The sequence below is a fragment of the Musca vetustissima genome, unplaced genomic scaffold (assembly GCF_032173495.1).
Source record: "Musca vetustissima isolate MV318-11 ecotype Yass unplaced genomic scaffold, APGP_CSIRO_Mvet_v1 utg11336, whole genome shotgun sequence".
NCBI classification, from domain to species: Eukaryota; Metazoa; Arthropoda; class Insecta; order Diptera; family Muscidae; genus Musca; species Musca vetustissima.
Window position 1 is genome coordinate 41,585 of NW_026875811.1, and position 141,760 is coordinate 183,344.

At 34.2% G+C, this 141,760-nt stretch overlaps 2 protein-coding genes across 2 annotated transcripts; one reads left to right on the top strand and one right to left on the bottom strand.

Annotated features, from left to right (window-relative positions):
• The first annotated feature begins 29,098 nt into the window (after positions 1-29,098).
• On the top strand, positions 29,099-121,643 carry LOC133338315 (dynein axonemal heavy chain 3-like). The gene is made up of 37 exons (XM_061546491.1): positions 29,099-29,324; positions 29,396-29,593; positions 42,460-42,618; positions 42,677-42,787; positions 42,861-43,015; positions 43,075-43,175; positions 43,232-43,379; positions 65,024-65,140; positions 66,632-66,798; positions 69,993-70,172; positions 70,482-70,593; positions 70,781-70,987; positions 71,078-71,293; positions 75,350-75,515; positions 75,594-75,808; positions 81,208-81,398; positions 86,579-86,763; positions 88,224-88,341; positions 88,448-88,595; positions 88,827-88,984; positions 89,441-89,507; positions 90,046-90,936; positions 90,993-91,097; positions 91,636-91,806; positions 91,873-92,020; positions 92,078-92,176; positions 92,266-92,380; positions 92,488-92,656; positions 99,900-100,093; positions 115,251-115,453; positions 115,644-115,831; positions 116,420-116,590; positions 116,653-117,243; positions 119,720-119,834; positions 120,096-120,598; positions 120,655-120,798; positions 121,623-121,643. Exons 1-37 carry the CDS (start codon positions 29,099-29,101, stop codon positions 121,641-121,643), a joined length of 7,173 nt encoding a protein of 2,390 aa, XP_061402475.1.
• Positions 92,728-96,187, bottom strand: LOC133338313 (uncharacterized). The gene is made up of 3 exons (XM_061546490.1): positions 96,115-96,187; positions 95,925-96,057; positions 92,728-95,804 (listed from the first exon to the last, which is right to left on the bottom strand). The coding sequence occupies exons 1-3, from the start codon at positions 96,115-96,117 to the stop codon at positions 92,728-92,730; spliced, it is 3,213 nt and encodes a 1,070-aa protein (XP_061402474.1). The 5' UTR covers positions 96,118-96,187.
• Positions 121,644-141,760: the final 20,117 nt, after the last annotated feature.

Consider the following 141,760-nt stretch of genomic DNA (forward strand, 5'->3'; position numbering starts at 1 on the left):
TTGAGCCTAGAGTGATTTCTGCCAAGTTTTGAGAAAATCGGTTCAGATTTAGATATACTTCCCATATATAGTTTCGTCCGATTTCATGCAAATGGTGTCCCCAAAGTCCTTATATATCTTTCGATTTGCACGAAATTTGGTACAGCCTAATCAATTAGGTCTAGAATGATGTCTGCCATGTTTCGTGAAAATCGGTTCAGATTTAGATATAGCTCCCATATATAGTTTCGTCCGATTTCATGTAAATGTTGCTCCAAAGTCCCTATATATCTTTCGATTTGCACCAAATTTGGCATAACGTACTGAATTGAGCCTAGAATTATGTCTGCCAAGTTTCGTGAAAATCGGTCCAGATTTCTATATAGCTCCCATATAGTTTCGTCCGATTTCATGTAAATGGTGGACCAAAGTCGCTTTATATATCTTTCGATTTGCACGAAATTTGACAGACATAGCCCAACGGATGACCTATTTATATTTGTTTGAAGTCGATTTACATACTTTATGGATAGATCTAGGTAGATTCACATTTAGATAAATATCACATATTTTATTTCATCCAATTTCATGTTAATAGTCCTGTTTAATATACCCATACTGGTGAAGGGTATCATATAGTCGGCCCCGTCCGACTTTACTACTTTCCTTACTGGTTTTTTTATACCCTTCACCACACTGTGGTACAGGGTATTATGTTTTTTATGTTTGTAACAGGCAAAAGGAAACGAGATAGACACACCTTTTTAAGTCGATTTATGCATGTCCGTCCGTCTGTCCGTCTGTTGGTGTTAAATTGTAAACAAAGTACAGGTCGGATATTTGGCATAGATCACTTATTCGGCCCAAGGACGAACCCTATTGAAATTGGGAAAAATCGGTCCAGATTTAGATATAGCTCCCATATATATATTTAACCGATTTAATGTAAACGGTCCCTATATATCTTTCGATTTGCACGAAATTTTGTACAGGCTAATCATTTAGGTCTAGAATGATGTCTGCCAAGTTTCGTGAAAATCGGTCCAGATTTAGATATAGCTCCCATATATAGTTTCGTCCGATTTCATGTAAATGGTGCCCCAAAGTCCCTATACATCTTTTGATTTGCACGAAATTTGGCACAAAGTACTGAACTAAGCCTAGATTGATGTCTCCTAAGTTTGGAGAAAATCGGTTCAGATTTAGATATAGCTCCCATATATAGTTTCGTCCGATTTCATGTAAATGGTGCCCCATAGTCCATATATATCTTTCGATTTGCACGAAATTTGGCATAATGTACTGAATTGAGCCTAGAATGATGTCTGCCCAGTTTCGAGAAAATCGGTCCAGATTTAAATATAGCTCCCATATATAGTTTCGTCCGATTTCATGTAATGGTGCCCCAAAGTCCCTATGTATCTTTTGATTTGCACTAAATTTGGCATAACGTACTGAATTAAGCCTAGAGTGATGTCTGCCAAGTATCGAGAAAATCGATCCAGATTTAGATATAGGTCCCATATATAGTTTCGTCCGATTTCATGTAAATGGTGCCCCATAGTCCATATATATCTTTCGATTTGCACGAAATTTGGCATAACGTACTGAATTGATCCTAGAGTGATGTCTGCCTTGTTTCGTGAAAATCGGCCCAGATTTAGATATAGCTTTCATGTAAATGGGGCACCACATATATCTTGCGATTTGCCCGAAATTTGGCATAACGTACTGAATTGAGTCTAGAATGATGTCTGCCAAGTTTCGTGAAAATAGGTCAAAATATAGATATAGCTTCCATATATAGTTTCGTCCGATTTCCTGTAAATGGTGCACCAAAGTCCCTATATATCCTTCGATTTGCACGAAATTTGGCATAACGTACTGAATTAAGCCTAGAGTGATGTCTGCCAAGTTTCGAGAAAATCGGTCCAGATTTCTAAATAGCTCCCACATATATAGCTCACATATTTTAAGTAATTGACGCACCAAGGAACCAATAGGAACAAAACGTTCTGAAATTAGTATAACCTAACCTGTGACAAGTTTGCTTGAAATCGCTTAATATTTGGATAGAGCTTCCATATATATTTTCGCCCGATTTCAAATAAAATGGGCATCAAACTCCTCATGTTAGTTAGATTGACATCAAATTTTGCACAACGTACAAAATTGACCATAGAACTACGTAGTTGCGTTTTCTAGAAGTACAGACATAGCCCAACGTATGACCTATTTATATTTGTTTGAAGTCGATTTACATATTTTATGGATATATCCAGGTAGATTCACATTATCACATATATTATTTCATCAAATTTCATGTTAATAGTCCTGTTTAATATACCCATAGTGGTGAAGGGTATCATATAGTCGGCCCCGTCCGACTTTACTACTTTCCTTACTGGTTTTCAGATGATAAAACGATTTATAATTAAAATGCACACTACTCACTTCAATGTTTTTGTTTTTGAAATTCAAATAACATTTTGTTTGATTTTGTTCAAAATAAACATGTTTTCACAAACTGACAAAAATGGAAAATTATAATTTCAACCATTTTTTTTTTCAATTTTACACACTTTTTTTCAATATACATACATACATATGTATTTCAAAATATATCCTGATCGTTCGAAAATAGATCCTCATCGGATGATGAGTATTTGTATCCATGGTACTCAACCATATTTTCAAGTCGCTACCTTAAGATATACCCATAGAAGATGTTCTACATATGTACATTCTTTCAAATGTATACTTTTGATGCTATTACTCCTCCTTTTGATGCTATTACTCCTTAGTTTTATCTAACCGTGGGATCGCTTGACTTTCTATGAACATTTAGTAAAATCTGTTTAGTGGTTTTTAAGTCCACAAACAATATGTTTTATATTTTCTACATGCAATGAGGTGTGCATTTTCCCTTGTCCGCGGTCATGTCGTGTGGATGATGCGTATTTACACTCACGTTACTTAGCAATAGTTTGAAGTCGGTATCTGTAACCGTACTTAACCCTTTGTGGCCCAATGTTGCCCACAGGCAACAAAATGTTTTAGAGCTTATATTTCATATGTAGCTAGTAGATATATATTCTTTGTATTTCATACGTCAAGACCTGATTATCGACGACACACGACAAGAAAAATCAAAAAAATTCAAATTTTTGGTAAAGGTATGAGCTTTTCAATGTAGAGAAGAGGGCAAAAATGTGTACAGTAATAATTTGTGTATACAGTCCAAATTATTTAAATCGCTTCGCATTCGAAATGTATAAATTCTGTCATCAGAATTATTTTTGATTCTTGTAAAAATGAATATAGAGAATAATTTAAAATGATTTTTTCGTCGATTTTTCATTTGGTTTTCTTGATATTGGGCTTTCATTTTTCAGAAGGAATGTACTGTATCTACCGAATGCAAGGATGTAGCGATCTCAAATTTTGTCCATATCCTATCTAGGATAGATGCATTAAATCTGTGAACAGAAAATTGTTCTATGATTACGGAAAAAAATTCGGGCCTCGAAGGGTTAAGATATACACAAATTACATGTTCATAATTTTTGAGGTATGATTACGTTCGATGCTATACAAAGCATCCTCGGGAAATCTTAGAAGTTTATATAGCACATGTTATTCCCAGGGCATGTTATGACGTTCTGTGAAAATCTCAGTCAAATCTTTTCAGCATTTTTAGAGTCTACAAACAAAATATTTTAAATTTTCAATATGCTGATTTTTAAAATGCAGTAAAAAGTGCATTTTCCGTTGATCGTACCATACTCATTTTTGTATGGATGGTTTGTATTCACACCTTCGTTATTTGAAAACGGAAAAACCGTTCTTAAGATAAACGCATATTACATGTTCAGAAATTTTAAAGTATGTTTACTATTGATGCTATAACTCCGCATCCACGCGGAATTTTGAAAGTTTAGCCTATGTTACTTTCAGGGCACGCCCCGACATACTGCGTAAATCTCATTAAGATCTGTTCAGCGGTTTTGGCGTCTTTCGGTAACATTCAAACAAACAAACAAATTTTTTTCTATTATATATATATATATATATATATATATGTATATATATATTTTTCTCATTTATATAAAACAGCGTACACCGAAATTGCCCATTCGATATCACCGATTTTAGGTACATTGAACATTTCAGCAACATTTCAAACCAATTTGACTACAATTTAGCATTCGGGTACCCTATGCCGCTGATAGAGAACTCAAATGCATTCATTGTATGTCAATTATGAGTTTAAATATTGAATAAACATTTTTTTTAAATTTGTAATTAATAAACACAAATCCAATTCATTCAATGTTGCAGTTTTTAATGCTTTTATATTTTTTGGTTGCCACAAACTGGTGTATCCAAAACTTTGCTATAATTATGAAGCAGCCACATTCGCGTCTTATTCTTAGGTCCATTATCATGACAATATTTAAAATGTGGCTTCTTGTCCATGTGTAACGTCATTCTTGACACACTGTACGTGTATTTTTGCTACTCTGCTACTAGTAGAAGAAGAAAATTATATAGCTACGAAGTGAATACCAGCAACTATCGCAATTACACGTAAATGTTGATACTAACGTAAATTGCAATGTAATTACGGCGAAACAAGAATTTAGCCTATGGATGGTTAAACCACAGTCGAAGGGGATGATGGAACAAAATAATGCCGTGGCAAAGAACAGCACTTTACTCCTACAGTTTGAAAACAACGATTATAAGAATTACAATGGTAAATTCCTTTTAGAACAACAACAAAAACCTTCGGTGCGTTTAATGACTACCAATTGGGCTGTTTATGTTGTCCCATTTGCCATGGAAGATGAAAACACCGTCAATAGATTCACACATACATACAAATACCGCCTAATTCCGTCGTACACTATATGGATATAACCTACTAAATCTATGTGGGTAATTTAAAGAAAGAATTTTTAAGAAAAATTAATAATAGCTACATGGTATACCAAGGCTAAAAAATGGAATAATAATATTTTGTACCTAAGAATTAAGAAATGATGTCGATTCAATATGAAATTTTAAAATTTTTGAAAGAACCCGTTAACAATGTATTCGTTGATGTGAGGCGCGGACCTTTTTAGACGCGTTTGTGTCACCGTGGTTTTTGGCCTGGAAGAAGCATGGGACATTTTTATACCCTCCATTATAAGGTGGGGTGTATATTACATTTGTCATTCCGTTTGTTACACCTCGAAATATTCAGCGGAGACCCCACAACGTGGGGCATTTCTGCCTGTTGGTCCGTCTGTTGAATTTACAATAGAGGATATTTTGAGAAGTTTAATGATATTTTTCTCACGTTTTTCTTTCGGTATTTTGAATGTACCATAATAACATGAATTTTCTCCTGGGATGCGCCATTAATTACTAGCGGATCTTAAGTAAGTTCACAAATTTTGGGGACTGTATGTGGATGGATGTATATAACAATTACTGCCTATGGTCAAAAACGCGAACGAAGTTGCCATTTTTATTTGCTTAAGAAAAAAAACATTCAACAGAAGTGGTGAAACAATCAACTAAACTTATTGGGCGTTAGCTGGTTGTGTGTTTTGTGGTCCTGGACACTTACCATTAAAGTGGTAATTTTCCAATGGCTCTTAAAATTAAATTGAATTATAAGCGTGAAATTTTTCTACTTCACTCAATTCAGTGTACTGAGGATATGATTATTTTTTCTATTTTTATACCCTCCACCATAGTACAAAGGGAATGACAAAATTAATATACCCTAATTTTGTCATTCCGTTTGTAACTCATCGAAATATTCATTTCCGATCCTATAACGGATATATATTCTTGATCAGAGTAAAATTCTAAGGCGGTCTAGCTATGTCCGTCTTCCGTCCGTCTGTTGTAATCACGCTATCTTCTGAAGGAATTGAGATAGCTCGCCAAAATTTTTCATAGAGTGCAAACAGGTCAAGTTCTAAGATGGGATGTATCGGTCCACATTTAGGCATAGCCCCCATATAAGGCAACATCATTCTAGACTTAATTCAGTACCCTGTACCAAAATTCGGGCAAATCGAAATATATATAGGGATTTTGGTACACCAATTGCATAAAACCGGACGAAAATATATATGGAATCTACATCTAAATCTGAACCGATTTTCATGAAACTTACCACACATTATAACAGACGCAATTCAGTACGCTATGCTAAATTTCGTGCAAATAGAAAGATATATTACCTTAAATCAGATGAATATATAGGAACTATATCTAAATCTGAACCGATTTTCACGAAACCTTGCACACATCATTCTACACTTAATGCAGTACTCTATGCCAAATTTCGTGCAAATCGAATGATATATAGGGGAATTGGTACACCATTTACCATAAATCGGACGAACGGATATATGGGAGCTATATCTAAATCTGAACCGATTTTCAAGAAACTCTGCACACATCATTTTACATTTAATTCAGTACGCTATGCCAAATTTCGCGGAAATCGAAAGATATATAGGGACTTTGGTACACAATTTACCTTAAATCGGACGAAGATATATATGGGAGCTATATCTAAATCTGAACCGATTTTCACGAAACTTGACACACATCATTCTAGACCTTTGTCATTACGCCGTGCCAAATTCCGTGCAAATCGAAAAATATATAAGGACTTTAGAGGACCATTTACCGAAAATCGGGCGAAACTATATTTGGGAGCTATATCTAAATCTGAACCGATTTTCACGAAACTTTGCACACATCATTCTAGACTTAATTCAGTATGCTATGCCAACTTTCGTGACTTTGGTACACCATTTACCATATATCGGACGAAATTTTATGTGGGAGCTATATTTAAATCTGAACCGATTTTCTTAATTTCAATAGGGTTCGTCCTTGGGTCGAATAAGTGACCTGTGCCAAATTTCATCCAATTCCGATCATAAATGCGACCTCTACTTTGTTTACAATTTAACATGGAAAGACAGACGGACGGACATGCATAAATCGACTCACAAAGTGATTCTATGCATATTCTCAAAAGGAACCATGGGTCTATCTCGATTATTTTTGCCTGTTACAAACATATGCACAAAGACATAATACCCTGTACCACAGTGTGGTGAGGGTATAAACATATATCAGTCACTCAAACGTTGATCGTATAACACTTACATAGAACATCTTATTCCTTTGATGCAAGGGCGAATTTCTAATTTCAAATGGTTTAAAATTTAGGAATTGGTTACACATATAAATTATTATAAGTATTGCAATTCATTGATTTTGCATATAAACAAAATAGTGGCTCTTTCTAAGCAGGTTTTTTTTGCCCTCCACGATATTGTGTATATATATATATATATATATATCAGTATGAGTCTATGTATGTTTTGACAATCACCAACTTAAGGTTAGAATATTTCTCACGTTTTGTTGTCATTTATGGTGTAAATACACATTTTTTTTTGCGTTCCTACCGGTTTTTCTTGTATTTTAGATAACTTTTGAATCTTTCCATGAAATAAATTCAATACTATCGATGCTACTTCAATTATTCATTTAAATATCCAATAGGATAAAATCTTGTATGAAAATGATATTACTGTAGAATGTTATATGAATTCACTTCAATATAACCAATTTTTGTTTAAAGAAACCCACCCTTCCTTTTACATGTACCAGACCCTTTGTAATGCATTTAAATACCGTAAAATTGACTAAAATTATCCTGATGTTGTTTCAAATTTCCATTACATAACAAATTAGAGAGGTAAATGGCCAACGTTGGCAGTTGTCGCTGACACCCAATAATTTGTCTTACATTAACTATAGATTTCGTAAGTATTCCTTTCCCACCGTATGACGGATGAAGGGTATATGTTAACATATATAATGATGTCACTTGCAGAGTGTTTATCTCCCACGGGTATAGCGAGTTCGATTCGACTGAACTTAACGCCGTTTTTGTTTTACTTTGACAACTGCCACGGTAATTCGATCCACTTTAATAGGTTGTTGCTACGCACACACGCGTACTAGTTGTAACCCTTAAATATCGTATTTTTTCTTCAAATATTTCCATGACATTACTTTGTCAAAAAAGGGTGTTTTGGTACAGATAAGAAATTGTTTGGCGTCTGAGAATCGTATGTCATTGAGTCCATCATGGTTATTTAGCATGCAACACGTGCTTGTAATTAATACTTGTAACAAGTGACAAATAAAAGATGCGTTAAGCTTGTAATGTCATTTCAACCTTACTAGAATTATACAATACTACAGCGAAAGTCAGATTAAGAAAACGAAAAAAATTAAAATGTATCGGACACATTTTTCCCCTACTTATATTTTCTACTTCGCACTTAAAGTAGCTGCACTTACTACTTTTGATGCAACTTTTTCTTAAAACTCCAATACTACTCAATAAGACTCTAAAATTTCAAATGACACTACATGTGTTTTAAACATTGAATATACGGAAAATGGGACATATACTATTATATCATCATAATAAATGCAAACGGGAAAAATCGAAATTGACTTTTTGTTTAAATTTTCAAGACTTTCAATGGGCTGCTAAATCAATACCAATGCTTGTTAAGGTGTTTGACTTTGCAGATATATATTTGAAGATTTAAAAGGGAAGAAAAATAATTTACAAAATTTTTTTGTTATTGTTTTGTTGTTGTTTTTTTGTGATTAAAGAAAAGTCCTAATTTTTGATAACGGGCATGATAACTCCTCACTGGAACATCGGAATCCGATTCATGTTTTTGGTGGATAAATTTGTTACCCAATAAGAAACCAATGTACCAAATTTCAGCGAATTCGGTTGAAAAACGCGCTGAAGAACCCCAAAATGGGGGCTATCCCTAAACATAGATTGATATAGTCCATCTTCGAACTTGACCTGCCTGCAGACAAAAGACTCTGGGTAATATTTTAGCGATATATCTCAATTCGTTTAGACGATAGAGTGATTACAACAGACGGACATGCAAGCTTCTGAAGCTTAGGGCTTTTGGGGGTGGAAAGATCCTTGCGGCAAATTTCCAAGCCCAGAATATGAGCTCGATGTTGTGTCACAGTGTATATATACCTAAATCGGTGTAGGGTATCATATAGCCGTTCCGTCCGACATTGGCCCCAATTTCACAGGGGATAATAATCCTCCCAGACATAGCCTCATCCAAGGTGTCAGGACCTATATAACTTATTTTGTTCACATGTTAATAGCAATTTTCTAAACATACCATACATTAGCACATTAAACATATTTACAATTGTGTATCAAAAAAAAAAAAAAAAACATGTCCAGTATTCGTAATACAATCAACAAAGAGTAGAAAATTTCACGCTTATAATTCAATTTAATTTCAAGAGCCATTGAAAAATAACCACTCTAATGGTAAGTGTGCAGGACCACAAAACACACACACAAACAGCTACCCCCAATGAGTTTATTGTTTCAACACTCCTGTTGCATGTTTGTTTATCGTAAACAAATGGAAATGGCAACTTCGCTCGCCTTTTTGTCCATAGGCAGAAATTGTTGTATACCCCCATCCACATATAGTCCCAAAAAATTGTGAACGTATTTAAGGCCGCTTGTAACAAACAAGTATAAACGATGCTAAGTTCGGCCCGGCCGAACTTCTTATACCCTCCAACATGAGGATGATAATCAAAATGTCTAAAATTAGTGGGAGATAACGCGTATTATTATAGGACATGTCGGTCAATTTCGATCATTTCTCCGACATTATCGATATTTTCATTATGGATTAATTTTTCCCCAACCTAAGGTAAGGTATATATTGGGGTCTCCGGTGAATATTTCGATTTACACGAAATTTACTTAGATTTCCAGAAATGACGTAGATGTTTCACCGACGGAAGCTCTGCTCCGCTGCTGCTGTATATTAATCTCACATCATTTCATTGGGAAGATATTAAAAAATGGTAAATGAATAACTCTGATTAACACCATATACAAAATACTTGCAACTAAAATATAGAAAATAATTCAAAGGAAAGTAGAAAAGCAAGGATATTGAGATTGGTCTTGTAATTAATACCAAGAAAACTAAGGCCATAAAATCGTTGTAACAAAAAGAGGTGATTCAGAAATGCCTCATTATCATATACAGAATATTCGGACCCAACACCATAGCCTAACGAAACAGGAGCCCGTACAAAAGCAGATTAAACGTTGGGAATGGGTTGTCCTCAAGGCTCACGAAAAAGTGGTGAAGGGAGTAATATACAACATTCATAAAACCCCAATATTGGTATTGGCATATTTTTATATATTTTACGAGTATTCGTCAATTTTCTAACTAAATTGACCGACATTTTAGGTCACTTATGTCACATTTGTGTACTTTATGGCAGCGATCGTCGTGTAGAGTATGAAAAGAGTCAGCCCGGTCAAACACTACACCCTTTTTTGATTGTTTTTGTTTGTTGAGGACAGCAGTCGCAATTCAAACTGTAAACTAATGTATGAACACCAGTAACAAGTGACATGTGTGACCTTACGTGGTGATGGTGGGGGTCGTCCATACCTAAATATAGGTATGTTCTATCAATATTAACGAACGTTTGTGGGCTACTACTGTTGGTGTTACATATATACGTGGACGTATGTTTACGTTTGTAGAAAAATACCCGTCAAATATTTCAACCTGTGAAATTAAACAAATGAATCACAAAATTATTGCAAAATTTCATAATTGTGTGCGTGTATCACTTTCTTTTTTTTCAACAATTGCATAATTCATATCAATTTGAGAGAAATTGAACCATTTATAATGTCAAAACGAATATTATATTTACATCCTAAATTCGTCTATGAGTGTGGCAAATTTTAAGTCTATACACAAAGTTACTTACTGTATATCGGTCCACATTTTTGGTATATTGGAGGCAATGCTCAAATATCGGGCCGAATTTCAATAAATATTTAACCCAGTATATATATTCAAATGTTATTGTAGTGGAGTATTTTTTTTTTAATTTGCATTTATTTTATACACAAATTAGAAAAAAAACAGTAAGGAAAGTAGTAAATTCAGAGGGGGGCGACTATTCAACAGATGAATCCTAACAGACGTCGCATTTTCGAAGGACCAGTAAAATGAAATTGGATCCATAAACATGACATTCTGCAACCTATACTAAATTTGTCATATGTTCAATTCAATTTCATCAATTTGAAGCAAATATCAATCGGACACCCGTTGATTATTTACTTAAAATCGGACGAAAATATATATATAAGTTATATCGCAATCTAAACCGGGTTCATCGAAACTTGTCACACCTTAGGTTATAATAATTTCAGTTGTTTTGTGCATACTGGTCACATTTTGAGTTCTTGGTGCATCATTTACATAAAATTAGGAGAAAATATATATGGTGGCTCTATCCAAATTTTGTACCGATCTCAACTAAACTTTCCACATGTTAGGCTACATTTACTTCAGTACGTTGTGCAAAATTTTGTGTCAATCGGCCTAACTTTGGGTCTTTGGTGTACCATTTACTTCAAATCGGGCGAAACTATATATGGGAGCTATATATAAATGGGAACCGATTTCAACAAACTTGTCACACGTTATGTTATAGTATCTTCAGTAAGTTGTGCTAAATTTTGTGCCAATCACACCCACCTGGGGATTTAGGTGCAGAATTTATATCTAATTTTAAGTTATACTAACTTACGTTACGTAGTGCAAAATTTTGTATCAATTTTGTGTAAAATCGGACGAAAATATATATGTAGAAGCTATATCTAAATCTGAACCTATTTCAACGAGACCTGCCAGAAATTAATTTATATTAACTACTGTCCATTGTACAAAATTGTGTGACAATCGGACAAACTTTGTGTCTTTAGTGCACAATTTACAAAAAAAAAAAAAAACAGATTTTCAGGAACCGATTTTCAGGAAAATTAACACACATCATTGTAGACCTAATTCATTACGCTGTACCAAATTTCATGCTAATCGAAAGATAAATAGGGACGTTGGTGCACCATTTACATTAAATCGGACGACAATATATATGGGAGCTACAGCGCCTTCACTGTGGGTTGTATTGTGATGTGCGGCGTATATTTGTGGTCTATAAATCGAATTTAAATTCCTTTCAAATTGATTCTGAGATGAATTGGTTATTCATCATCACATTCACATTAAAATAAAAAAACCAGTGAGCGGATACCCTACACAATTACCACGGAATTCTAACTTTCTGCGGATGTTTACTTCGAGCCTGGGCAATATTTCGTGATATTTACACCCTCTTGCCCGATTCGAGGTCAACAGTGCCTCTTCATTACACTTATATATGTCCCGGTTCCCTTCACTGCGGGTTGTATGGTGATGTTCGGCTTATATTTGTGGTCTATAAATCGACTCGAAAAAAAACACAAAAAATTTGGTTTTCGGTCCACTAATCCCAATATTATTATCTGATCATCACCGAAAATCACTATAACCTCATGGAACATTTCAAAGCGATCAGCGCTATATTTCCGCCCTCTAGTGAAGCATTGGTTTATTAAATAATATCTCAATACGTAAGCACCTGTAAATTTTTACGTATAACTCCCACATCCGAGTACATACGACAATATAATTGACATCAATTTAAAGGACAAACACTCCTCTTGGATATACTATCATCTTCTCGGCTCTATGTCCTTCAGGAGTAAATATATACGCTATAGAATACAAATTTTGTCATTTTTCACACAAAAGTCAGGGTCCATTTGACCCGCTAAATATTGACCGATCTTTATCAAAACAGACATGCTTATTCTTTGGCCCAATCCACTTCTCCATATAAAAATTCGAGATGTTTGGGCCATAATTGCGGAATCTGTTTCGACCAGAAAAACCGACAAAAATTAAGTATTTTCCAAAAATAATAGGGGTCGAACCCATCCTACATGCAAATTTTCATGAAGATTGGTCCATAACTGTGGCCTGCATCGTGTTTACAAATTATAATGGACAGACGGACGGACACACATATTTAGATGGACTCAGCTAGTCGAGATCGGTCGATAATTTTGCTTGTAATCGATAACATAATCATTATTTTGATTACGGGAGAGCTCCTAGGAGACTTTGAATCTATACGATACCAAATTTGGTCCTTGGGGGATCTTTTGTTTTAATTATTGACCCACCTGCATGCTTCACAATACCATTTTAGTGGATGACCCTTAAATATTAAACTTTAATTCAATCGAAAACACAATTTCTTCACTGATCGGATCCCATTTGATATGAGTGTTTGCCAAGGCCGGTTCAGCTTTTCGATTCGTTTCATGAAAAATATCTTTCTTGGTAGACCTTTATGTTTGTCATTTTGAAAAGACATTATTGAGAAGACGAAATACAAAATTAAAAACATTATGGCCAGAAAGTTCGAATAGAAACTTCAATGTACATAAAATGAGCTGTGAACTTTGACCTATATTGAACATTTTCTGCAAATAATTTGTTTACGTATTATGAACGTGGAAAGCCACATAAGAATTAGACTAGAATCACTTTGGTTGCAAAATGTGTCTATAACCATTAAAATGTGGCGGGTTCTTATGTGTGGACTATGTCAATCAATGGACCCACATTTAATATTATCTGCGAGGACATTTTTTACTCACTATACTTGAGGTCTTCATTCGGCCTATTGGCGTAGACCACATATTTCACCTAGCGAAATAGATGATGTCGCAGATCGTAGTTAAATTTTCTAATTTTCCTATAGCCTTCATTGGGTTTTTCTTCTTCTTCTTCTTCTTCTTTATAGTTATTTGTATTAAAATATGTTATGTTCGTGTGCATTTATAATTATGACATTTCTTGATGATTATTAACCTGAGCGTTTTTTTCCATTTCTTTTTTTATACCCTCCACCATAGTATGGAGGGTATATTAATTTTGTCATTCCGTTTGTAACTCATCGAAATATTCATTTCCGACCCTATAAAGTATATATATTCTTGATCAGGATAAAATTCTAAGACGATCTAGCCATGTCCGTCCGTCTGTCTGTCTCCTGAAGGAATTGAGATAGGGTGCTGAAATTTTCCATAGGGTTGTCTTTTGTCTGCAGGCAGGTCAAGTTCGAAGATGGGATATATCGGTCCACGTTTAGGCATAGCTCCCATATAACAGTACCCCCCAATTTTCGGTATTTTGGGGTTCTGGGGCGCGTTTTTCAACCGAATACGCTGAAATTTGGTACATTGAGTTCTTATTGGGTACTTAATTTCTCTACAAAAAATTATAAATATAAGTTTACTTTTTCTGGTAGCCCCCATATAACGGTACCTCCTAATTTTGATCGTATTTTTCCACCGAATTGGCTATAATTTAGTATTTCGAGTTCTTAATAGGTACCAAATCTCTCCACATAAAATTATAAATATAGGTTAATTTTTTCGGATATTCCCCATATAAGGGTACCCTCCCATTTTCGGTATTTTGTGGTTCTTGAGCGCGTTTTTCAACCGAATACGCTGAAATTTAATACATTGGGTTCTTAATAGGTACCAAATCTCTCCACAAAAAATTGTAAATATAGGTAATTTTTTTCGGATGTCCCTCATATACGGGTACACCCCAATTTTCGGTATGAATATAGGTCCATTTTATCGGAAAGCCCCCATATAAGGGTAGCACCAATTCTCGCTATTTTGGGGTTCTTGAGCGCGTTTTTCAACCGCAATTTGGTATTTTGTAGTCGTATATGGTAACAAATCTCCCTACCAAAAATTAATAATATTCGACCCCTTTTCGGGGTAGTGCCCATATAACCCCCTTTTTATATTAAAATAGTTGTCTGATTTGTTGCGCGTTTTGAGTTTGCTTCTAAGACCCTTTTGTAATCATTTCAACTGCTGAGGTTAGAGAGATAAAAAATTAGAACGTAAGGTTCGGTAAGATGGGCAAAGTTCGGATGAAATCTAAATTTTCTGAAACGGATTTGGTCCAAAGAAACATGGGTTCTAGAACCAATATTTCGATGAGACAAATTTTCATCGTGTTAAAGTTATATACCCTCATTAGCCATAAGGCTGAGGGTATAATTACCCTTTAAAAATTTCTAAAATTTTTATTATGTTTTACATAATCCGTTTTTAGAAATGTCGGTATCGGTCCACTTTTTGGTATGTTCCCTATATTTTCATTTATAGTACCTGTCAATATAACTATGGGGGAGGGTATCCAACGTTCGGCCCGGCCGAACTTACCACTTTTTCACTTGTTTATATTAATATAATTATCTGATTTTTCCGCGTTTTGGGTTTGGTTCTAACACTGTGTTGTAATCATTTCACCTGCGAAGGATATCGAGATAAAAAACTAGAACGTACGGTTCGATAATGAACTATATGTGAACTATAGCCCGCATTTAGGCTTAGCCGTAGCCCCTGTGTGGGAGTTTGGAAGACATAATAAGATGGGATGAAATCAAATTTTTCTGAAACGGATTTGGTCCCAAGAAACATGGGGTCTAGAACCAATATTTCGATGAGGCACATTTTCACCGTGTGAAAGTATATACACACTAATTAGGCATAAGGCTGAGGGTATAATTTTCTATTAAAAATTATTGTTTACATAATCGGATTGTAGAAATGGTATACGTCCATTTTTTGGTATGTTCCCTATATTTTCATTTCAAGTACCTGTCAGTATATCTATTGTGGAGGGTATCCAAACTTAACGCTTTTTCACTTATTTTTATTTTTTTTGTAATTCCTCTTAACCAGAAAAGTATAGAAGACGTTAAGTTCGGCCGTGCCGAACTTTTTATACCCTTCACCATGTGATGTGGATTCATAATTTCAATATAAGTTGTCTCTTTGTAGAACGTTTTGCTCAGTGAAATTTTTCAGGAAAAAAATTTTTCAATACCATAAGCCAGAAAATCTTCCGGCTGTCTGTTTTATAAAGATTAAATCGATATAAACTTTAATTACATTCAAGAATATTTCCAAATATTTGCAATCGGAGTCAAACAAATAATATACCCTCCTCCTTATAGTGCAGCCTATAAAATCAACTAGTATTTTCGGAACATAACACCATGACAACCAGACAACTGAAAGCGAGCGCGGTTATTCTTTATTATGCATATTTTTCATTTAGTGTAATTTAAAGGTCAATCCTGTCTTAATGTCATTTACTGATGTATGCAACAGCTTCCCATATTCTTATGCAAATTCCTCCGTCTGCGACTCAACGACTAACAAAGTTCTGATTTACGCCCAAACCATCGCCAAGGAAATGGAATTTAGTAACGTTTAGACAATACGGCAACCAACGAGAAAAGAAAACACTTTCATACTTCGCAAAATAGAAACAAAAACGTTGTAATAGTACCACAAATACCAGTGCTGCTATTTCGTTAGGAGCGTAGCTGTGTAGACGACAGCACTTAACATTCTCGATATGCAACAGCGAAGATTGTATTTTATGTGGATATGCAGCACGTATAAAATTGCTTAGGTCCTGTGTAAACTGAGTGGTGACGACTATACGGTTTTTATGGCTTTTAAATCTTTCTACAGTTCAACGTCGTAAGACAGATTTCGAATTGCGATTTTCTAGATATGCGGTATAATTTCCTGTAAATGTTTTTATTTACCTGCAATTGTTATACCGAATGATTTGTTATTCTTCGAAATACCGAAACATGGAGATCATGGGTAGGAATAAGAGAATATTTGGGGTTATCATTATATGAAGGGCTATGCCTACTTACGAATCAATAAAGCTCAATTTCATAGCTAGTATTTTAGTTTTAGTATCTCAATACCTGCCTTCATGCTAAATATAGCAAGTATCGAAAATCGGTAGGTATCATTGAGTCTAGGCCTAAATGCGGGCCGATATATTTCATTCTAGTCGGGATCGTGTTTTTTATCTCAACATCCTCCGAAGGTACAACAAATGGCTAAATCATCATGGAATTCCGTACAATTTCGAGTAACGAATATACCCCATACGATGGTGGAATACGCCTATATGGGAACAAATCCAACACAGGGAAGAAATCAGTTACGTATTTTAATATAAACAAGTAAAGAACTGGGATGGTCCGTGTGACGAATTTTTAGATTTTCGACTGTCAAAAAGGTGTAAGAAAAATAAAATGTAGTAAACGTCATTTATTTCAATATTATCACCATACGCAGTTATTTCCAAGAATATATATTAGTTTTACATATATCTGATTATTCCTTACAAGAACTGATAAAAATTTCAAAATTTTTTTGAGAACAAAAATGGATTTGAGTAAAGACTGCATAATTTCTAAATTGGTTAATGGAAATAAGTATTTTATCAAAAACATAATGGATTTGGGTAGGTTTCCAAAATGTATGTCATTTACTTCACTGTTTCTGACAGGCCATCTCTGGTAAAGAAGGTGTTAAGTTCGGGCCGGCTCAACATTTTATACAATCCACCATGAGGATGTCATTCAAAATATGTAAAATTAATGGGGCTACCAAACCAAATTGTTCCAAATTTAGTACCCTTTATTACTTTTCATACTCATAATTAAGAATTTCTAAAACTACATCAATTCTACACTCCAACAGTAATATTAATTCCACCAAAGTCCAAATTGTACCAAATTTAGTACTTTTCGTACTCATAAGTACGAATTTCCAAATGTACCTCTGTCCTGCTTTCAAATAAATAATAACTGTTCACCAAAAACAAAGTTGCACCAAGTTTGGTACCATTCTGTACATTTCGTACCCATATTCCTACTCTCCCACAGTTACCTAAAATGCAACTTGCAGGATTCGAATTCTACCCGTTCACCAAAGTTCAAATTGTACCAAAGTTTTTAACTTCGAATTTCCAAAACTATCTCAGTCATGCACTCCAATTAGAACTATAAGTCCACATTTAAGGATTCCAGCTCTATCCGTTCATTAACATACAAATTGTACCAAATGTAGTACCATTTATTACTTTTCATAGACGTAAGTACGATATTCTAAAACATCATCAATTCTACACTCCAACAGTAATTTCAATCATAAATTTCAGGATCCTAGACCCATCCGTACCATTTAGTACTTTTCGTACTTATGAGTTTGAATTTCCAACAATGTCTCAATCCTGTACTCTAACAGTAATTTTATTTTCAAATATAAATTTTCCATATCTATCCTTTAACTCAAATCTAAATTGCTCTAAACTTAGTACCATTTAGTACACATAATTGCGCATTTTCAAAATCACCTCTTTGTCTCAATTCTACACTCCAAACTTAATTTCAAATTTTAGGATTCCCGCTCACACAAAACGAATTGTACCATAGTTAGTAGCATTTAGTGCTTCTCGTATCCATATGTACGAAATTCAAATACTACCTTAATCCTGTAATCTTCATTCCAAATTTAAGTTTTTTTCTATCCGTTCACTCTAAGGTAAATTGTACCAAATTTAGTACCATTTAGTACGTATAATGGGGATTTTTCAAAACTACCGACACATCTCAATCTTGCACTCCAAAATTCAAAATTTCAGAATCTCAACCCTATCCGTTCACATTTTGTACGTTGTGTTTCTGTAATTAAGTATAGAACTGGAGTCCAGTTTTATCCGTTCAAACATAATCAAGTTGTACCAAATATAGTACCATTTAGTACACATAAGTACTATATCCACATATCTCACTTCTATATTTCAACAGCAACCATCAATCCAAATTTTAGGTTTCCAGCTCTCTCCTTCAAATCCAAATTGTACCAAATCCAGTGCCGTTTAGTACTTTTCGAACACATTAATACGAATTTCCAAAGATGGGTATATAGCTCAATATTCAACAGTAATCATCATTTCAAATTTCAGGTTTTCAGCTCTATCCTTTCAAGCAAAATCCAAATTGTACTAAATTAAGTACTTTTCGTACCAATAAGTACGAATTTCGTAGACTATCTCTATCCTACACTCCAACAGTCTCCCATATTGATAATATTTGGCAGGAAGATTGGTACCCGATTAGAAAAGTTGACCGTTATTGACAATTTTTTGGTGTGGAGATTTGGTACCCAATAAGAACACAAAGTGACAAATTATAGCAACTTCGGCATGGCATAATAATAGAAGGTAACAGCAAGTGCTGTTGTACAACAAACGATACAACAACCACATGGAAATTTGTTTTTATAAGTTTTACTAGTGTCAACGTTATTTGACAAAAAAATGTAAACAAACAAATAAATTATATTTATTATGAAAATGAAATATTTTTGAATCCTCAAAATAAAATTTGAAAAACATGAATGAAAATCTATAAAATTTATATTTCTATCGCTTCCACATCTTTCCTATAATTGAGCCATTGCCACTTATATGTGTAACACATATGAAAATGCAGGGAATTGCGAGTTATTCAATAAAGAAAGATTTGCTTCCTGAAACTTTCCCAGCAGGCAGATTGAGTAAATTGAATACGGAAGCACATTTAATAAAGAACAATTTCAAATTGTATGCGTTCCCAATTTTCCTGTTGGGTGATTTTTAAAAACATAATTTGTCAAATTCATATTGACACTAGTATTACGTTGGAATCAAATCAGCTGGGATTTGCTGCTAACTTTTATAATTGTACCATGACCCTATCCGTTCACATTTTGTACTTTGTGTTTCTGTAATTAAGTATTTCGTAAACTAAACTATACTCCAACAGTAATTTTAATTCCGAAATTCTGGAGTCCAGTTTTATCCGTTCAAAGATAATCAAGTTGTTCCAAATATAGTACCATTTAGTACACATAAGTGCACATAGTCCACATATCTCACTTCTATACTCCAACAGCAACCATCAATCCAAATTTTAGGTTTCCAGCTCTCACCCTCACCAAATCCAAATTGTACCAAATCTAGTGCCGTTTAGTACTTTTCGTACACATAAATACGAATTTCCAAAGATGGGTATATAGCTCAATATTCAACAGTAATCGTAATTTCAAATTTCAGGTTTTCGGCTCTATCCCTTCAAGCAAAATCCAAATTGTACTAAATTTAGTACTTTTCGTACAATAAGTACGAATTTCTTAGACTATCTCTATCCTACACTCCAACAGTCTCCAATATTGATAATATTTGGCAGGAAGATTGGTACCCGATTAGAAAAGTGGACCGTTATTCACAATTTTTATAGCAACTTCGGTTGAAAAACGCACTCAAAAATCCCAAAATACCGAAATTTTGAGCGTACCTTTTAATGGGGGCTACCCGAAAAATATAGTTCATAATATTTTTTAGGACAGTGATTTGGTACCCAATAAGAACCCAATATGCCGTATTAAGCCCCTAAAATACCGAAAATTAGTGCGTACCGTTATAGGGGAGAAATATACATATATACGTGGACCAATATACCCCATCATCGAACTTGATTTGTCCGAAGAGAAAATACAAATATGTACAAAATTTTGGCGTTCTATCTCAGTTCGTTTAGGAGCTATAGTGATTACAACACACAGACGGGCATACGATCAATTGTAAATTGAAATAGAACTTCAAGCTGATTAAAAATATACTTTATAGGGTCGGAAATGATTATTTCGATGAATTACAAACAAAAAACCAAACCTAATATACCCTCCATTCTGTGGCAGAGCGTATAAAAACATACAATTAAAATAATTCGCCTCTATAATTTATTTCGCATAGTGAAAAACATTGCAATTACCATTCCTATCAAATTTCGGATCTTTATCGGCAACTGTTAATTTCAATTATAATATTCGAGTGTATTGAAAAAAGCGGGGATACAACGTATTTTTCGTTTTCCCCAACTTTAAAAAAATTAAAACGTAAATGTGGTATGTATTTATAGCATAAATCTATTAATATTACGTTGTTAATTGCTTAAATAATTTCCATCACCATTAAACGATTTAAAAAGTGTCGATGCAATTTGAAATATTTATAAGCCGTTTTCGGGTAGGACTTGCATGTCAAGATTGTATTCCCATTCCTTTTCTTTCCATAAAACCAGAACCAACCAAACAAAAGAGAAATCAATCAAACTTGTACATGGGAAAAGCAACTCGCCTGTTTTTCCGGCAAAATTGGTGTGATGGTTCCGCTTATGCAATATAGTCCTGTCAAAATTTAAAGGCAAAATTCGAATAAATGAAAATAAGAAAGGGAATAATTGTGCCGAATTAGAAAGCCAAAATGGATTACTTTGGCTCAAACCAGAACTTTTTGGCCCTTTGTATAGTAACCGGGGATGGTCCGTGTGACGAATTTTTGGGTTTCCGACTGTCAAAAAGTTGTAAACGTCGAAAACGTCATGTAGTAAACGTCATTTATTTCAATATTATTACCATATACAGTTATTTTCAAGAATATATATTAATTTTACATACATCTGATTATTCCATACTAGAGCTGATAAAAAATTCTAAACTTTTTTCAGAAGAAAATTTTGACATTTTATACGGATTTGAGCATTCGTAATTTTCGAATTGAAAACCTAATGGTTTTGGGTGGGTTTCGGACGTTTCTGACGTATGTAACGTACGTCGGAAATGTATGTCATTTACGCCACTGTTTCAGACGGACACTCTCTGATAGTAACGATGTAAAAATTATAATTCTATTTTGGAAACTTTCTGGAAAAATTCCGTATTCACTCCATAACTTAGTTCTATTCCTACACATAAAACATCGTCGTAAACGATATTCGCCACCAAAAGTTGATGTTGAAGCGTTCAAAAACTACTTACCAAAAATATTTAGTATCGCTCCACTTTGGGTAAAGACCCCATATTACACTCCCCAAATATTGTCAATCTCGGTTTAGTGTTTTTGGAATTTTGAGATTATAGGACATTTGTCCATTAAATGTTGCGGAAGTAAATTACTTCTTACGTGCTGTGAGTAACAGAATCCTTGTAAAAAATTCAGTAATGCAGATCCCAGTGAGATTGGAAACAGGATTGCAAATTAATTTGAGTACCCCCGTTGTTGGAATTTTTGGAACATATACAACAGCAGCTTCAATTTAATATTACTGTTCTGCAAAAGTCCACTTTATAAAGATCCCGCCTTATTTTTACATTGCATCGTCACTTTTCAAAATTATTATCTGTAGTATAGTTCCGTGTAGGATGGGAAACTTCAATTCAAATAACCTCATTATACGTATTTTAGACATTTATTTCAGTGGAGTATGTACATTGTTCATATTTGTTCCATTACACTATAGGTAATTTGCCCTGTTTTTGAGGCAAAAATTAATAACAGCGGTGTTAAACGATTTTTTGACTTATTAAATGATTTATATGTAGAAGAAAGGGAAAACGCAGATTTCTACAGTAGAAACCGGATATAACGAACAACGGTTATAAGCAACTACACATATAACGAACAAAGCTAATTCTTTCTAAGATGTTTTCATTAGTTTTCTTAAACACAACAAACGGTTGAAAACGATTTGGTAGTAAGTTAAAATAATTTCGAGCCCACGATTAGATTTTTAAAGAAATAATTATTACAATTTTGTATGTTTTTGCAGAATGCATTAATAACGATTAATATCGATCATTTGATTGTTTTTATACCCTTCACCACACTGTGGTACAGGGTATTATGTCTTTGTGCATATGTTTGTAACAGGCAAAAATAATCGAGACATACCCATGGTTCCTTTTGAGAATATGCTTAGAATCACTTTCTAAGTCGATTGATGCATGTCCGTCTGTCTGTCCGTCCGTGCGTCCATGTATTTTTGTGAGCAAACTACAGGTCGCATTTATGATCCGAATTGGATGAAATTTGGAAATTTGGCACGGTTCAGATTTAGATATAGCTCCCATATATATTTTCATCCGATTTTAGGTAAATGGTTCACCAAAGTCCCTGAAAATCATTCGATTTGCACGAATTTTGGCATAGCGTACTGAATTACGTCTACAATGATGTGTGCTAAATGTCGTGGAAATCGGTTCAGATTTAGATATAGCTCCAATATATAGTTTCGCCCGATTTTAAGTAAATGGTGAACCAAAATCCCTGAAAATCATTAGATTTGCAATAATTGTCGCATTGCATACTGAATTAAGTCTAGAATGACGTGTGCAAAGTTTCGTGAAAGTCGGTTCAGATTTAGATATAGCTCCCATATATAGTATCGCCCGATTTTAGGTAAATGGTGCACCAAAGTCCCTGAAAACCATTAGATTTGCACGAATTTTGACATAGCGTACTAAATTAAGTCTAGGTTGATGTCTGCTCTGCTTCATGTAAATCGGTGCAGATTTAGATATAGCTCTCATATATAGTTTCGCCAGATTTTAGGTAAACAGGTAAATAGTGCACCAAAGTCTCTAAAAATCCTTCAATTTGCTCGAAATTCCGCCTAGCGTATTTTTTTACAGTGCAGCATACCGAATAGATTGGTTCAAGTTTTCTTTAAATCGATTTACAAAATTTAGCATAGGTTGCAGAATGACATGTGTAGGGATCACAATGTTCCTTCGAAAAGGCGACGTCTTTTAGGATACATATGTAGAATATGCCCAAAGTGGTGAAGGGTATCATATAGTCGGCCCAGTCCGACTTTACTACTTTCCTTACTGGTTTATTCTGAAGTTATTTACAAAAAAACTGATACATCATGAAAAACTCAAAAAATCACAATTCGAGGCCTATTGGAATCAATTTAGAAGGCTTTCATTAATATATTTTAGCTGTCAAAAGAACAGACAAATTTGAAGAGTAGAGTTTGGCTATGATTTGCACCGCATTTAAGACACTTTTACGCAAAAAATCTTACAGGATCATACATTTTGACATGTTTTCTTTTTAATGCCATCAAAAAATGATTTTATTTTCCAAAATTGAAAAAATGACTTTTTTCCCAAAAAACTGTCCAAATTACCTATAGTGCATTACGGGTAAAGTTTAGCCTAAAGGTTAAGGGTACAAAATATTTTGAAATTTGCTAAAGTCTACTTACGATTTTATTCAACTCAAATGTATTTTAATGAATGTTACCCAAATACGCATTGTGTATAAAAGTATAAAGTTGAAATTTTTCAACATTGACAATCCGTATTTTGAATTTGTTGTTTTTTTTGGAAATAGAATTCCAGTCATTGAAAGTATGTGTTACTATAAAAGTAAACATTTTTCGAACAATTAAAAAGCTGTTTTCATACATTTTCGCGGTTTTCCATTGACACGCAAGCAAATAAGGCCAATGGATTATGTCAAATGTACAAAAAAAAGAACAAAAACAAAAATGTTTTCACAGCTCAATCGATTTGTCGAGGATAATCTGTATATGTGTCTCTCATATAGACGATGGCATAAAACTAACAAGCAAGGAAAAGTGTGAAAAATTCGTAAATTTTATAAAAGCGTTCTGTTGGATGCAACAAGCTTTGTTGCTGTCAATTGAAAACGTGCCAACAATTTGCTACGGCGATTAATCGTACTTTGCACCCCAAAAATACTATAAAAGGCATTTCGAATACATTTCAACGAGTACCACCAGAAAGCGGCTTCTTGTTCCCAAACAACCAAGAAAACCTGCATGTTTCAGTACAGAACATGTCCCTTGTAACTGTGGGTCGGCTGCCTTCTATGTGGTACTAAATAGCGACCATACAAAACGAATGTCTTATTTCCGTAAGAACGGGTTTCCCAACGCATTAACTATACGTTACACTATGTGTATGACATAAAAGCCATCAGACACATGCAATGCCTGTTACCACACATGTACTAATCTAGCGTAGAGGGTGGTTATTTGGAGTTTCTGCGGTGTAGAGTGCCGCAACAACCAAGGACTGATGTTTTGGTATTGACTTACGGATTAATATTTTTGCCTTAGCTCTTTACTATCACATATAAAAGCTAGAAAATCATTTTCGCAAAATTTTTCGAAATATCAAAAAATAACATTGTCATTCCATTTTAAGATAAACTGAAAAATTAAATTACACAAACGAACCTAAAATGAAATCCTGGAACTTTTTGAAAACTTTCTGTAAAACAAATGTTGAATTCAGCTGAAGTTTATTTAGAATGGTGGAATAGATTGTAATTACCATTCCCATCGGATCTTTGTACTGCAACTGTTAATTTCAATTACAATATTCGAGTGTACTGGAAGAGACACCACATTTTGCGTCCTCCAAAACATACAGAAACTAAAAGTCAATGGGTTTTGTATTTAAAACACATGCTTAGAGTTGAAAATCGCGCTCAAGAACCCAACATTTAGAAAATTGGAGGGTACCGTTATATAGGACTACAAGCAAAAATGGACCCATATTTATAATTTTTTGTGGGATGTTTTGGTACCCAATAAAGCCCCAAATTGCAATGAATTTGGTTGAAAACCGTACACCAAAATATCTAATATTGGTGGGACTGTTATATGGCGTCTACCAAAAATAGTGGACTGATATTTATAATTTTTAGTGGACAAATTTCGTACCTACCTGTTATTAATGATTTATATGTACAATGATTTATATTTACAAGAAAGGGAAAACGCAGATTTCCACAGTAGAAACATTATATAATTCTTTCTCAGATATTTTCATTAGTTTTCTTAAACACAACAAACGGTTGAAATCAAATAGGGTAGTGTGTTAAAAAAATTTTCGACACCGCGATTAAAGTTTTAAAGGAATTATTATTACAATGTTTTTGTATGTTTTTGCAGAATACATTAATAACAATTAATTCAGTACACATTTTATACTCTTTAAAGTTATTAATAGGTAAAAGTAAGATAAAACCATGCTCACTATAGGCGAACACTATTATAGTAAACACTGCATATACTGAACAACATTTTTATACCCTTCACTACACTGTGGTACAGGGTATTATGTCTTTGTGTACATGTATGTAACAGGCAAAAAGAAACGAGACTTCCTTTTGAGAATATGCATAGAATCACGTTCTGAGTCGATTTAAGCATGTCCGCCTGTCCGTCTGTTGGTGTTAAATTGTAAACAAAGTACAGGCCGCATTTATAAACCGATTTGGATAAAATTTGGCACAGCTCATTTGTTTGGCCCAAGGACGAACCCTATTGAAATTGGGAAAAAATCGGATCAGTTTTAGATATAGCTCCCATATATATGTTCGTCCGATTTAAGGTAAATGGTGCACCAAAGACCCTATATCTCTGTCGATTTGCACGATATTTTGTATAACGTACTGAATTGAGCCTAGAATGATGTATACCAAGTTTCGTGAAAATCGATCCAGATTTAGATAGAGCTCCCATATATAGTTTCGTCCGATTTAAGGTAAATGGTGCACCAAAGACCCTATATCTCTGTCGATTTGCACGAAATTTTGTATAACGTACTGAATTGAGGCTAGAATGATGAATACCAAGTTTCGTGAAAATCGGTCCAGATTTAAATATAGCTCCCATATATATTTTCGTCCGATTTAACGATTGCACGAAATTTGGAATAACGTACTGAATTGAGCCTAGAATGATGTCTGCCAAGTTTCGTGAAATTCGGTCAAGATTTAGATATAGCTCCCATATATATTATCGTCCAATTTCATGTAAATGGTGCACCAAAGTCCCTATATATCCTTCGATTTGCACGAAATTTGGCATAACGTACTGAATTAAGCCTAGAGTGATGTCTGCCAAGTTTCGTGAAAATCGGTCAAAATTCAGATATGGCTCCCATATATATTTTCGTCCGATTTAATGTAAATAATGCACCAAAGTCCAGATATATCCTTCGATTTGGATTTCGTGAAAATCGGTTGAGATTTAGATATAGATCCCTTATATTATACATTGGTTTTTAGGGACCAATATATCGTTGATAGGAACAAAACGTACTGAAATTTGTATAACCTAACCTGTGACAAGTTTCTTTGAAATCGGTTCATATTTGGATATATATTTTCGCCCGATTTTAAGTAAATTGGGCATCAAACTTCTCATGTTAGTCAGATTGACATCAAATTTTGCACTACGTACAAAATTGAGCATATAATTACGTAGTTTCGTTTCCTAGAAGTACAGACATAGCCCAACGGATGAACTATTGATATTTGTTTGAAGTCGATTTACATACTTTTGTCCCATTGTAACAAACGAATGACATGTTTATGTAGATTCACATTTAGATAAATAACACATATTTTATTTCATCCAATTTCATGTTAATAGTCCTGTTTAATATACCCATAGTGGTGAAGGGTATCATATAGTCGGCCCCGTCCGACTTTACTACTTTCCTTACTGGTTTTCATATGTATTTTTTTTTTTATTTTTAATCATTGCTGAAAAAAGGAATTTTTTGATGGTAAAGTAAAATTTTGATTAAATTCCACTTTTTAGATTTTTTTTCTTATAATCTTTCCTTCGACAACCTATTTGCGGTTTACGAGTCACGTTATTTAGTTTGAAATCAAAATTCGTATGTATTTCTTTTTTCGTGGAAAAGTTATATCTTCCTACGTCATTCGGTCCATCTTGACAATTGATGCAAAATAACCTAATTTCCTATATAATTTTATTTTTCAGTTGTCAAAAGATGGCTTATGTATAAAAAAAAACACATTTCTTTTATTATAGTCAACTATGTAAATTTTGAATCGCTACACATACGTATTAACAAATATTATATATTAGATAAACAGAACACACCACCGTTAATACTCTCCATGTTTTATTTGTATGTATATGCTTTGTATATAGCGGGTTTAAACGTTTATTTCTTTAATTTTATTTTCAAAGTGAAGAGTTTGGCTACGATTTCCACCGCTTTTATGACACTTTTACGCAAAAAATCTTCCAAAATTATAAAGTTTGACATGTTTTCTTTTTAATGCCATCAAAAAAAATTTTTTTTCCAAAATTGAAAAATGTGTTTTTGCCTAAAAAACTGTCGAAATTACCTATAGTGCTCTTTGTGCATATGTTTGTAACAGGCAAAAGGAAACGAGATGGACCCATCGTTCCTTTTGAAAATATGCATAGAATCTTTCTGAGATTATTTAGGCATGTCCGTCCGTCTGTCTGTTTATGTTAAACTGCAAACAATGCAAACATTTATAAGCCGATTTGGATGAAATTTTACACATCTCATTTATTTATGTCATTGACCATTGAACTCTATTGGTGAAAATCGGATCAGATTTACAGATTTATTTTTTTTTCTATCGATTTTATGTAAATTGTTCACTGAAGACCCAAAGTTTTGCCGATTGGCAAACAATATTGTACAATGTACTGTACTGCACACAAACATATAATGTTTGTCTATTTGATAATATTGAACTGTGCAATGGCAACTCGAATAGCGTGTGTTCAGTTTGCTTTAAATCGATACATAAATTTATAGGTGGCAGAATGGCATATTTAATTTCATTCAATTCCATGTCAATCTTCCATCGAAAAGGCGACGCCTGTCAGGATACATCGGTTGAATATAACCAGAGTGGTGAGGGTATCATATAGTCGGTACAGTCCGACTTTACTTCTTGCCGACTCCGCCAGTAAACTTGCCTAATATAAATAGAAAACATACCTACAAAAACAGCTTCCACTTGTTGATATCGCCAAATTATCTCGAATGTACTCATTAAATTCTGTGAGCACCACCTTACAAGGGTTGTTTGTGTAATGTTTTTGTCACAGCTGTCCAGTACTAATAGAAAAATCTCTACGCAAAATAACAAAACAATGGGTTACCATGGATGCCGGTGCCATGCATTTGTTACCCAAAATCGGTTATTATTGATAGTAAACCCCAAAGCGAAACACTGTATTATTTGAAATAATAAACGGAAAATTTAAAAAATAAAAATACTACATACACATTTATGTGTATACCAATTTTTTACTATTATTTTGTCAATTTATATTCAATCAAAGACGAAAAAAGAAAATCATTAACTGTTTTTTTAGTTATCAATAAATCGATAACCGCAACCCATCGATCAAAGAAGTAATAGCTCTTTAGCATTTAATCGCATTCCTTGTTTTTGTTCATCACAAAAAAATTCTTGCGGCAACAATCAAAGGAGGCAGCATGAAGAAACTACAGCCCGAACACAGACCATTTTGTAAACCACAACGACGACAAAAAATCATCAATCGTCCGAATCAGGATTCTCTGTGCAAAACAGACGATAAAAACCATGTTGCAGACCAAATAAAACCGCGACCACTGGTGGACTGTCAATTCTACAATTTAAAATATAAGTTCGACGAGCTGCCATTGGATCCGGTTAAAGAGTTCATTGTCGAAAAAACTTGTATGTAATTAACAAATTCGCTGAAATCCCTTTGGTCCATACATGGAGTTCAATTTTCACTCTGCTTTCAGCACACATGCAATCGGATGTTATAACAGGACGTTGTAATAAAGAACTTGACTTCCATCATTACGAAATGGACCTGGTGAAAACGGATGATGTACACGGTGATGACGGCAGCCTAAATGAGTTGGAGTTGGAGGATATTGTGATGCCAGAGAAATTTGAAATGCTTCGTGAAAAGAAAACTCATTTCTATGGATATAGCCGTGAGTAAACAAAAGCAAACCATGTTCATGGCTGTTTACAGTCTAATACACGGTGTGCACAGGTTATTATGTATTAGCCTAATTCATGGTACCAAGAGTTCCTGATAACAAGTGAAAATACACATAGGAGTCATAGTTACTTTTGAGAATGTACTTCGAATTAGTTTTTTGAGCATTTACACATGTGCGTCTCTTTGTCGATTTATTTCTGGAATCATAGTACAAATTGCATTTTATGTGAAATTCCTATTATTAGGGTAAACCCAATATTTGTTATTTTCAAGCTGTTGGGCTAATTTCCCAACAGAATTGATTCTAAATCGATATTGAGAATTCTCATTTAGGATTAATTCTCCCTAACAAACATTATCAATATTAGCCCATGTTCTGGGTGGGACCTCATATAACGGTATCCTCCAATCGTTCATTCTTTAAGGCAGGGGTTTCGACCTAATCAATTGTAATTTCGTATTTTAGGTGGATATAAAATAATCTTACTTAACCCTAAGGTCAATAACCGGGTACATTTGTACCTTTTTTCGAATAAAAATGCTGTAAAACTTTTCATAATGGAGATATTTGGATCAAATTTTGAGGATTCATTCTTGAGGTATTTTCACACATAATCGCAGAAAAAAAATATAAATATTTTTCATATATATATAATTTTTAAACTTTTTTAAAGTTATTACCTACGTAGATCAATAACCGTGGTACATTTGTACCCATCCAAAGATAGCTCTGTAACTCATTAAAAAATTGGACTATCGTGAGGTTTTTTGTTTTAAATTAGTCTATACGGATCTTATCTAGATGTAGGAACTCAAAGTTATATATACATTAAAATAATATATATTTAAATCCATGCTTAAATGATTACCTATCTAAAACAATCGTAGTAAATTCGTTATAGCTTTCGAATGGGTTAAGCTTATTTAGTTATTTTTTTATTGGGAACTTATTTAGGTGTTCCTCAACCCCTCTGCAAATGTTTGTGGCCCTAGACAACATGAGGCCATCAGGGCGACGCGTGGAAGTCAGAAACTACCCTGGTTTTCCCTTGGTATACAGGGACAAAAACAATGCTTATTGTAGGTAATTATCCAATTATTGTTCATATTGGGCCTGAAACTTTTTTTATAATCGAATTAGTCTGATCCATTGCAATCCTAAGTTGCCGTACATATATAAACTATCATAAAATAACGTTTTAATGTATTAAATAATGTTAAAAATGCTCCAATTACAATTTCTAAACTCATAAAATGTGAATAATTGGCAATAGTAATTATTTTAGTCCCTGTATACCAAGGGAAAACCAGGGTAGTTTCTGACTTCCACGAGTCGCCCTGATGACGAACTTACTATGATTTTTTAGATAGATTATCATTTAAGCATGGATTTAAATATATATTATTTTAATGAATATATATATATATATATATATATATAATTTTGAGTTCCTACATCTAGATCAGATCCGTATAGACTAATTTAAAACAAACCAGTAAGGAAAGTAGTAAAGTCGGACGGGGCCGACTCTAGGATACCCTTCACCACTATGGGTACATTAAACAGGACTATTAACATGAAATTGGATGAAATAAAATATGTGATATTTATCTAAATGTGAATCTACCTAGATTTGTCCATAAAGTGTGTAAATCGACTTCAAACAAATATAAATAGGTCATCCGGTTGACTATGTCTGTACTTCTAGAAAACGCAACTACGTAATTCTATGCTCAATTTTGTACGTTGTGCAAAATTTGATGTCAATCTGACTAACATGAGGAGTATGATGCCCAATTTGCTTGATATCGGGCGAAAAAATATATGTAAGCTATATCCACATATTAAGCGATTTCAAACAAACTTGTCACAGGTTAGGTTATACTAACTTTAGAACGTTTTGTTCCTATTGGTTCCTTGGTGCGTCAATTACATAAAATCAATCTATAATAAAATGGAGCTATATCTAAATCTGGACCGATTTTCACGAAACAAGGCAGACATCACTCTAGGCTCAATTCAGTACGTTGTGCAAAATTTCGGGCAAATCGAAAGATATATATGGATGTTGGTGCACAATTTACATGAAATCGGACGAAACTATATATGGGAGCTATATCTAAATCTGGACTGATTTTCACGAAACTTGGCAGACATAACTCTAGGCTCAATTCAGTACGTTATGCCAAATTTCGTGCAAATCGAAAGATATATATGGATTTTGGTCACAATTTACATGAAATCGGACGAAACTATATATGGTAGCTATATCTAAATCTTGACCGATTTTCACGGAGCTTGGCAGACATCATTCTAGACCTAAATGATTAGGCTGTACCAAATTTCGTGCTAATCGAAAGATATATAGGGACTTTGGGGCCCCATTTACATTAAATCGGACGAAACTATATATGTGAGCTATATCTAAATCGGGACCGATTTTCATGAAACTTGGCAGACATCATTCTAGGCCCAATTAAGTACGTTATGCCAAATTTCGTGCAAATCCAAGGATATATAGGGACTTTGGGGCACCATTTACATGAAATCGGACGAAACTATATATGGGAGCTATATCTAAATCAGGACCGATTTTCTTGAAACTGGGCAGACACCATTCTAGACTCAATTCAGTACGTTATGCCAAATTTCGTGCAAATCGAAAGATATATAGAGACTTTGGGGCACCATTTACATGAAATCGGACGAAACTATATATGGGAGCTATATCTAAATCTGGACCGATTTTCACGAAACTTGGCAGACATCACTCTAGGCTTAATTCAGTACGTTATGCCAAATTTCGTGCAAATCAAAAGATATATAGGGACTTTGGGGCACCATTTACATGAAATCGGACGAAACTATATATGGGAGCTATATCTAAATCTGGACCGATTTTCACGAAACTTGGCATACATCATTCTAGACCTAAATGATTAGGCTGTACTAAATTTCGTGCAAATCGAAAGTTATATAGGGACTGTTTACATTAAATCGGTTAAATATATATATGGGAGCTATATCTAAATCTGAACCGATTTTTCCCAATTTCAATAGGGTTCGTCCTTGGGCCAAATAAGTGACCTATGCCAAATTTCATCCAATTCGGATCATAAATGCGACCTGTACTTTGTTTACAATTTAACATGGACAGACGGACGGACGGACGGACGGACGGACAGACGGACATGCGTAAATCGACTCAGAAAGTGATTCTATGCATATTCTCAAAAGGAACCATGTGTCTATCTCGTTTCCTTTTGCCTGTTACAAACATATGGACAAAGACATAATACCCTGTACCACAGTGTGGTGAAGGGTATAAAAACCTCACAATAGTCCAATTTTTTAATGAATTACAGAACTATCTTTGGATGGGTACAAATGTACCAAGGTTATTGATCTACGTATACTTTTTTGGTTATTGACCGTAGGGTTAAAATGATCAATATTGTTCCACTTTTTAGCCTCCACGCTACCCTAATGGTGTTTTTGCTCCACCCCATGGTGTTTTTGTAGTTTGGTTGTTATTTTAATATTGGCCAAAGTTTCGGGGTAGCACTCATATGGTTGTACACCCCATAATTTAGGATCTTGGGTGGTTTGGGCACGTTTTTCAAATGAATTGGCTCTAATTGTATTTTTCAGGCTGTCAGTGGGTTGTCAAAAGTTCGTACCACAAATCAAAGAAATGGTCAAAGTTTTAGTGGGAAAAATATGCCACTGCCGCCAAGAGAAAAAAATAAAACTATGGGCCATGTCACAGATATTCGTTGGTATGTTATACCCTCCACCATAAGATAATTACACGGAGATAGTTTTTATCGACATAATTTTTATTCTGATCAAGAATATATATAATTTGTGGGTTCTCCGGTGAATATTTCGAGGTGTTTCAAACGGAATGACAAATTTAATATAGGGGAGACTGGGCACATTCGACACGTTTTTTAGAGCTCTATATCTCAGTACCTATTGAACAGATATACACTTTATGGCTGGTTATTTTCGTCTAATACTTAATTATAAAAATTAATACCAAAAACATATAATAAATTTTTACAGTTTTGTAAAAAAAGTCAAATTCGCCGAAAGTGTCCCTACCCGTGGTAGCTTCGGCATTTGATGGGGAACATTCGGCACCATAGTCATAAGAAGTACTTACGAAATGGAATGGAAATATTACAAATATTATATTCGATACCTATGTATCGAAGCTAGTGATGTACGGTGAGAGCTTCATATTGAAAACGCGACTGTCGAATGTGCCCCGATGCCTCAACCTTACCTACGCAACACCGCGAAATATCTACCAGAGACCTTACAAAGTATATATCGCCATCATAAATGCAAACGGACGTAACTACACTTTTACTAATTTTACAAGAGAAGCAAAAAACGTCATAAAATGGAGCATGGTTGGATTTTTTTTCTTTTTCAAAGTTTAACCGCACTATACACCCGCATTTATTTTTTGAAAAAAATTTAACTTATTTTAGTTTTTAAAGATTTCATGTCAGTCACGTCCTTTTGACATTATATTTTCTGAAACAAAAGGACGTAACTACAACACAATTGTAGTACAACAAAGTGACTAATAATAATAATTATAATAATAATAATAATTATCAGATTTATAGTTCCGAGCGACGCACTATGTCGCTAGTTCATATAAACAGCGGCCAAAAATAGAAGCAGTATTCGAAGTTAATAAAATTTGGTACATGTGTTTATTATTGGCCTAAAGAGCAACTAACAAAAAAGTGGATAGGTCGGACCAAGATTTGGTATACCTCCCATATAATGGGTCTTGAGAATGTCACGCTTTTTGGCCTATAAAATCTTTAATATTCAAACAAACTCAATGAAAATTGGCAATTTACATTTAATTAGGCCTATAAAGCAACTGACCAAAAACTGGGTAGATCGGACCAAGATTTGATATACCTCCCATACAAAGGGTCTTTAAAATTTTACTATTTTGGGCTATAAAATCGTTAATATTCAACCAAATTCAATGAAAATTGGCAATTTACATTTACTTAGGCCTACCAAGCAACGGACCAAAAACTGGGTAGATCGGACCAAGATTTGATATAGCTCCCATACAAAGGGTCTTGAAAAATCCGATTTTTGGACCTGTAAATAGTTTATATTCATCCAAATTCCACGAAAAATTTCATGTCTTCGTCCAAATTACATCAAATTTATATGTAGAATCGTTATATGTAGATAAATTAAGTATAATAGTTTTATTTTTGTTATTTTTATTATAATATAAAAACTATTTGATATCCTTTAATAACTAATAAATTACTTTTTTATAATTCACAACATTTTCAAAACACACATCAGATATATATATATATATATATATATATGGGCAATATTGCCAATTTTTTAACATAGCTGAAGCGGAGGTTCGCCCCTTTATAACTCGGGAACTACTTAAGTATATGAAAAAAAGTGAATAGTTTTGGATTAATTAATCTGTCGTTGCAAACTGTTCATGATATTGACCTCCAAACTTTATTTTGGTGGAAGCTGTGTCTACTTTAATGTAAAAAAATGTGTAAAAACACGTTGAGGCGAACCAGTTTTTTTATGTTCTCTATCGATTTGTGACTAAGCCACTCATTGCACGGTCTTCGTGTCAAAATAAAACTAGAAGCCAACAAAATGGGGACTACGCCCCTTATGTATCATTTTTCAAAATTTTCACTGCATCTACCTTTAAATGATGCTGACATTTTGAAGCTCAATTTTTTTGTTTTTTTGTTTGTGTTTTTTTAATTTTACTTCTAGCTTTAATACGCAAACAGGAATTTCTAAAAATCGATTATAAGATTACTGTAGTCGCGAATCTGCGTAATTTGATATCTATTTTGTGTATGTAGTATGCACAGCTTCAGAGTAATACTCATCCGAAAATGCGAATTTTGTGCGATCAAATTTCTAAAAAACCTATTTTTCGGGCCAAATTTTTAGATCTGTCAACTGAATGATATGGGTACCCGCGATCAATAAGGTTTTTTACGTTTCGGATGATATAAAATCTTCTTCGTGAAAATCCATCTACTAGAACGGCGGGAACTGGCCTTCCAAAAACACGAAATTTGGCAAAAAATGTTTTTGAAAATATCGCGGATTTATTTGCGTTTTCTGTGTATCATATCCGCTTCAATAAATGACCTCATACGGATTTTGATCTTTTTCGAAAAGAGAACATTAAAAACTTCAACCGAAAGAGAGATGCACGCACTTTATCTCAAAAATAGATTTTGCTGGCACATCCATGGTTCTTAATGAACCACATTGAAATCGGTATAGATCGATGTATTTTTTTTAGGGTGCACACCGAAATCGGATGCGCGTTAATGACATATGAAGTTTTCGGAAATTATTCGCGTTCTACGATTTTTTGAGTACTTCAATGTAACGTGCGGCACATCTTAGCCGTCAAATGAAATTTTGCAAAATATATATGGATTGGAAGATAAACTTCAGTACTTCCTGGAAACCGCATGCGCATCAAATGATTTTGAGAATTACGCGATTTAGACGCAATTTATTTCAAAAATAGTGTGAGCTGCCACATCCATGGTTCTCAATGGACCACATTGAAATCGGTATAGATCGATGTATTTGTTTAGGGTGCACACCGAAATCGGATGCGCGTTAATGGCATATGGAGTTTTCGGAAATTATTCGCGTTTTACGATTTTTTGGGTACTTCAATGTAACGTGCGGTACATCTTAACCGTCAAATGAAATTTCGCAAAATATATATGGATTGGAAGATAAACTTCTGTACTTCCTGGAAACCGCATGCGCATCAAATGATTTTGAGAATTACGCGATTTACACGCAATTTAAAATGTATATTTCATAATATTATTTTATTTTAAGATTTATTCCTATTTATAGAATTCTAAGATTTATCGGAAGGGTCTTGATATAATCCACAAGGCGTATACTTATACACAAAAAGTGATTATTATTATATATGTCAATTTTTCGGCGAAATTCGGGTAAAATAGCAGAATAACCCCAAAATTTTTTTCTGAAATTTCTTGTATACAATTAAAAAAATAAATATGATGACATTATTTTTTCGAACCAAAAACAACTATTTTTCCTCAATATCTTGTTTTGTTGTCGCTGTAATTTAAAAACCGCTACACGGACTTGTGTGATTTTGATATCATTTAATTCATCATGGTGTTTAGATTATGTAGATATTTTTAAATTAATTTTTAGGTGTGTGTATGTCATTAATATAATGAAAATATTTATGTAATCTGCAATACTTTTTTATTTTTCTCATATTTCGCGAATATGTGCAACTTTATCGTGATTATTATAATATATTCATATTCTTATTTTACGTAGGAAGATATATATCAACGTTTTTGGTCAATATAATAAACGGCGTAATTTTAAGATTTTTTTCTTATGCCCAAAATTAAAACCTCGATAACTTTTGCGCGCATCAACCAAAAATTTGATCGCGAACGGTTTCGGAGTCAGAACATTTTTCTCTATATGTGTACCAAAAATCATTGATGTGCCACAAAAACAAAAAAGCTGATTTTTTGAAAATGGAATATTAAAAAATTGGCAATATTGCCCATATATATATATAATATTGTCTTCCCAAATGTACGATTTAGTATCATCCACATTATAATCTCGGGCCTTTACTCTATGCCTGTTTAAGGATATTACAAGGTCGGTTTGTAATATAAAATTCTAAATAAAATCCTTATTTTACTCGGCTTTAACAAAAGTTCGGGCGGCTACTAATTATTTGTTGGCATGACTTGTTAGCATCTTGTGAAAGTCGCTCAAAAGGTATTGTACTGCGCTTTGCATATCCCATGCCATGAACTAATATTTTTCTCTATGAACTTTCCACAAAGGTAATTCATGTGCGACCTCTAAATTTAGATTATAAGATTATGTCTCAACTGATCTGATAAATAAGTATAATCTTCAAACTGACTGAAAATTTATTTAAAAGCTATATTTTAAAACCAATTCTCCCATATCTCCGCTTCGAATAACGTTTTCACCACTTAATTGCACATTTTATGTAAAATATTGCATTATTACTATGTTCTGAATCCATTTTCTCCTTCCTATTTGACCATCAATACATAACATATTTGACCATTCGCTTTTAACCATTTCGTGAATATGCCATATTTTTTCATAAGGTGGTCACCAAAAAATTAAAATAACTCTTAGGACCGCAGGACGCCGCAGCTATTTTTTTTATTCCTTAAATAAAACACCTTTCATCACTCAAATAAAAAAAATTAGAGCTAAACTTTTTTAAACTTTTTTTTTCTGCTCCACTAATTTCAAAATTTGTTTTACAAATTTGATGAACTAAGTACTACAAGTGTGGACGACTGTATACACCATATGATATCTATATACATACAAACTAAAGCGAATCCTAGTTTTTACATCCACAGCAACCAAAATAAACACTTTTATAATAACCATTAATTCGAATATTAATATATTTGAGCATCAGAAAAACACACCCATTTTTCGAAAATATGGTAAAAAATCAGTTTATAAATAATTATCAGATTTGAACCTTTGTAGAGACAAAACTACTCGACATATCGATATAAAAATTCATGTTTATTCTAATTGGAGTATTTTCTATCAATCCTCATCAAAAAATTTGACCTCCGTGGTACTTGGTTTTGACCATTTTTGGCCGCGGTCGTGACACTGTGCGACGTGTGTTGAGTTTTGTCCGATTTTGTGTAAACGGTGCATAAAAGTCCCTATATTTCTTCCGATTTGCAAATTTTGCATAGCGTACTGAATTGAGTCTAGAGTGGTGTCTGTTAAGTTTCGTGAAACACAGTTCAGATTTTGATATAGCTCCCAAATACAGTTTCGACCGATTTTATGTAAATGTTGCACTAAAGACAATAAATATTTCTCCGACAGAGATAGAACTTTGCACAGGGTACTTTTCCACCCAGTGGGAAACAAAAATACCTAATTATAGCTGATTAGTTAAAAAATAATAAAAATCCCTTAAATATCGAATTTTAGGATACCGCTATATGGGGGCTACCGTAAAAAATCGGCTGATATATCTAATTTTCAATATTTCAAATATCCCAGAAGTAACATTAATAACCAAAAACCAAAAAGGCGCAAAGAAAGAAAGTACTTTTAAATGTCGGTTATATTCGACAAAAACACTGGGTTAAGTTGATCATCCATTGGGGAATTAGTAAGAAAATATATATGTATATCTAAAAAAAGATTATCATCAAATTCAAATATTTAACCGAAGGGCAAGGACAAAATATTGCACTGTGACAAATTTCATCAGAATTGATTAATAAATTAGATCTGATCATTACTTACCTACCATCCGTTACAACAAATATATAATATCGTGTAACACCGATTAGATAGCTTTGCTGCCACGCAAAATGAAATTCGAAATAATAATAAAATATTTGACCGTAAAATTTTATAATTCTACATTTATATTTCAGCATGCGATGGCCCATTTCCATGGTTATGCAAATTAAGCGGTAAGTTGAAAAATCGAATTATTTTTCTTTAATTACAACAAATAATACATATTTTGATTCTGGCCTGGCTGAACTTTAAACCACAAAAACAAATTTGGAATAGTCTAAGTATTACGGGTCCTGCTTATTTCGAAAATTTTAAATTTCTTCTCAAACTTTATTTTCAAATTGGTATTTCTGATTTTAATGGGCAATTATTAATAATAAACATTTTTGGATTGGAAAATTCCTTTCATCTTTGTTTGTTGTTATTATAGATTATTTTTGAGATGACATGTCTTCAAATTAAATAAAGAATATTCTTGTGAAAAATATTCTCCTTGAAAGTATTTTTCGTCCATATTTTATTGAACCGTAAACTAATTTCAATTTATTGCCAATTGCCAAACATTATTTGTATTGAACTAATTGTCAGGGTAGCCACCATATAATAGTAATAATACCCAATTATTTTGTAGATTTTGATTACTTCTTCAAAATGGCCGTAATTTGAAATTTTGTATTGTCATTGGCTGTCAAATCTCATTACCAAAAAATATCAATATTGACCTCCTTTTTATACCCCCCACCATAATATTTAGGGTATATTAATTTTGTTTTTCCGTTTGTAACTCATCGAAATAATCATTTCCGACCCTATAAAGTATATATATTCCTGATCAGCGTAAAATTCTATGACGATATAGCCATGTCCGTCTGTCTGTTGTAATCACTCTAGCGTCTAAACGAATGGAGATAGATCGCCAAAATTTTGCATAGAGTCTTTTCGAAGATGGGCTTTGTCGGTCTACGTTTAGGCATAGCTCCCAAATAAGGGTACCCTCCAATTTTCGGTATTTTGAGGTTCTTAAGTGCGTTTTTCAACGAAATTCGCTGAAATTTGGTATATTGTGTTCCTATTGCGTAGCAAATCTCTCCACTAAAAATTTGATCGCACTTTTCGACCGAATTCGCTGAAATTCGGTACTTTGAGTTCTTATTGGGTTGCAGATCTCTATACTACAAATTATAAATATTTGTCAATTTTTTCGGGTAGCCCCCATATAAGAGTACCCCCCAATTTTCGGTAATCAATATTGGTCCCTTTTTAGGCATAGCTTCATATTACTTTGTAATCTAAATTACAGTAGTTTTAGGATTTTAAACTCTACCATGCGTTATCAGTATCAGTCCACTGATTGGATCTTATAGATTTTAGGAAAAATCCCCATTAAAAATTGCTGAAGTTTGTGGTTGGTGTACATAATGGTTTACAAAAATCAGTTTGTAGAATTATCGGTATATGCCCACTTTTTGGTATGTTCCCTATATTTTCATTGCATGTATCTGTCAGTATAACTATGGTGGAGGGTATCCAAAGTTCCGCCCGGCCGAACTTAACGCTTTTTCACTTGTTATTATTTTGAGAGTTTCAATCGTTTTTTTTTTCTAACGTATTTTTATACCCTTCACCACACTGTGGTACAGGGTATTATGTCTTTGTGCATATGTTTGTAACAGGGAAAAGGAAACGAGATAGACACATGGTTCCTTTTGAAAATATGCATAGAATCACTTTCTAAGTCGTCCGTCCGTCCGGCTGTCTGTCTCTGTGCATGTTAAATTGTAAACAACGTACAGGTCGCATTTATGATCCGAATTGGATGAAATTTGTCATAGGTCACTTATACGGCCCAAGGACGAACCCTATTGAAATTGGGAAAAATCGGTTCAGATTTAGATATAGCTCCCATATATATATATATATATATATATTCGATTTAGTGTAAACGGTCCCTATATATCTTTCGATTTGCACGAAATTTGGTACAGCCTAATCATTTAGGTCTAGAATTATGTCTGCCAAGTTTCGTGAAAATCGGTCGAGATTTAGATATAGCTCCCATATATAGTTTCGTCCGATTGCACCAAAGTCCCTATATATCCTTGATTTGCACGAAATGGTAAAGTCTCCCTCTATATAGCTCCCATATATAGTTTCGTCCGATTTCATGTAAATGGTGCACCAAAGTCCCTATATATCCTTCGATTTGCACGCAATTTGGCATAACGTACTGAAATGAGCCTAGAGAGATGTCTGCCAAGTTTCGAGAAAATCGGTCCAGATTTCTATATAGCTCGCATATATAGTTTCGTCCGATTTCATGTAAATGGTGCCCCAAAGTCCCAATATATCTTTCGATTTGCACGAAATTTGGCATAACGTACTGAATTAAGTCCAGAGTGATGTCTACCAAGTTTCGAGAAAATTGGTCCAGATTTAGATATAGCTCCCATATATAGATTCGTCCGATTTCATGTAAATGGTGCACCAAAGTCGCTATATAACTTTCGATTTGCACGAAATTTGGCATAACGTACTGAATTGAGCCTAGAGTGATGTCTGCCTTGTTTCGTGAAAATCGGTCCAGATATAGATATAGCTCCCTTTTATTATAGATTGATTTTAAGTAATTGACGCACCAAGGAACCAATAGACTGATATAAACAAAACGTTCTGAAATTACTATAACCTAACCTGTGACATGTTTGTTTGAAATCGCTTAATATTTGGATAGAGCTTCCATATATTTTTGCCCGATTTCAAGTAAAGTGGGCATCAAACTCCTCATGTAGTCAGATTGACATCAAATTTTGCACAACTTACAAAATTGAGCATAGAATTACGTAGTTGCGTTTTCTAGAAATACAGACATAGCCCAACGGATGACCTATTTATATTTGTTTGAAGTCGATGTACATACTTTATGAATAGATCTAGGTAGATTCACATTTAGATAAATATCACATATTTTATTTCATCCAATTTCATGTTAATAGTCCTGTTTAATATACCCATAGTGGTGAAGGGTATCATATAGTCGGCCCCGTCCGACTTTACTACTTTCCTTACTGGTTCGGTATGTTAAAGGTCTTATCATAACATGAGTTTTCTCCTATGAGCCCCCCATTAATTTAAGATATTTTGAATGTCATCCTCATGGTTGAGGATATAAAAATTGTTAACATCGTTTTAACTTATCAATCAGTGATAGTACTCATTAAATACTGCAAAAAAGTATTGTTGGTAAAATGCAAAAAATTATTTATGTTTGATTTAAAATTTTAACATTTACAACTTTATTTTGCCTCCGAAAGTCGAGGCCGTGGAAGTACCTATATATAAAGCGATGTATGGTATCATATAATCAGCATCGTTTTACTAGTTAATTAATATCGTGATATTTTATATTAGATTTAAATTAATTTGTTTTGATTTTTTTTTTTTTACAGACAAACCTACTGAAGAAAAAATCTCGGAGGTCACAAATAATCTAATAAATATCTACTGCACTCATCGGGTTCGAATTTTTTATTTTGATTGTCGTACACGATCGACGTTATTTACAAATGAATTGAGAAGATTCTATGGAAGTCCTTCTGAAGTGATAGGTTGAAAAAAAGCAATATAACAAAAATTAGAAAATAATTAATAAATTGTACATTATAGGAAGCTTGCGAAATCCCAGTGCCAAATATTTACGTCTACCTGCATTAAAATCGCCTCCGAAGCCGGCCGCATTCACCTCAGGCGATCATTATGCCTTAAGGACGCCACAAGGTTGGTAGAATATTAAAAAAAAAACGATAATATTTGCCTTAAGGACAAAACCTTTTTTGACTATCTGTTTTAGAGTGTCGAAATGAATTATCTAGAATGGGCAAAATAATTGATAACCTGATAGAGCCAACTTTAAAGCGAGCCAAGGAGAATCTAAAACGTAATGCAGAAACTGGACATACAACAGAAGTGGAAAAGACAAGTCCACAAAATAAACTAAATAAAAAAGTAAATTTTTATGCCTGATTAATTTCAAATGCAAAATTTTAAATACATCCTACTTTTAGGTAAAAGTGACTAAAGCAGAAACCACCACTAAACCACTAAAACGTAAAAACTTTAAAACCAATGTAGAATTTTTATTACATCTCAAAAATATCGACAAACAGTATGTATTTTGTTTTATTTAAACCATTGCAGACAACTAATTAAATTTATTTTCAGAAAATTCAAATATCTAGAAGGATATATGCCTGTGGATCCAGAAGAACAGAAGATACGAATTATGAAAAATTACGAATGCGAATTAAAACAGGCTGAACAACTATTTACACCACAAGTCGAAAGACGTTATAAGTGTCTAATGAAACATGTAAGTTAGAAATTAATTATTTGATTTTATGCTTTGAATGTATGGTCACGAGTTCAAATCGATTTGATTTGTATACCCTTTACCACACTGCGGTACAGAGTATTATGTCTTTGTGCATATGTTCAACTCTGCGGTAAGGGTACATATGAAATTTGCCACTGACCACTTATTTGGTCCAAGGACGAACCCCATTGAAATCGGTTTAGATTTATATATAGCTCCCAGTTTCGTCTGATTTTAAATTATAACTCCATAGTCCCAATATTTGTCTGATTGATACAAGAATTTCTGCGGCGTACCAAATTGAGGCTAGACAGACATTTATAAGATTTTGTCGAAACCAGTTCAGATTTTCGACCGATTTTTCCGGGCTCGTTCGATTTAAACGAACCTTTTCAACATAGTGCACCATTTAGATGAAATCTGGAAAAAAATCACAAAGGATTTATATCTAAATCTGAACCAATTTCAAAGAAATTCTTTTCAAAATACAGTAATTATATTCAATGTCGTTGAAATCGGTTCAGATTTAGATAAAGCTCCTCTATACGAAAGTTAGTTTAAATCGAACGGGGCCGGAAAAATCGGTTGTTTTTTTTCCAAATTAGCTGATAGTGAGACTATAATAATTAAAAATTAACGGTACCCCCAGTTATGAGCGAGCAACCCTGAAACTTCGGTCAATAAAAAATGGATATGTGTTATTTAATGAGGTGGGGGTACCGTTATATGGAGGCTACCCAGAAAATATTAATGATTCTCGATACGGTACGTTATATGGGGCTACACCAAAACGTGGACCGATATATCCCATTTGCAGTAACTTGATCTTAAATATTTCGATCTCTATCGTGATTTCAAGAGACACACAAACGGACATAGAATCGACATAGAATTTTTTTCTGATCAATAATATATATACATTGTGGGGTCTCCGGTGTAATATTTCGAGGTGTTACAAACGGAATGACAAATTTAATATACACTCCACCTTATGGTAAAGGGTATAATAATAACATTTACATGAATTATCAATTTAATTAATGATCATTCGCCCAAAAAGGCACAAAACTCAAAAATTCAGCATGAGCCCGGCTGGATTTAAACCCTGGTTCCCATGACATCTCTCAAGTGTTGTCCGGCGCCCTGGCGTTGAAAGTCACCTCCTTATCTACCTAAGGTTGTACATAGTGTAGGTTATATGAAAAAAATATGATCTAAAAATAGGTGGTCTGATGTGATGACACGATTGAATTTAATTAATGGATGTAATTCCGCAATAAAATTCGATATAAATACAACGTATAAGGTAACGATATTTGTAAGCCACATTGCCCGATATGCATGATGGGCCCCTTAACCAACAGCGAAATGCGTTATTTAATGGTAGAAATTTAGTATCTCCCTGGTTTTCCTTTTCATTGTAACTTCATCTCAAAGAAAAATAAATAAAAACTTATTTTGGTATGGCATTTAAATTCAACTTTGCTAATAACTGAAATTAATTTTTAAAAAAAAATTTAAAGGAAAATTGTATTTTCAACGTTTAATCATTTTAAAACAGCTTGAAAAAGCCTCTTTCAAAAAAAAAAAAAAAACAGTAAGGAAAGTAGTAAAGTCGGGCTGGGCCGACTATATGATACCCTTCACCACTTTGGGTATATTCTACATATGTATCCCAACAGACGACGCGTTTTTGTTATATATCTAACCGATTTCAGGGAAAATTGCCAGAGACTAATTTATATTACTTCAGTACGTTGTTTCATTCGGCCTTGCTATGGATCTTTTCACGCAGCTTAGCAACATCATTTTAGACTTAATTCAGTACTTCAGTAGTGTTGGCGGTTTATTTGGGATACCATTTGTATTTTGTTTTTATAAAAAAACAACTATTTATTAGTATGGAATGTATGGCATTGATTGCCGAGGGGAAAGGCAGGGAAGACTATAGTTTCGGATCACGCCACTGATCGTCATCAGTTCCCTTAGTTTTTTGTTGAGAAATTCTCCCCAGAAGCTATTGCTTCTATACAAAAAACCTTTCAAACCCAAATGTCTCTTGTAACAAAGCGAAGTACTTAGCTGACCAACGTACCCTATACCAAAATTCGTGCAAATCGAAAGATATATAGGGTCTTTGGTACACCAATTACCTTAAATCGGATGAAAAAATATATGGGAGCTATATCTAAATCTGAACCGATTGTCACGAAACTTTGCACACATCATTCTAGACTTAATTCAGTACCCTATACCAAAAGATTTCCAGGGACTTTAGTGGACTATTTACGTAAAATCGGGCGAAGCTATATATGGGAGCTAAATCTAAATTTGCACCGATTGCCACGAAACTTTGCACACATCATTCTAAACTTAATTTAGTACGCTATGCCAAATTTCGTGCAAATCGAAAGATATATAGGACTTTTGTACACAATTTACCTTAAATCGGACGAAGATATATATGGGAGCTATATCTAAATCTAAACCGATTTTCACGAAACTTGGCATACATCATTCTAGACCTTATTCATTACGCTGTGCCAAATTTCGTGCAAATCGAAAGATATATAGGGGCTTTGGTACACAATTTACCTTAAATCGGACGAAGATATATATGGGAGCTATATCTAAATCTGAACCGATTTTTACAAAACTTGGCATACATCATTCTAGACCTTATTCATTACGCTGTGTCAAATTTCGTGCAAATCGAAAGATATATAGGGATTTTATTACACAATTTACCTTAAATCGGACGAAGATATATATGGGAGCTATATCTAAATCTGAACCGATTTTTCCCAATTTCCATAGGGTTCGTCCTTGTGCCAAACAAATGAGCTGTGCCAAATTTCATCCAATTCGGATCATAAATGCGACCTGTACTTTGTTTACAATTTAACATCTACAGACGGACAGACGGACGGACGGACATGCATAAATCGACTCAGAAAGTGATTCTCACAAGGAACCATGGGTCTATCTCGGTTATTTTTTACCTGTTACAAACATATGCACAAAGACATAATACCCTGTACCACAGTGTGGTGAAGGGTATAAAAAACATTTGCTACCAAATCTTATTTAAGTTCATTTTCTAGTTTTTCTCCTATTCCAAGATATGTAAACTTCACATTCACCATAATAGAAGATTATCTTGAAAAAGCATCGTGTATTTCTTTCAAACTTTATTTTTTATTTACATTTGAAATTCTATTACAAAGACTTTTGAAAAAATAGAATTCCATTTTGTTAATGAGAACACCTCATTATAGCTCAATGAAAGGACCACCTGCATTCAGTCTATCCAGCGATAAATTTCACTTTACTAAATTAAATTCAACGAAATTTAAGACCGAGATTGTGTAAAAGCCCATACCAACAGGCGACTTGATGCATTTGAAGAATGCTTGACACATTACTGTTGAACAAATCAATGCCCTATTCTAACGTTGTTGCAAGGCTCCGGGCATCAGCTAGTCATTCATTTATACACTCACACAACTAACCACATAAATGGCTCGCCAATTCATTTTGAGTACTGACCACAATGCAGCAAGCATGAAATGCGGTCCCCGACAAGTAACTAATTAATAACAGAGGAGAAGTATGTTGGACAAAAAGCCCAACAATGCATTCAACTAATTAACTAAAATCCTAAAAACATTCATGGTACATATTTTAACGGCAGACAATCTGCAGACAAACATAATATGAATGGAAATACACCATGTAGAATTGTGTATATCTGTTATCCCATTCAAATGCCAGAGAACTGCCAAATATAAAACAAATATACGTTTGTGGGTGTACACATTTTATATTTTGGGTTGAATTGCAAAATGTGGTAGATGGTATAATTTATATATTTGATTTTGTATGTAATATCCAGAGGGAAACATAATAGACCCATAGTTACTTTTGAGTATATATTACAATCAAATGGGATATATCGCTCCACATTTTGGTGTAGCCCCAGATAACAGTACCCCCTAAAATTCGATATTTTGGAGATTTTGGACACGTTTTCCGACCGAACTGGATGTAGTTTAGTATTTTGGGTTATCATTGAATAGAACATATCCTTACCACAAATTATTAATATTTACTCGGTATTTTCAATACTCGATATTTTTAAAAAATATGGACAGGTCTTCAAACAGAATTTTCTGAAATTTGGTATTTTCTTGTATAGCTCATTTCCGTACTAAAATATTGATCCAAGTTTCATTTTTTTTCTCATTGTATAGCACATTTCCGTACTAAAATATTGATCCAAGTTTAATTTTTGTCCAATTAATCAAACTTAGTTTTTTCGTATTGATAAATTAAAATAAATTGTCATTTAGCAACTGCACTTTAAAAACTTTTAGAAATTATTTTCCATTAATATAATAGAGATTACAAAAAACACATTGAGAAAGCAACAGTCTTTGTGGCCGGAAGACAAATTTTGCAAGTTCCTTGTACCGAAAACAATTATGTTTAATGCACCAATACAACAACACAGACAAAATATAAAATGTAGGTTTTTTAAGTATATTTCGTACTTTTTTGTGTCATATTCCTCTTAGCCAAATAAACACTTAAATTTAATTTATAAGTGCAAATATCAACATTGATATCGAATTTTATTTTTAAGTGCAAACACAGCAAAGCATTGTAATTAGGTTATTGAGTTTGCCTGAATGGTGTGTTGCCCTTCACACAAATTGATGTCTTTTAAATTGATCCGCTAGTGCGAAATGGAAAAAGTAACATATTTATAAAATTTCTACATATGTTTATTAGAAAATATATATAATATTTCTATTGCAATCATCGTAAAAATGCATTTAAACTAAAGACACTATTTTATATTCATTAAGATCACAAAAATATAAAAGATTGATTAATTTTAAATGTAGCGTAGATATTAAATTTTTGTTTTGTATGTTTACATAAAAACAATCTGTATAACAACAAATCAAGTCTTCAAAACATAGAAAAAAATAAATATTTGTTATGTCGTCAGTATTCACTTCAAATTTATGCATAGAAATAAGAGCTAATGTAGAACAACCTGGGCTTTGCACACTATACAAATTTGGGTCTCAATCGACAAACAAAATTATTTATGGAAGCTATATCTAAATCTGAACGGATTTTCAGAAATTTCAATACGGTTCGTCATTGGGCAAAATAATTCATACATTGTTTAAATAATGCATGGATAGACATTCCAAATATTCCAAAATACAGTCATGCTAAAATATACTGACTTGGTTTGTAAAGTGGCAGAATAACAATTTAGCGACAGGTGCCTTATAGATTGTTCAAAATTTATACTTTTTAATCGCAACAAGTAAAAAAGATGTTAACACTAGATTGCCGGACGCGGTCATTTTGACCCTTTCCAATTTCAAGTACAAAAACAATTGTGCATATAATGACACTTTTTTTAAAAATTTAGTGACTTCTTGTACCACATAGAATTACGTTTATTATAAAAACGTCACCCAATTTTAAAAAGCTATGTCATTATATTCACAGTTGTTTTTGTACTTGAAATTGAAAAACGGTCAAAATGACCGTTGGGCCGAACTTTTTATACTCTCCTCCATGAGGATGACAATCAAAATATCATGTTACTAGCAAAGTGCCCGCTACTTCGTATGCGGAAAGGGAATACAAAAAAGTTTTTGTTTTTGCAAAATAGTCAGGCTGAATCCTAATTTGTTATTTTTATAAAAAAAACTTTTTATTAGTGGGAATGTATGACATTGTTTCGGATGTCGCCACTGATCCTCATCACCACCACTAAATTCAGTACCAATTAATACCAAGAACTTCTTTCTAACTCTCCGTCAGTGACCACATTTCATATTTTGTGTATTTATACCCTTCACCACACTGTGGTACAGGTTATTATGTCTTTGTGCATATGTTTGTAACATACAAAATGAAACAAGATAGACATATGTTTCATTTTGAGAATATGCATAGAATCACTTTTTGAGTCGATTTATGCATGTCCGTCCGTCTGTTGGTGTTAAATTGTAAACAAAGAACAGGTCGCATTTAAAATCCGATCTGGATGAAATTCGGTACAGCTCATTTGTTTGGCCAAAGGACGAACCCTATTGAAATTGGGAAAAAATCGGTTCAGATATAGCTCTCATATATATTTTTCGTCCGATATAAGGTAAATGGTGTACCAAAGTCCTTACATATCGTTCGATTTGCACGAAATTTAACACAGCGTACTGAATTAAGTCTAGAGTGATGTGTGCTAAGTTTCGTGAAAATCGGTTCAGATTTAGATATAGCTCCCATATATAGTTTCGTCTGATTTAATGTAAATGGTTCAACAATGTCCGTATATATCTTTCGATTTGCACGAAATTTGGCATAGCATACTGAATTGCGTCTTTAATAATATATTCTAAGTTTCATGAAAATCGGTTCAGATTTAGATATAGCTCTTAAATACATTTTCCTTCGATTTTTTGTAAAGTGTGCACTAAAGACCCGAAGTTTTTACGATTGACAAATAATATTGTTGAAATCGGTTCAGATTTAGGTATAGCTCTCATTTGTATATTCGTTGGATTTTAGGTAAATGTTACACGGGTTGGCACGAAACGTATAAAATAGAGATATCAAAACTTGCCGGAATGAAATGAAATTTAGCATAGGTTCCAGAAACATCACATATTCAAGTTTATTCAATTTCATGTTTCGATCAATCTTTCGAAAAGGGGACATATGTAAAATATACCCAAAGTGGTGAAGGGTATCATATAGTCGGCGCAGTCCGACTTTACTATTTTCCTTACTGGTTTCTATTTAATTTACTGTACATTTATTACATAAAAATTCGAGCTCTGCCTGTTCATTAAAAACCATATTTTGCCAGATTTGGTACCATTCTGTACTTTTCGTACCACATTCCAAACCTATCCTAATACCTGATTTCAAATAGCAATCGTAAGCCAAATTTAAGAATTCCAGCTCTGTTTATTTACCAAATTGTACCAGATTTCGTACCATTCTGTATTTTTCGTACCCATACTTCCATGACTCAATCCTATACTCAAACTTTAATTTTAATTCCAATTTTTTGGTTTCCCGCTCACACAAAACGAATTGTACCATTTAGTGCTTCTCGTGTTCATAAGTACGAAATTCCAATAATTTTCATTCAAAACTTAAGTTCTCCATATCTATCCGTTTACTCAAATCTAAATTGTACCAAATTTAGTACCATTTAGTACACATAATGACGAAATTTCAAAACTACCGACATATCTCAATCTTGTACTCCAACTGTAAAAAATTTCAAGATCTCAGCCCTACCCGCTCACACAAAAACAATTTGTAAACTATTTGGTACCATTTAGTACTTTTTGTTTCTATAATTAAGAATTTTCCAAACTACGCCAATCCTACACCAACAGTTTATTTTTATAGCTCTATCCGTTCAAGCAAAATCCCAATTGCACTAAATTTTCTACCATTTAGTTCTTTTCGTACCAATATATACGAATATCCAAAACTAATTCAATCCTACGCTGCAAAAGTAATTTAATTCCCAATTTCAAGACTCTATCTGTGAACCGAAATCAAACTTGCACCAAATTTAGTACCACTAAGTACTTTTCGTACACAAAAGTGATTTTTTTAATCTACCTCAATCCTGTACTCCAATAGTAGTCCCAATTCCGATTTTCAGGATTCCACCTCTATACACTCAACTAAATGCAAATAGTACCAAATTTAGTACCATTTTGTACTTTTTCTTAAACCATTTCCATACATCAACACCACTTTCCAACCCTTATTCCGTATAAAAATTCAAGATTCTACCTATATATGTTCAATAAGTATAAAATTAGAACTAAATGTAGTAAAGTTTAGTACTTTTAGTACACTTATAGGTCGAATTTCCAAAAACCCTTTTGTACAGCTTTCTAACTTTCCATTAGTGGCCCACATTCCAAATTTCAGAATTCTAGCTCTTCTCGTTCGCCTAATACACATTGTACAATATTTGGTACATTTTAGTACTTTTATTTTAGTTCGAATCTCCAAAAACCCAGCCTTATCTCACGCCTACACACCAACAACAACCCACACTCAAAATTTCAAGGTTCTAGCTTCAGCCGTCTGGGCGATGATCTGTCTGTCACTCACTTAACACTAAGCTCTTTTATATACAGTGGTGGTCACGTAATTAAAACATTTATTGTGGTAAAGATTTTTTGATCAGCCCTCGATTCGTTTGAAGTATTTTTTTTTTTTTTTTAATTCAGAACGATATAGTGCACTTAAAAGATTTAGCGTGAAAATAGAAAATTATTGCATGCAACTTTTTTCACAAATAACGGTTTTATTAAAATACATCGACTTTGAAGTAGCCACATAATTAAAACATTTTGTGATTTTTTACTTTACTGCATTTTTTGAAAATATTTTTAAAAAAAGCTCTTAAATATAGTTAAATTATGTAAACTAAGCACCGATAAAATCATTTACATATTAAAATTTTGGAAAAAAATCTGTAAAATCTATAAAAATTGCCAAAAATTTGCATAGTACTCTTAACATTCAGATATTAAACCCTTATTATAGAGAATAAAGGTCCGAATGCACCAAAAATTGTTAGAATTGGTAGAAGACCATAAATAATTCTCAAAATAAATAAATATCTATATATGGGCAATATTGCCAATTTTTTAACATAGCTGAAGCGGAGGTTCACCCTTTTATAACTCGGGAACTACTTAAGTATATGAAAACAAGTGAATAGTTTTGGGTTAATTGATCTGTCGTTGCAAACTGTTCATGATATTGACCTCTAAACTTTATTTTGGTGGAAGCTGTGTCTACTTTAATGTAAAAAAATGTGTAAAAACCGGTTGAGGCGAACCAGTTTTTTTTTTTTTTTTTTTTTTGTTCTCTATCGATTTGTGACTAAGTCACTCATTTCACGGTCTTAGTGTCAAAGTAAAACTAGAAGCCAACAAAATATGGACTACGCCCCTTATGTATCATTTTTCAAAAATTTAACTGCATCTACCTTTAAATGATGCTGACATTTTGAAGCTCGATTTTGAGTGTTTTTTTTTTAATTTTACTTCTAGCTTTAATACGCAAACAGGAATTTATAAAAATCGATTATAAGATTATTGTAGTCGCGAATCTGCGTAATTTGATATGTATTTTGTGTATGTAGTATACACAGCTTCAGAGTAATACTCATCCGAAGGTGCGAATTTTGTGCGATCAAATTTCTAAAAAACCTATTATTCGGGCCAAATTTTTAGATCTGTCAACTGAATGATATGGGTACCCGCGATCAATAAGGTTTTTTTATGTTTCGGATGATATAAAATCTTCTTCGTGAAAATCCATCTACTAGAACGGCGGGAACTGGCCTTCCAAAAACACGAAATTAGGCAAAAAATGTTTTTTAAAATATCGCGGATTTATTTGCGTTTTCTGTGTGTCATTTCCGCTTCAATAAATGACCTCATACGGATTTTGATCTTTTTCGAAAAGAGAACTTTTAAAACTTCAGCCGAAAGATGTACGCAATTTATCTCAAAAATAGATTGTGCTGGCACATCTATGGTTCTTAATGGACCACATTGAAATGGTATAGATCGATGTATTTTTTTAGGGTGCACACCGAAATCGGATGCGCGTTAATGGCATATGGAGTTTTCGGAAATTATTCGCGTTCTACGATTTTTTGAGTACTTCAATGTAACGTGCGGCACATCTTAGCCGTCAAATGAAATTTCGCAAAATATATATGGATTGGAAGATAAACTTCAGTACTTCCTGGAAACCGCATGCGAATCAAATGATTTTGAGAATTACGCGATTTACACGCAATTTAACTCAAAAATAGTGTGAGCTGGCACATCCATGGTTCTTAATGGACCACATTGAAATCGGTATAGATCGATGTATTTTTTTAGGGTGCACACCGAAATCGGATGCGCGTTAATGGCATATGGAGTTTTCGGGAATTATTCGCGTTTTACGATGTTTTGGGTACTTCAATGTAACGTGTGGCACATCTTAGCCGTCAAATGAAATTTCGCAAAATATATATGGATTGGAAGATAAACTTCAGTACTTCCTGGAAACCGCATGCGCATCAAATGATTTTGAGATTTACGCGATTTACACGCAATTTTAAATGTATATTTCATAATATTATTTTATTTTAAGATTTATTCCTATTTATAAAATTCTAAGATTTATCGGAAGGGTCTTGATATAATCCGCAAGGCGTATACTTATACACAAAGGTGATTATTATATATGTCAATTTTTCGGCGAAATTCGGGTAAAATAGCAGAATAACCCCAACATTTTTTTTTTTTCTGAAATCTCTTGTATACAATTAAAAAAATAAATATGATGACATTATTTTTTCGAACCAAAAACAAATATTTTTCCTCAATATTTTGTTTTGTTGTCGCTGTGATTTACAAACCGCTACAAGGACTTGTGTGATTTTGATATCATTTGATTCATCATGGTGTTTAGATTATGTAGATATTTTTAAATTAATTTTTAGGTGTGTGTATGTCATTAATATGATGAAAATATTGATGTAATCTGCTATATTTTTTTATTTTTCTCATATTTCACGAATATGTCCAACTTTATCGTGATTATTATAATATATTCATATTCTTATTTTACGGAGGAATATTAAGATTTTTTTCTTATGCCCAAAATTAAAACCTCGATAACTTTTGCGCGCATCAACCAAAAATTTGATCGCGAATGGTTTCGGAGTCAGAACATTTTTCTCTATATGTGTACCAAAAATCATTGATGTGCCACAAAAATAAAAAACTGATTTTTTGAAAATGGAATATTAAAAAATTGGCAATATTGCCCATATATATAAATGGAGCCATAAAAATGTATACTAACTCATCAATTGAGAACGGCTGGACCGATTTAACTCAAAGTTTCTTTCAGTTGTCGGTAATTACAGTGGGAAGGTTTTTATGAAAGAACATTTTAAGAAAAATCCGCGAAAATCTTGCAAAAATTATTTTAAAAAAATGGCTGGACAGATTTGACTTAAAATTTCTGTTAGTTGTCTGTAATTGAAGTGGAGAGATTTTAATGAAAGAACATTTTGAGAAAAATCCGCGAAAATGTTGCAAAATATATTTTGAATGATATTAGAATGTCCACACATTTTATATCGAACCTTTATGATTTCATCTCTTCGTAGTACTTCTTGGACATATTTTGGCCGAAAATTGGCAGCGTATAATATCTTTAAGTAATTGTCATTTATGGAAAATTCTCAATATATGTTAATTTTCTACAATCAATTGGATTGTCATTGCCTTGAAAAAACTATTGTATATATAAAATGAATTGCTGGTCATTAGTCTCGCTAAAACTCGAGAACGGCTGAACGGATTTATCTGATCTTAGTCTTGAAAACCGCGGACAATTTGCAAAAAAAAAAAATATTATTATGCATTTCCACGAATTTTGTATCAAGCTATTTGCACCACGTCGTAGTTGCTTTTTGAGATATTTTGGGCTAGAATTGGTAGCGATCAATCCTATAAGCCTTCATTTGTCAATTATTGAAAATTTTAAATTTCAATTGGATTGACATTGTATTTAAACTTTTTTTGTGAGAATACAAAAAATAATTGAGAAGTATATCATTGAATGTACACGCGATCATTGTATGTACACGGTTTTCTATAAAATCCACGTAAATTTTGGGACAAATGCAAGGATGAAAATCAGAAGACAGTCGGAATAGTGTTCTGATTCTAAGATTCATGCCCTAGATTATTTTCTTGAAAATAATAATAATAGGGACATGTTGATCCTTACAGTACCTAAAATGTTGCAATGTCACGAGAAATATCAAATCTTCTCCTAATCGTTGGTTCATGTCTTTGAACTTATAAACACAACACTTCGCACTTTGTAGATTCCCTAAATCGGTGGGGACAATGTTTCAGCATTATGTGGTAGTAAGATGTCCATGCTCTGAATTAGTTAATTAAACGGGAAATATTTATGCGTTAGGCCAATACGAAATCTTGGTCCTAAATAGAATTGTTTCCGCAAAAATGTGTTTTACCATCCTGGAATGATATATTACAGTTACTACAATGGGAATGGATATATGCCAAATTACAGCCGATTATATTTAAAAACGTGCCCAAATCCCCCATAGCATCGAAAATGTGGAGTACTATTATATAGGCGATATTTGGAGGCTTGGGCGAATATAAAATTTAAGCCAATTACCGAATTTTAGGTATATGGGGGATATTCGAATTCTTGGGCCAATATTGATCATCTCAATTAGGCAGTATTAGTAGTAGTATCCCTATTATTAAATTAGAAGTAATTCTGTTGAATATTGGGGACTACCATAAAAATGAACGAAAATGTAACACTTTCAATACCAAATGTCTTATGAGTAGTAGAAATGTGCAAATTTCAATGTTCTATATTAAATCGTGGAGGGTATAAAAACCTAATTTAATATTACGCTACCGTTATATGGAAGTCTAATAAATATATTGGGGAAAATGTAATTAAATCCGGAAGTCAAACTTATATGTGCATTTAACTGTTTTTAATTTAAATTGATTTTCCACGAATTCAATTATTAATCATAAACATAAAATTTTAGATATTCAGTACTGTAATGTTATTTTCTGTGTGTTCGGACAAATACCAAGGTATTACAAAGATCTGTGGAGGGTATAAAAGCCAACCTAAAATGACGAAAATTATACATCAACTATATTGCTAGGCAAGACAACGTTTGCCGGGCCCGCTAGTTTGAAATAAAAACTTAAAAAATGGGAATTTACCTAAAGGAACGATTCAACTTCGATAGCCTATATTGAAGAAGGCCGGAATATTGTTGCAGTATGTGAGAAAATATCGATTGATATTCAAATCGATTGTTCGAGTAGTAGAGAATATCAGTCACAATATATCGAAGATCAATGCCTATGTTGACGAGTAAATGTTTCATTTTTAACACATGACCAACACTGTATATAGATGATAGGACCTTGAACATACCGAAAAATACATGAGAAAATTATTACTGAAATTCTCAAAATATCTAATAGTGGGTCTACCGTTGTATGGGACTATAATAAATGTGATCAATATTGATATATTTTGGTAGTGAGATTTGATGGCCAGTGAGAATACAAAACACCAAATTACATCCAATTCGGTTGAAAAACGCTTCAAAAATCCTCATACCGTATTATGGTGGATACTCTTTGACGTGAGTCAATTTTAAAAATTTTTAATGCGGAGATGCGCTATACAGTGAGAACCCAAATTACGAAATCACATCCAATTAGTTTGGGAACCCATTCCAAAATCGAGTATTGGGTCAATATAAATAATTTTTGGATATGTGTTATTCAATGAGAAACCTGAAGAGCAAATTTCAGCCAATTCGGTTAAAAAACGAAATATGGTAGGTACTGTTATTCCGACGCCAACCTAAAAAACGGACCAATATTTATATTTTTGGTAGGTTTGATATGCAATGAAAATGCAAAATGTCAAATTTGATACAATTCATTTGAAAAAGTGCATATAATTTCAAAATTACAAATATTTGAGGATATCGTTTTATATGGAGGATATTGACTACATTTGAAAAAGAAGCCGAGAAGAAAAACGTTTTAATTTGTGCACTTATAAAAATATTTTTTTAAAGCTTAAAGTCCAATTCCTTGAATTTTGAAATGTTAAACTGTTTCCGTTAATTTTTTAACGCATTTCCATTTTAATTATTTTTATTGAGTTTTATAGACAGACATTTTCCTGACTATGGTTTACTGTCCTTTTTTACTGATTGGTGTTTCAACAAATATTTTTTGTATCACCATACTGCTCACATTATAGATATTATCTATATAATAAAAACGCTTAGAGCAATAAATTGACAGATTAGGTTATATTGCATCATTAAATTATATATACAATTATCAATGGCTGATTAAGAATAGTCACAAAATTTTAAATGCTCATTATTTTGTGTGGTTTATTCAAAAAATATATATTATTTTACTTTATGATTCATAAAATATCGAAACAATAAAAAAAACATTTTCACATAAACACTAAAAGTGTCACTTCATAAAAGGGTGACAGCGCTTCACTGAAATTCGGATAGTCCTTCGACACGGAGTAGTGGCCATGACTTATTTGTTGTTAAAACATGGACAAACAAAAAAATCAAACTTTTTTTCGCTCGGAGGTCATAAACCAAACAAATCATGTCTGTTGGTCAACCATCTGAACACTGGCCCGTACCCTGGTAAACAAAAACAATCGCAATAAAAAGGATCTGCATTTGTATATCAAAATTTGTGAACCACAATTTATTCAGTTCATCAATGGTTGGTTAAATGTTGATTTTTTGTTGCGGTTTATGACGTTGTTGTTGATGTTTTTATGTTCATAAATTATAAGTGAAATGTTTTCAACGTTTCTCTCCCCAGTTTTTTATGAAATAGATGTGCCATAAAATAAAAAAATATCTATAAACATATAAAACCACATCACGCATCCGTTTTTCGCTCGAAAAATAATGTTATTACAAAACCAGTAAGGAAAGTAGTAAAGTCTGACTGGGCCGACTATATGATACCCTTCTCCACTTTGGGGATATTCAGTACGCTGTATATATATATATATATATATTTACAGATGTCGTCTTTTCGAAGGAACATTAACATGAAATTGAACGAACTTAAAAATGCGATATTTATCTATAAGTAAACCGACTAACATCAATCCTTACATATGCCACTCTGCAATCTATTCCATTCTTTGTAAGTAGATTTTAAGCTAACTTTACGCCCGCTATTTGGTATGCTTCACTGTTTAAAATGTAATATCAATCAGGCACCCATTGATTAGTTTGTTTATAATCAACATGAATAGGTCGAAATTATATATGCAAGCTATGCTGTATCTAAATCTGAACCAATTTCAAGGAAACTTGCCGAGATTAATTTAAACTAATTTCAGTACGTTTTGCCATTTGAACTTGACACAAGAAAGGTTATAGTAACTTCAGTACATTGTACAAAATTGAGTGCGGGTCGGCCAATCTTTGGTTCCTTAGTGCACAAATTACATAAAATCGGACGAAAATATATATTTTAGCTATATCTAAATTTGAACCGATTTTCATGAAACTTAGCACACATCATTCTGGACCCAATTCAGTACGCTGTGTCAAATTTCATGTAAATCGAAAGGTATATAGGGACTTTGGTGCACCATTTACATAAAATTGGAGAACACTATATATGGGAGATATATCTAAATCTGAACCGATTTTCACGAAGCTTAGCACACATCATTCTGGACCCAATTTAGTACCCTATGCCAAATTTCGTGCAAATCGAATGATATATAGGGACTTTGGTGCACCATTTACCTTAAATTGCACAAAACTATATATGGGAGCCATATCTAAATCTTAACCGATTTTCACGAAACTTAGCACACATCATTCTGGACCCAATTCAGTACGCTGTGTCAAATTTCGTGCAAATCGAATGATATATAGGCACTTTGGTGCACCATTTACCTTAAATCGGACGAAACTATATATGGGAGCTATATCTAAATCTGAACCGTGTTCTTGAAATTTGGCACACATCATTCTGGACCTAATTTAGTACTCTATGTCAAATTTCGTGCAAATCGAATGATATATAGGGACTTTGGTGCACCATTAACCTAAAATCGGACGAAACTATATATGGGAGCTATATCTAAATTTGAACCGATTTTCACGAAACTTCATTTGCGATATGCATGAAATTTCATGCAAATCGAAAGGTATACAGGGACTTTGATGCACCATTTACATAAAATCGGACAAAACTGTATATGGGAGCTATATCTAAATCTGAAACGATTTTGACGAAACTTAGCACACACCATTCTATACCTAATTCAGTACTCTATGCCAAATTTCTGCAAATCGAATGATATATAGGGACCTTGGTGGACCATTTACCTTAAATCGGACGAAACTATATATGGGAGCTATATCTAAATCTGGACAGATTTTCACGAAACATAGCACACATCATTCTGGGCCTAATTCAGTATTCTATGCCAAATTTCGTGCAAATCGAATGATATCTAGGGACTTTGGTTCACCATTTACCTTAAATCGGTCGATACTATATATGGGGGCTATATCTTAATCTGAATGGATTTTTCACAATTTCAAAAGGGTTCGTCCTTGGGCCAAATAAGTGACTTGTGCCAAATTTCATCCAAATCGGATCATAAATGCGACCTGTACTTTGTTTACAATTTAACATCTACTGACGGACGGACATACATAAATCGACTCAGAAAGTGATTCTATGCATATTCTCAAAAGGAACCATGTGTCTATCTCGTTTCCTTTTGCCTGTTACAAACATATGTACAAAGACATAATCCCCTCTACCACAGTGTGGTGAAGGGTATAAAAATAAAAGAAACAGTGCAAAGGTTCCACTTAACAAATAACAATGTTTTAAAATTGCCCCATTATAGAAGTCCCCACCGTTTTGGATATTTTAACGTCCCTAGAAATATTCTATAATTAAAGTGGCGGAAGTTTGACAATTTGCGTCCACAGAAAACAGAAGACTTTCATTTTTTCGAGGTGCTTTTAACTTTGTATTTTGCGTTCCCAGAGGGGAAACTATTGTCTAGTATATGAAGTTTGCGACCCCTTTATGTTCAAATTAGAAACCAAATTCTGATTTAAAACACATTCCTAACTTCGAAATAAATACAGTAAACAATCAAAAGATACAATCATATTTTTCAATCTCAAACTTTTTTGATCAACATTGCATACAATCATACATACATATTTAGTACTTAACACTTTAATTTAGTTTTGAGTGTATTTTGACCCAATTTTAATTGTATATATGTTTATTATTGAAAAATATAAATGTGGGAAATACTTCATAACATTCGACAAGTGACCATTGAGTATATTTTTTTGTGTACAACTTATTTAACAGGTCAATAATGACTATTGTTTATAAATATTTTGTCAAAAAAAATAAAAATAAAATAAAATACGATTTGACAAACAATTAAGTAGAATGGTTTTTGTTTATACATATTATGTGGTTAAAAAATTATAAATGCAACTATATAGTATATTCAATGGAAGCAACTTATAGAAATGCCATGTAAAATGCAATATTAATATTTCGAAACAAGCGCATTGTTAAGTTCTGATTTACATTAGGCAATTGGGCGAAGTGGTGACGATTTGTCATTTTCCTCAACTCTATCACCAGCAAATTATGGTATTAGGATTTATTCAGATATTCTGCATTATGATTGGGCACGTATACTAAGAAAACACATACATTTAACTATTTGTGCTGGAAGTTACGAATTACCACAAACAATAATAATATAATAAATTAATTGATTGTTAATTTTTCATACTAAGTTTAAAACCACAATTAATTTTGCGTATCCAAAATTGGGAATATCTGGAATGTGCATATTTCTGTTAATTTATGTACCAAAAATCATTGATGTGTTCGGAAAATTTTTGGTTCCAAAAATTATTTAAAATGGAAAACGAAAATTTGGGATTGAAAATACCGAAATGGCGTGATAGAATAAAATGTTTGTGCAAACTTTCCATTTTTTTTTGGTGTGGTAATTTAAAACTCATATTTACGGCCATTAAAACAAATGCTAAATTTATTTGTAAATTGCATTTTAAATATATTAATTATATGGAATTCTATTATTTAATTACAATGTTATTTTCTTGCTAAATTAATGCAACAAATATTATTGCGTATGTCAATTTACTGTGGCATTTAAATTTGTTTATGTTGTCAAGTTTATTTATTTATTTTTTTCTTTATACCCTTCATCACAATGTGGTACAGGGTATTACGTCTTTGTGCATATGTTTGTAACAGGCAAAAGGAAACGAGATAGACCCATGGTTCCTTTTGAGAATATGCATAGAATCACTTTTTACGTCGATTTAAGCATGTCCGTCCGTCCGTCTGTCTGTCCATGTATTTTTGTGAGCAAAGTACAGGTCGCATTTATGATCCGAATTGGATGAAATTTGGCACAGCTCATGTGTTTGGTCCAAGGACGAACCCTATTGAAATTGCGGAAAATCGGTTCAGATTTAGCTATAGCTCCCATATATATTTTCGTCCAATTTAATGTAAATGGTGTACCAAAGTACCTATATATCTTTCGATTTGCTCGAAATTTAACATAACGTACTGAATTGAGCCGAGAATAATGTCTGCCAAGTTTCGAGAAAATCGGCATAGATTTAGATATAGCTCCCATATATAGTTTCGTCCGATTTCATGTAAATGGTGCACAAAAGTCCCTACATATCTTTCGATTTGCACGAAATTTGGCATAAAGTACTGTATTGAGCCTAGAATGATGTATGGTATGTTTCGTAAAAATCGGTATAGATTTAGATATACCTCCCATATATAGTTTCGTCCGATTTCTTGTAAAGGGTGCACCAAAGTCCCTATATATCTTTCGATTTGCACGAAATTTAACATAACGTACTGCTGGAATGATGTGTGCTGAGTTTCGTGAAAATCGATTCAGATCTAGATATATATATATATATATATATATATGTTCGTCCGATTTAATCTAAATAATGTACCAAGTTCTTATGTTGCATAGCGTTTTGAATTTAATCCAAAATGATGTGTGCCAAGTTTCGTGAAAATCTGCCAAGACTTTGATATATCTCCCATATATATTTTCGTCCGATTTAATGTAAATGGTGCACCACATGTATCCTTCGATTTGCACAAAATTTGGCATAGCGTTCTGAATTGATGCTGGAATGATGTGTGCTGAGTTTCGTGAAACTCGATTAAGATCTAGATATTTATATTTTCGTCCGATTTAATCTAAGTAATGTACCAAGTTCTTATGTTGCATAGCGTTTTGAATTTAATCCGGAATAATGTGTGCCAAGTTTAGTGAAAATCGGTTGAGGTTTAGATATAGCTTCTTATATTATAGATTGATTTTAAGTAATTGACTCACCAAGGAACCAAAATATGGCTGATAGGAACAAAACGTACTGAAATTAGTATAACCTAACCTATCTTTCGATTTGCACGAAATTTGGTACAGCGTAATGAATTAGATCTAGAATGATGTGTGTTAAGTTTCCTGAAAATCGGTCCAGATTTAGATATAGCTCCCATATATATTTTTGTCCAATTCAGGGTGAATGGTGTACCGAAGTCTCTATATATCTTTCGATTTGCCCTTAATTTGGCACAGTGTTCCATGAAAATCGAAATGATGTATGTTTACTCGAGGGGCTTGCTTTACTCCTCGCCGTGGTTATGTATGGTGGATTGGGGGTGATCAATGTATTAATTCAAGGGAGTGGGGTGATGCGACAACAAGAAAACTCCCAAGCAAAGAAAATAAAACACAGGAGTTATTAATATAATATTCTATGTATCTTGGATTTATTGGTGGTTCTTTCTTTTCGAAATACAACAAATAAATTACCTCTTGTAATTTATGGTGGCGGCAATGAGACCTATTAATAACGCGAGGTTGGAGGTTGGTCGACAAGTGAACGCTGTGGTTCATTTAATCACACAGGATCGCTGAGGATCGGTTGTCGTTTACTACTACATTTACATATTCCAATGGGAGAAAAGTGTCTAGCAAGGAGAGCAAAACAGCAACAACCACCGCTCGGTGGCATCTACACTCTACGGTCTCCGCTGAGGGAACTTGCAGAGGAGATACCCGTGGTGTCAATCAGCAGACGTGATTGACTGAGCTCGGGAAGTTGAGTCAGAACCAGTGTTGCCGTTTGAAAATTTTTTTTTCGCCCAAAATTGCATCTAAAAAGTGCCCAAAATCAACAATTTATGCCCAAATATTCGAGATTGAAGAAGTATACTCTGATATTATAAATTAAAAGAGAGAGCATTTTTTCTCTACATTTTTTAAATGCCGAAAAGTAAAAAAAATAGCAAAAAATTGTTTTTATATAATAAAATATTTTGTTAATAAGAATTTGTACCACCAATATGACTTATTGTCACCTTGTCACGTCAAATGTCCCACATCGAAACATTAGTTTTAGAATCTATTTACAAATGTTCGGAGATCAGGAATATCTAAGTGCGGAGATGAGGAATATCTAAGGCGAACAGATTTTGGCAATGAAAGTAGATGGCATCAAGAAAAAATTAAACAATATATTTTGAAATATATATTGTTAAGAATAAAATTAAACATTTTAATTGGATTCAAAATGTACGTATTTTACAGACAAAATATATATTGCTCTAATTAGGATGATAGAGGACATCCAGTTTATAGATTACATGCAGGTAAAATATATGATTGTCTTCCAAAAACTAGGACGTATGACCAACTTAGGAATATCGGACCAATCAGCATAAAGTCTCCAGAAAATGGTTAAATTTTTGCTGGCAATTAATTTTATAATGTAATTTTAACCAAGCCTGTATAATATTGGGAAATGAGAGTTATCACACCACTTATTGTAGAATCTCCCCAAGAAAGGGCCAATATTTGGAAATTTTGTAGATCTCATATGAATATATGAACGGAATATCCGGTTTCATCGAAGCTTTGCACATTGTTATATTTTTACAAAGCCTAGATCAAGTTCGATGGGACCTAACGGCACATTTCTTCTGGTACCTCACCCACAAAGAGTCAACATTAAATCCGAATATGGAGTCCATACAACTTCGTCAGGTACCTCCCTATTCTTTGATATTGCGACTTTAATATTTCTTTAAATATATGTTTAGGACAATTATCGGCTATATAGATCCATCATCTGTTGTACTTCCCCCACAAACAGTCAAAACTTTGCAAAATAATAAATTTAATCCAAAAAACTTAGACCCACTCAAACCATAAGTCTACGGCAAACACCGTTTAATTTGTATATGAATAACCTAAAATAAATTTATGGGGTTGAGAAGAATAGATCCACTTTCCGTTAAAACTTGATGGTCATAAATAAGGATAATGATCCATTTTATATGTGATTGCGCGATATTTTTGGACTATAATTCCCACATATGTGTATATACATCAATAATATTGGTATAAATTTAAAGGTCAGCCACTCCTCTTAAATGAACTGTCCTTCCCGGTTCCTTTTTCGGAAATAAATTTTGTAATTTTTCACATAAAAGTATCCATATGATCCGCCAAATATTGGCCGATATTCATCAAAACATTTATGATTTTTTCCTTTGCAGATTATTTAAAATTTGTTCTCTTTTATAAATGTGTGTGTGTGTTACAATTTTGAAACACCGATAGCCCATGCGAACCATTTTGGGCACTGCTTTTTTAAATCTGTATTCCCTCTTACTTCTTGAAAAATACATCTATTTTAAATTTATGATTTTGTTTCATGCAACAAATGTACTTCATCATTCATCCATGTACGAGTATTTCTTTGTTTTATCTTCACATTCAATTAAATTTTGCATTTGGTTCTGATCGGATTTCATCTTCTATTTCAGCTTTCCATAATAACTTTAGAGACTTATCCATCGAAATTGATTAAGAAAGTTTTACCAAAAATCAATTCAAAACTTACATTTCTACAGGATGCATACAAATTTATACAAAAAGAGGAGGTAAGTAAATATTGAAGCTTAGATTTTTTTTTATAAATTTATATTGAAAATACTGTTTACATTACACTTTGGGCATTTTCAAAGTAGATCCAAACATTATTTTAAGGATTTACAAAGAATCACTTTCTGAGTCAATTTTTATTATACCCTTCACCACACTGTGGTACAGGGTATTATGTCTTTGTGCATATGTTTGTAACAGACAAAAGGAAACGAGATAGACCCATGGCTCCTTTTGAGAATATGCATAGAATCACTTTTTAAGTCGATTTAAGCATGTCCGTCCGTCCGTCCGTCCGTCTGTCTGTCCATGTTAAATTGTAAACAAAGTACAGGTCGCATTTATGATCCGAATTGGATGAAATTTGGCATAGGCCACTTATTCGGCCCAAGGACGAACCCTATTGAAATTGGGAAAAATCGGTTCAGATTTATATATAGCTCCCATATACATATTTGACCGATTTAATGTAAACGGTCCCTAAATATCTTTCGATTTGCACGAAATTTGGTACAGCCTAATCATTTAGGTCTAGAATGATGTCTGCCAAGTTTCGTAAAAATCGGTCCAGATTTAGATATAGCTCCCATATATAGTTTCGTCCGATTTGATGTAAATGGTGCCCCAAAGTCCCTATATATCTTTCGATTTGCACGAAATTTGCATAACGTACTGAATTGAGCCTCGAATGATGTCTGCCAACTTTCGAGAAAATCAGTCCAGAATTAGATATAGCTCCCATATATAGTTTCGTCCGATTTCATGTAAACGGTGTACCAAAGTCCCTATATATCCTTCGATTTGCACGAAATTTGGCATAACGTACTTAATTGAGCCTAGAATGATGTCTGCCAAGTTTCATGAAAATCGGTCCTGATTTAGATATATCTCCCATATATAGTTTCGTCCGATTTCATGTAAATGGTGCCCCAAAGTCCCTATATATCATTTTCGATTTGCACGAAATTTGGTACAGCCTAATCATTTAGGTCTAGAATGATGTCTGCCAAGTTTCGTGAAAATCGGTCCAGATTTAGATAGATATAGCCCCTTTTATAATAGATTGATTTAATCCCGATTTCAAGTAAATTGGGCATCAAACTCCTCATGTTAGTCAGATTGACATCAAAGATTGCACATCGTACAAAATTGTGCATAAAATTATATAGTTGCGTTTTCTAGAAGTACAGACATAGCCCAACGGATGACCTATATATATATTTGTTTGAAGTCGAGTTACATACTTTATGGATAGATCTAGGTAGATTCAAATTTAGATAAATATCACATATTTTATTTCATCAAATTTCATGCTAATAGTCCTGTTTAATATACCCATATATAGTGGTGAATGGGGTACTTATATATCGATTTGCACGAAATGGCAATAAGAAAATCGGCCAGGTCCGACTTTACTACTTTCCTTACTGTTTTTTTTATTGAATTTATTATTGTATTAAATTATGTTATTTTCTGTTTTTTTTTTTCAGAAATTATGGCCTAAAATATTTCCTGAAATTATGTTAATGGACTTCCTCTTCAGCAGCGAAAGACAAATACCAACAGATGTCGCTGTCTTAATAATATCATCGCTAATAGATCTTCAAGAAGATTTCCGTTATTTTGTAAAACGTGCATTTCTAAGATATCTATTGAGGTTTGTAATAAAGACCAGATATTTAATACGACGCATTGAATTTGGCCAAAAATTATACGAAATTTGTTCAGAAAACTATGTAATATTTTCAAGTAAAAAACAGTAAGAAATTTTCAAAAGTAGTATGTGATACCATTCATCACTTTGGGTTCTCATACAGGGAAGTTCCTTCGTATTATCATCATGTCGATAGGACATACATAATATTTTTCATAATATTGAGGACTATTGACATTGAATCGGATTTTTGATATGTGATCTACGTGGATATATGAACCAATTTAAATCAACACATGCACATGTCATTCTGAAAGTTATACAATATTCCATGTCAATCGTGCAGACTTGGTGTACCATTTATATGAAATCGAGCAAAAATGTGTATGAGTGCTTAATGTACATTTTGACAGATTTGAAGAAAAATTGACATATGACATTCAGTATGCCGCCGTAAAGAGTCTCAATCGACAAATATTTGAAATAACTTGTGTCTCAATAGTACAAACCGATATAGTTCGGCGCACCATTTAAATAAAATAGTCGAAAACATTTATGGGAGCTACTTATAAATCTGAAAAGATTTCAACATAGGTTGAGGCACCATTTACGTAAAATCGGACTAAAATATATGGGAGCTATATCTGAACCAATTGCAATAAAACTGTTCACACTTTATTCTATAGCCAACACAATGCGCTATGCTAACTTTTTACTCAACCGGAAAAAAGTCTGGGAGTTTGGAGCACCATTTACACAAAATCGGTCAAAACTATATATGGGAGCTATATCTAAATCTTAAACGAATGCAGATTTTTTTTCTCAGTCGGACAAACATTGTGAATTTGGTGAGCTATTGTGGAATCGGCAAACTTATATATGGTCGATATATTTGAATCTGAACAGATTTTCTCCAATTTCAAAAGGTTTCGTCCTTGTCGGAACATAAATGCGTCCCGTACTTATACTCATATTTTGATAGAACTTTAAAAATACCAAAAACGTGAGAAAAATGGGTCACACATCCACATAATATCCAATATTGGGGGTACCGTTATATGCGAACTACCCTGCAAATTGGGTCAATATTAAAAATTTTAAGTACCTAGACGTGCCATGCAATGTGAACCCAAAAAACCAAATTACAGGCAATTCTGTTGAAATACATGTCCAAAATACCGAATATTGGGGGAACCCGTTATATGGAGGCTACACCAAAACGTGTACCGATATAGCAGTACAAAACATCCAAAATAGCGAATCCACAAATATCCCAGGAGCACTGGCAATGTCTGAGAAAAATGTCTATATTAAATATTGCGATCTCTATCGTGATTTTAACAGACGGACATACGGACAGTAAGATGGACACACATAAATCGACATAGAATATTATTCTGATCAAGAATATATATACTTTGCGGGATCTCTGGTGAATATTTCGAAATAGGAAAATTGGTTAGATATTTTGTGAAAAATCATTACATTATATTATATTACGAAACCAGTAAGGAAAGCAGTAAAGTCGGACTGGGCCGACTATATGATACCCTTCACCACTTTGGGTATATTCTACGTAGGCGTCGCATTTTCGAAGGAACATTGACATGAAATTGATCGAACGAACTGAATTTGTGATCTTTATCTATACCTAAACCGGCTGACATCAACCTATGCACTGTTTAAAATTTAATCTCAATCAGACACCAATTGATTATTTGGTAACATGAATATGAATAAATCAAAATTATATATGGAAGCTATGCTATACCTACATCTGAACCGATTTCAAGGAAACTTGCCAGCGATTAATTTATATTAACTTCTGTACGTTGTGTCAATCGGAGTAGCTATGGATCTTTAGTGCACCATTTACTTAAAATCTGACGAAAATATATGTAGGAAGTGTATGTAAATCTGAACCGATTTTCATGAAATGTTGCACACATCAATCTATACTTAATTAAGTACGATATAACACAATCGAAAGATATATGGGGAGTTTGGTGCACCATTTACCTAAAATCGGACGAAATTATATACGGGAGATATATCTAAATCTGAACCAATGTTCACGAAATTTAGCACACATCATTCTGCACTAAATTCAGTACTCTATGCCAAATTTCATGCCAATCGAATGATATATAGAGACATTGGTGCACCATTTACCTTAAATCGGACGAAACTATATACAGGAGCTATATCAAAATCTGAACCGATTTTCTCGAAATTTGGCACGCATCATTCTGGACCTAATTCAGTACGATGTGCCAAAATTCGTGCAAATCGAAAGATATATAGGGACTTTGGTGCACCATTTATCTAAAATCGGACGAAAATATATACGGGAGCTATATCTAAATCTGAACCGATTTTCTCGAAATTTGGCACACATCATCCTGCACTAAATGCAGTACTCTATGCCAAATTTCATGCCAATCGAAAGATATATAAAAACTTTGGTGCACCATTTACCTAAAATCGGACGAAAATATATATGGGAGCTATATCTAAATCTGAACCGATTTTCTCGAAATTTGGCACGCATCATTCTGGACCTAATTCAGTACTCTGTACCAAATTTCGAGCGGATTATAAATGCGACCTGTACTTTGTTTACAATTTAACATCTACAGACGGACGGACGGACGGACGGACATGCGTAAATCGACTCAGAAAGTGATTCTATGCATATTCTCAAAAGGAACCATGTGTCTATCTCGTTTCCTTTTGCCTGTTATAAACATATGCACAAAGACATAATACCCTGTACCACAGTGTGGTGAAGGGTATAAAAAGTAAATAGCTAAGTATATGTTATTTTCTATTCCATTACTAAAATTTATAGCTTAACTGCGTATTTTATATTGATACTTCGCCATTAGAAAATTTAGACCTTTGAAATTTTATCAGCTCCAGTTTTATTTTCTGAATTACGATAATTACGCCAAAACTTGAATTGTAGCCATGTTTTTCAAAATACCGAAAATTGTTGACATATATCGAGAGATTTCTGCGAGGAAGAATTTGTTATCATATTTAAAGTCCGAATTGCATTCAATTCATTTTTGTATAGCCTCCGATATCATTGTGACTTATTTTCTGTATTTACAACATCCGTTCATTCATTAAGTTCAAATTAATTGTACTTCGATATATTAACTTTTTTCTTGGGGTTTCCTCTTTTCGTTTAGATCTCCCCTAGAACGTAAACGATTGCAGTTGGTGGCAGAGCCGCCTGAATTTCCTATAATGACCATCCGGGCTCCTGTACCGTGGAAGGTTTATGTGCAGTTAGCACGAAATCATTTGGATCAAGTGTTAATGACTACACATCCCGTTATAAGAGCACTCAACTTGCTTTGGCATCAGCTGTAAGTAGTCTATTTGGTGGGTGGTTCCCTTTCTCCGCATTTCCTTGAATCTGCCGTATTTCATCGGGTTAAATGCTTTATCAAGTTGCGGTGACATCTGCACGACGAGTAGTCGCTGGCCAACTAAAAGTTAATAATGTTATTTATATCGTTTTTCTTTTCTTCCGCCATCACGCAATGGACTTCACCTTTTTTGTGTGGTATGTTGTACAAATCATTACTTGGACGGTATATCCGATGCCTTGTAACCTGTGTCCGGTATGGGTTGGTGTGTATGTGTGTGTCGGTTTGAACGAAACAAAAAACAAGATACCATGATTTAGTCATTGTCGATGTATCTCAGATAGTTATACGTGATGTGCCCATGAATGCCGATGAGTTAATAAAATTTGTCCAAGAAAGTTGTGATACCATTCGTGAGGTAAGTATCAGGTAGTTGTAGTTTTATAATTCCATGACATTTACAGGATAAAGTGGACAAATTAGATGGCTGTGGTCGTTGCCACAACTCATTGATGATGATGATGATGACGGCGATTTTATGTTTAGAAGATAATACCCTATTCTAAGTTTTTTTTTTTACTTTTACGAATGTCTTTTGTGCCCAGTTACTGCTTAACGACTGGATACCACGTTGTGCGGATATGTTGGATGTAATGCGTAAAACCTGGAAAGACTTAATTCCGATGCGTGGCCAGCATGGTGGTCGTGCAGCTGTTTTATTTCGTTGTGTTCACGCCTTAATGTCACTTCACTTGGAAGGTTTAATAACCAGAAGTTTAACTTATTTGTATAAAACTTTGTGCGATTATACGGTAAGCTAGTCTGTTCTCTCCTGATTACTGTTCGTCTTAATAAGTTCGGGCAAAAGTTTTAATTGTTTGGCTGTCTTTGTCATTAATTAGGCTGGTAATGATATTGAAAAGTATAATATGTACGATGCCAAGCTTAAACGAAGACCACTGATGACGTTGATTGTGTCAGTTATTGGGGTTCACTTTGATAATCCGGAAAGAGTTGATTTCCCACCGAAAAGCAAAACACCACAAATTTATGAAGAAAATGAAACTGATGACGCAAATCCATTTCAAAATAAATCCGGTGGACAATTTACAGATCATGTGAGTATAATGCATTTATCGACAGATACATTTGATTTTCATAATAACATTTAAAAAACCAGTGAGCGGAGCAGTATAGTCGGACGGGGCCGACCATACGATACCCTACACAACTAGCACGGAACTCAAATTTTCTTCGGATGTTTATTCCGGGCAATATTTCGCGATATTTTCACCCTCTTGCCCGATTAGAGGTAAACAGCACCACTTCTTTACACTGACATATTTTCCGAATATTACGAGTATTCAGTACAGCTATTGTCCAGATTCCCTTCACCGTGGATTGTGTTGTGATGTTTGGCTTTCATTTGTGGTCTATAGATCGACTCGAAAATAACACAAAAATTAAGTTTCGGTCCACTTCATTCCAAAATTATTATCTGATCATCACCGAAAATTATCGACGTTGTCCTTGGCCATAACTGGAACCTCATGGAACATTTCAAAGTGATCAGCGTTATAGTTCCGCTCTCTAGACTGATAATGGGTTACTAAATAATATACGAATACGGAGATACCTGTAAATATTTAGGTGTAACTCCCACATCCGAGCACATACAACAAAATAATTGGTATTAATTTAAAGGTCAACCACTCCTCTTGGATATAATATCAACTTCTCGGGTCTATGTCCTTCAGGAGTAAATATATACGCCATAGTATACAAATTTTGTCATTTTTCACACAAAAGTCAGGGTCCATTTGACCCGCTAAATATTGACCGATCTTTATCAAAACAGGCATGCTTATTCTTTGGCCCGATCCCCTTCTCCATGCAAAATTTCACAATGTTTGGGCCACTATTGCGGCCTCTGGAGCGACCAGAAAAACCGACAAAAATTTAGTATTTGGTCCATTTCATCCCCTAAATATCAAACGACCTTTCCCAAAAACAATAGGGGTCTTCATTGGCCAGAACCCATCTTTCATGCAAAATTTTGTGAAGATTGGTCCATAACTGTGGCCTGTATCGTGTTTACAAATTATAATGGACAGACGGACGGACGGACGGACGGACACACATGTCTAGATCGACTCAGCTAGTCGAGATATGACGATCGGTATACTTAAAGGTATGTCTAGGACCAATATTTCGCGGCGTTACAAACTTTTGGGGCTGCACAAAGCTATAATACCCTGACAACATAGTTGTGTAGGGTATAATTAACACTAGATTCTGAGATTTGTTTTGTAAGATAAGTTTCGGAAGTTTAAACCTTTTTATACCCTTCACCAATCTGTGGTACAGGGTATTATGTCTTTGTGCATATGTTTGTAACAGGCAAAAGGAAACGAGATAGACACATGGTTCCTTTTGAGAATATGCATAGAATCACTTTCTGAGTCGATTTATGCATGTCCGTCCGTCCGTCTGTCCGTCTGTAGATGTTAAATTGTAAACAAAGTACAGGGTGCATTTATGATCCGATTTGGATGAAATTTGGCACAGGTAACTTATTTGGCCCAAGGACGAACCCTATTGAAATTGGGAAAAATCGGTTCAGATTTAGATATAGCTCCCATATATATTTTCGACCGATTTAATGTAAACGGTCCCTATATATCTTTCTATTTGTACGAAATTTGGTACAGAGTAATGAATTAGGTCTAGAATGATGTGTGCAAAGTTTCGTGAAAATCGGTTCAGGTTTAGATATAGTTCTCATATATATTTTCGTCCGATTTAAGGTTAATGGTGTACCGAAGTCTCTATATATACTTCGATTTGCACGAAATTTGGCATAGCGTACTGAATTAAGTCTAGAATGATGTGTGTCAAGTTTCCAGAAAATCGGTTCAGATTTGGATATAGCTCCCATATATATTTTCGTCCGATTTAAGGTAAATTGTGTACCAAAGTCCCTATATATCTTTCGATTTGCACGAAATTTGGCACAGCGTAATGAATTAGGTCTAGCATGATGTGTGTTAAGTCTCTATATATACTTCGATTTGCACGAAATTTGGCATAGCGTACTGAATAAGGTCTAGAACGATGTGTGTTAAATTTTGTGAAAATCGGTTCAGATTTGGATATAGCTCCCATATATATTTTCGTCCGATTTAAGGTAAATGGTGTACCAAAGTCCCTATATATCATTCGATTCGCACGAAATTGGGCGCAGCGTAATGAATTAGGTCTAGCATGATGTGTGTTAAGTTTCGTGAAAATCAATTCAGATTTGGATATAGCTCCCATATATATGCTCATCCGATTTTATGTAAATGTTACACCCACGTCCCTATATATCCATCGATTTGCCCGAAATGTGCCTCAGCGTACAAAATTAAGTCTAAAACGGTGTGTGTTAAATTTTGTGGATATCGGTTCAGATTTAGATATAGTTCCTATAAATATTTTCGTCCGATTTTAGGTAAATAGTGCACCAAAGTCCCTTTATAGCCTTCGATTTGCACGAAATTTGGCATAGCGTACTGAATTGAGTCTAGAATGATGAGTGTCAGGAAAATCGGTTTAGATTCCAACATATCTCCCATATATATTTTAGTTCGATTTTATGTAAATGGTGCACTTAGGTTCCTATATATATCCTTCGATTTGCACAACATTTGGCATAGCGTACTGAATTAAGTCTAGTTAATTTTCGTGAAAATCGGTTCAGATTTAGAAATAACTCCCACATATAGATTATATTTTTAACAACGCGGCGTACCGAATAGCGTGTATCAATTTTGCTATAAACCGTTTTCCATAAATTTCCCCATGTTACGCAGGCGGCTCTAAATCTGCTCGAATGAAATTAAAGTTAGAATAGGTTGGAGAAAGAGGGAGCATAGACATGCAATTGTTAGGATACCTATGTACAATATACCCAAAGTGGTGGAGGGTATCATATAGTCGGCCCAGTCCGACTTTACTACTTTTCTTACTGGTTTTAACCTGAAAATGGGATTTATAGACCCAATCCTTGTACTACCTCTTCATAAAATATCAAAAAGTAAGAAAATGTGTAAACCTAATAGGAATGTGTAAATGTTAAAACCTAATAGGAAGCTTATTGAGGGGTTCGGGCTGGTTTTTTTCTACCAACAATTATCAATATTGTTTTACGATTAGGTATAGCTAGTTTGAAGGTTATAGCCCAGTTTCCATTGTAGTGGTAGTAACTTAGCATACCGAGATATTGGAGGCAAAACACATTTTTTTTTCAAACATTCCATCATAGGGTGGAGTGTAAATTAACTTTGTCATTCCGTTTGCAACACCTCGAAATATTCGCTGGAGACCCAACAAGTTATATATATATATATATATATATGCATTTAGATAAAGATTTAGATAAAGCTCCCATATATATTTTCGTCCGATTTTAGGTAAATGGTGCGCCAAAGTCTCTTTAAGAGTAGCCCCCATAATATGATAACTACCAATATGGGGATTTTGTACACGCTTTTCAATCGAATTGACTGTAATTTTGTATTTTGGGTTTCATAACGGCATCACCACATCTTCGCAGTAAAAAAATTAAAATTGACCCAAGTCGGTATTTTGAGAATTTTGAACATATTTTTACACCAAATTGGCTGTAACTTTTTTATTTTGTATTCTCATTGGCGGTCAAACCTCACTACCAAAAAATATGGATATTGATTTCGGTTTTATTAAAGCCCCGGTAGTCACGGTAGCCCCACTAAAAGATATTTTGAGAGTTACAATCATATTTTTCTCACGTATTTTTTCGGTATGTTCCCATCATAACATGAGTTTTTCATTAATTTTAAATAATTTCATTGTCATTCTCATGGTGGAGGGTATAAAAGGTTCGGCCGGGCCGAACTTAACATCGTTTTTACTTGTCGGTCACATTTCGCCAAATTTTCTCATGGGGTGACTATAATTTGGCATTCCTTGTGAATAATTTTTTTTATAGATATTATTCAATATTGTTTAGTATTTTCAAATATCCCACATACAAATATTCCGTTAAATTCGGAATTTCGAATGCACATTTTAACGATGTTTTATTGTTACCTTTAATTTTTACTTTTCATATTTATTTATTTTTCTTTAATATTCTTTTTTTACATTTCCAGCGATCACATGAAGTCGATTATGTTGCCGATTTTCTTTTGAAAAATTGGGGAAAATTACATGCGTTTCCATATATTGGAACATTGCCAGATCTATTTATTGATATATTCAAACGTATTCTCAAAGTGGGCTATAAACTACCACGCCTGGAATATGTGATGTCAAGAGGTAGAATTCAAATTATGGTTTAAATATGAACATGACTATAATTCTATGTGACTTTCTTTGTGTTGTATACCATTACAGATCCAGATACTTTCGGATATTTACACTGTATCCCTGAAACACATCCTGATATGTTAGCTTTATACGAAAAAGTAACAACAATTGTGAAAAACAATTGGAGAGGTCCCATTGTTTACCTGTTGCCAATCTACAAATACTATTATGCATTCTTGGCGAATAAAATCCAACCAATTGTTGAACAAATCTTTACACAACGTATTCTACCGGATTTGATTGTAAGTATAAACAAGGGGGTAAATTGCACAAATATAGTTGTAGTCTGTCCAATTATAGCATTTATTTTTTTTTAAACAAATGTTGAAATGTATCAACGATAACAACAACTTCACCTAGAATGTTCGGTCTCGATCTTCCTGGTTGTTATAAAATTATTGGAGGAAGGCGTAGTTTAAATCGGTTATATATTTTATTCTACCTTACCATAGGAATCTTAAGAACATCCCTTATATATACCCAACATACTGAAGGGTATAGAAATTGAACTTTTTATACTGGTTTTTGCATAAAGAATAAATGATATTTTCAAGTATAGGTTTTACATAAAATATAGATTTTTTGAAAATTAAAAATCTGATATGAGCAAAAAAATCACTTTAAATTATTACAAGTTTGGCAAACGGAATGACAAATTTAGTATTCATTAAAAAAACTCAATGGAACACTGCACGTAGCGATATTGTTCGATTACAAGTAATTTTAATTATAAATAATGCATGAATTCATATACTATAACAAATTGTATTTCTGCCCACATTACTTAATATTTAAAGCGAATTTTCTTTCCTTTAATGGCAGATTTTACGCCAAATCAATTACAAATAAATTTCATTTTAAATACAGACGTCTGCTGTGTTAATTGCACTCATTCACTTCTCCTCGCCATTTGATATTTAGCAGTTGAATTTTCATAATGAAATTTGTTATTAATTCCACGCGTCATTGAACATAATTAATTTTAAATTAAATAATTAAACATATTTTAGGAAGAACTTTCCCTGCTGACATTTGCTGCATGGGCAAATTGCAATGGTTGATAGTCACGCTGGGTTTATAATTGGAAATCCACAGTTTTTGAGACGGAATGGGGGAAAAAGTAACAACTGTAGTCAATGTAAATTTAATACATTAAAAAAAATCACTTAAATATTAAACATGTAAAATAGGATATAAGTTCCACCGGACCATGACGAAATTGTTAATAATTAAAATAGATATTCCTCAAATAGACCGATTAGGAGTTTAGACACATGAACTTTTTATACCCTCCATCATGAGAATGTTATTTGGATATATATTTGGATATCCAAATTTAATGGGGCTCCTAGAAAATAAGGTCATGTTAAAGTACCATGAACATGCTGAAAAATACGTGAGAAAAAAATGATTGAAATTCTCAAAATATCTATAGTGGGGCTGCCGTTATATGGGGTTATAATAAAACGGAGATCAATATTAATATATATATATATATATATATATGTTTTTTATACCCTTCACCACTCTGTAGTACAGGGTATTATGTCTTTGTGCATATGTTTGTAACAGACAAAAGGAATCGATACAGACCCATGGTTCATCTTGAGAATATGTATAGAATCACTTTTTGAGTCGATTTATCCATGTCCGTCCGTCTGCCCATGTATTTTTGTAAGCAAAGTACAGGTCGCATTTATGATCCGATTTTGATGAAATTTGGCACAGCTCATTTGTTTGGCCCAAGGACGAACCCTATGGAAATTGGGAAAAATCGGTTCAGATTTAGATATAGCTCCCATATATATTTTCATCCGATTTAATGTAAATGGTGTACCAAAGTCCCTATATATCTTTCGATTTGCACGAAATTTAGTATAACGTACTGAATTGGGCCTAGAGTGATGTCTGCCAAATTTCGTGAAAATCGGGCCAGATTTAGATATAGCTCCCATATATATTTTCATCCGATGTAATGTAAATGGTGTACCAAAGTCCCTATATATCTTTCGATTTGCACGAAATTTGGTATAACGTACTGAATTCGGCCTAGAGTGATGTCTGCCAAATTTCGTGAAAATCTGTCCAGATTTAGATATTGCTCCCATATATAGTTTCGTCCGATTTAATGTAAATGGTGTACCAAAGTCCCTATATATCTTTCGATTTGCACGAAATTTAGTATAACGTACTGAATTGGGCCTAGAGTGATGTCTGCCAAATTTCGTGAAAATCGGGCCAGATTTAGATATAGCTCCCATATATAGTTTCGTCCGATTACATGTAAATTGTGCACCAATGTCCCTATATATCTTTCGATTTGCACGAAATTTGGCATAACGTACTGAATTGAGCCTAAAATGATGTCTGGTATGTTTCGTTAAAATCGGTCCAGATTTAGGTATAGCTCCCATATATAGTTTCGTCCGATTTCATGTAAATGTTGCACCAAAGTCCCATATAACTTTCGATTTGCACGAAATTTGGCATAACGTACTGAATTGATGCTGGAATGATGTCTGGTATATTTCGTGAAAATCGGTCCAGATTTAGATATAGCTCCCATATATAGTTTCGTCCGATTTATATCATGAAAATCGATTCATATATATATATATATATATTTTCGTCCGATTTAATCTAAATAATATACCAAGTTCTTATGTTGCATAGCGTTTTGAATTTAATCCAGAATAATGTGTGCCAAGTTTAGTGAAAATCGGTTGTGATTTAGATATAGCTCCCTTATATTATAGATTGATTTTAAGTAATTAACGCACCATGGAACCAATATATGGCTGATAGGAACAAAACGTACTGAAATCAGTATAACCTAACCTGTGACAAGTTTCGTTGAAATCGGTTTATATTTGGATATAGCATCCATATATAAGTAAATTGTGCATCAAACTCCTCATATTTGTTAGATTGACATCAAATTTTGCACAACGTACAAAATTGAGTATAGAATAACGTAGTTGGGTTTCTTTTGATATTTGTTTGAAGTCGACTTACATACTTTTGTTCCATTGTAACAAACGAATGACATGTTTATGGATAGATCTAGGTCGTTTCACATTTAGATAAATATCACATATTTTATTTCATACAATTTCATGATAATAGTCCTGTTTAATATACCCATAGTGGTGAAGGGTATCATATAGTCGGCCCCGTCCAACTTTACTACTTTCCTTGCTGTTTTTTTTTTTTTTTTTTTTTTTGTAGTGAGATTTGACAACCAAGGAGAATACAAGATACCAAATTACAGCAATTCGGTTAAAAAAGTGTCGAAAATTCTCAAAATACTGACTTAGGGTCAATATTAATAATTTTTAATGGGAGGTGTGGTGATATCAAATTACAGCCAATTGGATTGGAAAACGTGTAAAAAACCCCATATTAGGGGGCTACCGTTAAGCGTGGATAAAATATTAATAATCTTTTTTACGGATGTGTGTACAGCCAGTTCGGTTGGAAAACGTCTCAAAAATCCCCAAAATACAGAATATTGGGAGTTACCATTATATGGGGGCTACCCAAAAACATGGATTAATATTAATAATTTGTTATACCCTTCACTGTGGTACATGTCTTTGTACATATATTTGTCCGATTGAGACAAAATTTTGCACTGCGTACTGAATCAAGTCCAGTTTGATGTTTATGAAGTTTTATAAAAATCGGTTCATCGGTGTTTAAAGTTTCATTGAAATCAGATCAGTTATAGATATAGCTCCCATATTTAGTTCGTCCGATTTTAGGTAAATGGTGCTCCAAACTCCAAAGGTTTGTTCGATTTAGATAAAATATTGCGCAGAGTACTGATTTAGGTTCAAATAGACGTATGCGAAGTTTTATTAAAATCGTTATAGTGATATAGCTTCCATATATATTTTGGTCCAATTTCATGCAAATGGTGCACCGAGGAGCTTACGTTTGGTGGCGTTACATGAAATACTGCAAATAGCATAAGATTGATTTAATCTAAATGGTGTACCAAATAATTCAATTTTTTTCGATTGTGACGAATTTCTGCACATCGTTTAATATTGGAGATACAATAACGCGTATTAGGGTTTGTAAAATATACTCATATGTAAATATAACCACTATATAGTTTCGTCTGAGTTCATGCAATTTGTGTACCAAATGAAATTAAATTGTGGACTGCGCAATGTGCTGCAGAATACTAGATGGCATATGTGACGGTTGCTCGATAAGGTCCTGATTTACATATAGCTCCCATACAAAATGTTGCTACATTTCATACAAATGGTACACCAAATTATCCAGGTGTGCCCTAATGACATGCAATTTTTCATAGATATCAGAATGGTATGGTGTATGGTATTTTCATTGCTTCAAATATCTGTGGAGATCACACATTCAATTTCGCCCGATTCAATGGTCCTCCAAAGATGCTTAGTCTGTCAAAAATCACCAAAATCGACATAAAATTTTATTCTGGAGTCTCCGGTGAATATTTCAAGGTTTTGAAAACGCAAAGACAAATTTAATATACACTTTGATATGGGGTATACCGGTCCAATCTTTGTGGTAGGTCCCACCCAATGCTCGGTATTTTGAGGCTTGAAAATTTTCGTTCCTGAAAATTATTAATAATAGTTGCTGTCATTTTATATTATCATTGAGAAGGAAATCTCACTAGGAAAATGTATCAATATCAGCCCTAGTTGTCGGTTAGCACCCATATAATGATACACATCATTATTCTGAATCTGATTTATCATGTTGTCATATCATGTCAAATATTCCAAATATTAGCAGTATCGGTTTACGTACGTTCATTTGAAGGCTTTAGCTGAATTTTCCAAGCAATATTTTATAATGAAGACATTGGACGTTAATTGAAGGATAAACACATTTTTGCTGTCATTGTCTATAGTAGTTCAATTTTTGATTTAGTTCCCACATAATTCGTATTTTTTTTATTGCATATGATTCCATATAAAGATACAAAGATATTAATGGTTTTTGCTGAATTTTCCTCTGTAGTTTAGTGTGCGTTAGAGTACTTGGAGAGCGGAAAAATATATTTTTAGACAATTACAATGTGCAACACAAAAAATGATTACCGGGAAAATCCAACAGATAATGAAAAAGGCGGCGTTTTGAAAGTTTACTTCGGGAGGTAACCAAAAAAGCGGGGGCAACATTCATCCTTTTCAAGAATTTTGATCATTTTCGAATTATGATATCTTGAAATCCTTGCATTTTAGATATATCAAGTGTCTTCGGAAATGTTACTGATAAAATGTCGGGGAATATTTTGGTATACAACATTAACCCTCAACCGACTCATGGAAGGGGTCTTTTCGGTCCCCTTTTTCCAGATGTGATCAAAAACTCATTCAAATCTGGATTAAAGCTTCTCAGAATATTCTACAGAAATTTTCGCCATAATGTTTTACTATAAGTCTTTTTCTTTTTCTCACAAGGTGTCGTTTTTCGACTAAGTTCATTAAAGTTTACTTGAAACTTAAATATTTATATTCAATAGCTTTTAAGAAATTCACAGTATAAAATTATCTATAATAACAACAAAAATGTACACCATTTTACAATTTATTTCAACATTCAATGTCATACTCCTCACTTACTGTTTATATATTTGCAGTCGATTGAAAACGTTATGAAAAAGCTGCGCTCCATTATTGATGAAACGTACGTGTTACGTGATTTTGTTCCCCTGAACCTTTTCATGTTGGATAATCGTCATGTTAAGCAATCGATTGTGACGATGGTACAGCAAATTTATGATTTTATCATTGACTTTTATATGGCTGTAAATCTCAATGAAAATCGTGCGTAAGTAAAGTTACTATGATATATGGATATGTGTGCATGGCTGCGTATTTGTATATGTGTCATCTTGTTTGCATTCAAAATGCACAAGTGTTCTGACAGGTGTGTTGAGTTTATCGATTGGCCTTTTGCAAAGCGTTTTTTTTTTCTTTCATTGAATAGCTGTACAATCCGTATTAAGTTCTGGATATCAAGTGTCACCAAGTATAAAACGGATTACTGAACAAAAAAATCAAATATATTGGAAAAAAATCACATTAAAAAGTGGAATTCAGAAGAAATGAAAATGTTGAAATCGCAATAAATGACAAAAACTTCGAAATTACAATATACATTTGTATAAACAACTCGATTCATTTCTTAATAAATCTCGTAAATATATCGAACTCCATAAAAAGAAAAACCTGTAAGGAAAGTTCAAAAGTCGGACGGGCCGACTATATGATACCCTTCACCACTTTGGTTGCATACAAGAGATCCTGTGGATAGAACAGACATAGAATCTTTGGAGGACCATTGAGATGAAATCGGGCGAAATTAAATATGTTATGTAGATAGATATTTTAACCAATTGAAAAAAACCCAATACACACATCATTCTGAAATCAATGAACAATTGCATGTCAAACGGGCAGTCTTGAATTTTTTGGTGTACCATTTATATGAAAGCGTGTAAAATTATATATGTATGCTATATATAAACACATGGACCTAATTGGTGCATCATTCACATAAAATTGGACGAAACTATATATGGGAAATTACAAAAATCTTTTAAATTCCTTGAAGTTGAGGTTTGCAAGGTTATAACTCGCGAAATATGAACATATTGCATATAATTTAAATTCAATTCTATAAAATGAAGTGTTCTTGTCAAAATCTTGAAATATTGGTAATAAATAATAAGTTGCGTGGAAGCTGTGATGGTGGTAATGTAAAAAAATGGGTGAAAATGTGTTGAAGCCAACGAGTTTTTTTGTGTTCGTTCCCGATTTGTGGCTAAACTACACAACGCACACACATGTGATCAGTGACTAAGTTGCAGAATACCCCATGGACAATATGGTTCTAATGTATGATTTTTCGATATAATCACTGCATCCACCCAAAATGGATGCTGACATTTTGAAGCCGGATTTTCGGTGTTTTTTGAATTTTTCTTATAATTAGGATGCGCATCCAGACAATAGAATAAACTAATTATAGGATCGTAGAACTCGTGATTCTGCTTCGTTTAGTGTATATCTCATGAATGTGCTCACTGTAGCTTCTTTGCAATTGGGTTCCAAAGACGAAAATTTAGTGCGTAAATTTTTATAAAAAACATATTTTTTGAGAAAGTCCATTCAAATTCCGTGGAACCCCGCGTGATTTTAGTTTTTTTACGTGCCGGATCTAATGAGCCCATCCATGTTCAATTCCGCCCATTAAAACGGCGGATATAGGTACCTTGAATGTGGGAAAAACTGCAAAAACTTATTTTGACAAATTCGCGTAAATAATCGCGGTTTTCTTCGGATTAATTTTACATGCATTTATGCTTGTATTGTCAAATTCGCGAATCTGCGTGGAAATAGGTCAAAAATACATCGATACGCGAATAATATGCGTATTTTATCCAAAATTGATTGTGGAGGCACATCCGCGGTTCTTAAACGATCCTTTTAAAATAGGTGTCCTTTTGCGTATTTTCATAGGAGATTACTAAAATCGGATGCGCATAAAAATCGTATGCACGTTGCGTATTTTTAAGCCATTTTTAGGGTTTTTGCATAGTAAAGTGCATCGAGTGGCACACTTTGACCGCTAAATTAAACATTGAAAAATTAATAATTATTGAAAGACATTGATTCGGTTTATACGAAAATCGCATGCGCATCAACTGATTTCAATTAATTCGCGAATTGCAAGCTTTTCAATATTGATCATTTTTATGTATTGTAAATGCAATATATTTAGCCATTAATGACGTCGAAACTCTTATCAGATGAATCTGCCGATATTTAACAATCATCTAAAAGAATTTGCAGAAGAAAGCGTCGTATATTTTAGAAGATTAAGGCAAAACCGTATCCTCTTAACCATAGTAAAAAAATCGAAAATTCAAAAAAAAAAAAAAAATAGTTTTAATTCAAAAATTAATTTATTTTATTTTCCGATATCTTCATGTTTCTATTTGTTTGTCGCGACTATTAAACCGTATTTCAGTGTGATTTGACTAGTATGCAAAGAAAACAATGGTGTTTAAGCATTTGTGAAGAAATTCGCGAATTACAACGAATAGGAATCCATTTAATATATATTTGAAATACAAGATTTAAAACCGCTATAACTTTTGTGCGCAGCATCCGAATTTGTGAACGCGAACAGATTTCGAATCAGCATATTTTTCTTAACCTATGTACCAAAAATCATAAATGTGCTCGCAAAAAAAATTTTCAAAATTTTTTTAATGGAATTTTAAAAGAATTTTGTAATTTCCCATATGGGAGCTATATCTAAATCTGAACCGATTTTGACAAAAATTCGCAGACATCAATCTGGACATAATGTACTGAATTAGGTCCAGATTGATGTCTGCGAATTTCTGTGCAAATTTTTGTCCCAATCGAACAAATATTGGGAGTTTGGTGCATCATTCGCATAAAATCGGACGAAACTATATATTTGAGCTATATCTAAATCTGAACCGATTTTGACAAAACTTCGCAGACATCAATCTGGACCTAATTCAATACTCTGTGCAAAATGTTGTCCCAATCGGACAAATATTCGCAGACATCAATCCGAACCTAATTCAGTACTATGTGCAAAATTTTGTCCCAATCGGACAAATATTGGGAGTTTGGTGCATCATTCACAAAAAATCGGACGAAACTATATATGGGAGCTATATCTAAATCTGAACCGATTTTCTCCAATTTCAATAGGGTTCGTCCTTGATATATGGACAGACGAACATGCGTAAATCGACTCAGAAAAGGATTCTATGCATATTCCCAAATGTCTATCTCGATTCCTTTTGTCTGTTACAACATATGCACAAAGACATAATACCCTGTACCACAGTGTGGTGAAATAGCCCAATAATATTGATTCTCCTCCATGCTTCGCAATAACCTTGAATACTGTGGCATGAGCACAGTATTTTTTTTCTCACGTATTTTTTCACTGTATTTTTTTCAATTGTGAGTCTTTAATATTAAATTTTAATTCACCCGAGATCATAACATTTCTCCACTGAGTTGAATTCCTATTAATATGAGTTTTTGAGATGAAAGTTTGTAGAGCGTACAGGAAACGAGATAGACCCATGGTTTCTTTTAAGAATTTGCATAGAATCGCATTCTGAGTCGATTTATGAATTTTAAATTGTAAACAAAATTCTAAGTCGCATTTATTATCCGAATTGAATACAATTTGGCACATCCCGAGAACGAATTCTACTGAATTTGGAGAAAATCGGTTCAAATTTATATTTATTGCTCCCATATATATTTTCGTTCGATTTTATGTAAAAGGGACACCAAATCCCTTATATTTCCTTCGCTTTACATGAAATTGTGTATAACTTATAAAATGAACATTAATTAATTATGTACGTCTTAAAAAATTAGGACCAGGAAAAGTGTTCACTATAGGGAAAGTTCGTTGTATCCGGTGTTTGATATTAACATACTCGACCGTAGTTTTACATACCTATATAGAGCACATATTTAATTTTATCTGATTTCATGCCACTAATCGACCAAGATGCTACTTATTTTCAATCGACTGACAACCAGAAAAAGACGTATGTTGCACTTGGTATATATCGATTTATATATTACTTTACCTTACAGATTCTTATTGTATGGGTATATTTTGTATTTACCTAAATTGGTTAAGGGTATCATATAGTCGATCCCATCCGACTTCCTTATTAATTTCAAATCGGTGTAGATTTAAATATAATTCCTATATATTCTCTGTCGATTTTATCTCAATAGTGCATCGGTTCAGATTTAAATAATTTTCACCGATTCATATAAATGTTAAATTTAATGAATATTTGTTCAGATTTAGACGCAGTGCCCGTATATATTTTCGATCTGATCTTAATTATTAACAGTTCTCCAACAAAATTGAGCCGTAGCATGATGTTCATTTGGGCCTTTTATATCAGTTTAGATTTAGACATACCTCGATTTCATTTTAATAGTACAACAAATATCCAATAATGGTTCCTTTGCGACGAAATTTTTCTTAGTGTTCCAAACTTATCTTAGGCTTGGTGTAGGCATATCTCCTTCTGCGCCAACGACTCAAGTTCCTTCCAATTGAAATGAAATTACTATAGATGGTCGAATGATAGTTTAATGACTTGGTTGTATACACTATATAATTGCTAAAGGTTATCGGACTTCTGTACGTTCCTTACTGGTTTCCATTAAGCATTCTTAATGATGATAATAAATTTCACCTTATAACAAATACAATTACTTTTTTGTTTAATTTGAAATGCTTAAAATGAATTCAAGCAAACATGATTTTTTTTTGTTTGACAATGTATGGTTGGCCTTTCGACATATTGTCTACACTGCATACAAAATGTTGCATAACATTTATGATTAATAAAATAGCAATAGTCCCCATACAGTTTTTATTTCAAAGTGTCCATGCAATTTTTTTCTAGGCTTGCTCTTTAAGATTATTTTGTTTTCTATTATTGTAAATATGTAACTATGAAACTGTTAGATTTACTTAGCAAATATTCCAAGTAACATCACTTAAATAATGTGGTGGCAGAGTGCGAACATTAACCCTGTTACAGGTTATTATATCTTGGTGACTTTGTATGTTCCGCGTACCAGGAAACATTATATATCACTGTTTGATATCCTATCCTAAAATCTCGCTTAGCTCTTCTTCATAACACAACTGTAAAAACATGCTGACCTGTCCACGTTTAGATGACACAAACACTGTATAACACATATTACAATTATTAGCTCATTCAAACATTTTTTATAATTTTTAGAGCAAGTTTTTTTTTCTAGACTTTTGTTAATTAAACACTTGTTTTATGCTCCCCTTTTTGTTGTTGTTGCTGTTATCTTTCACACTAATCTTGGTACTTAACTCGTATATGCTGCCGGTGCTTTTTCTAATAACGGCTAATGTTTGGCTTTGACTCATTAAAGGATATGTGACGCTCTCGAGGAAATGTCAATGAAAGCAGGTGAACGTCCGGAGGAAACTGCTGAAGTTGTTGCATTACAAAATTACCTGTCAGAATGTCGGGATGAACGTATCTTTGCCATAAAAGATGAAATAAAAATTGTTGCGAAACGTGTCATCTTCTTACTAACACATACACAGCTAACAAGTGAGTATAAAATTGCCTACACAGCTAACAAGTGAGTATAAAATTGCCTAGTAGTGCTAAGAAGACATTCTGTGAAAATATACTTTTTTAATTATGTAATCGATGTGTCATGTATAACGGCAAAATGTCATTTTTTCGAACAAATAGAAATTATTTCTTTGAGAAATATCCAAATTTGCGCCAAATTATACAATTATAAGTGACATATATTTATATCTAAGCCTATTTAAATTAAATTTGACAGACCCCATTCGTGTCGTGTCGTGATGTGGGAAAAATATCTTAACATAGAGATTACTTAAAAATCTGAAATTTAATTTTTAAACTTAAATGTTTTATTTCTAAATGAATATTTTGAAATCGAATTTAATTTTAGAAAGAAGCTAGCAAAGAATCGAAATCACAAAAAAAATAATTTATATAAATTTACTTAGATAACTTTGGTTTTGTATTTTTTTTTTAGTTCTTTCAAATGGACGTTAATCTGAAGCGTTAATATTATATGTTAAATTCCGTGTCCAGCATTGACAGAAGAGCTATATCTAAATCTAGACTGATTCAAATCACGCTTGAAACATATTTTTATAATCATTTCGATAACATTTCGACAAACGTATCGTATTTGGTGCACCATTTAAATTATATCGGACCTATTTTATTCGGTGACATATTCAAATGAATTCAGACGAAACAATTTATGAAAATTAAAATTATTAATCAACATTTAAAGTATGATGTATTTAAAATTGGAAATATTGTTTCGGTTATAGTTCCCCAAAATATCGCTAGACCCTTTTCGCTATTTAGACGGATTTATCTGAACATTCCCACCGAAGGGAGGAAAAACGTATTTACAAAAAATATTCAATATAGGACCCTGTTTTGACATATACCCCATTTATGGTCCCACAAAATATTTCCGTCCGATTTAAGGTAAATATTGTACCAAAGTTCTTATCTATCTTTTCGATCTATCTTTCGATTTTTTTTTTTAATTTGGCACCAGAAGCTTATTTTCAAGCATTATTTGACTTATAGTATTAGGTTGTGTAAAATTTTTGTCAAATCGGTCAGACCTTTTGCATGATATTATATAATTAACCATGAGCAACATGTTTGTCATTTTGTGTGGGAGGTACCAGAAACAGTGAAGCAATATTATCCATCTTCGAACCTGATTTTGGAAGTTTGGAAGATGTTTCGATGGTCAAGCAAGACAAACGGGCGGATATTTGTAAATAGACTCCAAATTGTCTGAAAAGGATTTGGTCCAATGAAACATGGGATCTGAAATTAATATTTTGATACGACATATTTTTGTCACAGCAAAGTGTATCCATAGGATGAGGATATAACAAGGACATTTTGTTATTTGTGAACTTACATTCACAACAATTCCGTAGATTTTCTAGAAATAGTTGTCATAACTTCGAAGTTAATTTCATCTACTATACTTTCAGGTGAGGATATTCACTTAAATACGCGAACATTTGTGTTGCCCTCGGAATTAGAGGAAGTCTTAGATCTAAGCGCTGCGCGTCTCAATGTTGTGCGTGATAATTTGGAATTTGCTCTGCGGTAAGTAGCCGGACGTTAGGCATCAACATCAATGCAATTGCCATACGTATGCGTTCGTGTATGTGTGGGTGTGTTTTTGTGTTATTAAACTTAACATTCATTGCAGTGAAAAACGTGTAAAATTCGAGCAATTAATTTTGTATGAAAAACGTCGCATGGATGGCTTTCGTGTTAAAGAAACTCGTGATGTTCTTACTTTGGATGAGCTTAAGGAACGTGTCGATACTGTCGATGAATTATTCGATCTTATCGAGGTAAGTACCACAACGTTGGCTGGTTATTCCATTTGCCGAATACACACCAGTACATTGTGTGTTCGTTCCGCTTAACTGTAGTGCCGTAGAAAGCACCTGGTGTACCGGGAGCAGTGGCAAATATTTAGTTTCTATGATTTGTCTTTCGTTTGGCTTTTATGCGTTTATCGATTTTCAATATTTTCTCTTTGTCGTGTGTGTAAGTGTGCTTTTGTTTTTTCATTGCGATAGAATCTCAGTCGTGAGGCAAAGGCAATTAATATCGAGGAACAATTGTTACAAATTGATGTCTCGCCGTTTGCTACATTGGCAGAAATCGTGGAAAAAATGGAACCCATCGAAAAGCTCTGGAAAACGGCATATGAATTCGAAAAGAATCATTTAATATGGTAAGTGATATGACCACATCTGTAGAACGGAAGTAGAATGAATATAAATATTAAACGTTGGAAACAAGCAATGTTCACCAATTGAATAATGGAATAAGGCTGAACAGTATGCAATGTAAACATATTTACATATGTACTTATATGTTTACATTGAAATGGTATCCAATTAGCACTTTTCTAGGCATTCGTAAAAACAAGGGAAATTATTTCCACTTCCAAAACACGGAAATAAAGGAAGTAATATTCTATGTGCACTACTACGTAAAGTGAACTAATATTTATTTCTTTAAATCGGTTCAAATTTAGACCAAGAAAAAATAGATATTTAAATTTACCTTAAAATTGTTTCTATTTACACGACTGCGTTTAAGTCTTCTTCTTCTAGAAACGAGAGTCTTGAGCTCATAACTGAACATTGATACTTATACTATCCTTACACTTGATGTATTTTTGCAGGATGTACGAACGATTTCAGTGTTTAAATGCGGATGTCATAGCAGAGGAAATAGAGAACATGTACCGGGTAAGTAGGAAGCAATTGATGGAATTACAGCATGACCACCCTTTTTCCGAAGAGAAATTGTAGTAGAAGCAGAATATAGCGGAACAAACGGCAATAAGGCAAATGTAGTAGCAATGTACTTGCTGGAAAAATGCATTCACATCAAGAAAAGCCTGGGAACTGAACTGACCTGTTACCGTTTAGGCACGGTGAAGTGAATTCAAGGAAGGGGCGTCACGCTTAATTCACAACTAGCCTGGCAAACTGTCTGGGTATCGTAAGCAGCAATAAGGAAGCAAAAATACAAACTGAAACGTATTCTTGAGCCATCAAACGGAAAATGTGAAGGCACAGATACAAGAGATACATAATAGGTCAAATCTAGTTAGATTCGCAATCTCACGCATCATTGCATTTATCCTCGAAGTTTTTTTCTGATATTTAAAAAAATAGTAAATTGTCATATACCTTTCATGGAAATATGTATAGTTTAAATATATTTCCATAAAATATATTAATTGAAATATTTGTTTATAAATATATGTAAATATGCTTTCAGATTGTCTACAAACTATCCCGCCAGCTAGCTTATAATCCTGTGGCTAAACGTGCCGCTGAACAAGTCCGTGTTAAAATTGAGAAATTCCGGGTATATTTACCGGTATTGGACGCCATCTGCCGTCATGGCTTAGAGGATCGCCATTGGGAAATGATATCCCAACATATGGGCAAAGAATGTAATCCAGCGCTTTACCCGAGTCTGAAGGACATGATAGATGCTGGCATCATGTCTATACTGCCCCAACTGGAGGAAATTTCCATTGCAGCGGGCAAAGAATACGATTTGAATCAATTGCTGGAGAATATGCGCAACGATTGGAAATCCGTTTGCTTTGATGTTTTACAGTACCGTGATTCCGATACCCATATTTTGGCCTCTTTAGATGATATCCAAACACTGTTGGACGATCACCTTATGCGTACCCAAGCCATGAAGAGATCACCTTACATTGTTGCTCTTGGCTCTAAGGCTGATGATTGGGAAAAGCGTTTGGCACTTATACAAAATATTATGGATACCTGGACGGAAGTCCAAATTACATGGATGTATTTGGAACCGATATTTTGCTCCGAAGATATTATGCGCCAAATGCCGCAAGAAGGTCGTAGCTTCAAGGCGGTAGATAAGATATGGCGTCGTATCATGCGTCACACTTTGGATGATTTACATGTAATGGCAGCCACAGATTATCCAGATATGTTGAATATATTCAGAAAAGCCGTTGAGGATTTGGAAACAGTTCAAAAGGGATTGAACACATATTTGGAACAAAAACGACTGTACTTTGCACGTTTTTTCTTTTTATCGAACGACGAATTATTGGAGATTTTGTCCGAGACAAAGGATCCATTGCGTGTCCAACCACACTTGAAGAAATGTTTTGAAGGGGTAAGTAGGGCATGAATGAAGATGAGTATGCAATTTCCGGTAACAAATTGTATCAGATATCACAGCTAACATTTGATGATAATTTGGAAATAACCGGCATGGTGTCCGACGAAGGAGAGAAAGTAGCAATGGTCAGGAAGATTAATCCGCAGACTGCAAATGTAAGTACACAAATAAATAAATGTATTAAAAAAATAAAATAAACCAGTAGGTAAAGTAGGAAAGTCAGACGGAGCCGACTGTATGATACCCTACACCACTTTGGGTATATACAACAGATGCAATCGAAAATAATGGAGAACAAAATAAAAATTTTAATTTCTTATATAGTTGTCAGAACATTTTTAAAAATCCGCGCCTAATATTTGTTTAAAAGTCCTCACCTTATAGAGTTGTCACAAAAAAATTAAACTCCACGCCTTTTATATTTGGCAGAAAAAAAATTAAACTGCACGCCTTATATAGTTGCCAGAAAAAAAAAAATAGAAAAACAATCACAAAATATTATTTAACAAATCCACGCCATATATATGTCCGATGAGGTGTTACCAACAGAATAACAAGTGGAGGATATAATATTTAATTTTTAATATTATATCATGTCACATTGTTTTTCATTTTACACTCTAAAAAAAACATCGGCTCAATTTGTGTATAAAACACAGTTTCTTTGTATATTTATTATTTACATGTCCTAAGGGTCTCGTTGAAATCTGGCTGAAAGAAGTTGAGAGTGCCATGCTGGACAGTGTCAAAGAACAAATGAAATATGCTTGGGATGATTATTTTGCTGTTGAACGTATTCAGTGGGTTGTATCCTGGCCGGGGCAAGTTGTACAATCCATCTCATGCATGGCATGGACATATGAGGTTAATATCGAATTACATTTATACGTCATATGCTATAAACTCTAAAACTTTGCATTTAATTTCAAGGTTGAGGAAGCCATCGAAACGTTTACTTTGCCAACATACATGAATAAACTAAACTCACAGATTGGAGATTTGGTAAATCTGGTTAGAACAGATCTAAATAGCGGGACCAGATTAACAATTGAGGCATTAATTGTTCTCGATGTTCACGGTAAGTAAGGAAATATTAAGACTATGACCAATTCTGCAATTTGTATTTCACCAATAGATCGCGATGTGGCCAAATATTTATTGGATGTTAATGTCACCTCATTACTAGATTTCGATTGGTTATCTCAGCTGAGATATTACTGGAAAACTACAGAAAGTAAGTTTTGAAGTTTTTTTTTTTTTTTTTTTTGTTTTGTTTTTGGTATACAGTTACAAAATTTCAATTACACCCTTCAAATTAAATAGAACGCGAAGAATGGGTCTGTGTTAGTATGGTTGTGACCGATGTCAAATATGGCATGGAATATTTAGGCAACACCACCCGTTTGGTAGTAACTCCCCTTACCGATCGTTGTTATAGGTAAGACTACTGAAAATATTATTCTACACAACATTTATAGAAGTAGATTTTTCCCACTACTCTTCCTTTCGGCACTTCGGCATTTTAACATATTGTTTTTTTTTTAGAACACTCATGGGTGCTTTAAAACTTTGTCTGGGTGGAGCACCCGAAGGTCCAGCTGGAACTGGAAAAACAGAAACATGTAAAGATCTGGCCAAAGCTGTAGCCAAAAAATGTGTCGTCTTTAATTGTTCGGATGGTTTGGATTATAAGGCGCTAGGTAAATTTTTTAAGGTATGTATATTTTTCAAAATAAAGACAAAATGAACAATTAAATGAGGCTAATAACACAGTAACGATTACCACTAAACACGGCGTTGACGGTATTTCAAACGACGAACAGTTTTGTATTCATAGCCGTTTTCACCCAAAACAGCAGATTCTTGAGGTTCCTCGGCAGATTTAACTTCGACTACAGATTCAGTGGCCGATTCTTCAGCTGGGGGCAAGTACTCGTTGGAAATTTCAGAAACATCACGACGTTGACGGTATTTCAAACGACGAACAGTTTTGTATTCATAGCCATTTTCACCCAATACAGCGGATTCTTGAGGTTCTTCGGCAGATTTAACTTCGACGGCAGATTCAGTGACCGATTCTTCAGCTGGGGGCAAATACTCGCTGGCAATATCGGAAACATCACGACGTTGACGGTATTTCAAACGACGAACAGTTTTGTATTCATAGCCATTTTCACCCAATACAGCGGATTCTTGAGGTTCTTCGGCAGATTTAACTTCGACTACAGATTCAGTGGCCGATTCTTCAACTGGGGGCAAGTACTCGTTGGAAATTTCAGAAACATCACGACGTTGACGGTATTTCAAACGGCGGACAGTTTTGTATTCATAGCCATTTTCACCCAATACAGCGGATTCTTGAGGTTCTTCGGCAGATTTAACTTCGACTGCAGATTCAGTGGCAGATTCTTCAGCTGGGGGCAAGTACTCGTTGGAAATTTCAGAAACATCACGGCGTTGACGGTATTTCAAACGGCGGACAGTTTTGTATTCATAGCCATTTTCACCCAATACAGCGGATTCTTGAGGTTCTTCGGCAGATTTAACTTCGACTGCAGATTCAGTGGCCGATTCTTCAGCTGGGGGCAAGTACTCGTTGGCAATTTCGGAAACATCACGGCGTTGACGGTATTTCAAACGACGAACAGTTTTGTATTCATAGCCATTTTCACCCAATACAGCGGATTCTTGAGGTTCTTCGGCAGATTTAACTTCGACGGCAGATTCAGTGGCCGATTCTTCAGCTGGAGGCAAGTACTCGTTGGCAATTTCAGAAACATCACGGCGTTGGCGGTATTTCAAACGACGAACAGTTTTGTATTCATAGCCATTTTCACCCAATACAGCGGATTCTTGAGGTTCTTCGGCAGATTTAACTTCGACTGCAGATTCAGTGGCAGATTCTTCAGCTGGGGGCAAGTACTCGTTGGAAATTTCAGAAACATCACGACGTTGACGATATTTCAAACGGCGAACAGTTTTGTACTCATAACCATTTTCACCCAAAATAGCGGATTCTTGAGGTTCTTCGGCAGATTTAACTTCGACTGCAGATTCAGTGGCCGATTCTTCAGCTGGGGGCAAGTACTCGTTGGCAATTTCGGAAACATCACGGCGTTGACGGTATTTCAAACGACGAACAGTTTTGTATTCATAGCCCTTTTCACCCAAAACAGCAGATTCTTGAGGTTCTTCGGCGGATTTAACTTCGACTACAGATTCTGTGGTCGATTCTTCAGCTGGGGGCAAGTACTCGTTGGCAATTTCGGAAACATCACGACGTTGACGGTATTTCAAACGACGAACAGTTTTGTATTCATAGCCATTTTCACCCAAAACAGCGGATTCTTGAGGTTCTTCGGCAGATTTAACTTCGACGGCAGATTCAGTGACCGATTCTTCAGCTGGGGGCAAGTACTCGTTGGCAATTTCGGAAACATCACGGCGTTGACGGTATTTCAAACGACGAACAGTTTTGTATTCATAGCCATTTTCACCCAATACAGCGGATTCTAGAGGTTCTTCGGCAGATTTAACTTCGACGGCAGATTCAGTGGCCGATTCTTCAGCTGGAGGCAAGTACTCGTTGGCAATTTCAGAAACATCACGGCGTTGGCGGTATTTCAAACGGCGAACCGTTTTGTACTCATAACCATTTTCACCCAAAGCAGCAGATTCTTGAGGTTCTTCGGCGGATTTAACTTCGACTACAGATTCAGTGGACGATTCTTCAGCTGGGGGCAAGTACTCCTTGGCAATTTCGGAAACATCACGGCGTTGACGGTATTTCAAACGGCGGACAGTTTTGTATTCATAGCCATTTTCACCCAAAACAGCAGATTCTTGAGGTTCTTCGGCAGATTTAACTTCCACTACAGATTCAGTGACCGATTCTTCAGCTGGGGGCAAATACTCGTTGGAAATTTCAGAAACATCACGGCGTTGACGGTATTTCAAACGACGAACAGTTTTGTATTCATAGCCATTTTCACCCAATACAGCGGATTCTTGAGGTTCTTCGGCAGATTTAACTTCGACGACAGATTCAGTGACCGATTCTTCAGCTGGGGGCAAGTACTCGTTGGCAATTTCGGAAACATCACGACGTTGGCGATATTTCAAGCGACGAACAGTTTTGTATTCATAGCCATTTTCACCCAATACAGCGGATTCTTGAGGTTCTTCGGCAGATTTAACTTCGACTACAGATTCAGTGGCCGATTCTTCAGCTGGGGGCAAGTACTCGTTGGAAATTTCAGAAACATCACGACGTTGACGATATTTCAAACGGCGAACAGTTTTGTACTCATAACCATTTTCACCAAAAATAGCAGATTCTTGAGGTTCTTCGGCGGATTTAACTTCGACTACAGATTCAGTGGACGATTCTTCAGCTGGGGGCAAGTACTCGTTGGCAATTTCGGAAACATCGCGACGTTGGCGATATTTCAAACGACGAACAGTTTTGTATTCATAGCCATTTTCACCCAATACAGCGGATTCTTGAGGTTCTTCGGCAGATTTAACTTCGACTGCAGATTCAGTGACCGATTCTTCAGCTGGGGGCAAGTACTCGTTGGCAATTTCGGAAACATCGCGGCGTTGACGGTATTTCAAGCGACGAACAGTTTTGTATTCATAGCCGTTTTCACCCAATACAGCGGATTCTTGAGGTTCTTCTGCAGAGTTAACTTCGACTACAGATTCAGTGGCCGATTCTTCAGCTGGAGGCAAGTACTCGTTGGCAACTTCAGAAACATCACGACGTTGACGATATTTCAAACGGCGAACAGTTTTGTATTCATAGCCATTTTCACCCAAAACAGCGGATTCTTGAGGTTCTTCGGCAGGTTTAACTTCAACTACAGATTCAGTGGCCGATTCTTCAGCTGGGGGCAAGTACTCGTTGGCAATTTCAGAAACATCACGACGTTGTCTGTATTTAAGACGTTTTACAGTCCTGTACAAATATCCATTGTCACTTAGAGCAGCCGATTCGGACGCAGAAGCCAATGTAACAGTGTCTTCCGTTGGTGGCAAATAATCATTAGCAGGACTATCGATGGCAGCTGAAGCGGCTATAGCCAATATCGAAAATGCTACCACGAAAATTCTCTAAAAAGTAAACGAATCGATTAATATACAATAGGCTTTGAAACGATTGAGAATTACCATTTTAATGTTTGCAACCAAGCTATCTATTGGAGAGTTTAATTTGGAAGGGTCACTGTATGTGAAGATGTGTTCTCGCCAGAGGAGGTGGCTAGAATGAGGTTTACCTTTACCTCCACCAATTTATATAGACCAAGAAATGAACAGCTCAACAACGAACAGCTTAAATGTCATGAAATCTGTTCAGCTTAACCCTGTATTGAATGTTATGTTACATTTTCAAGTGGACCCTTGTCTCTAAAAAGTATTAATTGATTATCCATTATGGACTATGAACTGTGGTGGCAGTTAACCTTGATAGTATTCATGTATGTATCTCGTTCGTTTACTCTTTGTGTTTGTGAACTTTCTTGGTTGGTAAACATGTTGGGCTCTTCAATACAACTTGAAGTACTTGAGATTCTCAAGAAGTGGGCTACATGTTGTGTGGCAAATGAGTTGATCATGGTAAGGAAATATGTTTGAATAGGGTGGAAGCAGTTTGTCTATGTAGATAATTGATAATGGTTTCCATCCAAAGTTTGTATAACTAAATGCACTCTTACATGTTGAAGGTTTCATTATTATTAAAATCAGATTTTGGTAGCCAATAACATTAATTAGCTAGTTTTATTTAGAAATTTGTACCTAAAAGAATTGTGTTTTTCTTTTTTGGTAAATTAACATTTTCGCTGTGCGACAGGTTTTTCTGGGTCACTTAGAAAATTAATTTTATAACGGTGGATGTAGAGAAAAACGTGGTTCCATAGATTTTCAAGTTGAAACTCGAATTACTTATTTACTTTATAACGGATTTATATATATTCGAAGAGTAGAATTTTTCCTTTCAAACAAGATATATATTTAGTAAATCGGTTAAGGATTGAAAAAAAATACACATAAAAAGATAAAATTTATTTTTCTTTGGACTGTACGATGAAATTATGATATCAAGCCGCATATTTTTCAACGCTTTAAGTCCAATTGAAACTATAAATATAATTTTTCCCAGAGAGTTTTGGTATTTTGCTGTAAAATTTATTGATAAAATGGATAACTCGATTTTAGCTGAGCCAAAACATATGCAAATCTGACAAATTTAAATATCGTTATTTTAGGTATCACAGTTTATATTTTGGTCATAACAACCAAATAGGAATGATAAGCGATAAATTCGGGTTGGGGTTAAAAAAACTCATTGAGGTCAAAAAGAAAAACTCATTATTGGAGATTATACGATTGAAGTATCACTAAGAGAGATGTCTGAAGAATATAATATCACTAGAAGTTCAACATGCAGTTAATCAAAATATAGCTATTCATACATAATTTTGTTCGATATCATACAAACGGTAGACCAAAGGCCTTAACTTGATATCCATAGATTTAACATCGGTTCATATATCTATATATATCACATATTTAATTTCGTCCGATTTCTTACCAATGGTCATCCATATCTTTTATATCGAATGCTGATTTTAAATCGGTATGTATATTTTATTACATATTTCTGTAAGTTACAATAAGTATCTTAGGAGCATATTTTGTATATAGGGTACATATTTAGTATAGAGTAAATGGAGCACCAATTACATTAAATCGGACGAAAATATATATGGGAGCTATATATAAATCTGAATCGATTTTCACGAAACTCAACACATATTAATCCGGGCTTAATTCAGTACGCTCTGCCAAAGTCCGTGGAAATCGAAAGATATATAGGGACTTTTGTACACCATTTACATTAAATCGGACGAAAATATATATGGGAGCTATATCTAAATCTGAACCGATTTTCAGGAATCTTAACACTCATCTTTCTAGACTTAATTCAGTACGCAATGCCAAATTTTGTGCAAATCGAATGTTATATAGGGACTTTGGTGCACTATTTACCTAAAATTGGACGATAATATATATGGGAGCTGTATCTAAATCTGAACCGATTTTCCCTAGATTCAATTCAACATCATATGCCAAATTTCGTGCAAATCGAAGAATATATAGGGACATTGGTGCAACATTTACATAAAATCGGAGGTATATATATATATATGGGAGCTATATATAAATCTGAACCGATTTCAATAGGATTCGTCCTTGGGCCAAAGAAATTAAAATGCGACCTATACTTTGTTTACAATTTAACATGGACAGACATACGGACGGACGAACATGCATAAATCGAATTAAAAAGCGATTCTATGCATGTTCTCGAAAGGAACCATGTGTCTATCTCATTTCCTTTTGTCTGTTACAAAATGCACAAACACATAATACCCTGTACCACGGTGTGGTTAGGGGTATAGCAAATGTTCTGTCCATGTTTTTACTTCATCTTTTCCGCAAAATATTATTTAATGTCAATATTCAATTTAAATGGATTTATTAATCAGTAGGAAAAAGTAAATATAATGCACTTGAACATTCATCCATTTGCTGCAGATATATGTACGTACGTATATTGTTTTCGCAATAGTCATAAACAAAGGTATCCTTCATATATATCCTTCATATCAGAAAAGGATATCAGCGTCCTTATAATCAGTGCATTCTTTAAATCCACTTGTTTAGAAAATAAATATTTATTCGTATTGGAAAATGAAAGAAGCTGTGGTGCGCTTGAAAAAAAAACTAAGCCAAAGTACTAGACTCACATCCATATTGCACCCCCACCTTCGTCACAAACAAATAAAACAAAAATGACAAAGCAAACGAATGGAAGAAAGAATACACAGAGAAATGCCATGCCTTGAAATCACCATTGGATAACAAAGCACATTTATTAAACCAATAAGGGGTCTAAGGATAATAAACATGAGCATTCTTGTTGCCGAACATAAAAGCCATAAATTGCAATAAAGGCATTGGAAAACAATGGCACTATCGGTACAAAGTCAAAGAATGAACTATTTCTTGGGGGCAGCATACAAGAACAAATTCATAGATACGAAATAAATTCGTAGCCCTGTTGTGTTCGGATTTAATACACTCATCCGTAACCAATAGGATGTGAATAAACAGGAGTATGCGGAGATTTTAATCTACAAATATATAGCCATGCATTTACACAAATTGCCTATCGATAATCAAACAAAATTTAGTCATATAATAAATACACCAGAATTGTTTATAGTGGAACCAATATAATGCATCCATTCATATCCAAATAGTGAAGCTATACGAGTATTTTGTTTCACAATACCTTGCAAACAATAATATCCAAATGTATTATGGGACACTTTATCGAAATGCCCAAAGTAATGCGATATTGTCGCTCTAACCTGAAAGAAAATGTTTTTCATATTTATTATTTTTTTACCTCTCTATTTTTCAAAATTTAAATTAAAAAAAAAAACAATATTCCAACAATTTAAGGCTCATATGCATGAGATGCAAAGGAAGCGAAATAATTGCACATACAGAAATCGGTAACATGTGTGCCTTTTTTCACTTCATTCCAAACGGATCCATAGTTACCATTGATTTAAAAGTAAAGGACATGTGGGTAACGGAGGAGTGATTGAATGCCAAAAAAAGCTGATGCTGCTCTTTTTTTATAAGGCTATCACCAACATCCACTGCGTCTTGCGATTTTTGCGATTTCATTCCTTTTTTATATATATTTATGGGTTTTTTTTTCTTTGCAATAATGGCAAACCACGACGACAATGAAGAATATAAAACTCTTTACCTCACAAGACCACCGTCTCACTCACTTTGCATGTAACAAATATGTTTGTATTGCTCACTTTTCTGTTTGTTTTGTTAATGTTTCCCCTTTTCATTGGATATTTTAGGGTTTAGCACAATCCGGCGCCTGGGCATGTTTCGATGAATTCAATCGTATCGAATTGGAGGTATTGTCAGTTGTTGCTCAACAGATATTGACGATACAACGAGCCATTGGCAGGAAAGTTGTGCGTTTCTATTTTGAGGATACAATGCTGCGCTTGGATCCAACATGCTCGATATTCATTACCATGAATCCTGGGTAAGTTTAATGTACAAACAGCAACAACAGTGACTGCTGTGGTTGCTGCATACCAGTAAAATGCTGGGACCACAAATCTGAAAGCAACAATGCCATTGATAACATTGTGTTATACACTTTCACACAGACAACCTCTTGTTAGAATCGGTATACATGAATTTGTTCCCTGTATACAAGGATGATACAAATGGTATTACAGAAGACTGCTGTTGTTATACTCTGTTTTTCTTTTTATTTCTTTTTCTTACTCCATTTTCTGCAATTCTTACTGTCATTTAGTTTATTTAGGGGGATGAATTTCCCTGGAAGTACATAATTGGCGATATCATATTAGTTTATCTTGGAATTTGAAACATCTACAAATGTTAATAGCAGGGCATGCCAATTTGTCATATAGATGGTATAGAATAAATCTTCAAAATTTCTGAAAAGGGAGGTTTTATCAAAAAAATGGACCATAATGGATAATGAGCTTTGCTACGGCAAAAATATCCCTCATCGAACTCAATAATTTAAGTGTTGAGTTTCTCGTCGTACTGACAAATCTTACGTCATTTATATTGGCACAGATTTGTGTCCATCTGGCATTTCACGGCAAGAGTACATCGATGTATAGCACTGTGACAAATTTTCTTCGGTCCCTACTTGCGTTCTGTATTTTGTCGGAAGCAGATGCGCTCTGAAATGTTAGATACTTTTACCGTTATAATTACTACGTTTTTGTCTCTACACCTATTTCGATTCTTATAGATCAGTTTTAAAAGGATTTTATTACAATAACATGTTTCTATTTTCAATTTTGACTTACAGTCAAAAACATTTATATAACCAGTAGAAAGGAAAGATCAAAAGTCGGACGGAGCCGACTATATGATACCCTTCACCACTATGGGTACATACAAGAGATGATAATGTGTACAATATCCTGTAGATAGAAGAGACATAGCATTTTTGGAAGACCATTGAAATGGAATCAGGCGAAAAATTGTGATTTGCATAGATATTTGAACCAATGAAAAACATACACATACCATTCTGAAATTTATGCAAAGTGTCATGTCAATCGGGCAGACTTGGATTTTTGGTGTAATATTTGAATGAAAGCCAGAAAAATTATGTATGGGAGCTCTATTTAAATCTGAACCGATATCAACAAAACATCACAGACATCAAGCTGGACTTAAGGTGACCCCCCATTCTCGGGGTCATTTTTTATATATTTATTTTTTTATTTAATTAGAATCTACACTAATTCAAGAATGTCCCTACAAAATTTCAAGTGAAAATCTCAAGAACTCTTGAAGATATAGCCGATTTATTGTGTCAGCATCAAGTGACGGCTGAAGGGCTTCTCAAACTTTAAACGAGTTTTTTCTTTTTTGAGAATGGCGGCCACGATAACTCAAAAACTAATAACCCAATCGATTCCAAATTTTGTACACGTTTCTCTGTGAGTGTATAGCTATCGTATGAACTAGGATGAAGTCAGTCGGTGAAGATCTTCCTTATTTTTTAACTTGGTTTTTGGTCAGAAATCGGCGATTTTCCAAAAATATTTTCTTCAAAGTTCCACCATTTTATTAATTTTAGAGCTAAGTCAATAATCCTAGTTCATACGAGAGCCAGACATGTACTCTTTCTAACACCATTGGAATTTTCGGATTCCGATATGTTCAGTGAGGAGTTATCATGCCCGCCATCAAAAATAAGGAATTTTCTTTAAATACAAAAAACAACAACAAAACAATAACAAAAATTGTTTGTAAATTATTTTTCTTCTCTTTAAAATATCCAAATATATATGTGCAAAGTTACAAACCTTAACAAGCATTGGTATTGATTTACCAGCACATTGAAAATCTTGAAAAATTAAAATCGTGAAGAGGGGGGTTCCCTTAATTCAGTATGATGTGCAAAATTTTGTCTCAATCGGACAAATATTGAGAGTTTGGGGCATCATTCAATCGAGCAAATATTTTGAGTTTGGTGAGTGGTATATATGGAAGCTATATCTAAATCTGGACCGATTTCAGCAAAACTTCACAGACATCAAATTGGACTAAGTCTAGTGCGCAGTGCAAATTTTTGTCTGAGTCGGACAAATCTTAGGAGTTTCGTGCACCATTTACATAAAATCGGATCTGAACCGATTTCCACAAAATTTCACAGTTGTCAAATTGGACTTAATTCAGTATGTTGTGCAAAATTTTTTTGGAATCGAATAAACATTGGAAGATTGGATGAAATTCGGACGAAAATACATATATGTATATATATATAAATTGGAACCGATTTTCTCCAATTTCAATAGGGTTCGTCCTTGGGCCAAATTTCATCCAAATCGGATCATAAATGCGACCTGTACTTTGTTCTCAAAAATAAATGGACGGACGGACATGCATAAATCTACTCAGAAAGTGACTCTATGCATATTCCAAAAAGGAACCATGGTTCTATCTCGTTTCCTTTTGCCGGTTAAAAATATATGCACAAAGACCACTGTGCTGAAGGGTATACAATAGCCGATAAAACAGCTTATTACAAGTGATTGCGAAAATAATTTATCACATAAAATTATTTTGGAGAAATGTTCCATAAATAAATTCGTGACTTCTTGAATTATAAGATGGTTTTATTCAACTATATCAGTAGTGACTATTCAACCCGGAGGAATTGGCGCAAAAAACATCAGTTCGTACTGATCATGAAATGGCTATTATAGTAAAAATAAAAAAACGCATTTAAAAGCCCTACGGAATTGGTGAGAGGGTTATCATTGGATGCATCCTTCAAAACATAGCCTGTGCGAGCTATGGTAGCAAGTCTATATGCCCGGATACCATCAAGAATTTTCTAACATTTCTAAAAAGAATCCTTCTAAAAAATCTGAAAGCCGGATTGGATTTCGCAAAAGTACATATTCATTGGAATCATACTCAGTGGATAAATATTATGTCCTCGGATGAATAATATGAATTATTGAAATTTTTTACGAGATTGACAAATGTGTTGAAAAACGCTTTGGTTCCCTCGGCTCAAGAAAATATAGTGTTGTTTCAGGTTGACAATTACCAGCAAACATATTCCGAAACATATCAAAGCTTGGTTGCGGAAGTAACAAATCTGGATTTTATAATGGCCAACACACTATAACTTTATTTAAAAAAGTCACAGGTCATTTATTCAGTTTGCAATATCAGTTTCTTTAGTTTTTGCCACCAGTTTATATATACAAATGCGGTCAAAATAATAGTAGTGGGTATGGCAACAATTTTAAATAAGTAAAAAGGGCTTCAAATATTTATGAATGTTTTGAAATTTTATTTTTTAACATCGTTAGTTTTATAACATAAAGTTTAAATGCAATAAAAACATAATTTGAATTAAAGTTCGCTATATAAATTTGAAAATATTTAAATTAATTCAAATATTGTCGGTCAAAATAATAGTAGTGTTATCGATTTAATGTATATTAACCCTTTGAGCCCCGAATTTTTTTCCGTAATCATAGAACAATTGTCTGTTCACAGATTTAATGCAACTATCCTAGATAGGATATGGACGAAGTTTGACATCGCTATACTCTTGCATTTGGGAGATACAGTACATTCTTTCTGTAAAGTCAAAGCCCTATTTCAAGAAAACCAAATTCAAAATCGATGAAAAGATCATTTTAAATTATTCTCTATATTCTGTTTTACAAGAATCAAAAATAATTCTGATGACAGAATTCCTACATTTCGAACACGAAGCGATTTAAATAATTTGGACTGTATACACAAATTAGTATTGTACACATTTTTGTCCTTTTCTCTGTATTTAAAAGCTCATAACTTTACCAAAAATATGAATTTTTGAGATTTTTCTTGTGATATGTGTCGTTCATAATCAGGTCTTGACATAGAAGATCCAAAGAATGAATATCTACTAGCTGTATAATAAATATAAGCTTTGAAACATTTTGTTGCCTGTGGGCAACATTGGGCCACAAAGGGTTAATAACTACAAGAAATAATAGGTCGGCTATTTCATTTAGGAATTTTAGTCAGCATTTAGTGGCAAAAGATTTGCCACAGCGCAATTACAGCGGCACAGCGTCGTGGCATGGAGTTAATCAAATTTTGTGTTGTTGCTTGTAGGTTTTGTTTGCGCAACCACGGCCTTTACCATAAATTCTCAATGGGATTGAGATCAGGAGACTGTGCTGGCCATTCCAATACCCTTATGTTTTTTTTCTGCAAACCACTGTTTTGCAAGAAGGCTGGTGTTCTTTGGATCATTGTCCGGTTGGACAATGAAGAAGATGAAATGCCTTTGTCCAAATCAAATGCATTTCATCTTCCGCATATGGAAGCATTACTTCCTGTAATATTTTGACGTACAAATGGCGATCCATGATACATTTGATGCAGTATATTGGTCCAAGTAAGCTCGTGAGCCTTTCCCGCCATATAGGACAATTTCGGCACACAAAATATTCCTCCATTTTTTAGTGGGCTAATCCAGATGATCCTTAGCAAATTTTAGTCGCTTCCTTCAACAACGGCACTTTTCTTGGGCTTCGCGACGCCAAATTTGCATCTCGAAGACATATGAGAATAGTTACAACGCCAGCTTCCACAACAAGTTTGTCTTTTATTTCTGTAGCAGCAGTAAAGACGTTTTGTTTTGAATATCTTACTATACGTGCAACGCCTTTTTTGATAATACTGGAAGACGGCCACGTGTTTCACTAGTGGGAGTGTATTTTATAGCATTGCGTACCATTGTCGGTGAGCAACCTATAATATTTTGCACTTCTTTATAAGATTTACCCTCCGAAATCAGCCTTCTGATCAACAATCATTTTTCTACAGTACAATACACGCCACGCCCAATTTTTTACAAAAATTTAAACACAAAATTTTTAAAAAATATACCTATTTTAATTATTTATTTTAAAAAACATCGGTGACTTCTGGCAGCACTACTATTATTTTGACTGCCAAAATCTTTGTTCTTTTTCATATTGTCATTATAAGAACAACAGCAACAACAATGATATGCAGAAAAGGTACATTTTATGTTGCTGTTAAAAAAAAGCAAACACACAATCTACAAAACAAAACAATTTTCTTATAAAGTCACTACTATTATTTTGACCGCAACTGTATATGTATATAGAATCTCTTTTTTATCTTTATAGGACGAAGTAGGACATTTCTATGTTCGATTTATACCATTGTTTGTTTAGTTATATTTGTTGCATCTTTCTCACGGAACATTGTCCGCAGAATACATGCCCAAAATTAAAACCTCGATAACGCATTAACCAAAAATTTGATTGCGAACGGTTTCGGAGTCAGAACATTTTTCTCTATATGTGTACCAAACATCATTGATGTGCCAAAAAACAAAAAAGCTGATTTTTTGAAAATGGAATATTAAAAAATTGCCCATAGAATCTCTTTTAACTTTCAAAGGACGGAGTAGGACATTTCTATGTTCGATTTATGCCATTGTTTGTTTAGTTATATTTGTTGCATCTTTCTCACGGAACATTGTCCGCAGCATACACACACACACACCCACCATTCTGCTTTTAGCTCTTATCGCATCGTATCATTTCATTCCTTTCAACTTTCCATGCTGCAACTGCAACGATTGTTAGATGTCTAAATGTTGATACAGCAGTTTGTTTTGCTGTAGCGCCAGTTTTCTTTCCGCTTGTTGGCAATGTTTTTCTTTGTGTTGTTAGCGGTTAACAAATAATGTTTTCGTTACGTTTCTTCCTTGATTTTATTTTTTTTTCTTCTTCTTTTTTTTTTTTGTCATACACTTCGCAATTCCAATTTTATGTTTTCCTCCGATTTTTTTTGCTATATTCAGCCTTTTTTAAGCAACAACAACAACAAAAATAATAAACTGGATGAATGGAAGGGGAGCAATCTAGTCTTTAAATTAATATGTCTTCTAAATTTTTTTTATCTCTTATCCCTTTGTTGATTTATTTTTTGTTAGTTGGATTAATGTCTGTGCATAATCGTAGTAACACATACATACGAATATTATTCTTTAAAGAGTAAAATCTCTGTATGCGATTTATGTTGTTATTTTAGAGCTTGGATGTACCATTGATATTGGTGTGTATGACTTTTATTGTTGGTGGTTCTGGCAATAGATATAGAGAATGGATATAAAATCTTGAAAGTTAATATGTTTATGGATTTTGTTAACTTTTTGAATAATTGCAGGAAAAGTATAAAGTGATACTTTAATTTTAGTGAAAGAAAAAAGTTAACATTTTAATATTTACATTGGTATTCCGGTTATTGAATGAAGTAAATGATAGTTTTGTTGTACACGAACAGTTGTAAACGGTACAGAAATTAATCAATTTATTATTTGAAACTCTAAGATATACCTGAAAATTAAAAAAGGTCCAAGCTAAAATCGTATTGAAATTATTATTATTTTTAATTTTTTTATAATTTAATATATATATATATATATATATATATATAAAATTCGCAATAAACTCTGTCACATTTATTTGGTATTCCCCTTTTTGGGTTCCTTTATGGTAGCTACTCCTTTCCAATTGATGTGTGTCCTTATGTTTGACCGCATATTCGTTACAAATTTTCTGATACAGACGTTTCAAACGCCATCAAGACGAGACAACGTGGCAGGGGCTGAAGCACCCCTGGGTAAAAGGAGCGGCATACCAATGAAGACACTCGCCAATCAAGGATGACAGTCCGTGTAATAGTCGTAATTTTAATATTCCCTATTGGAAATAACACTTGTGACGAAAACGTAATGATTTTGGATGGGTTTTTGATGTGGGTATTATACGCTGGAAATATGGAAATATCTTCACGGAATGGAATTATTCTAATAATTTCTCTTTCGAGATGAGCTACATGATCGGAGTTGCAATGAAAAGGAAAGCCAGAGAGATACTACATTCCCACCATTATGCGATGCGTTTCGCCGTTGGTTAAGCGGTTCATCAGGCACATTGGGCAATGTGGCTTACAAATGTCTTTACTTGATAAGTTGTATTTATATCGACTATTGTTGCGAAATTGCATCTACGAATTAAATTCAACCGTGTCAAGGTCGGACATTTGGCATCACACCAGAACATTCCTTTTCAGAGCAGATTTTTCCTTTTCAGATTCTAGTTTAAACAATAGCTATGTAGGGCCTGAATTAGTGATAAATTTGATCGATTTCAATTTTAAATTTGATCGGATTAATAGATTTTTAGTTATAGTTTCGCAAATCGTAAAAACAATATTATGGAAAAAAACTAAAGTGCTGAGAAACGCTCCCGTTGCCGCCAGTCGCTTTTTTAAATCGATTGTAATTTTAAGAGTTGCCACCGGTCGCTTATTTAAATCGATTATAACTTCAAGAGTTTTTGAAATTTTAAAAAGACATTCTTGAGCAATTAAAAAAAAATTCAAAGGTCCGCCATTTTGTTAGTTTTTGAGCAAAGTCAATAATCCTAGTTCATACGAGAGCTAGACATGTATTCTTACTAACATTATTGAAATTTTCGGATTCCGGATTCCAGAGAGGAGTTATCATGCCCGCCATTCAACATAAGGACTTTTCTTTAATCACAAAAAAACAACAATAAAACAATAACAAAACAATTTTGTTAATTATTTTCTTCACTTTTAAATCTTTAAATATGTATGTGCAAAGTTACAAATCTTAACTAGCATTGGTATTAATTTACCAGTCCATTGAAAATCTTGAAAATTTAAAGTCGAGAATGGGGGAGGTTCAATTATTGCAATACTGGCAAGACCAGGAAAAAGGGGAATCATTGATTCAATGGAAGTAAAAAAGCGAAGGGTTGTGCAAAGAGGATGAAAGCTTCTATAAACTGACAAATTAAGTTGCCTAAGCTCAAACAATCGCTGACAGTCTCCAGAAGGTATTAGATGCGTTCAACCTCTGTGGATCAAAAACAACAACGTTCTTCGCGTTATCATAGATGATGTGCTCCATGAGTCGACTTAATCGCTGTGCCTTCATAGATATGCAAGACTTATACAATTATTGCCTTCATAAAGACAATAACCTACAGAGATTCATCTTTTTCTATGGCAACGTGAATATTTAATATCCTTGTATGTTTTATGATCCTATGGCTCCAAATGACCACCCACAAGCTCTTAACTAATTGAACACTTACTGGGAAAGAGAAAGCAACCAGAGCTGTAATTTATATTTTCTTATTGGATGTCAAAGCTCACTACTAAAAAGTATAAACATTGGACTCTTTTTCAGGATAGATAGACCAAAAAATTATCAATGTTCCGGTGATATCTTAAAGTAGTGACTACTTTAAGATATCACCGGAATCTCCGAATGTTTTAAGATGGGGAATTATGGTACATTTTCCATGCGATTTACCTAATGGTACCCACATTATCCTTTGTTTTGGGACTATTGGCGAGTTTAGAACTTAATGACGTTCTTACTTGTTTTTGTTTTATCAATATGTAGTCTTGTTTAAAGTCGGGATAATACACTGGATAATACACTTATGTCAGCGATTTATCGAAACCTCTTCGGAGACGAACTTTTTGGCATAGGCAACAAATTGCTTTATTTTTTGGTCATGATACAACCTCACTTTGCAGTTGAAGATAACAGTGAACTAAACCATCACACTTTATCAAACATATCAGACCTTTTTCGGTCATGGTTCTTCTGGATGCATATATTTAAATGATTGGACTTTGATTTTAATGTCAAGATTCAATCCGAAAGATTATTCACCAGTTATGAAATGTTTGAGGCAATGTGGTTTGTCTTTGGCGATGTTCAACAGCTCCTGAGCGATTTCCATGATTTATTTAGCAATTTTTGAACAGTTTTTGCTGTCGTACGTTTCATAGCTTGAAATTGTTTGATAACTGCCGAACGATATTATTTGCAAACCAAACAAAAATCACACATTACTTTAATAAAATTCCAAATCGCTGTTTAAAACGTTTGCCCTTTCCAACGTTTGTGTTTATAAATTGGAATTCAACAATCCGTGTAGATATCATCTTCTTCAGCATACTCAACCATGGCTTGTGTCGTATTTTAAAAAAGACTACCTTTAATTTTTCTCTACGATTCAAACAACAATTGTGCATTATTGTTAGCAAACATTCGTTGTTCAAATAACAACGATACCTTTGCCTTGTTTCCTTGCTAATGCATTTCTGTTCGAGCATTTAAAAAATAACGAGTTCAAATTCACAAAGTTGGTTGGATAGGGTATTTGCATGGAAGGTTAACGTATATGTACCGAGATGTTCTCGTGCATGGCTGCATTCTTCATTCATTTATTTTGTTCTTCTATTGTTATTATACCCCCTACCATTGTATGGAGAGAACATTAAATTTGATCTTTGGTTTGTAATTCATGCAAAACATCAGGGACTATTCCTTTAAGGGTCAGGAGGAAATTCTAAGTCAATGAAGGCATCTCCTTCCTCTGATCAAAATGATATATAGCATTTCCAGATTAAATGAAACTTTTTCAAAATTAAACGAAACCTTTTGCAAATTAAAAAAAAGATGCAGTTTGTTGTTTTTTATAAAAACAACAAACTGGGATTCAGCCTGACTATTTTGCAAAAACAATTAAAAGAAACCTTTTCTAATAAAACCTTTTGCAATTGGAATGAAACATTTTCCAAATTAAATGAAACTTTTATTCTTGTCCAAGGAAATATAATATTTACAGTAATTTTAATCAATATTTGAAAATTAAATCAAATAATATTAACAAATATAGTTGTATGGTTATGTAATTGTGATTTTTTTGTAACCATGTCCATAACGTAGTTAGAGCAGTCTTGCGGAGTAAGTTTTTTAATATTTCGTAATGTTATGTTCCATCGAAGCGTCACAAAACTCGGCATTTTTAATTGGATTTAGCATTGGAGAATAGGTAGGAATTTTAGGTTGCTTTTGGATTCGATTTTCTTATGTCTTGTCATTAACACTCAAATAATATATTTCCTTGGACAAGAATAAAGGTTTCATTTAATTTGGAAAATGTTTCATTCGAATTGCAAAATGTTTCATTCCATTTGTAAAACGTTTCATTACATTTGTAAAAGGTTTCATTCCAATTGGAAAAGTTTTCATTTAATTTGCAAAGGTTTCATTTAATTTGGAAAAGGTTTCGTTTAATTTAGAAAAAGTTGCATTTAATATGTAAAAGATTATCATTTAATCTGGAAATTCTATAGATCACCAAAATATTGCATAGAAGTGTGTCTGCAGCCAAGTCATGTACAAAAATGGATTATAGCCATCTACGTTTATAACGATACCAACTTATTTATTTCACGAATTTGTTGATTTAATTTTTATACCCACCAGCATATGGTCGAGTGTATACTAAATTTGTCATTCCGCATTGCAACAACTCGAAATGTTCACCGGAGACCCTAAATAGTATATTTAATTTCATCAGAATACAATTATATGTCGATTTACGAATGCCCGGCTGTTTGTTGAAATCACGATAGAGATCGCAAAATTTAAGATAGAGATCCTAAGATCTTTGGTAATGAAATGGGATATATCGGTTTACGTTTTTGTGCAGTCCCCATATAACGGTACCCCCAATATTGGGAATTCTTGGACACCTTTTCCAACTAACTTGGCTGTAGTTTTGTATTTATTGTTCTCATTGTATAACACATCCTTCTACTAAATATTACTAATATGGAACAATTTTAAGTGTAGCCCCCATATACCCCACTAAAAAAAAACATTTTCACTACCCAAAATTATTAACACTGTATATTTAATATGAGTTTTCTCATCAGTTATACAGTTATACTGTCAGTTTATACCCTACAAAGTAAGGAATTCTAAGACGATTTGGCCGATTTAGCCATATGTTGTAGTCATTCTACCTTACGGCATACCGAAATAAAAAAACTAGAATGTCAGGTTCGAGAATAATCTATATCGGCCGTATATAAGCCTATGCCCCATATAATGATACCTACCGATTTTTGGTCTTTTTAATATTTATCATGAAGGAAGGTACAAAAGGAATAAGTTTGGTTCGAAATAGAGCTATATCGGTCCTCAATTAGGCATAACGGCTCATATAATGATAACTCCAAATGATAAGGGCTATATCGACGCCTCCGAACCATAGTATGCTAGGTCGACTTAGCATATTTTAAAGTTCTTTACGTTTTTAGATACTACGGTCCTTAATTTACATTCACGGAAATTTTTTCGTAATCATCGGCCAATCCAAACCAAAGTTATAAGCAAAAATTTACTTAGCATGGCACGTACGATTAAAGAAACTTCCATACTTTGAAAGCTTCTACTGAAAAACTCACTTTTCAGACTTAGCATACTATGGTTCGGAGGCGTCGATATAAATATCCCACCCATTTTTGTTTACATCACAAGTTTTAACCACACTTCCCAAGGTCATTCGCTATAGTATAGTTCCACGTGGGGTTGGAACTTTAATGTCAAGCAACTATCAGTATACCTATGATGGAGGGTATCGATAGTTCGGCCCGTGCGAATTTAACGCTTTTTTCACATGTTTTGCTTTATTCAGAATATTACATACAACATAGCCAACAAACGTAAGATGCGTCTATGCACAAATTTATCTCTTTTTCGGAATTCTTTCCGATTTTAGTGAGATAAAAACAGACGGGCGGGCGGACATAACTAAAATTTCTCTGGAATATTTTTTTAAAATAGACCAAAAAATAAAGGCAATTTTACCTCACCGTTGTTTTCAAGCCATGCCAAATTATTTTAAATATCTTTTATAATTTTTTTTCTTGTCATTGTGGTCAAAAAGAATATTAGATTATATTTATTTTTTTTCATTACTGCACCTACCACATCCACTGTACCTACCACATAATTTTGCAATCGAACTGCTGTGGAATAATATTGATTTGCACGAAAAAAAAATAAAACAATCATTCTTTCTAAAAATTATTTCCAATCGAACAAATTGTTTTCACAAAGTATCTGCAAATCGAAAATTTTGTTGCATGGCCTTTCGTTTTCAATGCATAAAACCCACTGTTTTCTAAGGTCTGTTGCTTACAAAAGTATAATTGTTTTTGCTCAATCGAAAGAGTTTCGTAATGAATTCTCAGAAAGTTTTGTCAAATTTTCCTTTGTTGTACATGTTGTTGCACCAAAGCAATTTCTAGTTTTTTTTTCGCAAAAAGAATATCATTTCAAAAGTTTATGTTACTTTTAAACGCCGTTTACAAGGCTAGAAGTTACTTGTTGCATTTTGGTACACAGATAACAGACGCTTGTTACAAAGTTTTACATACAATTTGATTTAAATGTTGTGGATTTTGTTTCGGTTTCTCAAAAACAAACAACAACCCAACTACTTTTACGTTGAAATATTTATTTCATGTAGATAATAGTTACACATTGGCATGTGGTTACCCAACATAGATTTGAATATGTAGCAATATAGGAATAAAAGGCAGTGAGGGAAGAACAAATGGAAGACGAGGAATTGTTATTATTTAATGGGGGCCCCAGCACAAGGACTCGCGATCGAACAGAGGTCTTTAAAAAAATATTTCTTATTCGATTTAACTGAAGAAATATCATCTCAAAAATAACCTGCAATAGCCGAAAACAAAGATATAAAGTTTTTATACTGTGGTGCAGGGTATTATGTCTATGTGCATATGCTTCTAACAGCCAAAATTAAACAAGATGGACACATGGGTCCTTTTGAGAACCCATTCTGAGTTGATTTATACAAGTTTGTCTATCCATCCATCCGTGCCTGTATTTATGTGAACAAAGTACAGATCGCATTTATGATCCGATTTGGATGAAATTTGGAATATGTTACTTATTTGGCCCAAGGACAAATCCTTCTGGAGGAAAACGGTTCAGATTTCGATATATCCATCATATATATATATATATATATATATATATATATTCGTCCGATTTAATGTAAGTGTTACACCAAACACCCAATATTTGTCCGATTGAAACAACATTTTGCACAGCGTATTAAAACAGGTCCATATTGAGGTGTAGGAAGTTTTGTGTAAATCGGTTCAGATTTAGATACAGCTCCCAGATGTAGTTTAGTCCGATTTTTGGTAAAGGGAGCACCAAACTCCCCATATTTGTCTGATTAATACAAAATTGTGCATTGTGTAGTTAAATAGGTCCATATTGATATGTAGGAAGTTTTGTGGAAATCGGTTCAGATTTAGATATAGCCCCTATATATATTTTTTCGTCCCATTTTATCTAAATGGTGCATCAAATACAAATATTTGTGCGATCAAAACAAAATTTTACACAGCGTACTGAACTAGGTCCAGTTTAATGTCTTCGAAGTTTTGTTGAAAACGCTTTAGATTTAAATATAGTAAATGTAGCACCAAACTCCTAAGCATTGTCCGATTGATACAAAATTTTGCAAAGCGTAGTTAAATAGGTCAATATTGATGTATAAGAAGTTTTGTGGAAATCGGTTCAGATTTAGATAGTGCTCCCATATATAGTTTCGTATAATTTTTGGTAAATGGTGCACCAAACCCGCAAAATTTGACCAATTCATATAAAATTTTGCATAGCGAACAGACTTAAGTCCAATTTGACTTCTGTAAAATGTTGTTAAAATAAGTTGAGACAAACCTACTATTTCTCCGATTCAAACAAAAATTTGCACAGCGCACTGAAATAGGACCATGTTGTTGTATATATTTTCGTCCGATTTTATCTAAATGGTGCATCAAACTCCCAAAGTTTTTCCGATTGCACCGAAGAGCCTATGTTTATTCGATTTACACGAAATTTGGCAGAGGTGAGTTTAGATTTACACCTTTTTCAAATGTTATTCAAAACATTTCAATTGCAATTCGAGAATTCCATTTGTAATTCGAAAACGCAATTTGCAATTCGTAACATTTCACTTGTAATTCGAGTATGTAATTTGTAATTCACAACATTTCATTTGTAATTTTAAACTTTTCGTATGACATTCAAAAAATTACATTTGAAATTTAAAAAATTTCATTCGTAATTCGAATATTTCAATTTGCATTTTGTAGAGTTTCATTTTAAATTCAAAGAAATCCATTTGAAATTCAAAGATTCCAATTTGAAATTCATAACATTTCACTTGTAATTCATAAAATTTCTGTTGTAATTCATAACAATGCATTTCAAATTCATACATATTCCTTTTGTGTTACAAATAATATTTTTCGAATTTAAAATTAAATGTTATGAAAAGCAAATGGAATGTTATGTATTTCAAAACAAATGTCAAGAATTTCAAATGGAATTATTTAAATTTCAAATGGAATTTTATTGAATTCAAATGGAATTCTATGAATTTCGAAAGGTATTCTAGGAATTACAAATGAAATTCTCGAATTACATCTGATATGTAGTGAATTGCAAATGGAGTTCTCGAATTGCAAATTATATGTTGTGAATTACAAATGGAATTCTCGAATTACATTTGATATGTTTTGAATAACATGTGAAAAGGGTGTAAACATATCTCCCATATATATTTTCGTCTGTTATTATATATAAGGTGCACCGATGAACACCACTTACATGGACACCGCACTGTGGCATCAAATGGTATACACCACGGTTGCTCAATTAGGTCCAGATATACATATTACACATTATTATGCTCGATTTACTACAAATGGTACACAAAAGAATCCGATTGACATGCAAACTTTAATAGATTTCAGACTGGTATGAGTATTGGTTTTTTTTTGGTTCAAATGTCTATGTAGATCACACATTTAGTTTCGCCCGATTCCATTTCAGTGGTCCTCTAAAGATTATATGGCTGTCCTATCTACAGTATACTGCATATATTAGCACGTCTTGTATATATCCAAAGTGGTGAAGGGTATCATATATTCGGTCCCGTCCCTTTTGAGCTTTCCTTACTGGTTTCTTCATGGACTTAAGTTAACGGCAAAAATTGCTCACAACACTACTCAAAAGCATGACCTATTGGGAATTTGCCCTTCAGTGTCAGGGGCTCTAATTTCCAATGGAAATTTTGACTCCCCAAAATCTTGTTGCACAGCGTAATTATTATTATTTTTTCTTTCATCCATATAAGCTATGCTGGGCGTACTGAACTTCCCGATAACCTAAAAGTACTTTTTCGAACAGTAGCTATGATGGTGCCAGATTATGCAATGATCGGTGAGATCACATTATATTCAAATGGATTTGACGAAGCACGTCAATTAGCTCAAAAAATTGTACTTGCATACAAGCTTTGTTCGGAACAGCTGTCATCGCAATCACATTACGATTATGGTAAGTAATACGAGCTGACTTTCTTTGTCGTATGCAATAATTTGGAGACCTTCTAGGTTAATATAAAGGTAGAGTAGAGTAAAATAACAGATTTTCCAATGTAATATGTTATTTTGGCATTTAAATGGAAAATGATTTTTTTTTAATTTCTTAAAGAAAATCACTGCATGTGTTCAATATTTCATTTCAGGTATGCGTGCAGTGAAATCTGTTTTGTTGGCTTCGGCATCATTGCGTCGCTTGTATCCCGATTTACCGGAATCACAAATAGTTTTACGCGCCATTGTTGATGTGAATTTACCAAAATTCCTGGAGCAGGATGTTTCGTTATTCGTTGGTATTTACACGGATCTTTTTCCTGGAACGGAATTACCGATGGTAAGTCACATATGAACAGCTAGACCTGTGGGCCTATTCTGTAACTTTTAACAACATTCGATATTGTTTAATTTTCTTTCGTTATTGTAAAAACAACAAAACAAACAAATTAATTTGTTGTAAAATAAACAATGTCGAATGTTGTTAAAAAGTTACATAATTGGCCTACTGAAGTGCAGAGATATAAAATGTTTACTGCAGGAGGCTGTGTAATTTCAAAGATGTCTAAAAGCTTTGCCAAAGTGTAATAGCTATGACATCAAAGGTATAATGACAATACTACATGAAAGTAGCGATTGAATTTCCTCGAAAAATTAAAAACATACAGTTTCATATTAAATTTTAAAATGAAAGTTCTGAAACAAGAAAACTTAATGTTTAAACCGATCACATAAATTTAGCATGTAATGATGGCAAGAGTAAATTGCGTACTGCACCGACATTTAAGATCAAAGGAAATGCGCTGATTTTAACGAATTCTTTAGGTTTTTGCTTATACGCTTTCCTATATTTTGTTTTCTTTTAAAAATAATCTCAACATTTCAAATTAAAATATCCTTTATTCGCAATGTTTTCTCTTCGCTACAGCCCTCTCGTGATGATCTTATGAAATGGCTGAAAATAACCTTGGCCGAAAGGAATTTGCAAGCAACACCTTGGTTTGTTGAGAAAATTTTACAAATCTATGAAATGTTATTGGTCAGACATGGTCTAATGGTAGTGGGTGGACCAATGGGTGGAAAAACTACAGCTTGGCAGGTACTGCTTTCCAAATTATTTATTAAGTGTAAAATTTTTAAGGTTAGTATTTAATGTTCTAGGTGCTTGCCCATTGTTTGCGTTGCCTAGCCAACGATGAGACAGCCACATTGCGTGAATATCCAACGAATTATCGCATTATCAATCCAAAAGCCATAACTATGGGCCAACTCTATGGTCGTTTTGATCCCATCTCACATGAATGGTATGATGGTGTTTTGGCTAAGACATTTCGTGAATTTGCCACAGCTGCTGCGAATGAACGCTATTGGATTTTCTTTGACGGTCCAGTCGATGCTGTTTGGATTGAAAATCTAAATACCGTTTTGGATGATAACAAAAAGCTGTGTTTGATGTCTGGTGAAATTATCACCATGACCAAGCTAATGAATATGATGTTTGAACCGGCCGATTTGGAACAGGCATCGCCGGCAACTGTATCGCGTTGCGGTATGATATACATGGAGCCTGCTCAATTGGGTTGGCGTGCTTTGCATAGCAGTTTTCTCAATGTATTATCGGAGAATGTGGGCCTCAACGATATTTATATGACATTGTTTGAGGAAATGGTGGAATGGTTAGTCCCAGCAGCTTTGGATATCTTAACGGATTGTAAGAAAATGTTGGAGACATCTGCAATATATCAATATCAAGTAAGTTGATTGATTTCTTACTATTACTATCCTTCGGGACTGTGTTGTTGATAGGTGGAGGACAAGGTGGACGAACAGTGACAAAGGGAGGGTGACGTACGAACTTATTCGTGACGCAACGTTCGTAGCTCTCTCAATGCTTTTCTGCATAAGAGAGGCCTGGCCCAGACGGATTTATGTGGGTGCGGGATGACTGAGGACTGGAATCATATACTGACGGAATGCTGTTACTATGATGACTTTAGAGATTTAGCAAGTATGGGTATATCGAATGGAGGGGCGGGGTCTGATTTCAGTAGTGCTCTTGAAGACAATCGGACCTTTAGTTGTTTGAGTAGTGAAGCATTTAGGAGAAGGACAGTACTTAGCGAAGGTGGTCCTCGTGCATAGCCTCCTTGCAATTGGGTTTAGACGGTTGTACCGGGTGGTGGTGGGTTGGTGCGCCGGTTGGCGGTGGTGCGGTTGGTTGTTGTTGTGGATGCTGTGCTCTGCTGTCGTTCCGCATCGTGGGAGGTTCGCGGTCTCTCTACTTCGCGGAAGTCACTTCTGCGGTTGTGGATGTCGTGTAGGCTGCCCGTGAGGGCAGTTTCGTTGATTGTTTGTCTTGTGATGTCCGATGCCGCGGTCCTTTGGGCCCTTTGTGCAGTCCGTGAGGACAGCATGTTAATTGTTTGTGTTATGTGTATTTGTTCGACGTCGCCACTGCTTGGGGCAAGGTTTTTCCTTGCCGCCTGCGGGTTTTGAATGGTGCTGTATTTTGCATTGGAATACCAGCCCGGACTTGCGTCGAACTGGGAGAGGCTTCGGTCTCGAGCCTGAGCGGAGGTTTTCCGTACCGCGGGTGTCAGGTGCCCCTGGATCTGTTGATCCAGTCTGACAGTTGGTGTTGCCCCCTGGGGAGCTTCGCGGGGGTTGTGGTTTTGCCCTCACCAAGGGGGAGAGTATGCCTTCTACATGCTCTCCAATTGGTGCAGCACTTTGGTGCGCTGGTGGGCGCATATCCGCCTTCTTGTCAGAGAGAGAGAGAGTAAAAGTGGAGTATGTTTGGTGGTCCTTATGGCACATAAATTTTTGTGGTTTTAATCATCGATGCTCATAATACTTGCATTGGTATTTGTATGTTACTCGCCCGTCTATGCTGAACAAACAGCAAATCTAAATTGAGAAAGAATACGTATGTCACGATAAAGTAAAGGGCTGAGCAACACTGGTTTTAATGTTTCTGTTTTTATTTTAAGTTTACTTCTTCTTTGTTATGTCTTCGTCCCGTTTCATCTTATTTACTAACATCATGTTCATTTGAATAACCATATACAATGTTAAACAATCGGTAGGGATTTTTGTTCATATCAACACGTATTTGATAAATTGTATTTAGGATTTATATCGAAATAATTTTGAAACTACAGATGCGAATTTTGTAACACCAATGCAGAGATCGGTAATGGAATGCAAAACTAGCCACAATCTAGTGAATGGAAAGTCGACGGTTGTTAGCTACAGGAACTGTTGCAAAAATAACGACCAAAACAAAAGACAGCTAAATAATGAATGGTGGTGGTTTATTTTTCTTTGGTGGAATACATTTGTTTTTGCCAAAAAAAAAAGAGGGAGATAGGGAGAGGACGACGAATGAGCGCAAATAATGGTAAATGAATTATAGTGTTTTTTCTTGGGTGGTATACATTTGTTTGTTTTTTTTTTTTAAATAAAAGGAGAGAGAGCGAGAGAGGGGAGAGTAGAGCATAGTAGGAAAATAGTTGTGATATTAATGAAATGTTTAAATTTTTTGGAAGACATTGAGTTTTTCTCAAGTTTATCAAAGAGAGGTATATGAATGATGTTATGAAAATATTCATTAAAAATGTTTTCCTGTGTATGCTTCACCCCACATATTTTCGTCCAATTTTATGTAAATTGTGCATCAATGCCCCTACTACGGTACAGTCTATAGTGACGTGAATTGATTCAAAAAACGATTGATTTAGTATAAAATAATTACAATTATAGTAGTGTTGTCGGGTTATTTGGGATACCATTTGTATTTTGTTTTTGCAAAATAGCCAGGCTTAATCCCAGTTTGTTATTTTTATAAAAAACAACTATTTATTAGTGGGGAATGTATGGCATTGTCCGCCGAGGGGTAAGGCAGATAAGACTATAGTTTCGGATCTCGCCACTGATCCTCATCAAGTCCCTTAGTTTTTTGTTCTCCCCAGAAGCTATTAATAACTTCTTTACAAAAAACCTTTCAAACCCAAATGTCTCTTGTGACAATTCGAAGTTCTTACGTTACCAGCGATACGACCCCAATGAGAAGTTCGTTTCGTTGGCGCCTGACAAACTGGGATTAAGCCTGACTATTTTGCAAAAACAAATTACAATTATATTTATACATATATTTTGAAAATTTCTCTGTTGTAATATATATTTATTTTCAAAACGTTATTTAACATAATATGTTTTTCTCTTCAAGATGTTCTCCCGCTTCTTCTTCCACTTCCTGGATAAACATAAATCCTTTAATCAGGTATGGTTCCAACAAATGTTTCTGTTTTGCTTTGCGTGGGCTTATGGATCGCATTTACAAGGTATGTTTATATATGTAACACATGATTTAAGGATGACAAGTTAAATGTGTGTTATTCAGAGCTCAGAATTAAATGGAGAAAATAAACCCAATACACACATGTCCTTTTGTCGATAAGTTCGGCATGGGTGGATTTAAAAATGCGCTTATGTGCACAGATGACTTTATGGGTTATATTGGTACATGATATTACTTTGATTGCAACGGAATAATTTATGTCCAGCTTTTTACTTCTCTTAATATGTTTTGGTATTTCTTGCAGTCAAAGGCATTAAACATTTCGATAGCATGATACGGAAAATTCTTTATGGTGCCAATGAGAACTATCCGCGACCTAAATACTTCTCCCTAAATCGAGGACAAATGTTTCCCGAAAAACTGACCCTTATGGATTATCGTTTCGATGAACAAGAAAATTGGTGGACATGGCAAAAGTCAGGTGACGATCCCACAGCTGTCACATCATTATTTCCAGAGGGAGCTCAAATCAGTGAACTAATCGTACCAACCAATGAGTCTGGTTATCTAACATATTGGCAAGAATTTTGCTTAAATTTGTCATATCCTATGCTGGTTATTGGTCCTACCGGCACGGGAAAAAGTGCTATATTGACGAACAATTTAATGGCGTTACCCAAACAATCGAATATGATTAACATCATTAACTTTTCCGCAAGAACATCGGCGCAATTGGTACAGGATACGGTTATGGCGAAATTGGATAGAAGACGCAAAGGTGTCTATGGTCCACCCGTGGGGAAAAAAGTATGCACGTCAAGTATGTGTATTAACAAGCCAGTGTATATAATTTGTATTTTCAGTGTATTGTGTTTTGTGATGATGTTGCGATGCCCAGCAGAGATACCTATGGATCTCAACCACCGCTGGAATTAGTGCGCCAATGGCTAGACCATGGCTATTGGTCTGATTTAACCGATACAAGCAAAATTGACTTAATTGATATGGTAAGTATTTTTCTTATTGAAAAAAGTGATCATTATTGACACCAGAGTCTTTGTCAATTTAATTCCTGTCACCTGAAGCAATTAAAAAAATAGCCAAAGTTTGTCTGACTGAGACGAAGTTTTGCACATGGCGCCAAAGTTTGGTCCCAGTCTGTTAGGATTTAAATATAAATATGAAGTAAAATTTTGCTCATCGCATTATAGGCCGGAGATCCTATTTTTTGCCCATTATTTCGGAGACGCTGACTACGATTTTGCAAGAAAAGACGTAAATATTTAATATCTCATTTCATTCTGTCTGTTATAAACATATGCACGAAGACATAATATCCTGTACCACAGTGTGGAGAAGGGTATTAAAATGGCGAACGCGCCGCCGGTTTCAATTTAAATTTTGGAAATCGTAAAAAATTTACGCTTTAGATAATTTAGGTATTCCTTCCACATATATTTTTTTCGGATTATATTTCAATAGTGCTCCCAACCTAAGAGGTTGTCCGAATTCGAAGACATTCTGCCCAACGTGGTATGGCTCCCATGAATATCTTCTTCCGATTTGATTAAATTGTTTGTCTGTTTGTTTAATGGGGTTTCAAATCGTTTCAGATTTAAATATAAATCCCATTTACTTTTTGCCCCATTTCATGTAATTTGGCAAAATGATGTTTGCCAAACATACTTTAATTCGGGTCAGATTTACATATTGCTTTAATATATAAATTTGTAGAACATTATATATATATATATATATATATATCGTATCCCGAAGTCTATACGATTGATATAAATTTTGTAATTTTAAATTTGTCTGGTTTTCTGTCCAGGGTTGTAGCATGCAACGTTAAGATGTATGTGGTAGATGTATTTGTGGAACATTGTAATACCTGCACGCATTTTTTACCGGCCTTATGGCTCGTCGGAGGGGGGGTTCATATGGCATCAATGTACCCTATACCAGTGTGCTACATGAAATTTAACATTTTTATTGCGTGCGAAATAAATGATATCAGAAATATAATACATTGTATAATAGAGAGAGAATGATAATACTGAGAAGAAAGGAGAGAAAGTACATGAAAGAATGTTCTAAAGAGAAAGCATCGAAGAGAAAGTAAGAGAAAGTTATATCAAAAGACTTAAGCAACAAGATAACATTTGCTGCTAAATCGCCCTCCCAACCATGGTCATCACTAGTTAAATTGCCCTCAGATAAAAAGTAAGGTATGACCCCATATATTCTACCAGCCTTTCTAATCAAAAGAAATCAATCAGATCATGTCTAAAATTCACTCAAAATTCATAATGAATAGATATATTTTTCAAAGAAAATTGTAAAACAAGAATAATTCGTACATAAATAAATTCATAACTTAAATAGAGTAACAAGTGGCATATGTGCCAAAACTAAGAACAAATTATGAGAAATATAACTTAAGCTGAAAATTTAGAATTATAACTAATCATACATTCGAACTTTACAAGAGAATGTAGAAAATACTTCATAAAGAATTATCATAGAGGCAAATAAATAACAAAATCTATCCTATATATAATTCTTAATAACGGCATGCAAAAATAAAAACAAATCATATTAGGTAATCAAAAATTGTAAGATTGGAGTGAAATGTAAAACATCATAGATAATCGAGGTAAATGTTGTTGTTGTTTTTCTTTTGATATTGTTTGTTTTCTACTCCAATTCTTGTGTGAAGACAAAAAGCTTTTGACAATAATACCACATTCGAAGTATCAATAATGGGGTGACCAAATTGACATACACTCCAGATGGAGAAAAATGTAGATAGGAATAAATAAGTGACCTCCAACAATTGAATGTAACTATTCAGTTAATTATCATGATTAAATATGAAGATCTTAATTTTTGCTATAGTTGTTATTTTTTTAACAAGATGAAGTTGAGGTGGTCACTCTGAACACTTATTCTCAAATTCCATAAAGAAGAGCATGACAAAAGAACAATGATAATAATAAAATAATAATCATTAACTTACTCTTACCAAGATCCCACGACGAAAGTACTTTCGTAGATAAGATGATTATGGTGGAGCGGCATTGGGTCTCTGCTGTAACTGAAATTCTCTTATTTGTGATGCTCTTTTCAATGATATTTCGAGATTAAGAGATTGTTGATTATCTTATTTTTGCAAACTGTTATACTTTCCATTGGTACTGCTGCTGTAATTCTCTTATGTTACTATATGAAGTGTAATTCAGTTTTGTATTAATACTTTGCCTACAATAGCAAGCTCTGCCGCCAGCGTAGACCAATGTACAGCCAAGCCATTCAGTTATGCTTACATATATATGTACATATATATTTATAAATATATGCATATATATATATATATATATATACTTGCCTGTACACTGGCCAAAAAGCAAATGGTTTTTAAATTCACTTTTTTATATAATTTCTACAAATCAGGAATCACGTAGATATATGTTAAAATTGATTTAAAAAGTAAAACGCTTAACACTGATGTATCGAATAAGGCTATTATTCCGCACCAAACTCCACTGAACTCCTTTTTTGGTTAGTTTAACTCCTTTTATACTATCTGGAACTAAATGAGTTTGGACCCTTTATATTGGATATTACTGGGTCATTTATACCTCGAAATTTCACGAACTTTTTTTTTTAATAACTTTCAGCATTTGACGATCACAGACAACTGATTAACATTGTTGCTTTAGGAAATCAACGAGGTCGACCATGCAGAGGTCTATGCGGATTTTCTGTTGTATATTTTGTCTATTCGGTGAGGTGCTCTCAGTAAAGCTTTATAACTGTTTGACTTTGCCCTAATAAAACAATTTCGATTAGATAAAGAGGAATTAGAAGAAATAGAGAAATATTACCTCTGGCAAAGCATAATTTATGCATAGAAATTCACCACGCAAATTTAGATGCAACTTTAAATATTCTCCGTGCGAAAGACATGTAAAGCCTCCATCGACAAAACCACGCACTAATAAAATCGTAATAAGTAATACGAAATCAAAATAACTTTTTATACTTTCTTACCCGTAGGAAAAAAAGTGAAGGCAAATAATTTTATTAGAATTATTAAAAATGCAAAATTACTTGATCGAATTATTATTCGAATCAGTTAAAATAATAATACGTTTTTTTAAATGTATTTCTATAAATGACTGCTTCACAAGAGTTTCCAAGGTCAAAATGGACGAGACCTTTGACTTTCCCCAAATCGAAACCTCGGTTATGACAATGAATCAGCCATTTTCATTCCAGATAGAAAAATAAGCATTACACCTTAGAACACAGGAAAAACGTCAACAAAGCGATAGACCAGTTTATACGATAAGACCTTTACATACAGATGGCTCTGAAACTCATGTTAACCAGGCCAGCACAATACCAGTTTAACAGGATTGGGAAAATACATTGCCGACAGTCGAGTGCAAGCGCCACTACAATTCTCCCCCGCCAAAATCAGGCTTGGGGGAATAAAATATTCACAAAAGGCTGATAACGCTTGCATCTACGAAGAAAATATGTTACTGACGTATATCCTTACCATGATATATGCCTACCAAATTCCCTCGAAGATCCTCAAGCTCATAGTAGCTACTACCTAACTTACGCCGAATGCGCGCTTTTAAGAAGTTAGGAGCTAATTTCGAATTGTAGCCATGCTCAAAGCTACTCTGCTTGAAATTACGACGAAATACTTCTTGTCCTTCTTCATAGGCAACCTCTCTGGAGCGAAGATTGTAAGATCTTTCATTCCTTTCAAACTGCTTGTCCATAATTTCTTTAGCCCTGTTTCCCATGATAGCTAGAGAATCATTTTTGGAAAACCGAACTGTCCTGTCATCTAACAACTGTAACTGGCGCAAAAGGGGATACACAGAGGCGTTGGTGATCATTTGTTGTCCAAATGCAAGGAAATAGGGTGAAGTTCCAATAGCTGAATGTGTAGTGGATCTTAACGCACATCCAATACTACTTAATAATTTATCCCAGTTCTTTTGGTCTGGCGAAACATAAGATTTGATAGCTGCTAGGATTGATCTATTAACGCGTTCTGATGCGTTCGCCTGAGGTGCATGTACAGCCGTAAAGAGATGATTGATATTATAGCGCTGTAAAAACTGAGTGAATAAATTAGATTTAAACTGAGAACCATTGTCAGAGACAATGGTTTCAGGCACCCCAAAAGTATGAAATAATTCCGTCTCGAGATAACTAATTACCACATCAGACGTAAATTTTTTCACCGGTTTGAGAAATGGGAATTTACTATAGTGATCTAGTGCTACAAATATCCCAATATTCCCAGAAGTGGACCTCGGATAAGGCCCCAGGAAATCGATGTAAATTTTCTGGAAAAATCTATCAGAACCAGACGTTTTTCCCATTTGGGGTCTTAACGGTGCATTAGGATGCTTGCTAGATTTGCATATGTCACAATTATTGACATATTTTTTTACGTCCACCACCATGTTAGGCCAAAAATAAAATCTACGGATTCTATAAAGCGTCTTATTGATACCACCATGAGAGGCAAGTGGATCATCATGCGCACGTTTTAACACCTCTGGAACTAAATCACGAGGGATCCAAAGTTTCCATGACAAATCGTCGTGCAGCTGTTCCCCAGTAGCATGATCTGTTCTCCTGTATAATAATCCATCCATGATCTTCAAATCTGGCATGTTATTCAAACTATTTCCTACCTTCTCAAGCAACTGTTTATATTCGTCTGATTGGAAATGGGTCGAATTAACGTCAACGAAAAAACCACTATTTAGCTCACTAGCAAAATGGGTATTTTCCTGTGAAAATGAACAACAACTAAAATCAAGGGAAGACAAATCACCAGAATTTACCCTCGAAAGCGCATCCGGGACTATATTTTGACTACCACGCCTATGTTCAATTTTAAATTTATAACACTGCAGTTTCAGTGCCCATCGAGCTAGCCGTGTGCTGAGATCAGTTTGGGACATGAGCCACTTCAACGACGCATGGTCAGTGATGACAGTGAACTCATGTCCTTCCACATAAGCTCTGAATTTTTTAATGCTTAGCATTGCTGCTAAGCATTCCTGTTCGGTAACCGAATAGTTGCGTTGGGCTTGGTTGAGTTTCTTCGACATAAAAGCGATTGGAAACTCTTCACCCTCCGCATCTTTCTGTACCAAAACTCCTCCTATCCCCGTCCTACTTGCATCACAGTGTATAAAGAACGGCTGTGAGAAGTCTGGGCTATGTAGGACCGGAGCGGTGCTCAGATGGGACTTCAACGTTTCAAAGGATTTCTGAGCTTCCTCAGACCAAATAAATTTTCGTTTTACTCGAGTTAAATCTGATAAGGGCGTGGCAATCGAAGCATAATCTCGTATAAACTTACGATACCATCCTGTCATCCCAAGAAATCTGCGAACCTGTTTTATTGATTTCGGAACTGGAAACTCTGTGATAGCCGATACCTTATCAGGATCGGTTCTAATCACCCCTTTTCCTACCACATGGCCTAAATAACGAACCTCCGATACGCAAAAATTACTTTTTTCAATATTTATAGTAAGTCCAGATTTTTTAATCTCGTGAGCCAACAACCTTAGTACTTCCAGATGCCGTTGAAACGAGTCCGAAATAATCAACAAGTCATCTAGGTAAACAAACACTTCCGTCCTGAGAGATGGCGGAATAACCTTGTCCATTAACCGCGACATTGTCTGCGGAGCATTACATAGCCCAAAGGGCATGACAGTGTATTGGTACAAGGGTCTCCCAGGAACGGTAAATGCAGTTTTTTCTCGAGACTCGCGATCAAGCGGAATTTGCCAAAAGGCATCCTTCAGATCTAAGGCCGTGATATACTCCGCTCTTGGCAAGCGGCTCAAGATACCGTCAATATGGGGAAGGGGGTAAGCATCGCCAACAGTAACTGAGTTCAACTTACGACTGTCCAGACAGAGCCTATTTTTACCTGGCTTCCGATGAAGAACTACAGGCGAAGACCAGGCGCTACTGGACTCTTCTATCACCCCCAGCTCCAGCATACGATCCAACTCGGCATAAATAAGCTTTTCCACAGCTGGTGAAACTGGGAAATGCCTTTGTTTTATCGGTTTTGAGGACCCAGTATCAATGGAATGGTGAAGAATGTTTGTTCGGCCTAACCCCTGTTTAGAAAAAGAAGGAAACGAGTCAATAACCTGGTCCAACTGAACCTTCTGCAGCTCGGACAAGTCAATTTCTGAAGACACTTCGGATATCCAGGAAACATTATCAGATACGTAGTCAGAAGTATTTAACCCTGAAGGAAGTAAATTAAACGATTTCCAAAAATCTATCCCTAAAAACAAATCTCGGTCTAAACTTGGGATTATAAATATAGTAATTGGATTCTCTTTTCCCTTAAAGACAATAGAAGTCTCTACACAACCATATATCTTTTGGCTATTTCCATCTGCAGTTTTTACTGATGAAGTAAGTTTTTTGAAATGATGACCAGATTCAAGAAAGTCCTTGGCAGACTTTGCACCTAAGCAACTCAGTGAAGCGCCTGTATCCAACAGCCCTAACATCTTTTTCCCAAACAGAGTCACCTCAGCATATGGCCTTATGTCTGAGGGTTTGTCTAAGACAGAAGCTATACAATTTCTCTTAAACTCCTTGACTTTCCTCCAAAAAACGCGCATTCGATTTCCTGACCTGGATGATTTTTCCTTATCCTTAAAAATTCTATTTCTAGCCTCTTTATATTGTTGTAAGCGAATGTGAAATGGTTTAATTGTATGATATGTAGGTATATTATTATTTAAAGATGTGTTATTATCAACAACATCGTCGATCTTTTTGGGATTCTTTAATATGGTTACTTCGGTTCGATTTCCATCGATTTCCCCTGTCGTTGTGCACTTATCTGTGCACCCAGAGGACAGTTTTTTGGACTGCACTTTGCACAATTCGGTTTATAAGTATTTGGTGCACCACAACCGTAGCAGAAAACAGTTTTATCGGAAAGGCAGTCTTGGTACCTATGCCCGGTTTGGTGACAGTTCCAACATTTAAGAGAAAGTGCGGATATCTGATCAATGGGATCGTCATGAGATGAGATAAATTCCCTATGTTCCATCTCCTCTAACTCCGATATTCTCTTTGCCCCACCATGCTTCCTCCGAATATCCTGGAGAAAGAATTCTCTTTTCCTGCATATATTTCTTAAGTCCTGTAATGAAGTAATGCTTAGGTTCAAAATCTCATGTTGGATTTCAGGTAATAAATTTCTACGTAATATCTCCACCAACATGTTTTCTGATAGCGATTCCTTTAGGCGATCAGTCAACTCAACTATGGACTCATAAAATGCATCAAAACTTTCCCCGCGATTTTGTTTCCGGTCCCTGATAAGCTCCCTTATATCTATGTCCGTCCTGGAATCGCCATATTGCTGTCGCAGAGCTCTACATAACTCTTGCCAGGAAACAGCAGGAACCGACCTATGGTAGCGCCAAAACCAGTCTGCAGCTTTGCCTTCAAACAAGGAACTGGCATTGCGGCACAAAAGATCGAAATCTCCGTGTAACGTCTGCATGGTCAAAGCTTTTATTCTATAAATAAAATTTTCGATTGGCAACCCGTTGACATTTCCAGTAAATTTTATTTTCCAGTTGGACATTATTTGCAATACCTTATCTGGTCTAGATGTAAGGTCAGATGATGTACTATTTGAAGCCGATGCAGCTACAGTGGAACCCGATGGACCAGAGCGACTGACATTAAGCTGGGTTTGATTACCAGAATTATTTGATGAAATCCCAAACATTTCGCGAAAAGTCCTTTCTTCCACTGCAGGTAGAGTTTGCATCTGCCTGGGAGAAGTCTGTTGGTTGGTGGCTGTTGTAGGGGAACCTAAGCGACCATTTATATCGAGACGGGAAAGTCTAGCTTCAACATTGCTTTGTACAAGTCTAGAAATTTGATCGCTTAGACTCGAAAGTAATTGGGCCTGCTGAGTAGCGACAATCGAAGAAATCATTCCCTGTAAATCTTCAGCACGAATTGAAGAATCGACTGTATTTGATGTTGTTTGTTGTGGTGCAGAAGAAGCCGGTGGAGTTGGTTGGGTATCGGCTACTCTGACTGGTGCGACATTTTGGGATCTGGCTTGTGACCTAGTAGTTGCACCTGATGGTGTAGGCGGCTCACTGAGAAGGCGTGAATTGCACACAGGGCAATAAGGACGCGTCTTCACAGATTGAGAGAGACAAGCCTTATGAAACGTATGGCCACAATTTGTACGTACATGGTGTGATTTAGATGTGATTGTATTCGCACACGCACCACAAGTAGGGTGTGTTTCACTAGCCATGTCAGAGGACACATCTTCAGCGCTCACTTCTTGAGACATTATGATAAGAAAAGCAAGGATTTAAAAAGCGCAACAAGATAATGTAACAAACAAAAATTTACAACTGCTTAATAGAAATACCCAAAATAAAATCTGCTAACAATACACTAGAGCATGAAATATATATACCGGAAACTCTTGAGCTGTAGACAAAAAAAAAACTGAATATGTCAAAATTTGGAAAAGCAAAGATGTCGACAAATCAGATTTTTTTTTTAACAAACTCTGTATATTCTTATTCCAAAAACCAAACAATGATTCATTAAAAAAATAAAATTGATCGAATGTGAAATATTCGAACGAATTATTACCTCTAAGCGATGAAAAAGCGAATAACCATAGAATTTTAAACCAAAAATATGTAGCTATTAGGGATTACACAAAATTAATATAACGAATGAACTAAAACCAAAATCAGTATAAATATCGGTAAACCAACTATTCCATTGAGCATGCATCTGAATGATCCTTCCATCGATTAAAAAGGCTGGTAAAACAAATAAGTCTTTTGACAAGAAAGAATAAAAAATAGAGGGAAATAGCAAAGTTGTAGGTATGGGATCCACTATTTGGTATAGATTTATTCAATCTAGAAATCCAAACAAATGGTGAAGGGTAACCTTTTGAAGCATCATATGCCAGTGGTTATATCTAGCGTATATTAATCCAGATGATAAATTCCAAGCACAACATATCTGATTACTACAAAATATTACTGAAGAACATATATAAAACGAACTTAGCTACTGGTAGTTCAAGGATTTATAGATAATATTACCCTGAGCAAAATCCAAATAGTTTCAGAATGTTTCGAAATTTTGAAGAATAGATGACAGAGAAGATACATTTCTGAATCAACAAGAAAATATAATTGGAGCCGAACAAAAGGAAGCATAATTCCCGGTGTTATTAAATGTATATCCTTGCGGAAGTAGAACTGCTCGGGCCCCACGTTGGGCGCCATTTAAATTATACTGTAGCATGCAACGTTAAGATGTATGTGGTAGATGTATTTGTGGAACATTGTAATACCTGCACGCATTTTTTTACCGGCCTTATGGCTCGTCGGAGGGGGGGTTCATATGGCATCAATGTACCCTATACCAGTGTGCTACATGAAATTTAACATTTTTATTGCGTGCGAAATAAATGATATCAGAAATATAATACATTGTATAATAGAGAGAGAATGATAATACTGAGAAGAAAGGAGAGAAAGTACATGAAAGAATGTTCTAAAGAGAAAGCATCGAAGAGAAAGTAAGAGAAAGTTATATCAAAAGACTTAAGCAACAAGATAACATTTGCTGCTAAATCGCCCTCCCAACCATGGTCATCACTAGTTAAATTGCCCTCAGATAAAAAGTAAGGTATGACCCCATATATTCTACCAGCCTTTCTAATCAAAAGAAATCAATCAGATCATGTCTAAAATTCACTCAAAATTCATAATGAATAGATATATTTTTCAAAGAAAATTGTAAAACAAGAATAATTCGTACATAAATAAATTCATAACTTAAATAGAGTAACAAGTGGCATATGCGCCAAAACTAAGAACAAATTATGAGAAATATAACTTAAGCTGAAAATTTAGAATTATAACTAATCATACATTCGAACTTTATAAGAGAATGTAGAAAATACTTCATAAAGAATTATCATAGAGGCAAATAAATAACAAAATCTATCCTATATATAATTCTTAATAACGGCATGCAAAAATAAAAACAAATCATATTAGGTAATCAAAAATTGTAAGATTGGAGTGAACTGTAAAACATCATAGATAATCGAGGTAAATGTTGTTTTTGTTTTTCTTTTGATATTGTTTGTTTTCTACTCCAATTCTTGTGTGAAGACAAAAAGCTTTTGGCAATAATACCGCATTCGAAGTATCAATAATGGGGTGACCAAATTGACATACACTCCAGATGGAGAAAAATGTAGATAGGAATAAATAAGTGACCTCCAACAATTGAATGTAACTATTCAGTTAATTATCATGATTAAATATGAAGATCTTAATTTTTGCTATAGTTGTTATTTTTTTAACAAGATGAAGTTGAGGTGGTCACTCTGAACACTTATTCTCAAATTCCATAAAGAAGAGCATGACAAAAGAACAATGATAATAATAAAATAATAATCATTAACTTACTCTTACCAAGATCCCACGACGAAAGTACTTTCGTAGATAAGATGATTATGGTGGAGCGGCATTGGGTCTCTGCTGTAACTGAAATTCTCTTATTTGTGATGCTCTTTTCAATGATATTTCGAGATTAAGAGATTGTTGATTATCTTATTTTTGCAAACTGTTATACTTTCCATTGGTACTGCTGCTGTAATTCTCTTATGTTACTATATGAAGTGTAATTCAGTTTTGTATTAATACTTTGCCTACAATAGCAAGCTCTGCCGCCAGCGTAGACCAATGTACAGCCAAGCCATTCAGTTATGCTTACATATATATGTACATATATATTTATAAATATATGCATATATATATATATATATATACTTGCCTGTACACTGGCCAAAAAGCAAATGGTTTTTAAATTCACTTTTTTATATAATTTCTACAAATCAGGAATCACGTAGATATATGCTAAAATTGATTTAAAAAGTAAAACGCTTAACACTGATGTATCGAATAAGGCTATTATTCCGCACCAAACTCCACTGAACTCCTTTTTTGGTTAGTTTAACTCCTTTTATACTATCTGGAACTAAATGAGTTTGGACCCTTTATATTGGATATTACTGGGTCATTTATACCTCGAAATTTCACGAACTTTTTGTTTAATAACTTTCAGCATTTGACGATCACAGGCAACTGATTAACATTGTTGCTTTAGGAAATCAACGAGGTCGACCATGCAGAGGTCTATGCGGATTTTCTGTTGTATATTTTGTCTATTCGGTGAGGTGCTCTCAGTAAAGCTTTATAACTGTTTGATTTTGCCCTAATAAAACAATTTCGATTAGATAAAGAGGAATTAGAAGAAATAGAGAAATATTACCTCTGGCAAAGCATAATTTATGCATAGAAATTCACCACGCAAATTTAGATGCAACTTTAAATATTCTCCGTGCGAAAGACATGTAAAGCCTCCATCGACAAAACCACGCACTAATAAAATCGTAATAAATAATACGAAATCAAAATAACTTTTTATACTTTCTTACCCGTAGGAAATAAAGTGAAGTCAAATAATTTCTAACAAAGTCATCCAATAAAAACATGGAGTCCCCGCATAAATCAGTTAAACGCCTCAGCATGAATTTAAGTAAGTAATTTATTATATAAATTAAAACCAACTATTCTAATTCGAATTTTAATTTCACTATATTTCAGATGTTCATCAGCCTACCTAAAAGATTTCCAAAATGTTTTCGAGTGCCCTATGGACGCCCTGCGATCACATCCTTTTACTTTCACAACATATGCATAAAAAAAAACAACTATAAGTCAGTCATTTATATTAATTTTCTGTGATGAATTATTTATTTGACATATTTTATGTATTTCCACCTATGTATATAATTTTCCAACTATTTATAATAAAATATATTGAATTCTAAACTGAAATTGTGTATTGTCTAACGTTATTTCATAGATTCAAACATAGTTAGTAAATAGTTATATTAACATATACCAACTAATAGTCATTTCGAAAATTCTACATACAAATTAATCTCTTTTAGACCAATGACTATCTGCATTTCTTTAATTTAACTATAAATCGGTCAAAAATAACTAGTTTGTAACCAGTTGAAAAGTAACTGACTACTACCGCGATCATCGCCATGTAAAAATAGTCAGTTGGTCCAAAGAAAAATAATCGATAAATGGACTAGTAGTGACTATTTTAAAATTAGTTTAAAGTTTGTTTAAAATTGGTTCATTTCCCTACAGGGATCTATCTATCTATCAATACTAGGCTAGTAAGCGGTTAAATCTAGAATTTTGAATTTCAGCAAAGGCGCATTTAGTAATGAATGCAAATTGATATATAAAGTTCTGGCGTGATTAATTATTTTCAGGTAACTCGAATGATTATGAAGAAACAGATTGATATATTTGATTGCGGATATTTCAGGTTTTTTTTTACATGACAGTCAAATCGATTGAGTAATGTTGTCTTGTATCTGGAACCTGATAAAATTTTATGAGGCCTGAAAGCAAAAAGGCGCACCTCTCCCCTATCATATAAAATATAAAATGTGTTTTCTATAATTTAACTATGAGTGAATATGAATTACAACAGAACAATGCTAGTAAAAACTATGTTTCGTGACCAAAGTCATTTTATATTTTCGAAAATCAGAGGAGATGAGCTTTCATATGGTACCTTCAGAAAAGTGGTTCTCCGCATAATTTGCCGTTAAAAATTATATTTTTTCAAAATATATTTTATTTAATTTCTGTTTCAAAAAATTCTGAATAAAATATTTGCGCAAAGTAGACGAGATGAGTTTCATATGGTACCTTCTGATCATGGGAACAGCACAGTGGTTCTCCGAGTATATTGCTCTTAAAATTTATATTTTTTCAAAATAATATTTTTTCTTCAATTTTTTGTTTCAAAAAAAAAAAAAAAAAAAAAATGAGAATAAACTATTTTCGAAAGGTATCGAATGTTGTTAAAAGTTACAGAATAGGCCTACAGACGTAGATATTACTGTTTCACATAGTGGGTCTCCGAATTTATTGCTCTTAAAAATTATATTTTGTTAAAATAAATTGTTTTTTCTAAATTCCCGTTTCAAAAAATGCTGACAACAGTATTTTCGAATAGTAGTGGAGATGAGTTTTAATACGGTATCTAAACAAAATATGTTCGAAATGTAGAGGATATAAGTTTCATACGCTGCCATCAGATCGTAGGCGTAGGTATTATCGTTCCGGTACAGTGGTTCTCCGAATGTATTTGCCCCTAAAAATCATATTTTTTAAAAATACAAAATCCGAAAAAAATCCTTCAGATCAGAAGAACCGCACAATGGTTCTGCGAGTATATTGTCCTTCAATTTTCTATTATTTCAAAACAAACAAAAAAATTTTTATCTGCAATTTTCAGTTTCAAAAAAATCTAAATAAAATATTTTCGAAAAGTATAGGAGATGAGCTTCCATATGGTATGGAGATCAGTCGTAGTTATTATAGTCAGAAGAATAAAATTGAATTGCCTGAAAATGTTTCAAATAGGTCCATACCGCAATGGATACTGGTCAGCCTTATCGGTATTGTTCTCAGGAAATGGAAAGATCAGTCCACTTCTTTCGGCACCTATTCTACAAAATCGTACAAAATTCCCGAAAAATTATTTTATAATTGTGCTGAACCCTCGCAGCTTGAACGAAACAAAACAGACAATAGGCTTGTCAAAAGTAAATTAAAAAAAAAACAGCAGCAGAAGGTGGTTTACGGGCGGACGTTCTATAATCCGACTACATAATCGCAGCTGAGTTACACCAATATCCAAAAGCTACAGGTATTCATAAACCATTGCCTCAGCATCATATGCAGAATATTCTGGCGTGCTAAAAGGAAATATCATATTTTAACTAGGCCTATATAATGTTTGAGGAATGGGCTTATAGAGCCACAGGAACCACATTTTATAAATACCAATATCCAAACTGAATGGATTGCCCAATTTGATTCAAACTATGCACACCTAAAACTTCAAACAAACTCAGATCATGTTCGAAATGGGACCCATCGGTTCACATCCACACAACAGGTCCAAATTTTAAAAACTTGTAAATTGCATATGAAGCACATTCGATTTTATTATTTTTCGTATTATTTTTCGCATCCTACATTAAATTCGAATATATATTCGACAGGACTATTTATCGCGGTAATACAAACATATACATTATTTAATAAGTGAATTCTGTGTGGTATAAACTTGGCAAATCACACATTTTAATTACCGTAGACCTCCTACTAACCTGCTAGCATAAAATTTAACCACATATGAAGGTCTTGATTTTTTATGGAATCTTTATTGTATATGGTAGAGGCTACAAAAAGTCCAGCCCGATCAAAATTAACATCCTTTTTACATCCTTTATTGTCTGTAGTTTAACATTTCAGTTTACCAATGAGTTTAAATTTGCAGTCCCGTATTTGTGTCATAATACTAGGACTCATTCCCCATCCACATTATTTGTGTGAGAAAAGCCATTTTGACATTAAAAAACAAAAATAAATAAAACACGCACACACACTCACACGCCGATTGAAAACTATAGAAAACATGTGAATGAACCCTGCGGTAATTAAAATTTTCTGCATTTGTTTTTTTGTTTTTAAATAAACTCTGTCATTCATAAATTATATCTTTTATTTGATTTTCATCACCGAACAAATGAATGACGGAGAAAATTTCATTTCTTCTTCCCCGCCAATTCCATCCAAATAAAAATCACTATTCTCATGGATGCACTCAGTTGACCTTTAAATTGAAAAACAGAAAAAAATCATATTTTTAGAAATGTGCCTTCACCTCGATGTCGAGAGCGTGTGTGTGTTCAATTTTCGAATACAACAAAGATGGAATCAAAATGGAACAACACAACAACAGCAAGAAAATGACATGTAAACAATTTGCTGGTCCGCCGACGTGCACACAAGTAAAAGCGCAGTACCAGCCCAACATATTGCCTGCTTGGTTTCGTCCAAAGTGCTCCTGACATACGTACATCCATGTCTGAGAAGCGTCAAGTGAGAGAATATAGACGCGTGCATAAATGTATTATATCGCCCTTTGTATGAACATATAACTATGTATGGAAGCGTGTTTGCTGCCTGTCTATTTGGCTATCCATTTAAAGATACATTTAATGGATTTTCCCATCTTAAAAATAGGATTTCAATGAGTACTTGCAACTACTTGATGTTAAATACCTCGAAACACCATTTCAAACAAAAGGCACTTTGAAAAAATATTCTTTAAAAAATCCACGCCTTGGATAGCTCTTTGAAAAAATATTCTTTAAAAAATACACGCCTTGGATAGCCCTTTGAAAAAATATTCTTTAAAAAATACACGCCTTGGATAGCCCTTTGAAAAAATATTCTTTAAAAAATACACGCCTTGGATAGCCCTTTGAAAAAATATTCTTTAAAAAATCCACGCCTTGGATAGCCCTTTGAAAAAATATTCTTTAAAAAATCCACGCCTTGGATAGCCCTTTGAAAAAATATTCTTTAAAAAATCCACGCCTTGGATAGCCCTTTGAAAAAATATTCTTTAAAAAATCCACGCCTTGGATAGCCCTTTGAAAAAATATTCTTTAAAAAATCCACGCCTTGGATAGCCCTTTGAAAAAATATTCTTTAAAAAATCCACGCCTTGGATAGCCCTTTGAAAAAATATTCTTTAAAAAATCCACGCCTTGGATAGCCCTTTGAAAAAATATCCTTTAAAAAATCCACGCCTTGGATAGCCCTTTGAAAAAATATCCTTTAAAAAATCCACGCCTTGGATAGCCCTTTGAAAAAATATTCTTTAAAAAATCCACGCCTTGGATAGCCCTTTGAAAAAATATTCTTTAAAAAATCCACGCCTTGGATAGCCCTTTGAAAAAATATTCTTTAAAAAATCCACGCCTTGGATAGCCCTTTGAAAAAATATTCTTTAAAAAATCCACGTCTTGGATAGCCCTTTGAAAAAATATTCTTTAAAAAATCCACGCCTTGGATAGCCCTTGAGAAAAGTCATCTTTAAAAAATCCACGCCTTAGATAGCCCTTGAGAAAAGTCATCTTTAAAACATCCACGCCTTGGATAGCCCTTGAGAAAAGTCGTCTTTCAAAAATCCACTCTTGAAAAAAAATCTTTAAAAAATCTACGCCTTGGATAGCCCTTTTAAAAAATATTGTTTAAAAAATCCGCGGCTTGGATAGCCCTTTGAAAAAATATTTTTTAAAAATCCACGCCTTGGATAGCCCTTGGAAGAACATTCTTATTTCCATATCGAAACAGTGTAAAAATATTCATTCCGATATGACGCGATATTTGTAAATAGACACGCCAAATATACCAAACACCCAGACACATATCAACAGCAATCATACATGTTTCAACTAAACCAATTTCGTTTGCCACAGCCGATAGATGGATAGTTGATAGACTAACTCGCTCTCTATGTCCTCTCGAATAGAAACAATTCCATCATTGATCCATTCATTCGCTGGCGAACAGTCTGTCTCGTCATGCTGCTGGCTATGACTAGATGTACCAGGAAGACAAATAAGAACACCAAAATATGTTTGTTGATTTTCAATTGGTTCATTTTGTTCCAGCATAGAACAAATCGATCGATATTTTCAATGGATATTTGCCACTGTACACAAATTTGAACAAACACTCGAAAATAATTTGAATTGCCTTGTAGTATTCATACTCAAGTGGTGTTGTGTTCGATTCAATGTGTGTTTTCAATTTTTCCGCTTTTCCTTCATTTAATGTTGTTGTTTTTTTTTGCGGTTAGAATTTGAAAATTTATATAGTGATGGTGTTGCCTTCATTGGTTTTGTGGAATAGCAGATAATTAGCTAATAAAATATATTTTGTTATTTAAGTAAATATCAATTTGTTGAATATAGTTCCGGTTTGAAGGCTGAAATTGTATTTAAATGCGTATAAGGAAGTGCAAATTTGGAAATTTATTTTCTTGTTGAATTATGGATTTTTTAAAAGGATTTCCAAGGCGTGGATTTTTTAAAGAATAGTTTTCCCCAACTATCCAAGGCGAGGATTTTTTAAGGAATATTTTTTCCTCAACTGTCCAAGGAGCGGATTTTTTAAAGAATAGTTTTTCAAGGGATATATAAGACAGGATATATAGGGTGGAGTAGGGGACGATAGTTACCAAGCAACGGCTCTGATTGACTTTAACATGGCAAAGTCCAGGCTTATCTTGGTCCCTCTTTCATCTCAATTGTGGACACTGACCTCCCCGCGGTGCTACCTGGGGTAACTATTTTCGTCCCCCGTTGAAATAGTGAGCTAAAAAAAAGGAACCTACGAACAATAAAAAATGGATTGAGGCGTCGGGTTAGGTGCCCACACTAGGAAAACCGAACCTACGATGAAAAAGCAAAGAAAAAGGAAACCAAACCCGCCTAATGTTGACGACCCCCGCAAACGTATAAAGGACCACGATCTGTGAATCTGCACTTGGAATGTGCGTACGTTGTACAGAAAAGGCGCTTTGTTCGCTTTGGCGGATGTACTCAAGAAGTACAAAGCCGATATTATTGCCTTACAGGAAATGCGATGGAAAGGGAGTGGCGTAATCAAATCAAATGATTACGCCCTGTATTATAGCTGCCATAAAACGAGACATGAATTTGGCTGCTGATTTATGGTTAACAGGAGAATAAAAGACCTCGTCTCCAGATTCACTCCAGTAGATGAGCGAATTGCTATAATCCGCATAATAACATCAGTGTTATTAGCGCCCATGCTCCGACCAAAGACAAAGATGATCAGACCAAAGACATATTTTATGAGCACCTAGAAACAGCATATGATCGCTGCCCTGGCTATAACATTAACATTCTGCTAGGAGATTTTAATGCAAAAATCTTTGGCCCACCGTCGGAAAATTAAGCCTTAATGAAGAATCATCCGACAACGGCATGACCAGCACCAGATTCAAGCATCTCGATATACACAAGGCCACTTGGATTTCTCCCGATCGAACAACGAGAAATCAAATCGATCATGTTGTGACAGACGGAAGGCATTCATCCAGTGTTTTAGACGTCCGATCGATCCGAGGAGCGAATATCGATTCGGACCATTACCTTGTGGCAGTCAAGGTATGCACCCGTCTTAATGTAGCAGTAAAGGTGCGATCTAATGTAACACGGAAATTTGACGTCGAAAAGTTGCAAACACAACAGTTAGCAGAAGCCTACTCCGCTCAACTTACCCAACTGCTTGACGAAAGCACCCCTTGTCCCGATAATAATATAGAAGAACAATGGCAGAGAATTGCCCACTCCCTACAAACTGCAGCAAAAGTAACACTTGGGTACCAAAGACCACCATCAAGAAATCCGTGGTACGATCAGGAGTGTCGGAGTATTCAAGACTGGTGGTCATATGCTGGTCCGGATTAGTACAATTTGGCCAGAGGAATGCATTGGAACCTATGATTGGAACCTCATCATCCTGTGTCCCGTGCACAAAAAAGGAGACAAGACGATATGTGTCAACTATAGAGGAATAAGTATCCTTCCCATCGCATATAAAGTGCTATCCTGTGAGAACGACTGAAGCTACCAATGTAGCTTCAGACCTGGCAAATCCACCATTGACCAGATTTTCACTCTGCGCCAAGTCCTGGAAAAAACCCACGAAAAACACATCGACACATTGGACCATACCAATGTAGCTTCAGACCTGGCAAATCCACCATTGACCAGATTTTCACTCTGCGCCACGAAAAACACATCGACACATTCCACCTATTCGTCGACTATAAAGCCGCATTCGACAGCCCTATCCGTTCAGAGGTGTATAAAGCCATGGCTGCGTTTGGTATTCCTGCAAAATTAATTCGGCTATGAAGGATAACTTTAACAGGCACAAGATCAGCAGTTAAAGTCGAAAAGGACCTCTCGGAGCCCTTTAATACCGAACGAGGATTCAGACAAGGTGATAGTTTGTCGTGTGACCTTTTTTAACATCCTACTGGAAAAGATCATACGAGAGGCAAGAGTCGATGAATTCGACATAATGGGTCGAACATTGAGAGCGTTAACAGCCACCTTTGGACCAACTGTGGAACTTGAGAACTACAGCTTCGAGGTAGTGAAGGATTTTATATACCTTGGTACCGCCATAAATAAAACGAATGACATCAGTTTTGAAATTCGGAGAAGGATTGTGATGGCCAACCGGTGTTACTATGGCCTAAGTAAGCAGTTTAGAAGAAGAAGAAACAAGGCCACCTCCTGCTAGACCAAACTCACACTCTACAAGACGCTGATACTCCACGTGCTGTTATATGGATCTGAAGCATGGGTACTTGCGCAAGCAGATGAGGCAGCTCTTGGGATGTTTGAAAGAAAAAATCTCCGAAAGATCTACGGGCCTATCTGCGTTGACGGTGAATATCACCGTCGAATGAACCACGTGCTTTACAATTTATACGCGGATATGGACATAGTCAGTCGTATTGAGCTGCAGCGACTACGATGGCAAGGCCATGTTGTGCGAATGAATCAGAATGCCCCAGGCATATAAAAGTGAGCCTACTGATGGTTCCCATAGAAGAGGAAGGCCACGGATTAGATGGAAAGCCCAAGTAGAAAACAACATCATGGACCGTGGTCTTTCGAATTGGTGGAGATGCGCACAAACCGACGTGCTTGGAAATATTTTTTTATGCTCGGCTTATGGAACAACAGTTCTGTAACAAGCCAGCTAAGTAAAGTAAGTAAGTATCCAAGTCGTGGATTTTTTAAGGAATATTTTTCCAATGGCTATCCTAGTTGTGGATTTTTGAAAAGGGCTATCCAAGGCGTGGATTTTTTAAAAGAATATTTTTCCTCAACTATCCAAGGCGTGGATTTTTTAAAGAATATTTTTTCAATGGCTATCCAAGGCGTGGATTTTTTAAAGAATATTTTTTCAATGGCTATCCAAGGCGTGGATTTTTTAAAGAATATTTTTTCAATGGCTATCCAAGGCGTGGATTTTTTAAAGAATATTTTTTCAATGGCTATCCAAGGCGTGGATTTTTTAAAGAATATTTTTTCAATGGCTATCCAAGGCGTGGATTTTTTAAAGAATATTTTTTCAATGGCTATCCAAGGCGTGGATTTTTTAAAGAATATTTTTTCAATGGCTATCCAAGGCGTGGATTTTTTAAAGAATATTTTTTCAATGGCTATCCAAGGCGTGGATTTTTTAAAGAATATTTTTTCAATGGCTATCCAAGACGTGGATTTTTTAAAGAATATTTTTTCAATGGCTATCCAAGGCGTGGATTTTTTAAAGAATATTTTTTCAATGGCTATCCAAGGCGTGGATTTTTTAAAGAATATTTTTTCAATGGCTATCCAAGGCGTGGATTTTTTAAAGAATATTTTTTCAATGGCTATCCAAGGCGTGGATTTTTTAAAGAATATTTTTTCAATGGCTATCCAAGGCTTTTTTAAAGAATATTTTTTCAATGGCTATCCAAGGCGTGGATTTTTTAAAGAATATTTTTTCAATGGCTATCCAAGGCGTGGATTTTTTAAAGAATATTTTTTCAATGGCTATCCAAGGCGTGGATTTTTTAAAGAATATTTTTTCAATGGCTATCCAAGGCGTGGATTTTTTAAAGAATATTTTTTCAATGGCTATCCAAGGCGTGGATTTTTTAAAGAATATTTTTTCAATGGCTATCCAAGGCGTGGATTTTTTAAAGAATATTTTTTCAATGGCTATCCAAGGCGTGGATTTTTTAAAGAATATTTTTTCAATGGCTATCCAAGGCGTGGATTTTTTAAAGAATATTTTTTCAATGGCT

What these genes read in the sequence shown, in the direction of transcription:
- LOC133338315 (XM_061546491.1), top strand. Translation starts at nt 29,099, where the DNA reads ATGAAGAAACTACAGCCCGAACACAGACCATTTTGTAAACCACAACGA. An exon ending in AACACATACACAGCTAACAA is followed by an intron (nt 86,764 to 88,223) that starts GTGAGTATAAAA and finishes CTATACTTTCAG; the next exon opens with GTGAGGATATTCACTTAAAT. An exon ending in GAAAAGAATCATTTAATATG is followed by an intron (nt 88,985 to 89,440) that starts GTAAGTGATATG and finishes GTATTTTTGCAG; the next exon opens with GATGTACGAACGATTTCAGT.
- LOC133338313 (XM_061546490.1), bottom strand. An exon ending in GTCCGAATCGGCTGCTCTAA is followed by an intron (nt 95,805 to 95,924) that starts GTGACAATGGAT and finishes CTGAATCTGTAG; the next exon opens with TTGAAGTTAAACCTGCCGAA.